The sequence below is a fragment of the Leguminivora glycinivorella genome, chromosome 20 (genome assembly GCF_023078275.1).
Source record: "Leguminivora glycinivorella isolate SPB_JAAS2020 chromosome 20, LegGlyc_1.1, whole genome shotgun sequence".
Classification (NCBI taxonomy): domain Eukaryota; kingdom Metazoa; phylum Arthropoda; class Insecta; order Lepidoptera; family Tortricidae; genus Leguminivora; species Leguminivora glycinivorella.
Genome location: NC_062990.1, coordinates 6,583,141 through 6,725,051, shown reverse-complemented (window position 1 = coordinate 6,725,051; position 141,911 = coordinate 6,583,141). Strand labels below are relative to the sequence as shown.

Sequence of the window (141,911 nt, the reverse complement as noted above, 5' to 3'; positions counted from 1 at the left end):
TGTTAAGCCCGCTCTATACTTCGTTTCTTTTAAGATTAGAATTATCTGTCAAACGGGTAAACAAAGAAGCAGTGGTCGTAGACCTTCCTTCTTCGATTTCGGCCGATACTACTGATTTCTTGGAACTTATGTACATAGTATTATAAGTTATAAGTTCCAAGAAATCAGTGGTATCGGCCGAAATCGAAGAAGGAAGGTCTACGACCACTGCTTCTTTGTTTACCCGTTTGACAGATAATTCTAATCTTAAAAGAAACGAAGTATAGACTGATGCGCGCGAATCACGGCGCGACGCCGCGAACGCTAATGTGGAACTTTCTGAGTAGCGAAATCCACACTTCCGTGGCTATATATTTCTGGTCAGTGTGCGTAGCCGAATGCAGAAACGCTCACGAAACGCTCACGATAATATGAATTGAATTGAATTGAATAATTTATCTCTTTTGTAGCTATCTATCTCTATCGCTTGCGTATTGGTGCGACAGAGCCAGACTACATTTCTGCGGCATTTCGGTCGCAGAAACGCCATTCGGCTACGGAGCCAGGCTTTAGATGCTTCTAGAAACTCCCCCTATTCATGAACAAATAACCCGAATACCGGATATTGACCCAACATCCGAATATCAAAGAAAATACCCAAAAGTTGGCACGGTCCGTCGGTAATCCAATTCTCCTCAACTTTTTGCTTGTTAAAATACTTGCGGTGAATGGACGTGACCGAATGAGTGAATGGAACGAATGAAATGAACGAGAGGACATCGGCGCAATTACTTTTTTGCTGAGTGAACGATGGACTGAGTAGATTGTGTTAGGTTTAATTAATGTTTTTGTGTGAGCAATTACGTGTTTAGGTGTTTAGTGGGATGCTTTGAGTAGTGTTTAGGTACGTAGTACATACTATTATGCTACAAAATACCTACACATTTTATATAATTTTAGTACCTATTAGTTTTAAAAGACTGTTATTAGTACCAACTAATTATTAGAACAGAATTTCTAGTTCAAATTTCCAGTATAATCCTAACAGTGTATTTCATTTCGTGACATTAATAGTACACAAAAACAGACTACCTACTCGCACTAGGGGAAGGGGTGGCTCACTCCGCGATTCTTTTGCCGAATTACGTACGAACGGCGGCCGCGAATGCACGGCCCATTCAGTGGTGACGACCTTAGAGCGACGCATTAGAACTCAATGTCGGCTGCTCGAGTGCGGTCCGTTTGTTAATGTAGATAAGAATTTAGAATGACGGCTTTCTGTGAACATCAAAAGAGTGAGCCTTCTGTACTTGTACTATTATGTATTCTGTGCTAGGGGTCAATTGCATGTTAACAGACTCACGACACTCAACAAGTCTATGGAAATTCACTTACAAAAAAAATTGCGACCGCTAAAATCTGTAACGGACGGTTAGGTGCAACCGACCCTGAGTTTGACTACTTTGACTTACTATTTAAATAAGTTACACAGCATAACAGTAAAACCAAGGCACTGTCAAACTAAAAAAATAAAAACAATACGTATAAAATATAAATAGTAAAAAACATACAAAAAAAAACAATACTATACCTACACAATACAATATATATATATATATATATATATATATATATATATATATATATATATATATATATATATATATATATATATATATATATATATATATATATTATACTATATCGCAGTGTGATCTTATTTAGAAGAAATTATTCGAATATGGCCGTAGGAGGCCATTCAGTTACTAAATGGACAGTTTAAATTATTATTCATCACTTTATAAAATAAATCAATTATCTGCGCTAAAGGTAGGACTTCAAAAAATGCAGGAGGGCATGTAACTCGTTCCGAAACGTACTTAATATTTTTCTGCGCTACAAAATCTGGTGCGCCTTTCGTTCGTATTTGCAACGACTTCATTGGTGCGAGCGAGACACACGGTCGACTGCTATCACAAGATATAGTGTAAGTTTGAATTGACTTAACCGGTATCTGATCCCAAAATAAACCTGATTGAACCTGTTCCACCCTGCAGGTGTTCCTTTTTATCGCATATTGATTATACAGCGTACATTTTTGATACGATCGTCGTGAGTTTAAGGGACTAATCAAGACACTTTCATAGGTTTTGTGCTGCGTTTTTAAGCCTCGACGCAAAAACGATGGGGTGTTATAAGTTTGACGTGTCTGTCTGTCTGTGGCATCGTAGCTCCCGAACGGATGAACTGATTTAGATTTTTTTTGTCTGAAAGCTGAGTTAGCCGGGAGTGTTGTTAGCCATGTTTCATGAAAATCGGTCTACTATTTGGGTCTGCGGTTTTTTCGAAATTTTAATTTTTTGGGTTTTATCATACGAGATGTTATCAAATGACGATGAATGATAAATGTCAGTTTAAACAGATATTATATAGGCTAAGTTTCTGAACTTTTTTCTGTCATTTTTTTTTATTTTCATTTATTGATTAGATTGACGAATTGAAGACATTTACACCAAATGAATAATTTATTTCATTGTTTCTTTCTTTATATCAATTCTATTGATCTCTCACTGTCAAAAACGGTTCTGACATAATCCGATCCATATCTAATATTTGGCGAAATTTAATGTTCGAATAGGATCCATCGAGCAATCGAGTCAGACTGGCAAAAATAAAAAACTTAATGAAAAAAAAAAATAATTGCATTAAAAAGTATTGTCAGACCATTATTGGCCATGATGTTGTCGGTACCATACTTGTTTAAAGGCGTGTCGTATATTGTACTAGCCCTATAAAATACCTTATTTAACCCTTGTATCGCTACGGTAAGGTCTACAAAGTAACAAAATGTTGAAGATGGTGAATAAGTGGACTGCGTAACAGAATACTATCGTATTCGCACTCCAGTGGCCTTGAATTCCTTTTTTTAGTTGACTCGTCGTTTTCATTAAGAGGATACGGTAGCGAAAATGCTAAAATGGAATGGAAAGGAGCTCCCCTTTCAACATGGGAATTTTAGTTAAATATACAAGTGTTATTAACTAGATTTATCGAAAAAAAATTGTCCATTAAGAACAACTCAGTCAAAAATATTTCAAAAAAATCTTTAAAATCGAGGTTCCGCTCTCGACTCTTTCCTCCTTCAAAACTTAATCAATCGGAACGAAATTTGAGAATCTGAATAACAATGAAATAATCTATGTCGGACCGTTTAGCTTTTATTTTTTTGGTTAATTGTTACCAATCTTGAGTATCACACCTTTTTTTGCGCTACAATGAAAAAGGCCGTTATTGGAAATTTTTGATTGGCTCTAGAGTCTTTAAAAATTAAAATTTTGAAAAAACCCCCGACCGCGACCTAGTGGACCGATTTTCATGAAACATGGCTAAGAACACTCCCGACTAACACAGCTTTCAAATAAAAAAAAACTAAATCGAAATCGGTTCATCCGTTCAGGAGCTACGATGCCACAGACAGACACACACACAGACAGACAAACAGACAGACAGACAGACAGATAGACAGACAGACAGACAGACAGACAGACGGACAGACAGACAGACACGTCAAATTTATAACACCCCGTCGTTTTTGCGTCGGGGGTTAAAAAGCAGAATATCAAAAAAATCAAAACGGTCCGACACAGATAAAAATAATAACAATCTGTATTGAAAAAATCATTGCTCTATCTTCAAATAGTCGGAGGAAATAGTCGAGAGCGTTTGTATGGAGAATTGACCCCTACCGTATCGTCTTAAGTATAAAGCAAAGAGGATCGAGTACCTATTATAGAGAGTTACTGTTGAAGTAAAATGTGTAATCAATCACAGTGCATAGACTGCCATCTCTCGACATAAGCTTAAAACTTTTGAACCTCAGTTTTGACAATTTGGCCCACATTCTTAGCTTGATATGTGTTGAAATGTCAAATATTAATATTAGCGCCATCTAGCTGAGCGTACTCCAAAGGTGTAATGCCATCTAGGCCACCGTACCTTTTTCTGTATGGTACTGAGGTACGTTTTTTTCTTAGAATTTATCTGTCTATACGGAATTATATATGTCTTTGGTATAAAGTTTCGTCGCAAAGTGAGAAATATAAGAACTTTTTCTGCTCCTGTGTGGTGTTGTTCTAATAATTTCACCACCCGCTTTCCTCCCGTGGGTGTCGTAGTTGACTGTGGGATATGGGTTCAATTGTGATATGGGCGATGTGATAGCGACCTGTCACTGCAATACACGGTGTAACAAACTGAATAATTTTAACAGCGTATTCCTCATCATATTAGAATAGTAAAATGTCATACAAACTTTTCTGGATTTCGCCTACGTTGAAAGTTATATACGTATTTAAAAAAATAACCCGTGTGGTGACGGGTTAAGAATTTCACCACCCCCTTTCTTCCCGTGGGTGTCGTAGAAGTCGACTGTGGGATATGGGTTCAATTGTGGCGTAGACGAGAGGCTGGCAACCTGTCACGGCAACCCCTTTTGGCCAAAACTGAAACTTAGTAGTTCATGTGCTCTGCCTAACCCTTTATGGGATACAGGCGTGATTATGGGTGAATCAACTTTTCTTTGCCAGCAAAATTACGCATACTTCGACTACATGTAGTCAGAAAATTTAATTTGTATTTAGTGTAATTAGTTTATACTTATTATATTAAAAACAGATATACAAGCTATACAATACTACATCATGTTTTTATAGGATTTGCTATTTTATTACTTTATTTCGAGCAGTGACCCAGTGGACATAGCTGTCCCTCACTTTTGTATGAAAAAAGTGTCTCTTCCACTGGGTCACATATAGATTTAATTGTAAATGTTTTTTTTTAATTATTCCCTTAATGTAAAATAACAATTAGGATCTTTATTCACGATGGCCAGGTTAAAACTCACAAAAGTAGAGCTAATAATAAGTATGGGCAATTCTAGCAAAAAGCAAGAAAAGTTGATTCACCCTATGTATGTATGTTTGTTAAAAAATTAACAATTACTTATTATTTCGCAGGACAAAAGCCTGTTTTGATGGCGATGATGCCATTATCGGACATAATCTAACTATCCTCGTTGATAATTATCAAAAAGTAACTAGTGACTGATTGCAATAAAGTATTTTTTAGAAGAAAAAATTTTTTTAATTTTTATTTTAAGTGCCTGTTTGCCAAAAAAAACAAAATAACACAAATTAAAATTTTTTGGCCAAATTTGCTTGACGTCATGTTCGTAGTTAAAATCTTTCGGTTTCCTCATATTACACAGTGTATAATGGTGCTCCCACACTGACTTTTATAAATGGGTTGAGTTATATAACATTTATAACAGCCCGGTGTGTAAATTACTATTTAAAAGTCTGTATTTTCTCATGATTCATGACACCTTTGGTGAAAATATATAATTATTGACAACTAATGAACCGACATGATTTAAAAGCCGCCGTGTGGATAATTTATCAATCTTACCACTTATCGGTAGATAAGTTAGTGTCCGATAGTATTATTTACTGACAGATTGGCTGGATAAATGTTTGTATAATGTGCAAGGTGCGTGATAAAATATGATGGACCGATGGTATAAAATTGGTTGATTTACTTATTTATTGTAATGTGACTTATATGACCGGGATATGGACCGTGATTACCTTTTTGATTTTTGTCGAGCTCCCGATATTTCGACGCAGTTGCATGCATCATGATCACGGAAAACTGAAGGCGAGTGGATGTCAAAGCGCCAAGGAGGGTCGCGCGCTGTCTACGCAACTTCATCCGTTCGGGAGCTACGATGCCGCAGACAGACACACACACAGACAGACAAACAGACAGACAGACAGATAGACAGACAGACAGACACGTCAAACTTATAACACCCCGTCGTTTTTGCGTCGGGGGCACACCTCGGACACTGGCGATTAAATATATGAAAGGGGCGCGTTCCTAGCACACAGTCTAAGCTCGTGTAGGTGAACGCGTACCATGCTTGTATGAGTGAAATATGACAGGTCGACTGTTCGCGTTTTTGACAGGCGATAACTGTGAGGTAACCGAGAGGGGGTGGGCGGCACTTTCAGCGGGGAGCGGAAGCGGCCATACTGTTGAGATATGATGAAGTTGGAGGGTTGAATGGAGGTTAAGTAAAACTGGTCATTGTGGATGATGTGTGTTGTATTGTCAATAACCAATACAGAAGAGAGAGAGCAAGTAAAACTAAACATACTTTATATAGTAAATTATTGCTTACATGCTATTTTATTCACATACGTGTGTCACATGTATGTTGCAGACAGTAACGTGTTAATTAGGGATATACTACACTGTACGATAGTACTCTTTATTATATTGTATCGGGGGTTAAAAACACAATACACAGAGCCATTATCATCCAAACTCAACTACAGGGTGTTACAAAGCCCGTCTGCTCAGTCACTCGTGCCGAGTCGTTTATCATCATCCTGTACATTGGAGCGGGATATTGGCGAAGTGAAGCGTGCTGGCGTTTTTGGAACACCCCCTATACGCCATTAAGGACGTGTAAGTACGGTGAAGTGGAACGGAAGTGTGTATTTTTTGTGAGTAATGATTAATGTATGTAAATAATAATATATTATGATACAAGTGCTGAAAAGAAGTTCGAAATGAGTTAATCGACATTAGTTAAGAAATTCCTTTACGCACGTGTATCGTATGATGTTTTTCAGTACAGATGGTGTTTTTTTTACGCACTAGTGCGAGAAGTGATTCATTATATGTCAGGTCGAAACTTCGGATGGCCATCTGTACTGAAAAACGTCGTACGATACACGTGCGAAAAGGAAGTTCGAAACGAGTGGCGATAAATTAAAACACGACCAAAGGAAGTATTTTAAATCGACACGAGTTTTTTTACGCACTTGTATCGTAATGTACTATTTCGGTAAGACACTTTGAAATTTCAACCTGACAAAAAATGTATTACTTTGCGCACTAGTGTGAAAAAATTGCATTTACAGTTCTTTGTATGAGTGATAAATTAAACCAGACGTAAAATTAATTAGTGGTATCATTAAATAAGAGGTATTTTTAAGTTACCGTAAATTTTCACCCCTTAACATTTATTTTTTTAACCCTCGGCGCAAAAACGACGGCGTGTTATTAGTTTGACTTGTCTGTCTGTCTGTGTGTGTGTCTGTCTGTCTGTGGCATCGTAGCTCCCGAACGGATGAACCGATTTAGATTTAGTTTTTTTTTGTCTGAAAGCTGAGTTAGTCGGGAATGTTCTTAGCTATTTTTCATGAAAATCGGTCTACTATGCCGCGGTCGGGGGTTTTTTCAAAATTTTTATTTTGTGGTGAGGTTAGTTCATTTTCTTGCCAGCAATGTATTGTAAAGATGGTCACAATATTCATATTCATTCATTTATTTTCATAAAAACACATCGAAATACATGAAAATACAATATTTACACTACAGCTAAAAATATGACAAAACAAATTTTACAAGAATTAAAATCAGAATGAAATACATAAAATAAAATAAAAAATCTTAGTTGAATATCAGGCCCCGTAGCCGAATGGCATTTCTCCGACGCCAAACGAAAGCGATACGCCGCTGGCTCTGTCGCGCCAATACGCAAGCGCGATAGAGATAGATATCTACTAGCGCTTCGTTTCGTGAGCGTTTCGTGAGCGATTGTGCCATTCGGCTAGCCACCCAGGTACATTAGTGAAATACAATTTTAACCAGTAAACAAATAATTTAAAATAAGACAATAATAATTAATATAAAGATCAATAATAAAGTCATAATAAGAGTCCAGTAAAGTATATAAAATAAAACCGGCCAAGAGCGTGTCGGGCCACGCTCAGTGTAGGGTTCCGTAGTTTTCCGTATTTTTCTCAAAAACTACTGAACCTATCAAGTTCAAAACAATTTTCCTAGAAAGCTTTTATAAAGTTCTACTTTTGTGATTTTTTTCATATTTTTTAAACTTATGGTTCAAAAGTTAGAGGGGGGGGACGCAACTTTTTTTTCCTTTAGGAGCGATTATTTCCGAAAATATTAATATTATCAAAAAACAATCTTAGTAAACCCTTATTTATTTTTAAATACCTATCCAGCAATATATCACACGTTGGGGTTGGAATGAAAAAAAAAATCAGCCCCCACTTTACATGTAGGGGGGCTACCCTAATAAAACATTTATTTTTATTTTTTATTTTTGCACTTTGTTGGCGTTATTGATATACATATTTGTACCAAATTTCAGCTTTCTAGTGCTAACGGTTACTGAGATTATCCGCGGATGGACGGACGGACGGACGGACGGACGGACGGACGGACGGACGGACGGACGGGCAGACAGACATGGCGAAACTATAAGGGTTCCTAGTTGACTACGGAACCCTAAAAAGGAAGGAAAATAGGTAATTGTATTCTATTCTATTCTAAAATCAAAAGAGAGATGTCAGGTACATTGGTCAAAAAACTTAAAATAGTATTCGTTGATGGATGTTAAGCAAACATATTTTGTTTCAATCAATCCGAATTCAAATACTTTACACTTTCAAATAACATTTTTCAGTAAATCAAGCCAGCGTTTCTCAATTTCAGCGATTTCAATAGTTCTGCTGTTACTGTTAGCCTATTTTTCTCGGTCTCATTCCGTTTCGTTTGGTTTTCCGTTTCGACGCTTTCAATTTATGTAGCTACTTAGATGTCACTGAATGAATTTAATTCCAGTTCAAAAATGTAAAGAATAGGTAGTTAGACTGTCACTAAGAGTTTTGAATGATTCACGGTTATTTTCATTAGACTTACACACCGTGTTTTTTTGTTTTCCGCTAAATTCGAGACGTCGTTAGGTCAGCCATACTCAAAGTGTGCTCCGCGGAACCCTAGGGCTCCGTAAAGCCTCTCTGGGGGCTCCGTGTGAATATTGGTAACAATGAAAAAAATCGAAAATACACCTTCCTCTCTAGTCGGATAGTTCAACACTTATTAAAATAAATTGCAACTACATTTTTTTTTTCATTTATTTAATTTAAGGGTTCCGTCAGATATTTTGGTTTCCAAAATAAGTTTGAGAACCGCTGCGTTAGGTTCATTATCAGGAACCATCCTGTATATCACTTTTAGTTAAATTCGCAAAAAAAAACATCGTTTTCATACATAATAAATGAATTTATTAGTGTAAGAGACCCTTAAGAATTACATCCAAGTTAGTGTCAAGTGATTGACGGCACATGTCAAAACAAATAATATTAGGAATTGGTAAAGGCTGTCATACACGTGTTCAGTAATTATCTTATTTTTTTTAATAACTCGATAACCGTAAAAGTAAAGACGCTTGTTTCTTAGAGAAGTTAATTGTACTTGATCTAAAGAACCTTCCCTTAAAGTAAACGGAATTCAACAAAAACAGGTTGTATATTGACCGTGATTACCTTTTAATCCGTCACTGCCATGACGTCATTGTGTTACGCTTAATGTTAGTGTATAAATGAAATAAACTCTATGGAAACAGATTATATTGCGTATAATCAATTTACAGCACATCTTGACGTTTTGAGGCGTAAGGATATTGCAAACTCGACTCCGGCGAGCAGTCGAGATTTCCTATATCCTTACCTAATCAGTTTTGCATTAACGGAACAAGCCCGCCAGCATTTGACATAGTCAAATGGGTATTCTAGTGTGAACAAAGGGTGTTACGTGTGAGCTGACAGCTGTCAAAAACTATATTGTAGCTTATGTGGTACGTCGGGCTTTTAGCTCCTAAGCCTGCCTACATATTTTACGATTTTACGCTATGGGCTTTAATGTGAAACGCAGGTATGGGACGTCACAGCCACATTGGTACTGTGTGTAAAAAAGGTTTGCACGTCTATCTGTCTGTAACAAGTTGACATAATCGAATTGCCAAAATGATGTAAGTATATATACCTACTATATAAAGTGTTAACAAATTAGTCACGGATATTTTAAGGGACGTTAATTAACATTAAAACAAATAACTTCCACTAGAAATAAAAAAAAAAACGTTTCAAATGGTTTTTTTTTTCATTTACCGAACAAAAAAAATATTGTAATTTTCATCTAAAATAATTACCATATAGCACTAACACTGTTTCAATCATGTTTTAATTATTTAATTTTGTCTCAAGATATAACAAAACCCTATGCATATGTCAACCTTATATTTTGCTTACACTTAATATCAATAAAACTAGCTTATATAAGTAGATGTTTCCATACACAATGACACGTTATCATTACTCTTAATTTCACTGGCGCAGCCGGTAGGATAAACGTACAGGTTGAAATATAAAAAGGGGTAGTTCTGTAAGTGTTGAGTTGACATTCCCCTTGCAAAAAAAATCCTTACGAAATATTTTTTAACCCCCGACGCAAAAACGACGGGGTGTTATAAGTTTGACGTGTCTGTCTGTCTGTCTGTCTGTCCGTCTGTCTGTCTGTCTGTCTGTCTGTCTGTCTGTCTTCTGTTTGTCTGTCTGTGTGTGTGTCTGTCTGTGGCATCGTAGCTCCCGAACGGATGAACCAATTTCGATTTAGTTTTTTTTATTTGAAAGCTGTGTTAGTCGGGAGTGTTCTTAGCCATGTTTCATGAAAATCGGTCCACTTGGTCGCGGTCGGGGGTTTTTTCAAAATTTTAATTTTGTGGTTAGGTTATAAGCTAAGGCATTTGGAATCTCTTAGGTCCACTTGCACCAAACACTTAACTCGGGGTTGGTGGGATGTCATCTGTCAAATTCCATATAAAATGGTGGGTTAAACCACGGGTTAACCCTCCATTTTCGTTGGTGCAAGTGGCCCCTAGAGAAGTTTTTAAGGAAAATTGATTATTAACTCTGACTTGTATTTATATTTGAATCGTGTTCACGTCTCTTAAATCACCCAAATCTTGAACTAACCCGCACTGAACTACGCTCCAGCTAGCGTACCCTTTACGCGTCATTGACAAACTATATTTCTAACTTTATCGCACTCCTAACGTATTTTATTAAAGTCGCTAGTAAACATAAACAACATGTACAAAGTGTGCAAACTGTCAATTCATTCCCGAGACACAACTTTCTAATACAGCTTCACTTCTTTACAAAGTTTATTCGTAGATACTTTAAGTTTTAAATGTTCAAGCAAGGAACATACTACGCGGACGTCCGTCGTAAATCGACCGCGGACGGGGATCTGGACAATGAATATACACGTAACCGTGCAAACTATCGGTCGACGGACGTGGACGTGGCCTTGAGCGCATGGACGTCCGATCGAAATCTGGCTCGCTGGATGTTTTGTTCCGTGCACACTGATCGGTCGCGGTCGCGGTCGATTTACGACGGACGTCCGCGTAGTATGTTCCTAGCTTTATGACGGAATGAGACGTCCGGAAAACAGTTCTTAATACAAAATAGAGCATTTCTTTTTTTTTTTGCCACTTTTATGAAGTGTGATATTTTTGAAAAAAAAAAGCTATTTCTACTCAGAATTACTAGCTTTTTCAATCCTAGTAGTTAAAAAAATTGTCCCATACGATTTTTTCTTATTTTGTTACCATTTTCCATACATGTTGTATAGGGTAACAAAAGAGGAAAGTAACAAAAATGTATGGAAATTCTGGGACACTTTTTGTCTCCCAGTGAGATTGAAAGTACTCGTGATTCTGAGTACAATTGACCTAAAATTCCCTAAAACAAACAAACAATTTTTATTGGCAAAAAAAAAAGAAATGCTCAATAAATGTAATTCGATTATTGATGTATTGTTTTTGAAATATTTTACATAGTTCGGTGTAAGGAACAGGGGGCAATTTTGACCGGCAGGTAATTTTAACAAATAGAAATATTTTCCATGTTTCGCGCTATTAAATAGAATACCATACAGTTGAAATTATTAAAATAATGTACAGGGCATTATTTTAATCACAACTGTCTCTACAGTTGACTTAATAACAAAAGACTGATCTGATACACATTTTGAAATGCCATTAAAATTATATACGTCAAATTCTAAAAAAATATCTTTTCACCACACCAACTGGTAAAGGCTTACTTTGCTATTCAAAAACAGATAGCAAAATTGCATTTTATCCACAAGAGTGCAAAGTAATTTCATACGAATTTTAACTTGATGTCTTAGGCCTGATTTAGACGGCGTGCGAGCTCGCATGCGATTTTAGATATTTGCACCTTGCTTGTCTTCTCGTCAGTGTTATAAATTGCAAGTCACCTGAATATTTGTACTCTAAAATAAATCAATCTTTTTTTCACCATCGACACGGCACTAGATCTACTCGACGCTGCATCTTAGAATCACATCCTCATAGGACGATTGCCTTTACAGGTTGTTTTCGATATCTTGCGACCAAGTGCTGGAATGATATCCCCCCGCCTTTAAGAGACCTAAAATCCAAAAAATCATTTAAGATTCGATTTAAAAATATTCTCCTCAAGAAGCAAACAAATGGGATTCCATTCGGGTACTTGGTTGCAGATTTCAGAATATAATCTGGTGGGAACAGTAGTCAAACTAGGCTTACATACTTGCGATTTTAACATTAACACTATCCAGAAAACATCACACGATATGCACATAAGATAACATTCACACTATACACTTTACACTTGTTTCCATTTTAATGTTATAGAAATCGTTATTATATAAGTAATTATTTATCTATTGTGATTGTGACCTGGGTTCCGGCAGAAAATCAGTGCTTCGGTCGAAAGAGCGAAGCGTATCACTGAGCCGCGACCCTTTTGTCCTGCTGCAACGCACACAGTTTGTATTTTCTTTTTCTTTTCTCTTTTTTGTTATTGTTTTTTTTTTTTTTACTGTCTCAATTGTATTTTACTGTTCTGTCTCTTTTTTATGTTGCGCCTAATTTGTGTGTTTTAAATTGTGTATTGTATTGTGTGTGTTTGCAGTCTGCCAAATAAATGACTTATCTATCTATCTATCTATCTATTTTAGTTACATTGCGGGCTGTTAAGGTTACATACAATTTTGCACAGCCATCAAATACCGCAATGTAATAACTCGTATGCGAGTTCTCGTATCGTCTAAATGGACCCTTAAGCTGGCTGGTAGAATTTACCTATAAATTATGATTTTGAATCATAAATATTGAATAGATTGATCGATTTGATTTAGTTTGATATTTTATAGTCAGTATTTTGTTCGTGTTGGTGTGGTGAAAAATGTTGTGTTTCAATCGGTGGCAAAGTTTGATTAACCTTCATGCCTTGACACCCTCGCAACGCTCAAGATTCCACTTTTTGAACCACTCGCTACGCTCGCGGTTCAATATTGGAATCTTTCGCTTGCTCGGGTATCAATATTGGCACGTGCGGTTAAACAACTTTGCCCCTTTGTAAAACAAATAACTATTAATCTTAATAAATAATGGCAGAACGAAGGACTACGTTTGTATGAAGAAATGATGATCCCATATCCGCTTTAAAAATCTTGACTACTATAAGCGACTTTGCTTCACAAACTTTGATGAAAAAATCCAATCAACAAATTCGAAAGACGTAACCTTGAAGAGGCGTCGATATTTTCATCCGCAAAATATTCTGTCGCGAAATCCGATTAATAAATCCGCACGACGTGACCTTGTAGGGGCGTCATATTTTGATCCATTTTTCGCCGAATCCCGAACACTGATCCGGCTTGAATATTGATCAGCGCTTGTCGTAATTACGTTGAGTCATTGACATGTCATTCTTTCATGTTGGATCAAATGTTTGCGAATTCTCTTTAAGGCAAAGTTGTTTCAAAGATTATACTCTTTTGATATGGTTGGACAGCATTTATATTAAACACTGGTTTGAACGTTGACTTTCAGTAATCAGGTTTAAGAGACGATAGGTGATCATTAAGATTGTCGTCTAGTTTACAGGACAACTTTACATACAAAAACTCACGCTAGTATGCACATGAAACTGCTGAAGAGTACAGTCAACCAACCCTAGGCCACTCTACAACTATGTCAAAATGACAAGGAGTAAGAGATTTCTTACAATTTGATTTATAACGTTACTACGACAGTTCTATAGTGGCCTAGGGTTTCAATTGGTTGACTGTACCGTTCTTCACAATTAAAGGGTTGAATGTAAACGAAATTTTTATATCTGCAGGTATATGTTGCCAGCTCACTACTCACAACACAATTTGTGCTTTATGTATGGTTTTTTTTGCGAATTTTACTAAAAGTTATAATATACAGGATGGCATTTTCCGCAAGTCGACAACTATTGTGCCTATTTTGCGTGAATTTGATGAGGTAGCACTACTCTAGCCACCCCAGCTCCTCTACAAATCCTAGCAGTGTTTTTAGGTTGCTAAATACCTCTTTTAGTGTGTTCGGCATACCTAGGTACTTGTTCCTATATACTAAAATAAATAAATATTTATTTATTTATTGAACTTCTACCTGTTTACACTCTAGAAGAAAGTGTTTGGTGGTTTCTTCTGCTTCCATGCACGCTCTGCACATGGGGCTATCGGTTATACCTATGTTATTGAGGTGTTTGTTCAGTGTGTTGTGTCCTGTCATTAATCCTACTATTTTGCGCAGTTGCTGTCTGGGTGTTCTGAGTAGGATTTTTGTGATAACGAACCTAACGACATGTCGAATTTAACGGAAAACAAAAAAAAGACGGTGTATTGTCAGTTTGCAATGTTTTTCTACTCCCGAACTGTTATTCGTCATTTACAGGGTCGTGCACAGATCTTTAAAACCCTACATAAAGGTCTATTCCCCAAAGCCAGCGTCCGCCGGCTTTCCGCGCATGCGCGCAGTATCGAAAAAACTGAAAACGCATTGTTTGGCTCTGTAACCATGGCAACGCCTTATAACGACACTGCGGGCGTGCGCGGGAAGGTTTTGCGCAGCCGAGCTGACAGCGCAAACCTTTGAATCAAAATACAGGAAACAGTGTGAATTTCACGAAATTTATTCAAGAAAACTATTAAAAACTAAGTGCATGGTCGTAGAAAAAGTATTGTATGCAACGGTGTTTAACTGAGTCAAAAAATACTCGTGGCGTCTCAATAACAATTTTCGGCTTCGCCTCAAATTGTTACCCACGCCACTCGTCTTTTTTGACCTCCTTTAAACGCCTGTTGCATAAAATACTATTAAAACACACCTATTTCGTACGAAAATCAACAACTCTTACGGCTCAGCCACGACATTGGTCTAGGCTAAGGCCTTAAAAGCTAAGCTCTTTAGTCATCCCGAAATGGACGATCAACAGCGCGTTCAAGTCATTCATATCTATCTATTCAGCGAGGTTTTAGACGAAATGAAAGATAAAATAGACAGGGAAACGAGAGCACCCACGAGACTGTGGGTGAGAAACTGCATAAGCAGAAGGAATGATTATGGCGCTAGTGCAACTTTGTTTAGTATATTCTTCAATAAACTTCACTGTAGTGTCTTCCGACCACTTCGACATTTTTCAAAAAAGATAGTTAACTCACGAACATACGATAGCAACCGCTCCGCCAAACTTATACAATTAACTAATATTTAACTAAATCATGCCTGTCCAAACGTGTCAAGTGGTAGTTCACGCCCACCCACTTAACCGAAAAATAGACAAAATTCTAATTTACTTGCTTAAGTGCACACTAAATATTAAGTTGTAATTTATTACTAAATTGATTGTTTACACGCTTTAAGTCGCTTAAAATTAAGTTAAAATTTAGTTAATTACTTGACAACTTAATACGTGTGAACCGGCCTTAAGCGCGGCAGCGGTGAGCGGCGGCCATACATTGGAGCGAGACACAGCGATGGGACTTTTCATTCGCACGTATGGCTGCCGCTCACCGCTGTCGCGCTTAGACCAATGTCGTGGCTGGGCCGTTATAGCCCACTAACATTCACAAACATTTGCCCAAACAACAGATCTCATTATTCGACTGAAGATGTATGGCATTAATACGTGTCAAAGCATAGATAAATGTATTGATAGCGAAGGGTATTATACTGTGCCGTTTGTGACGGGTTTTCCTTATTTATGTTCCCGGCCGACAGTAAAATCAGGCGGATTATAAAAACAGATAGATCGTTTTTCTAATGGTTTAGACCGTGTAGCGACGGGTTATGAATTTCACCAACCTCTTTTCTTCGGTTTTTTTATACCACATCTGGCTCCGTCGAACAAAAAAAAAAGTATTTAAATTGCCAGTACCTTGGGCAGTAAAATAAAGCTCAGATCATAAGTAATTTCATTCCTTACTTTACTGACGTATGTTGATCTACTAATGCAAACGATTGGTAAATGACTTTTAGGAAAATTAATTATTTGTAAATCATAATATTAAAGCATGGAATACAATTCTAAATTGCCTACTATGTAATAATTAATTAGTTTGCATTCCACATACACACACACACACACAAAAGTAACTAGATTTTGATTCCTGGAAGAACATATTGCTGAATCACTACATAGTATAAAACAAAGTCGCTTTCTCTGTCCCTATGTCCCTATGTATGCTTAAATATTTAAAACTACGCAACGGATTTTGATGCGGTTTTTTTTAATAGATAGAGTGATTCTAGAGGAAGGTTTACATGTAGGTATAGTACCCGTGCGAAGCCGGGGCGGGTCGCTAGTAATCAATATAACAAATGTGAATAAATTGACTAGTTATTGTACATTTGCCCCCCAGTCGAGATTTGTCCCGCTATACCTTATAAATGATATTGATTTTATTGAACCGACTATACATTGTAACGTTTTCTAATGAAACGTAGATTATATTGTGAGCTAGATGCTATAAGAAAAGAACAGTACAGTCAATTGCAATAACTTGTGCAAAAACTGTAATTATTTACTTCCATATCATAATTTCTCAGTAATGTGTAGAAATCTTTATCTGCCAGTACTTATATCGATATTTTATTTACAAGTTTTTATTCAACTTGCCTTGTAGTTTGGGTCAAAACGTAAAAGCTAAATTTGACCCACTTCCCGGTTTCCGATTGAGCTGAAATTCTGCACACATATGTAAATCACATGACAATGCAATATTATGGTGTCATGGAGCTGATCTGATGATGGAGCGGAAAGGTGGTCATAGGAACTCTCTTATGAAACGTCGTATCCCCATCGAGTAAGGGCTTTTTAATTTTTTTTTGGCAAAACTTCTTCATCTGTATTTAAAAAAAACTTTTTATCCTTAGAAATGCGCGGTTGAAATCTCTCGCAATTCTCACGAGCACCGTATATTTAGGCATTATGAACCAGTCACTTAAATAGCTATTTTAACACTCAACTTTTCATTGCTAAACCTTCAACAGGACTCCAAATGTTTTCAGTATGACTTACAATATCAGCATTGATTGAAGGGGAATGAAATGTGATGTCAGTGGCTTAATGTAATATTTTCTGACTCCATGTCACAGGGGTTAATGTATGGATGGATATTCATTTATGTAGATCACATTTAGATGAGTGGAATTGAATATTGAGTGCTTAATTCAATAAAAGTAAAATATTGAATTCTCGAGAATATTTTACTAAAATTTTCGGGCTTAAACTATGCTGTATCCCCCTGTATTCATAAGCGTTCACTAAAGTTATCAAGCCGATAAAGTTCGTTTGTCCCTTTCTATCAAACCAATACGCCGAAAAAGGACAAACGAACTTTATCGGCTTGATAACTGCAGAGAACGTTTATGAATAAAGGGGTATATCTTTTTCTAACGTGTTATATCAAATATACTACAATGGTATCAATGTAATTAACAAAGAGCTGGCGACTTCCTCGCACACCGTACCAGGGCGTTTTCCAAAATAAATGTCAAATATCGAATTTCATCTAATCTGTATCTACAGTAGTACAATTTGCCTTGTCGCGCGCGAGACCATACTTGAAGTCGCACTTGTAGGCCTAGCACATGATGGCCGCGAGAGTATGTCGCCGCGAGATAGATGACACGTCTTCTTCTAACTGTATTAATGACATAAGGACGGGTAGTCTATCTCGCGGCGACATACTCTCGAGGCAATCATGTGCTAACCCTGCAGGCCCTTTAGCACAACTGGCCTTGTCACGCGCTAGTCTATACTCTCTATACACCAACAGGGTTAGCACATGATTGCCTCGAGAGTATGTCGCCGCGAGATAGACTACCCGTCCTTATGTCATTAATACAGTTAGAAGAAGACGTGTCATCTATCTCGCGGCGACATACTCTCGCGGCCATCATGTGCTAGGCCTACTGGACGCGTAAAGGAAAAAAAAATGGGGATACATTTTTTATCGTCGGGATTCTGAGAATGAGCTCAAACACGTCCAGATCAGGGGGCCGATTTTTGAATCTCGGCCATTCGATTTCGTGAAATTCGTTCAATAATAACTCCACTACTAGCGATTTAAATTCTACTAACAGAATCGAAAACGAGTGGTCATTACCACTAGTTTTAAAATTACTAGCCGGCCTTTTTCAAAAATAGCATTATGTCGTTTTCCACAGACTTTCGAACGGCGAATTCCTGCGTTCGAAATTAAAAAAATCGATGCCCTGGTGAAATTCGTTATTCGAGATTTATTTTGGAAAACGTTCACCAGCCTTGCAATTCTTTACGAGGAAATGTCGCTAGTATCGTTGGTACAATGTATCAAGGACCTATTTTAAATTTAAGGTAATTATTAAATTTTATGGGATATGGGTTAAATTGTGGTGTAGGCAAGAGGCTGGCAACCTTTCACTGCAATGCCACAGTTTCGTTTTCTTTTAACCCCTTACGCCGTGGCGTGCGTGGACGACGGTCGCGCGATGGTCGCGCGACGGCGATGCGATGCATACGACATCAAACCTTATCGATATGGAAGTATGAGACGCGACGGCGACGGTCGCCCACGCAAGACGGCGTTATTTGCCAAGAGTGGCTCCGAAGCTTTAGTAGTTTCATGTGCTCTGCCTACCCCTTTATGGGATACAGGCGTGATTGTATGTATGTATGTATTAAATTTTATGCTTAGTCTTAGATGTGACACCAATGTCCAACGAGTGGAATTAAAAAAGTACAGTTTTCATTTGCTAATATTTCAAAATTTATTATCATAATAAAGAAACTACCAAAGTCATAGAATCATTTCTGTGTTTCCTACAGGTACCTGTTAATTTTAAGGTGGTTTTCATTTATGAGTTTTCCGTCATTATTAACTCCATAAACACGTCTAACAATCAATGCATGTAGGCTATACAAATAAACAGGAAAGTTATATCAAACCTGTCCTGCAAAGAAGCATAAAACTGAGCAATGTCACAAACAATGTAAATTACGACCACAATTCACGTACGACGTAATGTCGACATCTGGTTTACATAGACAAGCGTGAATTTGTCTTCCTTGTGCTCTGAGTCAGACACTTTAAGAGCGTTATAACATTTCGGCGTCGGGCGAAATTAGGTATTTGGACCCTTTGACTCGACCCAGAGACGCGCTGTACGAATTGTCGTCGATCCCAAACTCACAAGCGGTATTGAACCCTTAAGTCTAAGGAGAGACTTCGCCTCCTTATGTGTGTTCTATCGCCTGTACAATGGGTTGTGTTCTGAAGAACTGTTTGGCATGATGCCAACGGCTACTTTTCATAATCGCACTGCTCGCCATCGACAGGACGCTCATCCACACACCTTGCAACCGTGCGGTTACAGAGGAATTTTCTCCCACGAACGCTCCGGCTGAGGAATGAGCTCCCTGCCGAGGTATTCCCGATGAACCAGTATAGGGTTCTTTAGAAAAGGAGTGTACAAGTTTCTAATGGATCGGCAACGTGCATGTGACACCCCTTGAGTGGCAGGCGTCCATCGGTTACGGTGACCGCTTTCCGTCAGACGGGCCGTGTACCTGTTTGCCACCTACGTGGTATATAAAAATAAGTATCAAGTGGCAAAAGAATGAACTCGGTAAAACACCTGTTATGTAACAATGAGTAAAAAGGCCAGACTCACGCTTACCTGTATAGGCCTTATTAAGTTATACAAGTTAAAGCGGGGCAAATCTCGACTGGGGGCAAATGTAACTGGTCCATTTTTAACCACCGACGCAAAAACGACGAGGTGTTATAAGTTTGACGTGTATGTCTGTCTGTTTGTCTGTCTGTGTGTGTGTCCGATTTAGATTTTTTTTTGCCTGAAAGCTGAGTTAGTCAGGAGTGTTCTTAGCCATGTTTCATGAAAATCGGTCTACTATGTCGCGGTCGGGGTTTTTTTCAAAATTTTAATTTTGTGGTTAGGTTAGTTTCCATTTTTTAGAATGTTTGCATTATTAAATAGAGTGTCCACCGGTTATATGTTGTATAACTCAATATCATAGTGTAATAATGGAAAAAATGGATTAGTTACAATTGGCCCCCAATCGAGATCCCCCGCTGTACCTTACTCAGTCTTAGTTTCTTAAAGACTTCTATAGAGTTATATGTCAAAGTATCTCTGTCTTGACAAAGTCGCGTCCAAAATCTAGTTTTAAAAAAACCTAACCTAACCACAAAATTAAAATTTTGAAAAACCCCCGACCGCGACCTAGTGGACCGATTTTCATGAAACATGGCTAAGACCACTCCCGACTAACACAGCTTTCAAATAAAAAAAAACGAAATCGGTTTATCCGTTCGGGAGCTACGATGCCACAGACAGACACACACACAGACAGACAAACAGACAGACAGACAGACACGTCAAACTTATAACACCCCGTCGTTTTTGCGTCGGGGGTTAATAAACAGGCTTTCAAAGAAACATGCCCGTGTCAGAAGCTGTCGTCGCATGCGACAACCCTAATCCATCCGGCCTGAGAATATACTAAAAGGGAGTTTTCAGGAAATCTTAACGACGTCAAAGGCATGTCAGCCCTGATTTAGGGTTGCCACTGCACCGATATTTAATGTAACGATTTTTTTAAATAATAACGTTAATTTTCTTTTTAAATAAACATAAGAGTAACATTTTACATTTGCAGTTTGTTTTTGTCAATTATGTGTAGATTATTATTATATTTTTTTTTTATTTAGTAACTGTATTTTATTTTATTTGTGAATATACTCTGTCAAACAAGTCTCTCAGTAAAGAAGAACAACCCAAACTATATGCATCCTTTTCTTAAGGGTGCTAGAGAAAAGGATACCTATAGTTTTCTTTGTTCTTATTTACTGACAGACTTGTTTGACAGACTATATCGTATAACTAGCTTTATTAACAGTGTGCGAACCTGCCTTAAAAATCTATATTATTTATGGTCATGATTCATTAATATTTCTTGTATGTGGGTAGTTTTTGTACATCGGGATGAATTGTAAATTTATTATACGCGATATAATCCGTTTCCATAGTTTTATTTCTTGAGTAACTAAGTTCACACACAACAGATCTCGAAAACCCCTCCAGCTTTATCAACGAAAATTTTCACGCCACGCCACTGGTCGGTACATGTCTTCATCTTCCATTCTTTTCTATCTTTCGTCATCTCACATCTTTCTTTCTCTTATCCTCTTTCACAAAATCCGTCCATCGTTTCATCAACATTCATCTCAAAAATAGGTACACATCAGTACTACTTATTATTCACTTTACTAATAATATTAACATACATTTAAAATCTACTTAATAGTATTCATATTCATATTCATATATTTATTGATAAAGTCAATTACAAGTCAAGAATAAGGTACATATAATGGTTTACACTTGTATGTAAATATAAGTCACAAAATACATCACTAAAACAGTTTACAATTATATCTATTCGCTTATATCACGCAATCCGGGCCAGGGGTCTGCAACCTTTCATCGGCACACCTAAAAGTAACCTAACAACTAAGACAAATATTTATCGACACCCCTGGTGTCCGGAAACCGCCAGGGTTGCCACATCCGGACGCGCGTCCACACGTGACTAAAAGCCGGAATCACGTATACGGCTTATGATGGATTCGGGCCAGTTTTTGTTGTGCTGTCATTGAAACCAGAGCTTGTGGTTTGGCAAAAAGAGTGCTTACTTTGCTATTAGCTGGGTAAATATGCGTTAATAGTAGATAGAAAATAGTGACTGACTACTTTAGATCGGCATAATATGACGCACCCGTCTGGCACAGTCGGTAGTGACCCTGCCTGCTACGCCGCGATCCCGGGTTCGAATCCCGGTAAGGGCATTTATTTGTGTGATGAGCATAGATATTTGTTTCTGAGCCATGGATGTTTTCAATGTATATATAAGTATTTATATATGATATATATCGTTGTCTGAGTACCCACAACACAAGCCTTCTTGAGCTTACCCTGGGCCTCAGTCAATCTGTGCAAGAATGTCCTATATATTTATTTATTACTATTATTAATTTATTTATATATTATTTCATATTATTTCTTCCATATTATAAAGCGGAATGTTACAGAGTTAACTTTAGTGATACAAAACTGAAGTTGCCGCGATTGGCAGAAACGATTTTATAATAGTACATTACGTTACGTATACGTACCTACATTACCTAACGAGAGTAAGTTAAATCGCGACGGCTTGTTAAAGACTTGAGTTTGCAGTATTCTTGCGCCTCGAGTTACTCACACAATATTTTTTATCACACTTGCAGCATCAAAAATAAGTAAAAAAAAAGTTAAATTACTACAAAATTCATAACTACATAGGGAGAATGACATTTAGCGTGCGAATGTGATGAAAATACTATAACCGTCCTAGGTTTATTAAATTTGATACACATACTAATCATAATGGTAATCTTTTATTCCATAATGGTCAATACAAGTTATTACAAAACATTAGTATCTCATGGCATTCTAGGAACGGTAAACATTTCCCTAAACTAAATCAAATACGGGAAATTTATATTTGATAATGCTATGATTAAATCCAAAATTCACTACACATATTTCACTAAACAACTCATAATGAAAGGCACGTCAGCTGAACTGAATTATCGTATATTGTTCAAATAGTGTGGAGGTTACGTGTTCTTGACATGGAATTATAACCCTTTGTTTGAAATGAAGCCCTTACTGAAAACTCAACCGGAGATCAGATAGGGCAACATAGTATAGGTATAATATATTATATTTACCATCTGAACAGTATTGTAATAACAAAATATGATGTTACTGATGAGGATGGGCAGCTACACAGTATGAGGTGTAGTCAATGATAGACACGAGTAGTAGGTAAAGTAATGAATTCCAATCAGTCTCTTTATTGTATAAAGGTGTGTCTATATATACATGTTTGGGTTGTCGCTGACCAAGCAATATGCGTTATGTCGCAGTAAACCATTGTGTTACTGCCAAACACGGAAAGTGGCTAATATGCCATTACAGTATGTTAAGTAAGCAAGTTTTATAAGGGCCCAACTCTAAAATGGTGAAAAAGAAAGATGGAGGCAAACAAGAAAACGAATCTCCTGTTAGTAAGAAAGTGGCCTAAGAACACCTGCAATACCAGGTAGCCAAAGGCAAGAAAGATAGCGTTATTTTGACTAACATAACGATTCAAACATATATCTTAGTGTAATCAAATCCCACAGACTTCGCTGCTTCGGCCACCTACTAAGAATGGGAGAGGACCGGGCTGCCAAGAGGGCGTATCTGGGAAGACCAACTGGTGGCCGCCCGGCGGGTCGGCCCAGATACCGCTGGGGAGACAGTGTGATGGCGGATCTGTGTCAGCTACAAGCCGATAATTGGCAGGAAGCTGCGCAGGATCGGGATAAGTGGCGTGCTCGCGTTTTGGAGGCCAAGATCCTCTTTGGATCACAGAGCCGTACTAGTTAGTTAGTTTTCTCTTAGTGTAAATGTAAAGCCTGAGTGCACGCTTATATTAGGCGGGGCGTGCGACGTGCATCTCAAACAAATGAAGCTCATATTACAAGTGTCCTGAGTCGACGATACATAGGGTGGACGCACGCTCCGCTTCGAGCGTCCAACTTAGTGATCTTATAATATACATACATACATATAATCACGCATGTGTCCCATAAAGGGATAGGGAGAGCACATGAACTTCTAAGTTTCAGTGCCACTCTTGGCAAAAAGGGGTTGAAAGAAATCCAAATTGTGACATTGCAGTGACAGGTTGCCTTCTCGCCTACGCCACAATTTAACCCATATCCCACAGTCAACTTCAACGGGAAGAAAGGGGGTGGTGAAATTCTTAACCCGTCACCACACGAAGCAAAAAACAAATTCATTCGTTAACCGCATTCTTGAACATAAAATTCAAAATGGCGCTTACGGCCATGGCATTTGGTTATTATGCGTTCTCGGTGAAATCAATTCATGTTTCTGCAAGAGGGATATGTAAATATAACGAAAGCAGTTCAAAGGCCAAAGCCCTTCTAAATATTCAAATGAAATCCTTCCTTATCATACTAAACCACGGAACAACCTAATAACTTATTTGTATCATGCCTAAATCTGTCAAACATCAATCCAATCGGAATCGTAAAAACCAACGGTTTTTGACCCCTGACTTACCAAATATTACTTAGGAAATTTTACTGTTTTATTGAAAACTAGTTTTTGCCCGCGGCTTCGCATTCGTTAGATTCGAAAATTGCGGAATGCTTCATAGAAATCCCCTCCCCCCATTTTAAGGAAGTGGTCGGAAAACAGACAAAAAAGTATCCTATGTCACTCTACGTCCCTTCAAATTAGAGATGGGCCGAATATTCGGTAAATATTCGGTATTCGGCATATTCGGCAAGTTTTTCAATGTTCGTATTCGGCCGAATAATTCGGTTGCATTACCGAATATTTACCGAATAAAAAAAGTAAATAACTAATGAAGATCTTACGTATTCCATTGGATAATAAGCTCCTATTTTAGTAGCTTTCTAAGGAAAGGAACTACTAAAAAGAGATAATTATGCGTCAAAATATAAATACAATTGTTTTGTAAAAAAGTTAAAAAACCGTAGTTTAAGAGTTGAGAAGAGTTCAGAGTTGTTTTAACTAAGTTTTAGTTATCCACAAAATCATAAGAACATAATGTAACCATTATCAATCATTTAATAGTTATAATCTCAACCTCCGCTTTAAAAATATAGCGTAACCGAATATTCGGCCGAATGTTCGGTTCGGTAAGAACTGAACCGAATGTTCGGCCGAATATTCGTATTCGGCAAAGTCCATATTCGGCCCATCTCTACTTCAAATCTTCACTTAAAAATCACGTCAATTCGTCGTTCCGTTTTGCCGTGAAAGACAAACAAACAGACACACACTTTCTCATTTTATTTGTATGGATAAAGCTCATATTACATTAGACAGTGTTATCAGCTGATTTAATTTATGATCGTTGTAAAATACGAGAATAAACTTGGATATTGTCTTCCCGAGTTCTTGTACGCATATCGATTGTTTTGAATTTATGATGTCACAGACTGAGAAAATTCGTATGAGAATGTTGTGAGACGGTTTAATTAGGATTATAAGTAGTCTGTGGTCTTAAGGTTTAGCTTATGATGACACAGACTAAGAAAGTTTATCAGTGAAGTTTTCGAGACTGGCTGAATTGAGATGGTTTAGTTGGGAATGAAAGTAGTCTGTGGCCTAGACGTTTAGTTTATGATGACACAGACTAAGAAAGTTGTTTAAATCAGGAACGAAGACAGATCCTACGAACTTTAGGCCGATTTCAATACTACCTGCATTAAGCAAAGTGTTTGAGAAACTTATTTTAAATCAACTGCTGTCGCATTTCAACAGAAATAAACTGCTTGATAGCAATCAATTTGGTTTTACCAAAGGTCGATCAACCACTGACGCTGGTGCGGTACTCCTAAAGCACATATTTGACGCTTGGGAAAAAGCTCAAGATGCTGTTGGAATTTTCTGTGATCTGTCCAAGGCATTTGATTGCGTAGATCACGAAAATTTAAAACGAAAATTAAGCCACTACGGGATAAAAGCCGGTGCCCTCGACTTAGTCTCATCATATCTGTCGGATAGGACTCAGAGAGTAGTTATTAATGGAACTCATTCGGCGGGGTCCCCGGTAGCCCTCGGAGTGCCTCAAGGTTCAATTCTTGGTCCCTTCCTCTTTTTAGTATATATTAATGACCTACCCACTCTTGTTAAAGGCAGACATGATATAGTGTTATTTGCGGATGACACTTCTCTTATATTCAAAGTGAACAGGAAGGAAAATAGCTTCGACAGTATTAATGATGCCCTATCAACTATAGTTAACTGGTTTACGGCAAACAATCTACTTTTGAACGCCAAGAAAACCAAATGCATCAAGTTTGCGTTACCTAACGTCAAGCAGATAAATAACAGCAAAATCCAAATAAAAGGTGATACGCTGGAGTTTGAAGACCAAACTGTTTTCCTGGGAGTCACTTTAGACTCAAAACTGCAATGGCACGCACATATTGCTACTTTAGCTAACAAACTTAGTTCAGCTGCCTACGCAGTAAGGAGAATCAGACAGCTAACAAACGTAGAGACGGCCAGGCTGGTATACTTTGGTTACTTCCATAGTGTTATGTCGTATGGAATTCTGTTATGGGGTAAAGCCGCAGATATTCAGACGATATTTGTGCTGCAAAAGCGAGCTGTACGTTCCATATATGGACTGGGCGCTCGAGCTTCCCTAAGAGAGAAATTCAAAGAGGTGAACATTCTTACCGTTGCCTCTCAGTACATACTTGAGAATATTATGTATGCTAGGAAAAACATCCATGAATACAAGCTTAACAGTGATATCCATAACTATAACACTAGAAACAAACATAAACTTGCCGTGCCCTTCCACCGTCTCCGTAAGGTTAGTACGTCTTTCGTTGGGAACTGTACACGTTTTTATAACAAAATCCCCATTGATGTAGTGAACTTGCCACTCGGCAAATTTAAGTCACATGTTAAGCGCTGTTTGCTAGGTAAAGCTTACTATACGGTAAATGATTTTATAGATGATAAAAATGCCTTTAAGCCAGTAGCTTGATTATGGTAGCAGAAGTTTGTAATACAACCGTACTAGTATCCAGTAAAAATGACACAGCGTAATTTTTCTCATGTGATTGTATTGTATCATTAGTTATGTTAGTAGGACGCTTAGAGACCTTATACACCTCTAAGATTTTTGTTTTCATTATATAGCGTAGTTATATAAAATTTATTTAAAGTATGATAGTACACTGACCCTTAGAGACCTTTACATCTCTAAGTCACGTTGAGCATGTAATTAGTTATGTATAGCCTATACTAGGCATTGTTGCCCTCTTTAATGTCACCTACAAGCTTAATGTCGTGTTTCACTGTGTCGATTTTTCTTTTGTCAATTTGCTGTTAGCTTGAACATGTCATGCTCGCTTAAAAGTCTTTGCTTACGGTGGCGTGTTGATCGGGTCGCCACCTTCCCGAATGGAGGTTGAGGGAGGCGATGGCTGAGATACGCGTCATACTCGTGAACGGGTGCTGTTTGTGGAGACTGGTCTGTTCAAGCTTACCTGGGCCACATGTTTTGTTAGATTATTTAACTTTACTTTTGAGCGGATTGCGAGACACTACATTCGGTTCTTGTAAGAATTAAACTTAAGTAAGTAATGTCTTAAGGATGACACTAGAGACCATCACGTTGTCGTTTAATTTAGTTAATTTTAGCTTTTGGACACTTAGAGACTTTATACATCTCTGAGATTTTGATTATATTTTATTTTAAAATAGATTCCTTACTTTAATGACCTTGTTGTCGTTTGATTAAGTTAATGTTAGTTTTTTGGACACTTAGAGACCTTATATATCTCTGAGATTTTGATTATATTTTTAAACTTAATTTGTAACCTTGATTGGCCCTTATTTGTAAACTTGATTTGTTCTTTAATGATTGACAACTAGAGACTTGTACATCTCTTGAAATGTGTAATTTAGCTGTTCATTTTCTGTATTTTTTTTTGTATTATTTGACAAAGGTTTTTACTTTTAAATATTTTAATTTTATAAAATTTGACTCTTGGAGACGCTATACATCTCCATGGATTATTTGATTAAGTATAATATTTTTACTTGTAATATTTAGTCTTTTACAACTATTGAAGTATTATAGATTTCTTTTATCTTTGTATCTGTTTGCACTTTCTTTATGTATTGATTATAGTTAGTAATAATATGACATTTAGAGACTTTATACATCTCTAATTCTATATCAGTGTATAGCTACTTTGCTTATGATTAATATTTTTAGTTAATATTTCTATTAATTTCATTTGTTTAACTTTAATGAATACTCTGTAATGTTGACATGTAAAAGTGCCCCCGTGGCCTATTTGCTGAATAAATGATTTTGTATTTTGTATTTTGTATTTTGTTGAGATTGAGTTGGATGATTGAGTTGGGTATGGAAGTAGTCTGTGACCTTGAGGTTTAGGTATTAGTTGTCATTGGAGTTCAAGATAGAATAATTTGGCAATAAGATCGTGATAACGTTGTAAGGCTGTGGGCTGATGCGGGGGCGGTAATTTACAAGCAGAAGCCAACTCATACATTGTGACTTCAAAACAATACATTTATCTTGGTGATGTCGGTCCGAGATATTAAAATTGCCGATATTTTACAAATTTATTAAAAATCTTTACATATTCCATTACACAAATAATGACTCTGTTTAAACGAAAATAAATTTCAACACAAAACGTTTTGGTATATTTTATTGAAATTAAAAAGCCGTTTTTGTCGGATAGTTTGTTTATTGCACTGGTATCACTGTGGAAATGTACCTGGGCAACCAAGCAGCGGGCCGCTAAACATTATTTTTCAGCAACCTTCGAGACTATGTGGTAGGTAGTGAATTTTAATGGCTAGTAAAAACTGTTTTCATATACGACGGTGCATAATAGGGTGGTTATAAATTTAATTATTAGTTCTGTAAGTATCTGATATGACAGAACTTCGTCAATTTTGGACCGATACTTATATAACAGTCATCGTGAATCGATCGATTCACGATTTTAAGTGTGTAATAGAGTGATCGTTAATAACTGGTCAAAAGTTATTTGTTTTTCTGTCGGCCCTTACTTTAAGAACCCCTGACTTGAGCTGCACGTGATACTTTGACAGTGACAGCAGTTTTTGTTTACGTTTTTTCCGTTCAATTCCTAATGGGAATATAGGAATATGGATGTGTATAAGCATTAATTAATATTAATAAAAGGCTTAGTGGTAAAGTCTAATATTTCAAATAGTGGTATTTTAGGACTTATTAAAAAAATCTTCTTCGCTGAAAAACTAAGAGTTTTTTGCGGTGAAAATATTTAGTCGTTTTAAAATATTAATTAATAATTATTTTCACCACAGAGCGGGAGTTATAGAAAAAGTAGCATGATTAACTTTTTTAATCGTTTATATTACGTATATATTTTTGTTGCAAGTGTGAAGAAAAGCATTGTGTGTAACTTGGTATAAGAATATTGCAAACTCGAGTATAATCGATGGAATCAGCTGCCACCCGTTCTAGTTTATGATTAACTCGAGTATGTGTAATATTTAACTTTCGCCCCTCGTTTTACAATGCACTATTGTATAAAATACAAGCTTCACACTAATATACATTTGCTAACATTCTAAAAATTGTAAGATTGTAAAGCTTTTTGTTTTTAGACTGATATACTAATTATTTCTAGCATAAAATGAATCGCTCGATCGATGTCACGACAACCAAGCTTACCCGAACATCCCCTTTCCCATAGAAAACTGGCTCCGAGAAGAGACACCGGGGTAAGATGGTTACGAACAATTTCCATACGAAATCGAAAGCTTTTTATAGTCAAGAGGTTTCTAGGAAATTGAAGGTAAATAACAGTTCGGTATGATAATATGTATATGAGAAATACCAAAGAGGATCGAGTATTACAAAGTTACTGTCAAAGTAAAATGTGTAATCACAGTGCACAGACTGCCATCTCTCGACACATGCTTAAAACTTTTGAACCTCAGTTCTGACAATTTGGCTCATAAATAAATAAATAAATAATAAATAAATAAATAAATAAATATTATAGGACATTCTTACACAGATTGACTGAGGCCCACGGTAAGCTCAAGAAGGCTTGTGTTGTGGGTACTCAGACAACGATATATATAATATATAAATACTTATATACTTAGAAAACATCCATGACTCAGGAACAAATATCTGTGCTCATCACACAAATAAATGCCCTTACCGGGATTCGAACCCGGGACCGCGGCGTAGCAGGCAGGGTCACTACCGACTGCGCCAGCTTTATATGTACCTCTATTCTCCCTGTTTATATGTGTTAAAATGTCAAACATTTATATTAGCGCCATCTAGCCGAGCGCTCCCCAAAGGTGTAACGCCATCTTGGCCACCGTACCTTTTTCATAATGGTTTTGAGGTACGTTTTTTTCTTAGACTTTATCTGTCTACACGGAGTTACATATGTCTTTGGAAATACTTAAGCCCCTTTTCTTCCCATTGTTGTCGTAGAAGTCGACTGTGGGCGAAATATAAAGGACGGTTCCAACTTTGCATAGTGACTTTTGAGGTCGTAATGAACAACTTTTATGCTGAAATCTCGAAAAAATTTTTTGGTGTTCCTTACAAATGAGTGGCATAATGATAAATGACAGTCGAAACGTATTGACAGCCAAATTTTTTTTTGCTATTTTAGTATCGGTCTCATAATATAAGTTGTTCATTATGTACCTCAAAAGTCATTATGCAAAGTTTGAACGGCATTTCTATTTTAGCGTGTATAGGCGAGAGGCTGGCAGTATGTCACTGCAATACCACAATAAAAAAAAAAAATCTTTCAATCCCTTAACGCCAAGAGTGGCACTGAAACTTGAGTAGTTTCATGTCCTACGCCTAGCCTAGCCCTTTATGGGACACAGGCATGATTGTATGTATGTATGTATGAGAAATAAGTTGTGAAGTTTGTAAATGGGTAAGTACCTAGGTATTTGGTGAAGATAAAGGCCGATAGGTTAAATGGAACTGTTAACCCTTAATTTGGCAGACATAGAAACATTAAAAATACCGTTTTTTTTTGTTGAATATCTTTCAGTTTTTCAGGAAAATTATGTTCGGCGTGGCGAACACTGCCAGCTAATCAAGAATTAAAAGTGTGAAATAATTTGTTGTATAAATGTTAAGAAACATACAAATTTTTCGTAGAAAATGAACATAAAAGTATTGTCTACACTTTGTGTGCCCTTTTTGTACTTTGTGACCCCGAAACTAGACCTCCTTCGTAATGTTGACACCGAATATCCGATACTCTTGGACACGGTAAGGGGAATGTCCTGGAATTTAGGCGCTATGTTATGTCAAATGGGGTTTTATATGCGGAAAATGTGCAAAACTTCTTACTGGGGTTCAACTAGACGAGATTATGTTTACTCAACTCGGATACCTGCTCAAGAGAGGCATCGATTTGAGACACAAGTTGCATTCTGCTTTCCAAAACCTGCTCACGATAGGCATTTGCACGACCTGTGTACTGGCTATCATCTGTGCTGTCATCCGCATAGCAGCAATAGATATTGCTAGTTTCTAGCTTATCATTGATATGAAGGATGAACAGGGTCGGTGATAGGATAGATCCTTGGGGTACACCTCCGTTAATGGGCCGGTTTTCTGAGTATTGATCGTCGATGAAAATTGAAATGCTTCACCCAGGTAGAAAGCTGGCGACCCACGTGCAAAGCCTTTCTGGGAGCCCGTACGAGGGTAGCTTGGGGAGATGCGTCTTATAATAAACTCTATCAAAAACCTTAGGTAACTGCCAGTACCTCTCCCTTGTTCTCAATGGCGGTGGCCCAACTATAAGTATACCAAAAGATCACCATCGCCACGACCATGGCGGAAGCCGTATTGCCGGTCACTATAATCTGGTGTTCTTCAGGTACGCCAAGAGCTGGTTATTAACCACTTACTTCATTGCCTTGGAGAGAAGAGAGGTTCTCTCATCTGGGCCTCAATGGGCCGTCGGTGTGTAGAGTTTGTGCGATCACCCTTCTTTGCGGTTGGATGGACTGAAGCAGTCTTTCAGGATGACGAGCATTTACCTGAGCAGTATGAATGCCAAAAAACGCGAATTAAAACTGGGGATAAGCTCCGCAGCGCACGTTTTCAGCACAATAGCTGGAATACCCTCAGGCCCATTGGACTTATTGACACCGAGGGCAAAAAGTGCATGCCTAACTACACTTTGAGTGAAGCGAACCTCGGATGAGAGTATTGAGAATTTTTTACTTGGATGAATGATAATGGATGAATCTACTCTTAGAAAGTATTTTTGGGGAAGAGGGAAAAAGAAAAGGGGTCTGAATCCTCGCTGTAGGACCTTCCTGATGCACATCCATCGCGGTTCAACACGGTAACGCGGCGAGAACAGGGATAGGTACTTTTGCATCGGGATGTGCGTAATTTGGTTAGAGTTAGCTAATCATTTTTTTTTTATTTAGACGTCATATTAATGTAATTTAATTTACTTTAGTGCTCTTTTGTGAAATAAAAATTTGGTATAAGGTCCATCGATAAGTTGGCAATGTTCGTCACACCGAACATGCAACCCTGGAATTCAAACACTGCGTAGCTGCAGGCCTAGCACATGATGGCCGCGAGAGTATGTCGCCGCGAGATAGATGACACGTCTTCTTCTAACTGTATTAACACGTTCGCTGCGGCAAGCCAAAACCTTAACCCAAAATCTAGTGCGTTACGAGGCCCAATCCGCCCCGTAATAGTTTACATCGTAGTGCGTTACGGGTATAAAAGTGCCCCGTATGCCTAAGTCTGTTAAAAGTGCTGTAAGTTCCTGAAATATTGAATTTTCCAATATTTTTTTCGACTAACTGTAAGAGTATGAAATTTCCTACGTCTCATTATCCCCGCACGTGGATACGATAAAAACTCACAAAATTATATACAAAAGAAAATACGGGGTTATTTTATCCCCGTATCGCACTAAAATTGGAAAAATACGGGGCTTAGTACACCCCGTAACGCATGTAATGTATTAAGGTCGATAAATTAGTAGTGATGGGAAATAAAAAATCGATGCATGTGCTGTATTAATAAAAACATTACACATCAAATATATGATACTCCCCACTCTTGTTATTTGTGAAAGTAGTTAATATAATTAAGTAACAAAGATAAATAAAATAATAACAAAGCACCACCGGTTTTACGTATTAAAAACATATATATACATACCTGCCTGCAATTAAATGTCAATTTGTGATGATTTTGACGTTTACTGTGTAGGATAACCTTTGTTTTTAGAATATAGTAGTTCTAACTTGTGGTTAGAGCGCTTCATTTTTAATTTGCCGATAACAAGTATTTCAGTAAGCACTGCACTAGCGTTACTGTGCCCACAACCCCGTACGGGCCAGCAAATTCTTTTACGGGGTTCACGGAGACCCGTATCGCACTAGAAGGTAATTTTTGCCCCCTGGTCGGTACGGGGTTCCTGCGACCCCGTATATAATTAATATATCAATAAATAATACTTTTGAACAGAAATCCAAATGTATATTTGTGATTTTCGTAGTTGTAAAAATGACCAAAATACAGCTTCCGCACCAGCGGAGTGAACACGATTTTTCTCACCCGCACTGAGTGATGACAGTGTACGGGGTTCAAAAACCCCCGTAACGCAGTGAACGTGTTAATGACATAAGGACGGGTAGTCTATCTCGCGGCGACATACTCTCGCGGCCATCATGTGCTAGGCCTACTGGCGGTGTTCACCACACCGAACATGCAACAAACCTACTATTTCACTGTGAAGATGGCAGTGTTCGGTACCACGAACATGACTTTTTAAGTGTCACTGTCACTAAATTAAGACTTACACTAAACTAGAAACTCTTTAGTACGATTAATTACCTCATTGGTAACCGATAAATGTCGTTTTTATTAATGTGGCACCTGGCACCATAAAAATCTAATAAAATGTCATAAATAACTTGATGATACTTCGCGGTTGCCGTCTTGCCGCGATTTTGCGTGCACTGCTGACATACGAATATTGTGACAGTAATGAATTAATTTTCTACCAATTAAAACAATACAATGCTACAATTTGAGTTGAAAGAAATATAAATAAAAAAAGACGAAAATGTGTCCAGTAGATTTTTTTGAAATGTATGCCTGTGTGGTGACGGGTTAAGAATTTCACCACCCCCTTTCTTCCCGTGGGTGTCGTAGAAGGCGACTATGGGATATGGGTTAAATTGTGGTGTAGGCGAGAGGCTGGCAACCTGTCACTGCAATGTCACAGTTTCGTTTTCTTTTAACCCCTTATTTGCCAAGAGTGGCCCTGAAGCTTTAGTAGTTTCATGTGCTCTGCCTACCCCTTTATGGGATACAGGCGTGATTGTATGTATGTATGTATGTATGTTCGCCACAGCGAACACTGTCCAATTAAGGGGTTAAGTTTGTAAATGGGTACACGGAGAAAAAAGTCTCGTCCATGATACCTGAATAGTGTAATCTGAACGAGAAAATCTAGTAAATTCTGGGACAATTGTTCACATAGTATAAATAACTAAACTAGTCTGTTTAAATGCGTTGAGCTTAGTGAACTAGTTATCTTGTAATTGCTACACATTAAAATAGCGTGTATTACTAGAATATTTAGTAATCATAACACGTGGACCGTACAAATAAATAATATTTTCTTGCAGAGCTTAATAAATGAAATGTGACCTTGACAATATATTCTTGTAAAGGTAATATATACATTACGTATCATAAAATAAAAATATTGTAAGGGTCACACAGTCAAATTGTGTGTATTACTAGATTATTCAGTATTTATAACAAATGGAGTGTCTAAATAAACAAAATAATGTAAACTCCACAAGAAATTCTTGTAAAGGTTATAAAACTTTAGTTAGGCCAATAATAGGTATCGTTAAGAATACAAGTCATGTGATATATATTACATTCTCTTCATTTATGTAAACTTCATTAAATGGTTGATAGAACAAGAAAGTTAGTTACAGCAACTGCATTTATGGTACTCTCTAATAAATATACAATTGCGTTAACGTGTTATATTTTTATCGGTACCTATGAATTTGTCTGTGCACTGTATAGACAACTAACATTTCTTGTAAATGTAAAAAAAGGTTTGTTGTCTATACAAGGTGGTTCAGTAGGATTAAAGGCCGAGCCACGCCAGATACGTGTACGTAGACGTGTGCGTGGCGTGCGCGCTGTAAAGTACGAATCTTCAAAAGAGATGATACACCGTTAGACACACACGGGAAACACGTCACACAAGCGGTGTAATCTCTAATGAGGATTCGTCATTTACACCGCGTACGCTACGCGCACGTCTACGTACACGTATCTGGCGTGGCTCAGCCTTTAATCCTACTGTACCACCTTGTATAGACAACAAACCTTTTCTTACATTTACAAGAAATGTTAGTTGTCTATACAGTGCACAGACAAATTCATAGGTACCTACCGATAAAAATGCAGGTTGCTAGGACCAGTTCCAAGAGACAGAAGCCTAGAGTTGAAACTGGGATCCGGAAACCTGGGTCACCCAGCATATGGAATGGATGCTATGAGCGGTGAAAATTGGTGAATCTGAAAGTAAATAAAATAATTATATAATTTGTTAAAAAATATATTTCAACGATCCTTAGTGCAAGACTTTATTCATATATTCGTCAGTGTTAATAGAACCGTCCTTCATTTCGTCCAAAATTTATATTTTGCAGAATTTTTCCACTTTTGTTCCACAGTATGGCATGGGTCACAGGAAACTTGCAACCATTGTAAATCATCTGAAAAAGACATTAAAATTTCTATGAATAAATTTTACAATAAGTAATATTCTACGTCCACTTCAGATATATATAAAGACTGTCCACGATAAAAAGTGGTCATATATAACATGGTAAATCTTTTTATACAATGAGAATTTATAAGCAGCATGTTTGTCAAATAATTTGTAGATATCAAACTACATTATAAAAATACAAACAAACTTTAGGTGGCCTATGAATTTTAGCAGTATGTATCTCATGATAACAATATTTTTTTGTACAGTGTCTTCTTGCAGTCTTTAAGTACAACAGTTTTAATGACAAAAATATTTTTTTAATGTTTAATTATAATAGCCAAAATATACCCTATTACATACTGATTTTACGATAGTAATCATTTTTCTGATTGTAATCAGATTAAGAAAGTACTGAGATTTTCTAACTTTGCTAAATTCGACTTTTTGACACTTTTTGGCTCTCCATACAAAAACAACTGTCAGTGCTTGGAGTAGAAAGTCTTCCTGACTCCCAAAAGTCGAAATGAGTTTCAAAAAGTATTTTTTTGTCTGCTAAGATGTCATTCTAATGTGTGTAAAACAGCTTATAAAAATATAAGTATTTATAAAATTGTGCCAGGATGCGTGTGAAGTTTGTTAAAAAACACTGTACAAGAAATGAAATGCTTGATGGTATACATTCGGCGAAACCTCAGACACACTAAAGCATCATCATTCCCTTGCCCTTTTCCCATTATTTGGGGTCGGCGCAGCAGATCATCTTCCTCCATTTCTCTCTATCAGCCGTCATTTCCATACTAATACCTTTCACTCTCATATCGTTGTTCACACATTCCATCCATCTTTTCTTAGGCCTTCCACCACCATTGTATCCATCCACTTTCATATTTACCACTCGTTTTATAACATTGCTTTCATCCCTCCGCATTACATGCCCATACCATGCTAATCTACTTCCTCTCAATTTCTCTGTCACTGGCGCTACTTTCAGGCTTCCTCTTATATACTCATTCCGAATCCTATCCAGTCTTGTCACACCACACATCCATCGCAACATTCTCATTTCATTCACATGCAGTCTTCTCTCATCATTCGTCTTGGTGGCCCAGCACTCACTTCCATACAGGACGACAGGTCGGATAACTGATTTATAAATTTTCCCCTTCAGCCTGAGAGGCATTCAGACACACTAAAGCATTATAAGGAATAGCTTTAATTATTATATAGTTTTATGTATACAAATTTACCAAAATATAATATTGCTTCAAAATGTGCATTCAGGAAGAAAGATTTATCATGTTATGTATGACCACTTTTTATCGTGGATAGTCCTTATTAGTTCAGTATTTAGATTTTGCCCACGTAATGTCGTATGAATTTGTATGCAATGTAAAATGAATACAACATTAAATGCCTTTTTACTAAGTTCTACATACATGTACGGTACATGACTCACCTGCTTTTGCCAACTCTGCCATCTCCCATCCTTGCAAGAGTTTTTGCACCTCTTCATCCATTTCCTAAAATGGAAACTACCAAACGAATGGATAATACGTAGTGAGTACGTTTAACGATAAATAATATAACCTATTGCGATCCGCGTCCACGCGTGATCTCTCATGACACGTAAATGGCCGCCGACCACGCCGCGAGTGCTTTGACATTGCGTTTCGTTACACAAGCAAAACATTTATTTATGCGGACAATATTTTTGTTATAACAATTATTTTTCGGTGTATATTACGAGAATATCATTGTTATTTTTTTACAAGAGGCGCAAAGTAAAATCAACTATACTGCTATAGCATTCACTAAGATATACAATGGTACTTAAACATGGCGTTTCGTTACAAAAACGAAACACAATATTAATACTAACTAAATAATTTTTCAAAAGAACTATTTGTTCACCAGTATACATTACGAGAATATTATTGTCATTATTTACAAGAGCTGCAAAGTAATACCAACTTATAAAACAGTCATATCAACTATACTGCGATGGCATTCGCTACGATACAAATAATAGAGTTGACAGCGATGCGTATATATTTATACAAACTTAATATTTTTAAATATAACTCTTCGTTGAGTTTACATTACAAGAATATTCTTTTTATTTCTTTACGAGAACTACAAAGTAATGGCAACGTATAAAAAAGTTACAGGAAGTATACTGTGATAGTAACCGCTAAGATTAAGATTGTAAAGATAATTTTTATTTTTTTGGCATTACAAGAAGCTTCTTGTTAATAGAATTATCGTAACCTTTATTCTATTAGTTGTAAATAAAACTAGAGTTCTCGTATATGTAATTCAAACAGAACTGTTTAGTGCATATTAATGTTTGCTTAGTTCTATTGAATTCAAGATATAGTAAACGTAACAATACAGTTGTTTTTATTACGAGATTGTAGTATCAGTTACGATAAATCTATTTTACTAAACGTTCTGGTAGTATTGTTAAAATATTTTTTTTCCGTGTAAGTACCTAGGTATTTGGTGAAGATAAAGGCTGATAGATTAAATGGAACTGTTAAAATACATAACACGCAAATCAAATAGTAACTAAATCACATTAAAGATGAACGAAAAAGTATAAAAAAGGCCTGAGTGCACGCTTATATCGGGCGTGCAGCGGCGCGGGGCGTGCGGCGTGCAAGTCAAACAATTGAAGCTCATACAAGTGTCCTGAGTCGACGCTGGGTAGCGTGCGTCCACGCTCGCCCGCCCCGTAGAACGCTCCGCTCCGGGCGTCCACTCAGGCCTTACACTAACATATGTATAGTTAATCAAACCGTCCCACGCCCCTTTCTAACGCAAAGGTGCCCATCAAGCACGTCGTATTTGATAGTTGTATCTTGATAGCCTCTGCATTTGAACCATCTGGACCTCATGACTTCTTTTAAAAGGCTCCTAAATTGATTTTATTGTCTATATTTACAATATAAACCGTTAACCTAAAACCTCTAACCTTCATGAAAAGAGCGTACACCCATCTCAAAAGCCGGCAACACACCTCTAACACTTTGGTGTTTCGGGTGTCCATTGGCGACAGTGATCGCTTACCATCAGGTGACCTGTCTGCTCGTTTGCCTCCTATCTCATAAAAATATGCAACCTACTTATGAATCATTTAGCAAACTTATTATATTAGAATGTCACACTTTAATGCGGCAAGGTTCCATGGCTACACCTAATGAATTATGAAACGACGTTCAGAGCTTTTACTCAGCATTGGCTAAGAGCCAGTGTCGAGATTGAGTGAGGAAATTAGTTACCTATAAATCAAGGAGTGGAAAAATTACTGACTTCGGTTAGGCTGAAGTACATGTCATAGGCACTGATTCCACCAAAAGCGAGTAAGCTATGAAATATCGGCGATAGAACCTAAAAAAGTTAGTAGTAGTTAGTAGTAGTGTAAATAAAAGTGAGGTGATGATACCGCGATAGTGTTGTAAGTTTTTATTGGCAGCTGGATTACTCGATTATTGCTTGTTTGCTTCTTATATCATAAAAATATGAAGTGTTTGTGTCCACTGAGAATTAAAAAGTAAAATATGAAGAAAAAAAAACAGAGTTTCCGAGTAGCGTCATCATTTGTATACAAGGAACTATTTCCGCCTCAAGGAACTATTTCCGTATCTAATAAATGTTATCCTGGGGCTGGAAATACGTATGTTCTATTCCATTAATAGTTATTTGTTTTACAAGAGGGCAGAGTGGAATCTTGAGCGTTGCGAACGTTTCAAGGCACGAAGGTTAAACAAACTTTGCCACCGAGTGAAACAAACTTTTTCACCACACCAACACGAACAAAATACTGACCATAAAACATGAAACTAAATCAAATCCATCATTTAATTCAATATGTGTGATTGAAAATCATCATTTATAAGTAAAATTTACAAGCCCGCTTAAGACATGAAGTTAAAATTTGTATGAAATTACTTTGAACTTTTGTGTGTAAAATGCAATTTTGCTATCTATTTTCGAATAGCAAAGAAAGCCTTTACCAGTTGGGGTGGTAAAAACAATTTCTTAATTTAAGAGTAGATTTCATTAGACCTATAAATTATCGTCAAAACTCGACACTGGCTCTCGGCCAATAACAATGTACTGAACCGAATGAGCGTTTTTGCATGAATATATTCCTGAATAAAATCAAGCCATGAATAATTCAGTACCTAACGAAAATAGCAAAAACGCAAGATGTCTTTGACAGTTAATTTTATGATTTCGTCTCCCCCCGTTTCGTGACATTATTTCCTTACTAATTATAACTTGTACCAAAGGTTGTCAATACAAGGGAATTAACTTAGTACATTATGATACAAGTGCGTAAAAAAGGAAGTAGAAGGGTAAACTAGACCTTATTGGAATTAGTCCGGTTTCCTCACGATGTTTTCCTTTACCGAAAATCGACTGGCAAATATCAAATGACACTGCGCTGGTATCGTAATTCAATTCAATTCAATTCAAAACCTTTAATGTCATAAACAACACATGTCAAAAATACAAAAACAATAATACAATAAATAAGGAATTTAAATAATCTTAAACAACTTAGTCAAAAAATAATGATAAATTTAAATACTAACCATAATTATATATAAAAAAAAACCGGTCAAGTGCGAGTTGGACTCGCCCACCGAGGGTTCCGTACAAACTTTCAAACTCCCCAGTTAAAATAATCTCATGTTTTCACATAACTCTAACGACTTGACTAGAAGACAAAAGTATAGGTACTAAAGAGCATTATTGTGTATAGCGCCATCTCTCGGTGAATTCGCTAACTAATTTGCGCGACCATAGTATGTTGGTTTTTCAGGGATTATTCTTTATAATGTTAACCGATTTAAACAATTTTTACTTTATTGGAAAGAAGATGATTTACGTAACATCTCGTATTAATTTGAAGTACTATATACATCCGCAAAGGTGGGTAAATTAAAAGTAAAAATGTGAAAAGTTTTTTGTGAATTAAAAAAAGTTTTCAAGATACAAACACGATTATATTTTTCCTGTAATATTTAGCATAAAACCAATGTTTCCTAAAATTTTCATAATTTTTCGTTGGTAAACTTCGGAGATAAGGGGGGGGGGGAACGGTATTTTTTTTATATTTTCCTTCAAAATTCTTTTTTTTTCCACAACAAAAAAACTATAAAAAATAGTTTATTTACGTTCAATTTAAGCTCATTCTAACGATACCCCACTTGACCTAGTAATTTGAAATTTACAGTTTGCCCCCCTTTCATTTTGGCCATTTTCTACAATTAAAATTAATAAATTTAAAAAAATTATACCTTCTATTTGTAGAGGTTCACAATGTTCACAACTATTCCAAATTTCAAGTTGATAGCATTAGTAGTTCTCGAGATATTTAGGAATGTGACAGACGGACAGATAAGGGTTCCTGTTGTACCTTTTTGGTACGGAACCCTAAAAAACACAAGAAATTAAAACAAAATGTCAAAGGAAGAAAACACACATTCATCATTTTAAATTAAACTTGCTATAGAATTCACGGACCGTAAAAAATGCCTTGTCAATTAAGAAGTCCTTCAGCTTTTTAACAAACAACTGAAACAACTCATAAGAAGCCGCCTCTTTAATGTCACGGCTCAAACTATTATATATTTTGATACCCACCACTTCCAATGAGTTTGATGATTTCGCGAGCCTGACTAATACAGATTTACTATTATCTAATCGTTTCTTAATAAGTAATAAGTAATTTGTATTTTCCTTCTATTTTATAAGCTAAGAGCCAACGCCATATTCTATAGCACTTAAGATTCTTCCGTTACTTTATTATCCCGTTTAAATCATCCATAACCGAGTAAAAGGCTTATAAAGGATGCATTATTTTGCTTTACGCAAAAAACCGGCCTTTTACCAATTTTATGGGCGCTTTACATGTTTTATGTAGCACCCTGTATTTTACGATATTTCCTTTAGTATAGATGTCGCAGTAAGATAGATAAAACCGTTATATAGTTATTACCCTAGGAATATAATTATACGTCGTAACATAGTTAAACGAAAGCGATTAATTGCTATCTTACTAGGAATATAACTATAATACGTTACTAGTTTAGTCAAATAGTTATATGACTGGATTCAGTCTAGTGAAATGATTGTAGGCAGGAGTGTGCCGTAGCGGCAGAGGTATAGTTATAACCCTAGGGATATAATTATATGCCGTAACATAGCTAAACAAAAGCGATTCATAACCATCTTACTAGGAATATAATTATAATACGGTACTAGTTTAGTTATATAATTATATCACTGGATTAAACTTAGTCTAGGGATATAATTATAATACGTCTCTAAGTGGGACTGGAATCGGGTGTCCCGGTTCTTTATAGTTCTATACCAAAAAAAAAAAAATCAAAAGGAACCCTTATGTCGCGACTTTGTCCATCCGTCTGTGTGTTTAGAGAGAATAAGTACATTGAATTGGAAATAATTAACGAATTCTTGCCCTAAACAATTCTTCACTGTGGTTTGTTTGTTTAACGCATATAATTATATCCCTAGGGTTATAACTATACCTCCGCCGCACCGCCGCACTCCTGTCTACAATCATTTCACTAAACTGAATCCAGTCATATAACTATTTGACTAAACTAGTAACGTATTATAGTTATATTCCTAGTAAGATAGCAATAAATCGCTTTCGTTTAACTATGTTACGACATATAATTATATACCTAGGGTTATAACTATATAACGGCTTTATCTATCTTACTGCGACATAGATATATTGTGGAGATAAAAATATGTTGTCCATATTATGGACAAATCGTGTATAATGTACAGGGTGTCCCAAGAATGAGACATGGAGGAAAAGTGTCCCTGAATCAGCAGTTCTCAAAAAGTTTGTACAAGAATAAAGGAAAAAGTAAAAAAAAAACCTATTTTGTTACCAAGATTTTTTTGATGAATTGCGATTTTAGTAAGTTTTATTTGTCATTAAGGTTCTCTAATATCTATATTTTCTTAATTATAACAGGCCCCGTAGCCGAATGGCGTTTCTTCGACGACAAACGGAAACGAAACGTAGTCCGGCTCTGTCGCGCCAATACGCAAGAGCGATAGGGATAGATATCTACTAGCGTTTCGTTTCGTGAGCGTTTCGTGAGCGTTTGTGCCATTCGGCTACGCACCCTGTTATCTTGTATATTATATATCACGAAAGTCGACTTATATTACTAAATGTTGGTAACAAACTAGGATCAATTAAAGTTTGCTGACGTGGCTATGTACAAACTAATTGAACACTGCTGAAATATCGTACACAGGGCATTTTGCTGACTGAAGACTAAAGCGGCAAAGTTTCTTGAACCCTCTGCTTCGAAACCTTGAAAGTTTCAATTTAGGAGTATTTCGCTTAGTTCAGTATCAATAACAGCAAAAGATCTTATACAATCACTTTACCCCCTTGAAAAACTTTACCACATTATAATAAAGAGTACTATCGCACTATGGCCACTTCCGCTCCCCGCTGAAAGTGCCGCCCACCCGCTTTCGGCTACCTCACACCGCCTGTCAAAAACGTGAACAGTCGACCTGTCATATCTCATACAAGCATGGTACGCGTTCACGTACACGAGCTTAGAATGTGTGCTAGGAACTTTCATATATTTGATCGCCAGTGTCCGAGGTGTGACTTTACTGTAGCCTACTTTCCTCCTATTCAAATCAGCTTCTCAGTCTTCTTCTATTCAGTGACGACCGGTCTGCTCAGTCGGTAGTGACCCTGCCTGTTGAGCCGCGGTCCCAGGTTCGAATCCCGGTAAGGGCATTTATTTGATGAGCACAGATATTTGTTCCTGAGTCATGGATGTTTTCTGTGTATATAAGTATGTATTTATCTATTTAAGTATGTATATCTTCGCTTAGCACCCATAGTAGGTACAAGCTTTGCTTAGTTTGGGGCTAAGTTGATCTGTGTAAGGTGTCCCCCAATATTTATTTATTTTATTTATTTATTTATTTATTTTAATATGAAATATAGTCGAGTGACATGACGGCCAACTCATTTACTTTACTCTCATTTATTTATTCTTTAGTTATCTTTCTATTCGACTTGTTAAATAGAAATTGTTTTTTTAATGATTATTTTATGCTTTATTTTGTGCCTGGTACGAGTATAATAGTACATTATGATACAATAGTACATTACGATACAAGTGCGAAATAAAGGAAGTTCGCAACGAGGGGCGATAAATTAAAACACGATCGATGGGAGTTTTCAAATATTTATCAGTACAGATGGTGTTTTTTTCACGCACACTATGCGAGAAGTGGTTCATTATATGCCCGGTCGAAACTTTGGAGGGCCATCTGTACTGAAAAACGTCGTACGATACACGTGCGAAATGGAAATTCGGAACTCGTGTCGATTTAAAGCACTCCTTTCGATCGTGTTTTAATTTATCGCCACTCGTTTCGAACTTCCTTTTTTTCGCACTTGTATCGTAATGTACTACTATGTGAAGTATATACAGACCATCAAGTTGCCTTTTTAGGGTTCCGTAGTCAACTAGGAACCCTTATAGTTTCGCCATGTCTGTCTGTCCGTCCGTCCGTCCGTCCGTCCGTCCGTCCGTCCGTCCGTCCGTCCGTCCGCGGATAATCTCAGTAACCGTTAGCACTAGAAAGCTGAAATTTGGTACCAATATGTATATCAATCACGCCAACAAAGTGCAAAAATAAAAAGTGGAAAAAAATGTTTCGTTAGGACACCCCCCCTACATGTAAAGTGGGGGCTGATATTTTTTTTCATTCCAACCCCAACGTGTGATATATCGTTGGATAGGTATTAAAAAATGAATAAGGGTTTACTAATATCGTTTTTTGATAATATTAATAGTTTCGGAAATAATCGCTCCTAAAGGAAAAAAAAGTGCGTCCCCCCCCTCTAACTTTTGAACCATATGTTTAAAAAATATGAAAAAAATCACTAAAGTAGAACTTTATGAATACTTTCTAGGAAAATTGTTTTGAACTTGATAGGTTCAGTAGTTTTTGAGATAAATACGGAAAACTACGGAACCCTACACTGAGCGTGGCCCGACACGCTCTTGGCCGGTTTTTATCTAACAATTCGTTTTGAAAGATATAATGTTTGACACTGGCTTTAAGCTACCCTTTTCCCTCAATATTTCAAAACAACTATCCATATCTAGTTGTCTTAATCATTCAACCACTTGACTACAAAATGACTTAAGTACATTAAAATGACACGCTTTTAAGTCTATTTGATTCGAACCGGATATTCAATGAGACTTATTAAATTCTCCTTAAATGTATTTAATTACCCAGGTGTAGCCTAAATTACACAATAAAGTATCAAAATTCATGGTCCTTGTATACTCCATATTGAACTATAATGCCATGAGCTATAGTTCATTTTCCGTGATAAAATTGAACTAGATACGATGTTGTGAACAATTGAACATAGTTTGTAGGTAAGTTAAGGAGACAATTATAATAATCGTATAAGGATTATAATAGATTTCTATTGTGAGTAAGACTGCGTAGAACAAATGGTTTGGCGTAATGTGTAAATCAGGGTTTCGTAATGGTTAGTACCAAATTAGATGTTTATAATGATATTTCCGTGAGGTTTGACAACCGAGATAGGTGTTTCAAAGAGTAGTAATAAGTTGAATAGGTATATTACTTGCGAAAAATGGTGAAACCTGTGCGAATCGAGCTATTTTTAACCCCCGACGCAAAAACGACGGGGTGTTATAAGTTTGACGTGTCTGTCTGTCTGTCTCTGTGTGTGTCTGTCTGTGGCATCGTAGCTCCCGAACGGATGAACCGATTTAGATTTTTTTTTGTCTGAAAGCTGAGTTAGTCGGGAGTGTTCTTAGCCATGTTTCATAAAAATAGGTCTACTATGTCGCGGTCGAGGGTTTTTTCAAACTTTTAATTTTGTGGTTAGGTTATGTCAGAAAAACGCTTGAAATACAATTTTAAAAGCTCCCAATTCTTATAGTTAATGGAGGACAAACAGGAAAAATAAACCATTACCTATACATATCTTTCAGTACAACTAGTGCTTTTTTACGCACTAGTGCGAGAAGTGGTTAATTTCTTGCAGATCGAAATTTTAGAGGAACGTACTGAAAAACGTCGTAAGATACACGTGCGAAACGAAAAGTCGTTTTCTTTCTAACGCAAAAACGACGGGTGTCATAAGTTTGACGTGTCTGTCTGTGTGTGTGTGTTTGTCTGTGGCATCGTAGCTCCCGAACGGATAAACCGATTTTGATTTAGTTTTTTTTTGTTTGAAAGCTGAATTTGTTGGTAGTGTTCTTAGTCATGTTTTTCCGCACATATATTGTAATGTACCTACTATTTCCTACATTTCATATCACAATTTCGTATTCATTCAGCTTCTTAATTGTTGAGAGCGAGAGTTTCATGTGCTCTGCCTGCCTCTCATGGGAATACATAGGGTGTGTATAATATGTATCAATCAATCAATCAATGTATATATAAGGTCCTAATTTATTAGATGCAGATATTTTTACAGCTGATAGTACTCGGTCTCTGGAGTATATTAAACCGTGAAACATTATAGCTTTTACGATGTTTTTTTGGAGAAAACGGAAAAACAAATTTGCTACGTAAAAACACCCTGTTTATGTGATTATTAAATGAAAACTCATTGAACAGATTCTAGTACCTCTTTTACGTACCACTTAACTGTAACTGGCCACTTCAATGACATGTGCAGTTTTCCCGCCGAACCTTTACGACATTTACAACAAACAATTGTTGACATGACAGACAGTGTTATTGTGACATGTGCATTAGCACATGATGATTTTTTTTAGACGCAATTATAATTAATTTTTTTGTTAGGAAAATGAAATCAAAAAAGTTACATGAAAAGATTTCTTAATTTATATTTAAAGTTAATTATTTTAATGTAAAGTATCATGTGTTAAAATATCTGCAACTAATAAATTAGGACCTTATATGTATTTATGTGCTATATCCAACGAGGAAAATGACAACTATGTACAGCGTGGAGGATCGTTCTTAGCCTAACCTCGGAAAGGAACTATTAAGAGTATTAAGTGGTGCCCTCTTTAATGTCACCTACAAGCTTAATGTCGTGTTTCACTGTGTCGATTTTTCTTTTGTCAATTTGCTGTTAGCTTGAACATGTCATGCTCGCTTAAAAGTCTTTGCTTACGGTGGCGTGTTGATCGGGTCGCCACCTTCCCGAATGGAGGTTGAGGGAGGCGATGGCTGAGATACGCGTCATACTCGTGAACGGGTGCTGTTTGTGGAGACTGGTCTGTTCAAGCTTACCTGGGCCACATGTTTTGTTAGATTATTTAACTTTACTTTTGAGCGGATTGCGAGACACTACATTCGGTTCTTGTAAGAATTAAACTTAAGTAAGTAATGTCTTAAGGATGACACTAGAGACCATCACGTTGTCGTTTAATTTAGTTAATTTTAGCTTTTGGACACTTAGAGACTTTATACATCTCTGAGATTTTGATTATATTTTATTTTAAAATAGATTCCTTACTTTAATGACCTTGTTGTCGTTTGATTAAGTTAATGTTAGTTTTTTGGACACTTAGAGACCTTATACATCTCTGAGATTTTGATTATATTTTTAAACTTAATTTGTAACCTTGATTGGCCCTTATTTGTAAACTTTATTTTTTCTTTATGAATTTGTTCTTTAATGATTGACAACTAGAGACTTGTACATCTCTTGAAATGTGTAATTTAGCTGTTCATTTTCTGTATTTTTTTTTGTATTATTTGACAAAGGTTTTTACTTTTAAATATTTTAATTTTATAAAATTTGACTCTTGGAGACGCTATACATCTCCATGGATTATTTGATTAAGTATAATATTTTTACTTGTAATATTCAGTCTTTTACAACTATTGAAGTATTATAGATTTCTTTTATCTTTGTATCTGTTTGCACTTTCTTTATGTATTGATTATAGTAATAATATGACATTTAGAGACTTTATACATCTCTAATTCTATATCAGTGTATAGCTACTTTGCTTATGATTAATATTTTTAGTTAATATTTCTATTAATTTTATTTGTTTAACTTTAATGAATACTCTGTAATGTTGACATGTAAAAGTGCCCCCGTGGCCTATTTGCTGAATAAATGATTTTGTATTTTGTATTTTGTATTTTGTTGTCTATTAGTTCCTTTAGTTCTGTTTAGTACTAATACCTTCTACTGTTTAACTGATCCAATAAATAAATAAATATTGGGGGACCTTACACAGATCAACCTAGCCCCTAACTGAGCAAAGGTTGTACTATGGGTGCTAGGCGACGATATACATACTCTGTGCTCATCACACAAATGCCTTTACCGGGATTCGAACCCGGGACCGCGGCTTAGCAGGCAGGGTCACTACCAACTACGCCAGACCGGTCGTAGTTGGTAGTGAGCTGCCTGTTAAATAATAAACAGAAGAGTACTTTTTATATCTATATAAAAAGTACTCTTCTGTTTATTTTCTCAGTTTGGAAGGAAAATACTGAACCAACGCTCAGTACAGGAAATTGAAACTAGCTCGGACAATGGTGTGTAACTGTTCCGACTCCTAACCAATTAGTTTTGTGTGCACGTTTCCATTTCCAAAGTGCTCTGTGCTCTTCCAAAATGTTGGCATACCTCGGACAACTAGCAACTAACGCGTATAAAATATGCTCTCTAAAGCCTACTATAGCACACAAGACTACATTAATGATGAAACACCGTGGGATACAAGTATTGCTGAAAACAATTAATTATATAGGTTATTAATGATGATAATGATAATTCAATGTACTTTTTACATTTTTTTTTAATTTAGAATTTATTCTAGAAGTTTTTAGACTAGTATTCTTTTATACAATTTAGATTGATATAATTTTATTAATTCAATGTTGTTTTAAAACAATATTGTTTCTTGCACCAATGAATTGCTCTGATATTTAGAATAATATGAATATTGTACGAGTACATTGTTGACAATTTAAAAGTGCTTATTGTATGCCTATTTGAATAAATAATATTTTGATTGATTGATTGGACAATGGCGGTCAAATAAATGAAAGAGGAAATTTCGTGTAGGTATAGATTAATATAAGAAGATCATACAATCCCATACATTCAAATGCGACCGCCTAAGAACGCGCATACACTACACCACACATAGATGGCGCCACAAAAAAATGCCTTGTCGCCATCGATTATTTGTAGGTTGGCGTTAAGTGTCACTTTCGAGCCATAAATCTATGTCAAAAGTAACGCCATCTACAAGTACCTATAATCGAAAGCTACTTAATATTTTTTTTTTGTGTGTAGTGTATACAGTGTAGCGTTCTTACGCGGTCGCGTTTTAATGTATGGGATGGTGATACACGTTAAACTTTCGTGAGACATATTCAAATAATTAATTAAAATACGGTTGTACTCACGTTATTATCGCTATAGCTGCGCCATGTTAATTATTTATGGGATGGTGCTTGTATGAGTGAAATATCACAGGTCGACTGATCGCGTTATTGACAGGCGGTAACTGAGGTAACCGAGAGCGGGAGTGGCCATACTGTACGAGAGAACTCTTTATTATATTGTGCTCTTGGTTTACTAAAGTGGAGCATGTTTACCAAATGTCACGTTAGATGTCGTTGTACCTGAAGTGCCGATTTTTATAGTTTCCCTTATAGTTTCGCCATGTCTGTCTGTCCGTCTGTCCGTCCGTCCGTCCGCGGATAATCTCAGTAACCGTAAGCACTAGAAAGCTGAAATTTGGTACCAATATGTATATCAATCACGCCAACAAAGTGCAATAATAAAAAATCGAAAAAAATGTTTTATTAGGGTACCCCCCCCTACATGTAGGGTGAGGTTGCCAACAATGAGCCACCAAAAATTTAAATCTTAATAAGTCAGTCATAATAGGTCCAAATTCAATTTTTTTTATTCAGTGCATTTGTTATTTATCTAGCTTTAAATTTTCATCATTATTTTTTAATAAAACTGAATAGAAGTCGAGATATTTTAGTTTTTTTAAAAGATGAACAATGGCTCATTGTGTACAATCTCTGGTACAGACTGAACCGGTACTATGTATTCAATGAACCGGCCTAGTACACAATGAACCTACCATTATATAATTGCATAATATTTGATAAATAATTGCATAATATACAAACTGATTTAGGTAAATATGGGGCAATTTAATAAATACAACATTTACAATGTCAAAAATGCTTATTTATTTAAACTAAGAGTAGTTTACTAATGTAATCGTCACAATATTCTTCGTTATATGAAAAATAAAGTCTTGCACTTCAAAAAACTTAAATAATATATGTATTATCATATATTTTTGTACTATATAGTATCGTTATATTAGATATATTTATATTAACTCTTAAACATGGCAAAAGTTGTACAAAATAGACCTTCCAAAGGCTAACTAGAGAATTACCTAGAGAACCTCCTGGTTCATTGAGTACTCTAGCGTTGTGGTTCAATGTGTGCTAGATATACATTTTCACTTTTTAAATTCGGTAAAAAATAAACGGCACAAGAAAGCCGCATCAGTGAATGTCAAAAAGATAGAGAAATAGTCACTCCGCACAACTGATTAATTAGATAAATCAAACATAACTACATTCTGAGAAAATAAAAAAACTAAATACTTAATTTTTTTCTGTTTTCTTGTCCAAAATCACAAAATACTTCACTACACGTGCAATTTCAACGCGGACCGGCTGCCGACTGGGGAGCGAGCGGGGGAACCTTAGCGGCGCGTGCCTATGTTCGCAGTTCGCAGTGCAGTTTGGCAACGTCGCATTTTCGAATAAAACCGTTGGTTCCTTGTGTACCACTGGTTCTCTGTTGCCCACCTTACCCTAAAGTGGGGGCTGATTTTTTTTTTTCATTCCAATCCCAACGTGTGATATATTGTTGGATAGGTATTTAAAAATGAATAAGGGTTTACTCAGATAATTTATTGATAATATTAATATTTTCGGAAATAATCTCTCCTAAAGGAAAAAAAGTGCGTCCCCCCCCCCTCTAACTTTTGAACCATATGTTTAAAAAATATGAAAAAAATCACAAAACTAGAAATTTATAAAGACTTTCTAAGAAAATTGTTTTGAACTTGATAGGTTTAGTAGTTTTTGAGAAAAATACGGAAAACTACGGAACCCTACACTGAGCGTGGCCCGACACGCTCTTGGCCGGTATTTTTTAAATCACGCTAACGGTATTCTTATTGGGATTGTTTTAAGCATTCGAGTACGTTACGATAATAAAACATGTGAGTGTGCACGGGAAAACGTCCCACTTTGTCGATTGCTATAAAGATACTAGCAAATCTCGCCTTAATGGTAACCGACAAAGTGGGACGTTTTACTAAACACACTCACATAATATGTTGGTGATATATTGGCGTACCTATTCCGATTCCTATAATATAAGTAAATCCGATTAGGATTTGTCACGAATAAGAAATAAATTCAAACAGACAAGTTATTAAAAAATGAATTTTAACAGACAACTTGTAAATATAAAAAAAAAACAAGAATAAACATCGATTAGCTGTAATAGTAAAAATAATTGTGTAACAACAAATTCTACTTAATCGATTATACTATACTACCCGCTTTTTTTCGGCAATCTTATTCCTGAAAACTATAAATATTTTAAAATAAATTTGACTTAAAAAAGTGTCTATTCTGACGTATTACAATGGAAACCAACCCACCCTCCGTATGTTCAGCAATTAATGCAAAGCTGTTTCCACCTCTCCTTATAGGTCCCACACTGGCCTTTTAGGGCCTCAGACCATTTACTGACTGTAGTTTAGATAAAATCTTTACACAAATCTAAGAGATCGTAATCGTTAGCTTAGGGTAGCGTACGTTTTATTGATCAAGTTTATAAATGCTATATTATGTCCGTGTGTTCTCCAATCCCTTTCAAACGAGCAACGTCTGTAGATGTCGCCACGTAAACAACTCTCGTGAATCATTATGGGAAGTTGAATTTTCATCTCATTTTCCGGTCTACACTGAGAAAAGGACTAACACATAACACAAATAAGTTTAATAGGGTTCATTATTGTTAACAGATGTAATGTCTGTAGGTAGTGTATTAAGTAGCAGTATAGGAAGGGTATGTCAAAATTCGAGTTGACAATACTGAGCGTTAAACTTTTAACGCTGTCCGTATTTGTTAGACGTTTAACTCTCTCAGTTGGAAGTCGCATTAGACATTTCACTTAAAAAAATACATACAACATACATACATACAATCACGCCTGTATCCCATAAAGGGGTAGGCAGAGCACATGCACTACTCAAGTTTCAGTGCCCCTCTTGGCAAAAAGGGGTTGAAATAAAACGAAATTGTGACATTGCAGTGACAGGTTGCCAGCCTCTCGCCTACGCCACAATTTAACCCATATCCCACAGTCGACTTCTACGACACCCACGGGAAGAAAGGGGGTGGTGAAATTCTTAACCCGTCACCACACGGGCAAAAAAATTACGTGCATTTTTTGATGGTCAGGAGGTCAGCCAACAAACAGATGTCTTTTTTGTATCAAATTGTTTTTCTAATCATAACACGATACTTAATGAAAATCTTAAATAAATCCTTACTATATGTATTTGTATACCTTGTAGTGCGTCTAAAGTAGAAATTTCGATTTGAGTCTCAATAGCGAACCATGTAAGCTGGTAGATGCTTGTTTCCACATGCCAGAACATTAGAGTTGGTTGTAATAGCATTGTTTATCAACAGGAAGACAGGGTAAAATAACCTTGGCTGTTAATTACGATCCAAACGAGTGGGCTGGTTGAGTTAAATGCGTTCAGAAAATCGGCCGTCTTTAATACGGCAATTAGGTGGAAGAGAATTAACAAAAATAGTGGGATGTACTCAGTACACTCAACAACACAGCTATGAATACAAAGAACTTTATTGCCTGTACAATAAGGTGTGTATATGTTATGGACCAAGTGATTAATAAGGGCATTATGTATAATGCCCGGGCATTATGAATAATGCCTAGCTGTATTGGGCAAAGTGATTAATCATTGTCTAGACGCCATTTTTTATCACATTGCATATACATATTTGGCACTTTGTCTGTATTCACAGTTGCCTGTGTTGTTGGCTGTACCTGTCATAATTATGTTGATTACAAAAAATATTTGGAAAAATGAAATAAAGAGTTCTAACACAGAAACAGTGTACAAGTAGGTAGGGTGCATTAGGGTGATTTCGAAAGTCCTCTAATTTCGAAAGTCACATAAAAATCACCATTATTTCCATCATAACAAGATTCCCCTTTCTAAATTATGCGAGGATTTCTGTGATTCAACATTACCCCAATGCACCTTACTGCGAAGATGAATCTAGCTACAAACACACAACACTATGGTTAACATTATGGTACTGAAAATAATGTTTTCAGTACTTACGTACTCATATTTCTTCTCAGTTCGAAACTTAAAGGGCCATGTACTGAAAAACGTCGTACTATAGGTACACGTGCGAAGAAGAAATTCGAAACGAGTGGCGATAAATTAAAACACGACCGTAGGGAGTTAAGATTCTTTTCCGCACTTGAATCGTAATGTACTATTTCGCTTCCGGTAGGTATACTTATACATTACTTACTTATATTATACATATTTAAGTAGGTACAAACACTCCGTAAAGATTAGTAACCTATACAAATTACACGTGGATCACGAGAAAAATAAGCCCAAAACACTCGAAATATTTCCAAACATATTTTAAAACATAAGGAAGAAACGCACTTGGAGTTTTCGAGTTTTCGAGACTAAATTGGGTACCCAAGAACCCTTAGACCCCAATCTTTGAGCATGTGAAGTTCTTATAAGAGCTTCAGGTACACACTACCATTGGTACTGGGTGTAAAATAAATATTTGTGTGAGTTACATAGTACAAAAACATAGGAAATAGACAAAAAACATTTTTTTCATGGCACCAACTGGTAAAAAGCGAAAGATTCTAATATTGAACCGCGAGAGTAGCCAGTGGTTAAAAAAGTGGAATATTGAGCCTTGCGAGGGTTTCAAGGCATGAAGGTTATAAAACAAATTTTGTCACCGAGTAAACTTGTGTTTTATTTTCATTTCACCATACCAAAAATAATAAAATTTTAACTGTAAAACATCAAATTGAATGAAATTCATCAATTTCTTCAATACTTATGATTCAAAACCAGCCAGCTTAAAACATCATCAAGTTAAAATTTGTATGAAATTACTTTGCACTCTTGTGGATGAAATGCAATTTCGCTATCTGTTTTTGAAGAATCAAGGGAGCCTTTACCAGTTAGTGTCGTGGGGCATGGCCCCGCCCCTCCTTGAGTACAAGATGTACTAAGTGTACTAACACTGTCACACAAATAAGAACGTTTCCAGAAAAATACGTAACAAAATAAGGGGCTTCCCATTGTAAAAGTGAACCACAACTAACATTATACATTAAACCACTTTACCTTATATTTCCCCACACCATCAAAAATAATCCAAATATTATTCACACCCAAACCCTTAGTAAGGCCGGTAGTGACCGAACTTATGTTAAGGGCCCTCTTGGCCCCTTAAGGGTGCGTATGACGTATGCCTACGTGTTGGTCGACGGGGTGTGTCTTGTTTCTGGGGCATATGTGACTTCAACACATCTCGGTCACTGGCGATCAAATATATGAAAGAGGCGCGTTCCTAGCACACATTCTAAGCTGGTGTAGGTGAACGCGTACCATGCTTGTGTAAGTGAGATATGACAGGTCGACTGTTCGCGTTTTTGACATGCGGTAACTGTGAGGTAACCGAGAGGGGGTGGGCGGCACTTTCAGCGGGGAGTGGTAGTGGCCATACTGTACGATAGTACTCTTTATTATACTGTGACTTGAAGGAGATTTGATCGTGACTTGTCTATGCTTATATGATATACTATAATACTACATATACAGACTCGGATATCGCTAAAATAATTTCTTATATACACCCTGTTTTTATTGAATTCCTTTAACTTTAAGGGAAGGTTCTTTAGATCAAATACAATTAATTTCTCTAAGAAACTAGCGTCTAACTCTTATGGTTATCGAGTTATTAAAAAAATAAAGATAATTGACTGAACACGTGCACGTGAGCCTTTACCAAGTCCTAATGTTATTTGTTTTGACATGTGCCGTCAATCACTTGACACGAACTAGAATGTTATTTTTAAGGGTCTTACACTAATAAATTCATTTATTATGTATGAAAACGATGAAATTTTTTTTTTGCTAATTTAACTAAAAGTGAGATATACAGGATGGTTCCAGATAATGAACCTAACGACGTGTAACCGAAAACAAAAAAACACGGTGTATAATACATATAGGGTGACATCGTGTCCCCGTGACGGGTTAAGAATTTTGTCACCCCCTTTCTTCCTATGGTTGTCGTAGAAGTCAGTAGACTTCTACTCTCGGAGTATCTTTATATGAATAAACTGACAAAGCGGCTTTATAGCAATCGACAACGTGGGACGTTTTTCCGTGCACACTCACAAATATGTGCCTAATTATGAAGTAAGCGGTTAACAATAACCTTACTGAGAAAATAAAATTTTATCTTTTACACATTTTTATCATTCGCTACAAAAATAGATAACTTGTTAGATTTTTTGATATGGATTGTATGTATAGATATACAATATTCCTTTTGGTTTACCCAAGGCGAAAACATACACAGTAACATTGATTTACATATTACTTTGTAAGGACGTGGCACACGAGTACGAAAACTGGCGCCAGAAATACCGCTGCGCACGATTGCAAGCCACTTACTCGCCAACCCAGCCCATCGCGTTATAGCCATCCTCCAAAGATAATGGACTATTGGAAATATATGTATTTTTATAATATTATTGCGAAAGTAAAATCTGTAGTCACCGTGCAGCTGCTGCCATCTCTCGGCACAGGGTAAAAGTTTTAGAACATCATTTTACAGACCAAATGAGTGGCGCCATCTAAACGAGCATACATTTTTTAGAACTTAGATTTTTTCTTAAATTGTGACGTAAGCGAGAGGCTGGCAACCTATTTATCACTGCAATTTCACAATTTCGTTTTTTTCAACTCCTTGTTTTCCAAGAGTGGTATTGAAAACTGAATGATTTCATGTGCTCTGCCTACACCTTTAAGGGATACAGACGTGATTATATGTAGGTACATATGTTTTTTGTTAAACTTTATTTATTGTATACAGAGTTCTCTGGTATTATGAAAATGTTCAATCAAAATACTACGAATCGCCTCATCCTTACTTTTAGAACCATTGCACAGTAACACCAGGACAAAACGCCAGCAAGCCGCGCGAGTGGCCATACATCTTGCCTAATTGACGTTATCAGGGCGGTTCTTTGAGTGTGACAAGGGTGTAGGTGCATGCAGTAGGGATTTCGGAGTTTATAGGATTAATTCTTGTGTGGGATTGGCTGATATTTTTTTAAGGAACGATTATTCTTTATACGAGTAGGATACTATTATGAATTCATTTGGAAAGTATTTTTGTCTACTATATTTTAGTATTAGCGTTTGTGTGTAGAATTTGACCACCCTTTTCCTCCCGTGAGTGTCGTAGAAGTCGACTGTGGGGTATGGGTTCAACTGAGGGTGTGGACGGTAGGCGGGCAATAGGTATGTCAGTGTCACTGCAATATAAGGTTTATTTCAACCCCTTAATGGATAAGAAAATCACTGTAATTTCTTCTCTGTATCGCCGTCATAATAATATGTAAGTAAATATAAGCTTTAAACTGGTAGCCTAACGGTAAGTACGGGCGACTTTCGTTCCGGAGGTCGCGGGTTCGAACCCCGGCTCGCACCAATGAGTTTTTCAGAATTTATGTGCGAAATGTTATTTGAAATTTGCCAGTCGCTTTTCGGTGAAGGAAAACATCGTGAGAAAACCGGACTAATTCCAATGAGGTCTAGTTTACCCTTCGGGTTGGAAGGTCAGATGGCAGTCGCTTTCGTAAAAACTGGTGCCTACGCCAAATTTTGGGATTAGTTGTAAAAGCGGACCCCAGGCTCCCATGAGCCGTGGCAAATGCCGGGATAACGCAAGGAGGATGATGATAAACTTTAAACTGATATAGATATACACTAAAGTTAAAGTGTACAAGTCCAACGACAATAGTAGTAAAGAGGTTAGCTGCGAAAGATCTGGGTTTGATTCCCGGCTCGGTCGCCGATCCACTTTTTTCTTTTGTGTATGATAACTATAAGTATTATATTTATAACCTCCATAAAGAAGTTTGAAATCAACTAAAGCCACCTTTACATCATGTATTTGTCGGGTGGGCTAGTGGTAAAGACGTTAGCCACGTTAGACCTGGGTTCGATTCCCGACGGGCGCCGATAGAGTACTTGTTCTTCAGTGTATGATATCTATTATAGTTTATAACCTTCATAAAGGATAATATTTGAAATTAACTAAACCGCTGTGGCATACAGTGGTCTCGGTTTAGTGGTATAAAGGCGCTAGCCGTGATCCCGGGTTCGATTCTCAGCTCGGTCGCCGGGCGACTTTGTCACTTTTTCTTTATGATACACTATCAATTTCAGTTTAGGTATAACCTTCATAGAAGATAAAAGTTTGTAATCAACGAAGATCCGCTTCCGCTGTTGTCTGTAGTGTGTGTATCGTCTATGTGTTCGTGTACTTGCTTTTCTTAGAGGTCGAGTGGTTTAGTGGTAAAGACGTTAACCACGAGAAACCCAGGTTCAATTCCCAGCAGGGTTAGCACATGATTGCCGCGAGAGTATGTCGCCGCGAGATAGACTACCCGTCCTTATGTCATTAATACAGTTAGAAGAAGACGTGTCATCTATCTCGCGGCGACATACTCTCGCGGCAATCATGTGCTAGGCCTACAGCTAATAAAATTATTATTTCAGTTGAAACATTGTTCTAAGAATATTCGTATCTAAAAATGAGGGCATGTAGACTTGTCATACCCTTCTCAGGGTAAATTGTCATATCAAATAATCAAATCTGCTAATGCCCTTTAATTAGGTTTCTGCCAAAAGAAAAGGTTGAGATATGTGATAAAGTTAATGTTAAAGCAAAATCTTTTATCTCATATCAGTAAAAAAAAAATAGAATAAGTATTCAAAAAATGACATTTCTTAGATAACTTTTATTAATTACAAAAATATTATTTCCAAGGTGAATTTTATTCATACATAATTATTGTGTATTTTTACTAATAAGAATAAATTTTAATATTTTTATTATGACGGGTAAATTCGATTTTATAAAAGCAACATTACACATATTGTTTTAAACATATGTTTGGCTGATTCAATCCAAATATCTTTTAACAAGTTTGACCATGTTGTTCCAACAAATTGAACTTGTATCATCAATTCATCAATATTGTGATTTATTCCGTTTACTAAAATACTTCTGTTTCAAATGGATAAATCCGCAACAAGTTGAACTTGTAAATTGAAATAAATATCATACACGAAAGAAAAAACCGCAAGGCCCACTGGTGGCCTAGCCTTATCAGAGATAACATACACTAGAGAAATTTCGTCGGGTACCACGGCGGGCGTGTGGTCTAGTGGTAAAGACGTTAGCCGCGTAAGCTGAAGACCCGGGTTCGATTCCCGGCTCGGCCACCAGTGGGCCTTGCCGTTTTTTCTTTCGTGTATGATATCTATTTCAATTTATAATTTATATATAGTAGTGTGACTACTTGAAAAAAAAAGTAAAATAAAATATTCAACAAATAATTTGATTTTTTCCCTAGTTGTAAGTTGAACTTGATAAATTCACAATGAAAAAGAAAAAACGACAAGGCCCACTGGTGGCCTAGCCTTATCAGAGATAACATACACTAGAGAAATTTCGTCGGGTACCACGGCGGGCGTGTGGTCTAGTGGTAAAGATGTTAGCCGCGTAAGCTGAAGACCCGGGTTCGATTCCCGGCTCGGCCACCAGTGGGCCTTGCCGTTTTTTCTTTCGTGTATGATATCTATTTCAAATAGTAGTGTGACTACTCGAAAAAAAAAGTAAAATAAAATATTCTACAAATAATTTGATTTTTTCCCTAGTTGTAAGTTGAACTTGATAAATTCACAATGAAAATTTCTTTCGGTGCACTCTAGCTTTTCTCAATCCTGCGAAGAATTACACTAACGGCGGACCGTATGCTTGTTTGCCACCGACGTAGTATAAAAAAACAATTTAACCCATTTACGACAGTCGACTTCTACGACACCCACGGGAAGAAAGGGGGAGCTAAAATTCTTAACCCGTCACCACACGGGGTTTGTAATGAAAATGATGATTTTTACAAGTTTCTTACAATACTGTGTCGGCTCTTACAACCAGCTATTTTGTAAGTCATATCAGCCGCAGTTCCTTTGGTTTTCGCAAAAAACTGTCAGAGACATGCACACAGTACTGCAGCACGTAATAAATTTCACCACATATCACTGATTTATATCTCACTTTATAAGGACGTGGCAAACGGTGCCAAAAATGGTGCGTCACTACAGTTGTGTACGAATGCGAGCTAAGCGGACAGTCTAAGCGACGAATCTCGCTCGAGATGTGAGTTAATCAACCAATCGCGTTGTAGCAATTCCACCAAGAAATATCAAACGACGCATCTTTCTCTGTGCCTTCTCTATAAAATTAGGGATTGAATTTCCGAAAATTTTTCTGCCATTCAGCTCTGTCGCACGAGTCAGTTGGCATTTTCTCTGACAGTCTTTGCACTACGTTGCTTTTGGTTGTCCTTTAACTTTGTTGTTTGTCGTTATGGCAGCGCATGATATGTACGTACCAACACAATTACTGGGTTTGGTGTCACGTATGAAACAGTAATCTAGAGTTATATAAGCATTGCTTTATCCTTATTTTTGAAATCTTTGCCACACATCGGGTAATAAATTGCCTTGTAGATTCGGTTAGTGCCTATGTTAAAAGTGAAAATATATGGGTTGGAATACGATGCTTTTTAGTTCGGTAACGTTTTTTAGTTTCATGGTTTACGGGTTTAAGCAAACAGGCGTTGAATTAATAGTTATTTACGATACATGGTCGGAAAAGTGTAAATTCGGGATGAGTGTTGACAAATTAAAAAGAGGTGTTTTAAATTGAAAAAAGTTGAGAATCTGTGGGCAATTTAAATAATCACGCCTGTATCCTATAAGGGGGGGGGGGGGGTCGGCAGAGAATATGAACTACTAAATTTCAGTGCCACTCTTGGCAAGGGGGGGGGGGGTAAATTTATTTACATGAACAAAATATAATGGAAACTAAAACTAAGCATGAAACTTAATATCTAAAATAGGTCCTGAGGCATTGTAAGTACCACGGATGCTGGCGAGATTTTCTCGCTGTATCTCAATGTTGTGAATGTCGATCGCATAACGTTTTTCAGTAATTGCTGCGTAAGTGTTTAAAAATAACATCATATATGTATGACAAAATGTATGTTACAATATTAATTTAATAATTATTGAAACACAAACAGATGTTTGTGAAACAAGTGTCTTGGAACACAAGAGTGTCACTTTACCCCCTCATATCAGGCAGGAAAAGTGCCACTTTGCACCCTCCTAGCATGGAAGAAAAATTAGTAACAGATTTCTGAAATCCGTATACAGAAAGCGTTTCCATATCATTAAACCCGCGACATTGGTTCTAGCAAGATCTCCACCACACAACCTAACAGCCGTAACCACCATGAAAAACCATTTCAATTTATACTTAATTCCGTTTAAATAAAGTTAAGTGTTGAATAAAATTGTACGGTGGTTGTTACGACTTTTGTATGGGGCTAGATTTCAGGTGTACTGTAACGAAAACATTTGCATAACATTTGTTGGGTTCTAAGGGCTGTACGATAATAATCATTGCTTAGCCGAGCACACGGTTCCTAAGAAACTTACTTTACAAATTATTTGCCGCTTTTTAGTGCAATCAAAAATCTTCGAAAGATTTATACATAATAAATCAGGTTGGGGCTAGGCCGCCTTTGGAACTTGGTTTGCATCACTGCACCGGTCACCTGCCATAGGAAAAGAAGGTTTGGCCCCCGGTATAACGACATCATAATCGTCCTTGCGTTATCCCGGTATTTGCCACGACTCATGGGAGCCTGGGGTGCGCTGTGACAACTAATCACAAGATTTGGCGTAGGCACTAGTTTTACGAAAGCGACTGCCATCTGACCCAAAGGGTAACTAGGGTAGACCGAGGCGAATCGGATCAATTTTGGGTTAATGTCAAATAAAAACGACATTTCAAAGCGATATGTCGTTTATTAATGTTTTTAGATACAACGGTTTTTTGAATAAAGTAGTAAAAACAAATATCAGACCTTTAATTAAATTTTAACAATTAAAATACAAAAGCATTAAAAATATCCGATTCGCCCCATTTTTCGAGGCGAAACGGATCAAAATAAAATGCTTCATAGAATAATTGTTTTCATTCAATAACACATGCTAGAATAAAATTTTGAATAAACAACATCATATTATTAAGATTAATTACTATTACCATGGCTAAAGTTGTATTTTTATAAGATTTAGACTTCTCTTCAATAGCAACGTTTCAACAAAAGCAATTCGTTATAAATGTAAAATAATATGTACAAAGATAAGTAACTACGGGTAAGTGAAACTATTCTTTGCAAGGAAGTAAATGGCACATTATAGATTTCGGCCGCCCGACGTATCATCAGCTCTTTACTCAGCACCTTGTCAGCTGCTTCTGACATATTTTCTACACTTCATTCTTCCTGATGTGTATTTCTTTTGTACGTACGAACCATCTGAAACGTGCAAATAATAATAATAATTAGAAGAAACATAATAAAACGGATCCAAAGTAGTGATCCAATTCGCCCCCAAAGACGTGATCCGAATAGCCTCAAATCATGTTTACAATATGTTTACCTAACGTAAATATTCTTTAAAGTACTTACAGTATCAATCACACCAATAACGAATACAAATGACACTGTTAACAACATTTAATAATAAACATTAGACTTTAGCCAACTTACTTGGATTTTATCACAAATATTGTAACCACGTTTTTTATATATTATCACCGGTAAAATCACAGCACACCGAAACGAGTGGTTTGACGCGAAGCATCCTGAGACTCTAATGGCGGCCGCTAGTAGCGGCCTCTGCCGCGGCCTGCGGAAAGGTCAAATCCAACGCGGGACGTTCATTAGCTGCCCGTGGCAAGCCACTATCATTTGAATTTTCAAGAAATGCTTAACTTGAACCGATTTACCAGTGATCCGTTTCGCCTCGGTCTACCCTAGGCCTTATTGGAATTAGTCCGGTTTCCCCACGATGTTTTCCTTCACCGAAAAGCGACTGACAATTATATCAAATGACATTTCGCACATAAGTTCCGAAAAACACATTGACCCGTTCTAACGACGATTATCCTAAATCCCGCCAGACAATTACATGTGACCTGTGTGCGAAGCCGAATGCACAAACGCTCACGATAAATAAATAAATAAATAATAAGTAAATAAATATTATAGGACATTCTTACACAGATTGACTGAGGACCACAGTAAGCTCAAGAAGGCTTGTGTTGTGGGTACTCAGACAACGATATATAATATATAAATACTTATATACATATAAAACATCCACGACTCAGGAACAAATATCTGTGCTCATCACACTAATAAATACCCTTACCGGGATTCGAACCCGGGACCGCGGCGTAGCAGGCAGGGTCACTACCGACTGCGCCAGACCGGTCGTCAAATATCGTCAAAATAGCGATAATATCTCTTTCGTAGCTATTTATCTCTATCGCTCTTGCGAATTGGCGCGACAGAGCCAGACTACAATTTCTGCCGCGTTTCGGTGGCGTTTCGCGCCATTATTTTAGTATGTCAAAAGACACACACAAAGACCTTTAAAAACCAAACTTCGGTTCTGTGGGGATTATTATGACCCCTCCCATACAAATGCTCATACAACTCCTCTACTATTATACCATGTAAACATTCCTTTACAGACACTACACATCTCACTCGCAATGTTATCAGAATACGTTTTCCTTAACATTAACCCCATTGGTTTGTGCATTTCAGCCTGCCTAGCCAAAGTGACATTCGTTGACGCTAAGCGGCGTTCGAAACGCAGTCTGGCTCTGTCACCTATGTGTCTACTGCGTATTCTGTATTCCCGGCAGAATACAATCTGGGACCTGTGGCCCGTTTCTCGAAAGGTACAATAAGCCTTGTATTACAAGTGTGTTTCCATGACAACCCATACGATTTGACAGTTCGCGCACTTGTAATACAAGGCTTGTACCTTTCGAGAAACGGGCCCCTGGTGCCGTAGACGAATGCTATTTCTGCGACGCGAAACGAAAACGAAACGACGCGAAAGGTAGTCTGGCTCTGTCGCGCCAATACGCAAGAGCGATAGAGATAGAGATATCAACGAACGTTTCGTGAGCGTTTGTGCCATTCGGCTACGTACTCTGGGTGTATTCAAGAGTGAATAGGCTATTACTGAACCAGTGAGCTACAACTTCGGTGTTGTCGTCACTTTCCATCAGGTGTGACCAAAGACACATGTAACTCCGTATAGACTAGAGATGGGCCGAATATGGACTTTGCCGAATACGAATATTCGGCCGAAGATTCGGTTCAGCTCTTACCAAACCGAACATTCGGCCGAATATTCGGTTACGTTACGCCATATTTCTAAAGCGAATGTTAAGATTAAAACTATGAAATGATTGATAATTGTCATACATACTACACTACAAGTATGTTCTTATGATTTAGTGGATAACTAAAATTTTGTTAAAACAACTCTGAACTCTTCTCAACTCTTAAACTACGGTTTTTTTAACTTTTAAACAAAACAATGGTGTTTATATTTTGACGCATTTTTAGTAGTTCCTTTGAAAGCTACTAAAATAGGAGCTTATTATGCAATGGAATACTTAAGATCTTCATTAGTTATTTACTTTGTTTATTCGGTAAATATTCGGCAAGGTAACCGAACTATTCGGCCGAATACGAACATTGAAAATCTTGCCGAATATGCCGAATACCGAATATTTACCGAATATTCGGCCCATATCTAGTATAGACGGTTAAAGTCTAAGAAAAAAACATACCTCAAAGCCCTAGAGAAAAAGGTACGGTGGCCTAGATGGCATTACACCTTTGGGGATCACTCGGCTAGATGGCGCTAATATTAATATTTGACATTTTAACACATATGAAGCTAAAGGGCCAAATTGTCAAAAATGAGGTTCAAAGTTTTAAGCCTGTGTCTAGAGATGGCAGTCTATGCTAGTGATGTGCCGACGGAAAGTTTCCAAAATTCTGAAATTTTCACATAGGAAAACTTCGGAAACTTTCAATACTTTGTATGGACAATTGTATGGATGGCAACTTTCCATTTCATAAATTAAAGTTTCTTTATTTTTCGTGAAAGTTTCGTGAATATTTCAAGGAATTTAAAATTTTTTTGGAAAGTTTCCGCAACTTGCACATACTAGTATATGCACTGTGATAACACATTTTACTTTGACAGTAACTCTCTATATAATAATACTCGATCCTCTTTGGGTATGATTAAGGGCAATCACTGGCCACTTTATAATATAAAAAAAGAACAGAATAGCGATAGAGAGAGCAATGATACGCTTACGAAACTTAAGCGATTGAAACGTTGGGTAAGTACCCAGGTGTTCACTATATTTGAATTCCTTTTGTTGGGTTCCGTGTGAATGTTTATGGCGGATTTATTCTCTGTTTGTGCTTTCATTTCAAAAGTAAGTACCTATGTACTTTTCGACATTGGGTTTTTAACCCCCAACGCAAAAACGACGGGGTGTTATAAGTTTGACGTGTCTGCGTATGTGTGTTTGTCTGTGGCATCGTAGCTCCCGAACGGATGAGCCAAAAAAAACACTAAATCGAAACCGGTTCATCCGTTCGGGAGCTACGATGCCACAGACAGACACACACACAGACAGACACTTCAAACTTATAACACCCCGTCGTTTTTGCGGCGGGGGTTAAAAATAGAAATGTATGTATGTTACCATGCATGTTTAGGAAGTTAATTCATAACAATCGTACCAAAATTAGTATGGTTGTGTTCTAGCAAAACGATTAAGATATTAAACCCCTTATTCATAAACGTACACTAAAGTTATCAAGCCGATAAATTTCGTTTGTCCCTTTCTGACGTATAGGGCTGATAGAAAGGGACAAACGAACTTTATCGGCTTGATAACTTTAGTGTACGTTTATGAATAAGGGAGTAAATATATAAAACGTCTGTTTTTATTAGTGTTTAAAAGCAGAATATATTATATTCAACGTAAAATAAATAAAATAAAATTTACCTAGCCTGTCCTCGCCCACAGTAATGAACGATATTTATTAATTCATTCATTCGTCTGATGCACTCATTCAATCCACAGAACCCTCCTAGATAAATCAGTGGCAGTAAACCTTTTTTGCACAAAAAATATATTACTATCCCCCTCCATATATCCCGCGGACAGTATCTCAGTAATAAATAAAACTGGGTGTTTACACGTTTTTCACCTTCACGTCTTTGTGGCCAATGATTTTGTCGGAAATGAAATTTCATTTCGATCGACGAGTTTCGTTTTTGTCGGTGGTGCGTGATATTTGTTTGTGATGATATTAAGGGAGCCAGCGGTATGCGTTTTTTAACATGTTATTTTATGCGTAACTTCGTTTTTTCCATACTTACTAGATGAAATACTTACTTAAACATAAAGTGTCTAGTACTCACTTATTCTATCTCTATCGCTCGTGCGTATTGGCGCGACAGAGCCAGACTACCTTTTGCGGCGTTTCGTTTTCGTTTCGCGTCGCAAAAATTCCATTCGGCTACGGCACCAGGTGTAATGTAATGTACAGTAATTAAGCTCATGACTAAGGCCCTTCCCAGACGATCTCCATATCATTATTGGCTGAAACAAAAGCCTTTGCCTGGCCGTCGGCCAAAGTACCGTGTACGGATTAATATTTTTAAAACTCTTTTTACGTGCCACGTAAATTTTCAGGTTTTTAATCAACATAAAAAACGTTGGTTTAAATATTAAAGGTTGGGAACAACCATGAATCTATTTATAGAGGCTGTTTATTTTGTCTCCTAAGAAACTTTTAGTGATGTGATTAAAGGGAGCCTATTGCTGCCAACAAACTGTTCTACAGTTTGGCGGAAAGTGTAATGTAAAAAAAAAACTGTCTCACTTTTATTGAACAATTTTTTTTTTAGTGTGGGTATAATTTGTAAATAGCGCAAAAAATACTTTCCCATAGGTACTCAATGTTAAGGCACATCTCGGACACTAGCGATCAAATGTATGAAAGGGGCGCGTTCCTAGCACACAGTCTAAGCTCGTGTAGGTGAACGCGTACCACGCTTGTATGAGTGAGATATGACAGATTGACCGTTCGCATTTTTGACAGGTGGTAACTGAGAGGTAACCGAGAGGGGGTGGGCGGGGCTTTCAGCGGGGAGCGGGAGTGGCCATACTGTACGATAGTACTCTTTATTATACTGTGGTTAAGGTCAGAGTGATATTGATGTATGAAACAGCCAATTTATGAACATGCCTATTGAGTGGTGGCGGCTGTTCTGCATCAATGATCCTGGGTTCGAATCCTGGTAAGGGCATTTTTATGTGTGTTGAACGCGGTTTTTTGTGTCATGGGTCCTTTTAAGGAAATTAAATAATAGGCACTGGTATCGTTGAGAAAACAAAATGTAATAATGTCAATCAATAAAAATAGACAAAAGGAATATATAAAAAACATAGACAATAAACTATAAAAAGGTAAAATAATATAAAAAGTTTGTGCAGTCTTGCACAGGTCCTATGTATTTACTTTTTATAAATAATATTTTTATCGTTATTTGAGACCTGCTTTCTGAGCTTTGTCAATTTGTGTTATAATATCCAATATTTTGATTTAGTCAATTTCTGATATATTTTATATACACCCTGTTTTTATTGAATTCCGTTAACTTTAAGGGATGGTTCTTTAGACCAAATACAATTAATTTCTCTAAGAAACTAGCGTCTTAACTCTTACGGCTATCAAGTTATTAAAAAAAATAAAAATAATTACTGAACACGTGTGTGACAGCCTTTACCACCTCCCAATGTTATTTGTTTTGACATGTGCCGACACTAACTTGAATATTATTGTTAAGGGTCTCTCACACTAATTAAATCATTTATTATGTATGAAAACGATAAAACATTTTTTTTTGCGAATTTAACTAAAAGTGATATACAGGGAAGTTCCTGATAACGAACCTAACGACATGTCGAATTTAACGGAAAACAAAAAAAACACGGTGTATACTATTCTTGTGTAAGTGTTCTGGGCTAAGATACATCTCCTATATATTTACTATTACTTTAATTAACCTACTAAATTAACCAATATTTCAATTAACCCCTACTCTCCTTAAAATATGTCTCAATCGAAATTAAAACACATAAAAAGTTCATAAAATAAATTAATCTCATTTCCACCTTTGCACATTTACACATTTGAGCACTTAATATAATTAAAATAAGATGGAAAACTGCATATATTTTTAAAACCAATGAAAATAATATCAAAAAGACTTACGCCTACCTACCTTAGCCCATAATAGGCGCGTCAAACAGTTACAGGTATTATATATAAATGCGGACAATGTCCCAAAAATATATATCCACGACCTTAAGGTATAAGTAATAAAGTCGTGTATACATACTTTTAGCACTTTGTTCGCATCTATACTTGACTGATGCACGATTCCCTTTTAAAACTCAATATTAAAAGTGCTTAATAAATTACGAGCAAAATTATTACCAAATAATAATTATTTAATAACTATTTAACGACTTCGCTGATGGCAGAGCAGTTAAAACTATATCAATTAACTTTTTACGGCTTTTGACAGCCATTACAGAGGGTGTCATTCATGAAGACGTATGGTATAATGTTAGATTAGTTTAATTCGCGCGACATCATAAATGGCACGTATAAAGACCGCTATTTTGAAATCGGTTCCCCGTCGTGTTATGGGCAATGAATGTGGATAAATTAAATAAATTATTGGACATACAGGTGGCCCGTTTAAAGGAAGAACATTTGTAATGGTGACATATTGGACAATGATACAAAATATGTCTAAATAAATAATGAAAGCCGAGAAGGACAAGTCCAGTAAGTACCTAGACTTGGCTTACGAGATAACCGCCATGTGGGATGTTGATTCGACGATCATTGTCCCGATAGTCGCTTCAGCGAACGGTCTCATAGCGAAGAGTCTCGACCAACATCTCGAGAGACTCTCGCTAGGTGGTTGGATCAAGGGTCAAATGCAGAAGGCGGTGATCTTGGACACGGCGCGGATAGTCCGACGGTTCCTCTGTCTGGCAGCCCTAACCACCGGCAGCTTGGGCCCTGCCCCGCTGCTGGCTGCACCCTAGGTTAGGTTTTTTATAATGTGTTTATATATTTTGTATTGCTTTGTATGTGGTTTTGTATTTTACTTTTATAATCATATTATAAAAAAACCTAGCCTAAGAATTAAAATGAATAAAGAGAATAATAGTAGGTATACTAGGTATATACATAAGTAGGTACCTCACAAGAATCATAAGTAGGTACTTACTAACATTATGCGCCCTACCCGGGTGTCATGTACTGACTACCTCAAACTACCTTCTGTAATGAACAATTGCACATGACTTTAATGTTAAATGAAATTAAATAATATGTTTAACTGTAATGGTCAAGTATACTATGACATTGCTAGGCTTTAAGTCGAGAATACGGGTTATCCTCATCTGGCAGTATAATTTTGGTCAGAAACGCGCTTTTTGGTCGAATGTTATTTTGCAGAAACAATAGATGGCATTATTACTACCACGCAAACTATACACTTGGCAGGATATTGATTCGCGGAACTTAAGTCGAATTTCATTTAGCATAATTCTATATACCATAATAATTGTATAGCATAGGTACTATTGCAAAAGCAAAATCGCACGCTATCAAAAAGGAAATACTGTCCAAGAGCCACCGTACGACGACGAGCGAAGCGAGGAGGAGTGTTTTAGGTATCTTGCATCCATAACACGTCGGACTGACTATCAAAAACCAAATTGAAAGGAGAAGGACAGACTATGCCGCCTAAATATTATTCACAAATATTATCTGCGAAAGTACTATTCGACTAAAAGACTATGCAAATATACCATTCGATATTATGAAAATCTGCGAAATGATTTATGCCAAAGCATATTTTGCGTAAGGTGTTTCAGCCAAACGTGACTTCTGCCAAGAAATACGAATCAAATAAACGAGAAATTAGTGAACCCGAGAATACAATGGCGTTCAGATACGTCTTTTCATGTTTGGGTTAGCTAAGTCAATTAAAAATGTATTAACGCAGTGGCGGGGAGAATGTAAAACAGCGTTTTATTGCTTTATTACACTTTTATTTAGGTTTTGTATTCAACAGGCTTCTTGGCTATTAAACATTTACGTAGGTACTAGATTTGAACTGCGCAAAATATAATAAAATATTCATGGTAAAATTTAAAGTCAATATTAAATTGAGTTAAATACGTCAAGCATGTACGTAACTGCGTAAATCCCTTTATATTTGTACTAGCTTTTGCCCGCCGTTTCTCTCGCGTTTAGAGATGGGTAGTGAGTAAATATCGAGTAAATACTCAGTATTTACTCAAAATACCCGTATTTACTCGTTTTTACTCAAATTGGTGGGTATAAACTATTTAGCGTCCTGAAATGGAAATACAAATTAGAAATATTGGTGTATTTTGTTATCGACTTCGAAGTTAAGTAATCAAATTTATATGAATTTTATTTTAAAGACGTGCTCTCCATACATTTAACTATTTTTCTCAAAAATAAAATTCAAAAATTACCAGTATGTTATCAAATTACCAGTATCATCTGATAGGTATTTAAAAATTAATTGAATGTTTCTAAAAAAGTTTTTTAATAATATGAATAGTTTTGGAATAAAACGATAATTAAGGCCGAAATAATGTTTATACCTTTATAACTTTCGAATTCGTTATTGGAAAAATATCCAGAAAACGTCAAATTATTGCCCATAGAATACAAAACACAAAACTAATACTTTGAACGTCATCAGCTGAGCCATTTTTGAGTTTTCCTTAGAAAACCCTTAATAAAAGGTCGTAAGTGCCACATTAACAATCACTTCCGAACGTCATGTCGTTATCTAGAACATCGATTTAATTTAAGTCTCATACTTTTACTGTAAATACCTGCTTTTTTAAAACCGAACTGCTAACTAAACATTATCACTATTTTTTTCTTACAATGATTACCTCTTTTTCAACAAACTAAGAGTCCCGTAAGCTTCTGATAATATAAATAGTATTTTCCCTTCACTAGCTCGGAAACACGTGTTTTGTCCTTTAATACCAGCGGGTAAAAACGCATTTTATCCACTAGTGGGTAAAGTAATTTGACCTTGAATAAAGTCAAATTAACTGCTTTAAAATTGCTAAAAGTAGGTGAATCTAGTAATAAAGATGATTTACCACCTGTGGAACTACTGGAAGCAGTGATAAACGCATTTTTTGCGTTGTAGTTTCCTCGCTATAGTGAGGGGAAAAGTTTTGTGTTACACTCGGGTGCAAATGTATTTTACTTCTCGTGTGTTAAAAAACTCGCAAGTTCAGGATTCTATTCAACTATAGAATCCTTCCACTTGCTCGTTTTTCAATTCCACACTCGGCGTTAAAATACAACTTTGCCCCCTTGTATAACAAATAACTATTAAACATGTCCACACACTTAAAATAAATACGACTAAGTACATAAATCTCATTTTTTAAATTATTTTTAGGTAACAGTTGCTACTCACCCAAATGAGTAAATACGAGTATTTACTCGGTGCTTTGAGTAAATTACGGGTAAATACTCAGTTTTTACTCACCCCTACCCATCTCTACGCGTTAGAAAGAGACAAAAAGTAGCCTATGTTACTCTCCATCCCTTCCACTATCTCCACTTAAAAAATCACGTCAATTTGTCGCTCCGTTTTGCCGTGAAAGATGGACAAATAAACAGAAACACACACACTTTCTCATTTATAGTATTAGTATGGATTTACACACTGCTGCGTGTACAAAATAAGCATCTGTTTTTGAAATAATATTTTGAAAAAATCCCCGACATTGATTTCCATCAAACATGGCTGAGAACACTCACGACTAATTCAGCCCTCAAAAAAAAAACTAAATCTAAATCGGTTCATCCGTTCGAGATTTACGATGCCACAGACAGACACATACACAGACAGACAGACAGATACGTCAAACTTATAAAACCCCGTCATTTTTGCGTCGGGGGTGTTAAAAAATATGAAAATAGATATCATCCTACATGCGTTATCCCGGCCTTTTGCTCGTGGGAGCCTGGGGTCCGATTTGACATCTAACGTAAAAAAAAACGAAAAAAACTATATTATAATTTCCTCAAGTGTTAGCTGGAAGAAAGTCCGCTTAGGGATAAGCTCGTCTTTAACATGTACTGTTATGTGTATAAGTAAACAAATGTAATATTTTGATGATATTAGCTATATTATGGCAATAGATCGGACTAGATAAGTACTAAAATATTAAAACCGAAATAAATTACACATATGAAAGAAAAAGTGACCAAGGCCTCCTGTGCCTGAGCCTGGAATCGAACCAGCGTACTCTGCAATCGCGGCAGATGCCTATTTCCGCTCGGCCACCCAGGTCACAGCTGCTGAGGTCGAAATGATCTCTCATATGAGTAATATAAACAAGGCTAACACAAGTTGAAATATTTTCAATAAAATATAATTAGACTTGTGTTAATTAGTATTAAAATATTGTTTAATAAAACCGGCCAAGAGCGTGTCGGGCCACGCTTAGTGTAGGGTTCCGTAGTTTCCCGTATTTTTCTCAAAAACTACTGAATTGATACATTCAAAACAACAAACAAAACAGGTCTAAACAGTCTTTATAAAGTTCTCGAGCGATTATTTCCGAAAATATTCATATTATCAAAAAACGATTTTAGTAAACCCCTATTAATTTTTAAATACCTATCTAACAATATATAATACGTTTGGATTGGAATGAAATTAAAAATCAGTCCCCACCTTACATGTAGGGAGGGTACCCTAGCAAAACATTTTTTCCCCTCACTAGCTCGGAAACACGTGTTTTGTTCTTTAATACCAGCGTGTAAAAACGCATTTTATCCACTAGTGGGTAAAGTACTTTGACCTTATAACTCGCAAGTTCAGGATTCTATTCTCGAACCACTCGCTTCGCTCGTGGTTCAACTATAGAATCCTTTCACTTGCTCGTTTTTCAATTCCACACTCGGCGTTAAAATACAACTTTGCCCCCTTGTATAACAAATAACTATTATTCACTTTGTATTTTACCACTTTGTCGGCGTGATTGATATACATATTGGTACCAACGGACAGACAGACATGTGCGAAACTATAAGGGTTCCTAATTGACTACGGAACCCTAAAAATCGTCACATGTAACAGCCACCCTGTAGACGACAAAAACATTACAAAAACAACAAGACAGTAACAACAGCCAGTAGGTTACAACAAGCCAAACTCCAAAATACGATGATAATGAAGCTTAACAAACTTTTCTCCTAAAATGCCATTCTCATTCAACATTGTCGCTAAATCCTTAACAAAATAGCGGATCCTGTCCAATTACGGGCCTAACCTTATTAAATCGTCACCCTCGATATAGGAGACAGGCTAGTAAATCTAACAGACTGACAACCTTCTTTTTCTCATGTCGACGGTGTCGTATTAAGCGGGACTAGAAGGCAGCACTTAAGACGATACCAGGAGGGGTCAATTCTCCATACAAACGCTCTCGACTATTTCCTCCCTGGTTTTTGAAGATGGAGCAATGATGTTTTCAACACAGATTAATAATTTCCAACCCAGATTAAGTTTTCATACAAATCTAATCTCACACTAATTTTGCTTAACAGCAAAAATTTTTTGGAATAATACATACAAGTTTTACAAACTTGATTTTTGTATTTGGTTGGTTAACCGACATATGTTGTAGCTACCCGAAAGTGTACTGTTTACGTTCTTTTAAATACCTAAAAATACAAAATATGGGAATAACGCACTAGTGATGTTATCCCCAAATTCGTATTCGTGTGGTGTTAATATGAGACTTAATTGTATGATTGTTTGGCCGTCCAGAGTGAAGTCGTTAGAGCTATAGTTATGCTCAATGAAATAATTTACAATAGGTTAGTACCTAAGACGTGAGTTTACATGGTATCTGTAAGCAGCTATTGGGTAGGAAGCGGCGCACATCTCACGACACCCTTGAGTTCTCGCAAGTGTTTATCCTAGAGTACATACATAATATAACCTCATTTCATTTCATGGACAGCACGTCGCACTAACGTATCTATTCTACAAGAGCTTAATGTCAAGACTCGCCTCTCTGCTATCTGCCGGGAGAGAATTATAGGCTTCTTTGGCCATTTGGCCAGACGAGATCCTGACAGCCTTGAGAAGGCGTTGATCGTCGGACCAGTGGAGGGCCATCGTAAAAGAGCTGGATTACCCACGAGCTGGTTCAGCACAATAATGAAGGTCACACGCGTTGGGCTCCTGTCCAGGGATCCTTTAGGAAGGCAAAAGATCGGCCTGCGTAGAATGCACTGCAACGTACAGCGACTTATGGTGGTCACGACCCTCAGTCATGAGGTTTCGACGAAAAAGAAGAAGACAATACAATCTCTGCCACTTTTCTACTCCATATAAATAATCATTTTGTTTTCCGGCTGAAATAATGTGTCTTGGATCACCACTAGCCAAATAAATAAATCGCTTTATACAACAAAGGTCGGCAACGCATAAGTGGTTCCCCTGATGTTGCTTATGTCCATGGGTAGCGACGACTGCTTCCTATCAGGCGGCTCGTCTGCTCGTTTGCTGCCTATCATCATCATCATCATCCTCCTTGCGCTATCCCGGCATTTGCCACGGCTCATGGGATCCTGGGGTCCGCTTTGAAAACGAATCCCAAGATTTGGCGTAGGCACTAGTTTTTACGAAAGCGAAGGGTAAACTAGACCTTATTGGAATTAGTCCCGTTTCCTTACGATGTTTTCCTTCTTTATCATTATAAAAAGGATATTCGCTGTATCGCTCGGGCTAAAGTCTTGTGTTTTAACTAGTCTTTGGTAGGAAGTTAGAAAATGAGATGCTGCGCGTATCAGGAAAACGATCTTTATATTAAAATTGGGAGACGCTATGCGAATACGGAGTATATGCTAAACAGTTCAAAGTTATGTTTAATAAGATGTCTAAGGTTAGTAAATTGATGTTTTTAGATGTTCAATGTTTATCCACACTTAATATTATAAATGGGAAAGTATGTGTCTGTTTGTTTACATACATACATACATACAATCACGCCTGTATCCCATAAAGGGGTAGGCAGAGCACATGAAACTACTAAAGCTTCAGGGCCACTCTTGGTAAATAAGTTTGTTTGTCCGTCTTTAACGGCAAAAAGGAGCAACGGAGCGACTATCATTTTGGTGTGTATTGTAGCAAACAAATAAATCTTATCTTATGTACTCGTACTTTGTCATTTTCGACTGTTAGGATTGGAATATTTTCACTCAGTGCTGATTAAATTGAAGTTAAAACCAAACACTAAAAGCGTAAGAACGGGTGCATTGCTCACACCAAAATGCAGTCTTCCTATTTCGTACGAGCTCTTTGCTCTACATTCTCTACAATGAAGCAAATTCGTTTTGAAACTCTACAATACCGTGTGAGCCGACTCTTACTGCAAACTTGCATTAGAATTAGCATATGGAGGGCATTTGTTAGAAGAGGGTAACAACGTACTGTTTATTTTGTATGGTTGGGCTGGAGATCGGTTTAAATTTCTTGTGTTAATATGCATGGTGTCGAGACTAAATTTATAAATTGTGCTATATGCTTTTTGAAAAAGCTGTAAAGTAGTTAAATTGTATGGGTATTGAAATAGGTAACCTACCTATAGGAGACACAGTATAATATTAAAGATTTTTCGATGAATCCACTAAAGGCTAAAGCACCTAAATTAAGTAGTATACTTGTCACTTGACTGTTTGAAAACTTAGTTTCACATTCAACAGCGAAATAACATAATTGAGAGATGCTACACCCAGTAAAGTCTACGAGTCGCGCTTGCATTACTCCACCGGGGCTGATGGGGTGGTGGAGTACGTAAGACTGGCTACACGCTGAGGGTGCACCACCTGCAGTCGCGCGCACGTGCACTTCACTTCATTTGTTGTGCGCGTGCCGCGCACGCTGCAAGACACCATCGCGTGCGCAGACTTCTGGCCGAAGGGTGTGGTATTTCGGCGGTTCCGGGGCAACTTGTCGAATCCTACACCGAGTCAGACGACGCAACGGAGCCACGCTGTTACGTCGTCACCCAAATCTAATGTTTAATTTTTATTATTTTTTGTATTATTTATCGCTTGTCTTGTTTTGTATTTTGTAGTTTCACAGTGCCTTACTGTAAGCTGAAATGCTGTGTTACTTTTTGACTAAATAAATAAATATATATTAATGTGAAGAGTAAAGAATTTCCCTCCTATTCTCTCATAGGAGTTGTAGAAATCGACTGAGGTATATTGGTTCAATAGACATGTAGGTGCGTCCCCACACTGCTATGTCTGCAATGTCACGATTTCTTTTTTTCAACCCATTAATTGCTAAATGGCACTGAAACATGATCAGTTTAATATGCTCTGCCTACGTATCTCTTTTGGAAAAAGAGGAAGTAGGTTTCATAAGCGTGGCGAGCCCATCAACGTAGTTTTGGAGTTTCCATTTTGAATACCGTATTACCAAAGACATATGTAACTCCGTATAGACAGTCTAAGATATAAACGTACCTCAAAACCATACCTACAGAAAAAGGTTACGATAACTTACACCTTTGGGAGACGGTCGGCTAGATGGCGCTTATATTTTATTATTTATTTATTGAAAACAAAGATTACAGTTATACAGTTTCTAGTTTTTTCGCCAAACTTACGTTTAACGGCGAAATGAAGCACTCATTTTCAAAGTTAGTACCTTAAATTATATTAAAAGACTTATTCTAGTGTTAATAGATAATAATATCTTATCAATTACTAATGGCGCTTTTCATTAACGCTTTAAAAACCTGAAATAAGCCAAAACATCGCTGTCCCTATCTGTCATGTTGACATTATGTATATGCGAGAAAGGGACCAAGCACCCCTTAACTAATCAGTTCAGTATCTATTTAAAAAAAAAAAAATATTAGACATTTTAACACATATCAAACTAAGAATATGGGCCAATTTGTCAAAACTGAGGTTCCAAAGTTTTAAGCCTGTGTCGACAGATAGCAGTCTATGCACTGTGAATCTGTGATTACACATTTTACTTTGACAGCAACTCTCTATAATATTCGATCCTCTTTGGTATTACCTTAGGTAATATCTATTATTAGATTTATTTCACGAATTACAAAAGACAAATTATTCCTACAGATTATACATTTCATAATTGAGAATCTTAAGCTCCAAATTAATCGCAAAGGTATCGGAATCCTGCAGAAATCTTACTAATTGAACATTCCGTATTTAGTTATTCAGAGGATCGCAAACACGGCCTAATTTTGCGTTTAAAGGGAAAGGGGACGACCAAATCTAAACCGGCTTTTCATACAAATGTAGTGCTCTTTTTCATATCTGGATATTCACATTTTTGGAAATATTTTAAAAACATATATTTTAATCATGGCTGTGTTCATACCAAAGATAATCAAGTATTGAGAATGACTGTCAAAACCTGAGTTCGATTTTCGGTTTCCGGCTCTGGTGTATGCCAAATGCCTACATTGGCAACTATTTCAGTTTATTATTTAAATATATGTAGTACTGTGACTTAAATACACAAATAAAATAATGGTATTTTATAAAATTATTTGACTCTGGTTAAGGAGCGCAGGCCCCGTAGCCGAATGGCATTTCTCCGACGCCAAACGAAAGCGATACGCCGCTGGCTCTGTCGCGCCAATACGCAAGCGCGATAGAGATAGATATCTACTAGCGCTTCGTTTCGTGAGCGTTTCGTGAGCGTTTGTGCCATTCGGCTAGCCACCCTGATATGGTTAATACACATCAATACAATTATGAATACTTTACATAATGTCACTATACAGAGAGGAAAATGGGCAAAACGTTTGTATGGAGAGTCGAATGTCAACTTCCCTCTGAAGGCGGCCGGCAAATTAACGCCAATTTAAAATGCAAATACAGACGGGTTATTGTGTGATAGTTGCTTTTATAGGTTCCGTAGATGCTACCTGAATTTAAAACGGAATATTTTGGAAACTGCAGAAAACAAGTCATAACCAAGCATTAAATGTTTCAGTAAGTTTCGTTTCCTAGGAAATTTTGATAAGCGCGCCAAGCGGGAAATTTCGGAAACAAAGCTTAGTCAAAAAAAATTCACATCACCATTTCGGAAAGGGTCCTTTTTTTCTCAGCCAGGAGCCGCAAAGTGATACTTTTCTGATCAAGGATACACTTGTTTTATACGTTTTTACATACACCTTTTTTATTTTTGAAAACATAAAAAAACTTTAAAAATAGGTATATTACCTACGTGTAACATGGTAGTAAAATAAATTTCACCTTGGGTGTTAATATTTGAATCCTTCAATACGCTCAGTATTTATTTTTTTTGGAAATTATAGAATTCTTTGCTCGTTCAGGATTCAATAAACGCTCTCGCCGTAAATATCTCATTTTGGTCCTTGTTACCATAATCTACTATTGCTGCATGGTTATGGCCTAAAGTTTTACAAAGTTATAAAGACGTACAGTTATATATATTTTCCACAAATTCAAATTTGATTTGAAGTCAAAGTGAGTTTTAGACTGGGAGCTCTGAATTTGAAATGGCATATTTTGATGTTTTTGAGAGCTACACTGTGTTTTTTGTGAAAACAATAGCTAGAGACTTTGTGCAAATCACAATGGGAAATTGGGAGACGGGATGGCGGAAAAGTATCGATATGTGAATTTTCGTATGTAAAACGATACCTTCGAGAAATACGGTGAATCACTTTGCGGTAAAGAGATGGTTGACAATAAAGAGTACTCTCTGAGGCCGAATCCCGTAGAGATTGACAGAAGCACTTATAGAACTAGCTTTCGGAACTCCGTTAGGGCGTTGTAGGGTCGATACAATTTCCCGTAGTTGCCTACTAACATACGTATAGCGCCATCTGTTAGAACAGTGTGGCGCCACTTTAACAGTGACAGAGTAGACGCCACAAATTTTATCACATAAAATGTGAACACGAGAATGCGAATTCTGTCCCTGTCAATCAATAAAAAAATGATAAATAAAGAATAAACCGTTATTAGATTAGGAAATCTACTGATACAACTATGCACTTAATTTTCATTTTATTCATTCATTATATTCATTAACTCACATGTATTTTATTCAATTAAAAACGTAACTTCAAATTACACATAACATAATTACAAGCAAAAAAAACTTCGTGACTGAACTCCTTATCCTTTTTTTCTATATTTTTTTAATAAATATATATCGAACAACATTTATTATAGAACCAAAGTACACAGAAAAAGTTGGTATATAATATATCTATAAAATTTTATTCTAATAGGGAGGACGACTTCATAAAAAAATGGCATTCTGTTCAGTCCGTCAGTTAGATCGTCCAAAAATACTGAACACATATTTTTTTCCTTTTTCTAATTAATAAAAAAATACAAAGATATTAGAGCATCAAACTTCCGGAATAGGGGCTTGTGACGTCACTTCTAAGTGAAAATTGTACCTAGGCGTGACGTCACGCGAAACTTTAACGCACTGTACCATCGTCATTTTTCGTTTATGAGAAAATAGAAAAAATATGTCCAAAATTCTTTGATAATCTAACTGACGGACTAATTAGTTTTTTAGTCGTCTCGCCTATTAAAACCGAGCCATCGGGTGATGGTATTGACTCCTTATCTTGTATACTATCGACATTCATAACACGTTAGTCGATATTTATAGAAGACATTCACAATAAACATGAATTATTTATAGGATTTACATACTTCATACTAAGAATCGTGCCTCGATTTTTAGCGCCACCTATTAAATACTATCATAACTACACTGATGATGACTATAATTTTTTTTTCAAAATGTGTATTGTCGTTATATCTTGATTTTAAAATAAAGAAATATGTCATTTGTTCTTTTAAAACATAAAAATAAAAATATTTGGGAAAAATATGATTTTGGCCACCTCCAGGCTACGAACAGCGCCATCTAGTTTTAAGCATAAAAGGCCCATACGCTTTTTTGTTTGGACTTTGTCAGTTCAGTATTAAATCGTTCTTGATATTATTTAAGTCAGTATTAATTCGACATAATTAATTAAAAAAATATTCCCCTTTCTTGCGGACTCCTAAACCCCACAAAAGGAAGACATATGCAAATCGCGTATACGCTCTTGTAAAATATAGGCAGTACATCTTTAAGATAAAACATTTATTCGACAGGTTATCATTTTCTTATTAAGATAAGGACGAGTTTGTACGAGAGATAACCAAGTGCCAATTAAGTCAATTTTGTAACGCGTTTTATAATTGTTACAGTTGAAGGACTGTTTAAGAATGCAATGTACGTTGCTATAGAGTATAGAGATATAACTAGTCTAGCCTGGAACTCATTATTAGGTATATTATGTAGATTAAGTAGGTATACCTACTGTTATCATTCGTAATCCGTAACTCCGATTTCCGGCCTTTCTAGCCGGATTTTTTTAAATCTCATACATGGATAAGAATTACGCCAATATGGGTAAAAAATTTAACCCTTTTCTCGAAGCCAGGATTGGTCTCCCTAAATCAGAAAACGCCAGTCTTCATTCATTTGAAATTAAGATCTATTCGAGATCTTCTCACTATTCTAAAGCTGTGTTTTAGGCTGATTATTATTGTTTTTTTTAATACTACGTCGGTGGCAAACAAGCGTACGGCCCGCCTGATGGAAAGCGGTCACCGTAACCTATGGACGCCTGTAACTCAAAGAGTGCCACATGCGCGTTGCCACCCCAGTAGAAACTTGTACATTCCCTTTTGCTGCGTTAAATACACAGTAAAAAGGAGTGTACAAGTTCCAAGGAGGGTTCGGGTTGCCGACGACTCAAAGGACAATAGACGGAATAAGTCAGTTCCGTAAGTCCTCCCGTCATCAGCACACCGCACCCTCGTTGAGCTCTGGCAGTCTTACGCCGTGCCTTGCGTGGGCGACGGTCGCGCTACCGTCGCCGTCGCGTCTCATACTTCCATATCGATAAGGTTTGATTTCGTATGCATCGCATCGCCGTCGCGCGACCATCGCGCGACCATCGCGCGACCGTCGCCCACGCAAGCCACGGCGTTACTCACCGGCAGGAACACAATACTATGAGTAGGGTCTTGTGCTATTTGGCTGCGTGGCCTGCGTGTTAGCAAAGTTGAAAATGACGCATATCCTTAATATACTTGATTCTCATTTCACATTTATGTTTTTGATATGATATATCACACTGCTGACATCACCATCATTCATAATATCAACGATATTACGAGCGATCATTAAAATGTCATGAATAGGATCCTTGGTAGTAATGTGTTTACTTTATCTATTTTATGGTGTGATCATCCCTTTGCGTGTTTTGATTTAAGCTCTATAAATTTTAATTGCCTGATAGATGGCACTACTTTCATATAGAAATCTTATTTAATTTTGGATGTGATTTGGTTTAAAAACTTACATTAAAGCGGGATAAATATTCTAGTGGCAATTGAAAATTTATTTAAGATATAGGAAGGAAAAAAATATCACATTTTTTTTGTTCAAATTACCTTTATAATAAAATTTATAAGCTATAATAATTATTATTTATTTGTTAAGTCAAGCACTTCATTATAGGATCATAATTATAGGATTTAAAGAATTCTATCACTATTAAACAATAAAAAAAAAACCGGCCAAGAGCGTGTCGGGCCACGCTCAGTGTAGGGTTCCGTATTTTTCCGTATTTTTCTCAAAAACTACTGAACCTATCAAGTTAAAAATAATTTTCCTAGAAAGTCTTTATAAAGTTCTACTTTTGTGATTTTTTTCATATTTTTTAAACATATGGTTCAAAAGTTAAAGTGGGGGGGACGCACTTTTTTTTCCTTTAGGAGCGATTATTTCCGAAAATATTAATATTATTAAAAAACGATCTTGGTAAACCCTTATTCATTTTTTAAATACCTATCCAACAATATATCACACGTTGGGGTTGAAATGAAAAAAATATCAGCCCCAACTTTACATGTAGCCCCCCTACATGTACCCTAATAAAACATTTTTTTTCAATTTTTTATTTTTGCACTCTGTTGGCGTGATTGATATACATATTGGTACCAAATTTCAGCTTTCTAGTGCTAACGATTACTAAGATTATCCGCGGACGGACGGACGGACGGACGGACGCACGGACGGACAGACAGACATGGCGAAACTATAAGGGTTCCTAGTTGACTACGGAACCCTAAAAAACATAATTTCACACAATTGATGAAACTTTTAAATAGTCCTGTACATATTGCATGAACCCATCCCCGCCGTGAGAAGGTATTATGCAAAATAAACCAAAACCGTAACTACCGAAAGACCCAATAAATCCTCTCTTATTACCAAAATACGTGTAATTTTCAGAACATTTTTTGTGGACCCTAATTTTTATAACTCAATTTTGCGCTTCTTTTGCATACTGTTTTGGTGACCATCATGTATGAGGTAGTTTATAATTTTACATTATTTAAAGTGACATTATCACCTTTGTGGTACAAACTTGGATTATAAAGATTTTTTTTTTTTTTTTTTTTAGATTTGGAAATTCTTTGAGTCGGGCGGGTTAAGCGCCCTTTACTATTTACGGGACGGGGCGCCTATACACCTGGGTGTATAGGGCAAACGGATTATAAAGAATGTGATTTTAATGGGTTAAATTGTGGTGTAGGCGAGAGGCTGGCAACCTGTCACTGCAATGCCACATTTTCGTTTCCTTTTAACCCCTTATTTGCCAAGAGTGGCCCTGAAGCTTTAGTAGTTTCATGTGCTCTGCCTACCCCTTTATGGGATACAGGCGTGATAGTATGTATGTATGTATGTTTTTAATGCAATACCTACATACATGTCGGTTACTTTGAACAACATAGCGTGTAAAGCTAATACTGTTGAATATCTTAATGGTGGTTAGTATAGGACATAACAAATGTAATTAGATTAACTTACTTAAAACCGAAATGTTGCTGGAACTTGGCCTGCGCACTGCCGTGCGCAAAAATAAACAAATGTCCATAGAAATTCATTCGGCCCGCAAAATATTGCAAACTCGCGGTAAACGCTAGTTGACAGCTAGTCTAAAAAAATAACGTACAACTTCGGAACCATAAAAAAACTATGGTCGCCTAGATGGCGCTACCACAAAATATATAATAGTACAGTCGAGTTCATAAATATGTGTACATTTCTTCACCTTAACTCTTTGCAATAAGGTGAAAAATTGTACACATATTTATGAACTCGACTGTAGAAGCGCTACACTTTTGATTAATTCTCGGATAGTTAGTGCTAATATGAATACCTGACAATGTTAACGTATAAGTATCAAGTAAGAATATGGGCCAAATTTGTCAAAACTGAGGTTCAAAACTTCTTATTCTATGTCGAAAAATGGCAGTTTAGGCACTGTGTCTACACATTTTACTTTGACAGTAATCCATACTAACATTATAAATGGGAAAGTTTGTGTGTCTGTCCGTCTTTCACGGGAGCGACGAATTGACGTGATTTTTTAATTGCAGATAGTCGAAGGGATGGAGAGTGACATAGGCTACTTTTTGTCTCTTTCTAACCCCCCAATTTCCTAAAATGGGAGGTGGAAGTTTGTATGGAGGATTCCGCAATTTTCGAATTTTACGCGAGCGAAGCCGCGGGCAAGTAACGTAACATAACATACATACATACAATCACGCCTGTATCCCGTAAAGGGGTAGGCAGAGCACATGAAACTACTAAAGCTTCAGTGCCACTCTTGGCAAAATAAGGGGTTGAAAGAAAACGAAACTGTGGCATTGCAGTGACAGGTTGCCAGCCTCTCGCCTACGCCACAATTTAACCCACATTTGATTTAACGTAACATAAATCCTCAAAAACCCATGATACAGGCTCTAATCTTATTTGACCGTCTATACTCTAGAGTAATTCGATGCGCCGACTATAGTTTGAAGGGCTTTTGTTGTGAGATATCCAAAGGGACCCAGAAACACTTGTTATCGACACAAGGGCCCCTCACAACATACGACATAGTCTTATAATAGTCGAAAATACAGGATGATTCTGGAGACGTGAGCCAGATACAACTTCCATACTCACTCACTCGCTCAGTCTTAATAGATAATTGTAGATGTTATTGAAATGAAACAATCACACTTCTACCACAGAATATATAAAAGTACAAGTAGGTACAGAAGGCTCACTCTCAACAACCTGTCAACGGACTGCATGCGACATTGAATTCTTTTGCGCAGCGTGAAGGTTGTCAAACTTTATGGGCCGCGAACTCGCGGCCGTCGAAATGTACGGAAGAAACGCGGAGTGAGCCGCCCCTGCTTCTACATTGCATTTTTTTGTTTTTTGTTAAGGATTTATTTATCTACAATCAAGTACACCATACAATACTTAAGTAACTATTAAGATTTAGTTTTAGATTTTATAGTAAGAAAAATTGTCACACTCAACAGATATTATATTTTTCAAAAGTAACCCGACTTGAAGAATAAATTTTATCGACCACTAATAATTAACTAACGTCAATCTCAGAAATTCTACGACAACAAGCTTGCTTATTACTTACTGAAGGCACAGATGTATCCATGCCATACAAAAAAAATGCGACAGCCTAAAAACGCACCAAATGTAGATGACGTCACTACAAATGCTTTGTTGCCTTGAGACGACTGTTAGATGGCGTTAAGTGTCACTTGCGAGACATAAACCTTTAAAAGAATGTAATGAATTTTCGGACTCGTAACGCCATGCATGTACCACATTGAAAGTTAGTCTAGATATATTATTATCGACAATTACAAACCGTCAACAGATGTTGCTTTTAAATAATATAAAAAAGGAGATTGTCGATCCATAATCTTTGCGTAAGGCTTCATTTTGCTCTCGTCTCCTGAACCACCTTGTATATGCGAAATAAGCCCTTTTTCAACGTACAAAATCAGTAGCCGGGGTCAAAATTTGGAGGACCCTTGAGGTGCCCTCAGATCTTCGTATGTGGAATAAGTGTCACTTAATCTTTACAAAATATATGTTTGAAGGTTCTTCAAGATATGCGAAGAAATGATATGTTGTGACAGGGAAATGAAAATGTTGTTTAATATTATTATTCCACGACCGGTCTGGCCTAGCGGGTAGTGACCCTGCCTGCTAAGCCGCGGTCCCGGGTCCGAATCCCGGTAAGGACATTTATTTGTGTGATGAGCACAGATATTTGTTCCTGAGTCATGGATGTTTTCTATGTATGTAAGTATTTGTATATTAAATATATCGTTGTCTGAGTACCCACAACACAAACCTTCTTGAGCTTACCGTGGGACTCAGTCGATCTATGTAAGAATGTCCTATAATATAATATATACCACAGCCCACTACACTATATAATCTTTACTATAGCGTCCATAGTAAAGATTTGCTTAGTTTGGGGCTAAGTTGATGTGTGTAAGGTGTCCCCCAATATTTATATTTTATTTTTAAATCAAATAGCCAAACGTAATATTAAAAAAAATTGCAACAAAAATCCAAGGTGTATGAAACTTGGTTTGCTATAGAAACTTGGTTTGTATGTATGTAGGTAGAAGTATTTTGCGTTGTTGTCACTTCTTTTATATTTTATACCTTTCCTTTTATTTAAAGCTACGTTGATCTGATCTGTAAGATTCTTCTAAAACATTTGTAAATTTTAATTTTAAATCTTCCTAAAATTCCCTTGCTTAAGGGATTTCAGAGGTCAATGACCTCGTGGGTTTTAGATAAAACATTGTGCTTTTGTTTGTTGAATTTAGACGCTTTTACATAAAATCATAGATTACTTAAAAAGTTTTCAGATACACCAGTAAGATCTCTTGTAAAAACGCTGTGTGTGCAATTCCCGTCAAGTTTGTACATTTGGATCACGTCTCCGATTTGGATTTGGAATTGCACGTTTCAGTTAACTTATATTACTTATACTAATATTATATGAATTCTAAAGTTTGTATATCTGTGTAAAGTTTGTCTATGTGTTATGAGTACCTATAGCGCTAAAACAATTTATTTCAAGTTAGGTAGTTTCAAAGAAGAGACAGAATAGGACAGGACGTGGGATAGTTTTTAACCAAGAAATCATCCCTTAAAAATAATAATCTTCCTTTTACTGGGATTTTTTTTATTATTTTCCAGGCGTCCCAAATTCATAAAAAGTTACTTTTTCTTTCGATATTGAACGCATTTTAAATAAAACAACTTTTAGCCGCGATGCGTTAGCGATACAATGATAAAAATAATGACGATGTCCCGATCCAATCGAGTGGCTCCGCCGACCGATGTTTATCCGTTGAACTTATTGTATTACTAGCTTTTTCCCGCGGCTTCGCTCGCGTTAAATTCGTGAAAATTGGGAAATGCTCCATACAAACGTCCACCCACTATTTTAGGTAAGTGGGGGGTTAGAAAGAGACAAAAAGTAACCTATGTCACTCTCCATCCTTTCAACTATCTCCACTTAAAAAATCTGGACAATTTACCGCTCCGTTTTGCCGTGAAAGACGGACAAACAAACAGACACACACACTTTCCCATTTATAATATTAGTATGGATTATAGTGGCGTATCCATAATGTGTACTAATTAATCTATCTATGCTTGTATTCAGACTTGCCCGAGGTTATACTAGTAAGTAATTAAATAGATTAGGTATTGCGTGTGTACTTGCTTCTGTGAAATTTCTGTAACAAAATATTTGGAATTTGTGGAACTAAATAGTGTTTTCTGTTACTGCGACAGTTATTAAGCAGTGATAAATGCGTTTCCTGAGATGTACTATCGGCTGCAAAATTGTATGGAGAAGTTATGAATCAATTCATTGATAAATTCGCCAGGCAATTTTGCAGCTGATAGTACTTTCCTCGCTATAGTGAGGGGAAAAGTTTTATGTTACACACGGGTGCAAATGTATTTTACTTCTCGTGTGTTGAAACACTCGTAAGTTCAGGATTCTGTTCTCGAACCACTCGCTTCGCTCGTGGTTCAACTATAGAATCCTTTCGCTTGCTCGTTTTTCAATTCCACACTCAGCGTTAAAATACAACTTTTTACCCTTGTATAATAACTATTGTTTATTATACCGGGTGGGCCCTGTAACAAAAGTAAGCACACTGCAGGATAATACTCCTTAAAAGTGACTGAACGAATGTTGGGTCAGTATAAGAAGTAACTGTTTAATTTTTTGCTTTTGTTACCGGTATTATGAGTATAATACCGGTATAATAAGGTGTTACCAAATTAGTCACGGATATTTTTACGGCTGATAGTGCTCCACTCCTGGACGGTTATTAAAGGAAATAAAAACAAAAAAATATCATATGAAAATTTTACTTTAATTTCTAGTGAAGTCAAAGTCAGATTCAGAGAGTCAGATTTGGTTGCGTTCACGACTAAAATTTTTGTCAACGTTCCGTTTTTCCAATTATAGATTTTAATGTTTTAAAAATGTTTATTTATTTATGATGTTGTATTTTGTTAACTTATTCTAAATTGTATACTTTTTCTATATGATGTAATTTCCTTTGTAATGTGTATACTTTCCGTGGTATCATTAGGTATGGCCCTGACGGAAGATCAGCGTTGGCCACCCAGGCTAACACCATGCTAAGTCAGGACCATCTTCATGGCAACTATGTGTACCTACTTACCTTTTTGTGATGTTATGTGTGTAAATAATTCTCTGTTGTTGATCTGTATTTGTGTGTTTTTTTTTGTATTATTTTGCCATGAATAAAAATATTTCTATTTCTATTTCTGTTTAGATGTTAATTATTGCCCCTTAAAATATCCGTGACTAATGTGGTAACACCCTATAAGAGTCTGTTCGGAAAGTCAAGAGTCGTGAAATGTATTGGATAGATCTCTCAGTAGGTAATCACAACACAAGCCTTATTGAGCTTACCATGGGATAGTCAATTCTGTTCCGTACATAGAGGAATAAGTAAGGGAGGAGTTGTAACTCTATACATCAGTAAACGCGAGTTATTTGTATAGGCATAGTTATAGTGACATCTAGCGACAGTCACGAGTCAATCACGCGTGAAATATCAGTACCACTACTCGATACTAGGTGTCAATAGTGTCTCGTCTGCCAAAAAAATAATATTAGCACAGTTTACAACTTATATTACAAGCAGAAGGAATTGAAAACAGAATACTGAATTATACTATTGTAATATTAGTTAAAAATTGGTGATCATTTAGACTCGTCGTTCGTCGCGACATCTTTTGACAAATAGCAGTAGTGATAATTTACGCTAGTTGACGCGTGATTGACGCGTGATTGTCGCTAGATGTCACTATAACTATGCCTATACAAATAACTCGCTTTTGCTGATGTATGGAGTTACAACTCTTCCCTTACTTAGTCCCCTATGGTTCCGTATAAATATCTAAAACGTCTCAAACAAATTGAAAATCTTTTTAGACTAAGTTTAAAATTTCCATCAAAACATCTGGTGGTATAGTTTTCATAAAATGGAAGATCTGCGTAATTTGGACTCGAAATTCAAACTTTTACCAACTAATTGAAATTCAGTTTGCGTTACAACGGATTACTCTGTGTAGATACCGCTTTGTTAAATTGTAAATTTCAAATAAATAAATAAATATTATGAGACATTCTTTCACAGATTGACTGAGTCCCACACGGTAAGCTCAAGAAGGCTTGTGTTGTGGGTACTCAGACAACGATATACATAATACACAAATATTTATATACATAGAAAACATCCATTACTCAGGAACAAATATCTGTGCTCATCACACAAATAATTGCCCTTACCGGGATTCGAACCCGAGACCGCGGCGTAGCAGGCAGGGTCACTACCGACTAGGCTCCCCTCATCTGTATTCCCGGGCGAATACAATCTGGGTGTATTCAAGTCAAGAGTGAATAGCACGTGAATAGGCTATTACTGAACCAGTGAGCTACAACCTCGGCCTTGGCGTCACTTTCCATCAGGTGCGACTAAGGTCAATTACTGGTCAGTTTTTAATTTAAAAAAAAGGCCAAACCGGTCGTCGGCTAAATGTATGATATGATAATTTGATATGTTCCCTAGTTTTATAGATGGCAGCACCATCTCCCTAAGAGCACAGATATTTGACGATAGATGGCGTAATATTGCTTACCTGCTCGGTTCTCTCCTTCGGGGAGATGGTGAGATCGACAGAGCAGTTCAGCACAGAATTAACGCAGGATGGATGAAATGACGACAGGGCACAGGCACAACGTGCGATCCCCGCATGCCCCTTAGGCTAAAGGGGAAAATTTATAAATCAGATCTGTTATCCTACCTGTCGTCTTGTATGGAAGTGAGTGCTGGGCCGTCAAGAAGAAGGATGAGAGTATAAGGTATGAGTATATAAGGGGAATCCTGAGAGTAGCGCCAGTGACTGAGAAGGTGAGAGGAAGCAGATTAGCATGGTATGGACATGTAATGCGGAGGGATGAAAGCAATGTGGATGTGTGGCGTGGATGGCGACAACGTTAGTGGAAGGCCTAAGAAAAGATGGATGGAATGCGTGAACAATGATATGAGAGTGAAAGGTGTTAGTATGGAAATGACGGCTGACAGAGAGGAATGGAGGAGGAAAATCTGCTGCGGCGACCACAAATAATGGGAAGAGGACAAGAAAATGATGATGATGAGCAAAGATATTTGTTCCTGAGTCATGGGTGTGTGTTTTCTATGTATATAAGTATTTCGTCACTACTTTTAAAAAATCTCGTATCTCACGCTGTTCCTCAAAGTTAAAACGCAGTAAGTCTACATGCATTCCATACATACTTACTACAATTTTCTTTTCATTGACAGATGAAGATACAAGTTTTTTTTAAAGTAGTGACGATTTGTATATTATATAATTATCGTTGTCTGAGTACCTACAACACAAGCCTTCTTGAGCTTACCGTGGGGCTAGAGTCAATCTGTGTAAGAATGTCCCATAATATTTGTTTATTTATTATTTTTTTTTTAATACTATTTTATTTTATATTAAAAAGCAGTAAAATAAACACCCCATCATGTCGGTGTGTCACTAAGTCCCTATTGCATTTAAAAATAGTGAGAAAAGGATGGACTGACGTAATACTCTTTTTCAAGCAACCGTACTTATTACTTATAAAATTGGGCCCATTATATGCACCATCTAGTGTGCAGCAAAGTGATCTCGTTTGACATTCGTGAAGCCCAAGTAAGTAAAGCAAGCACCGTTCGTAAGTGTGTGTGAGTTTTGAAACTTTCGAGACAAATGATCTGCAAAATTGTTCGCAGAAATGAAATTAGCATACGTGTGGATTCTTAGAACAAATTAAATTATCCTCATAGAAAATAATTTAATTTGCATAGTAGACACACTACTATTTTAACTATAAACTGAAATAAATGTCATATACAAAGAAAAAAAAAACTAGGAGGCCTTGGTAATTTTTTCTTTGTATATGACATTTATTTAAGTTTACGTGTGGATTGTTATTAAAAGATACACATTTTGACAAGAGAGATTATTTGTCTTTGGCTCAAGCGTCTTTAGGTAAGTAGATGCAAGATAAGGGGAATATCGGATGAAGGATAAGATTGTATTGCAATTGCTGTCAAAAAGCAGTTTTATAAATGATTGTCAGCGAGCACTGTGGTTTGAATAAATCACGAATCAAAGAGCGCGAATGAACGCCATTATAAATATTATGTCATATTTTAATTGAAAATTAATATTTTCTGACTTTGTCACTGTCATAATTAAATGGTCATACTTATGGTCATGTAATTAATTTGTAACAACTCTTAGTCTTTATTTATAAAAGGAATTTAACACTTACAACTGCAGTTTCTAAAAAAAATTAAACAGATGAATTGATAACCTCCTCTCTTGAACTTAGTAAAAATTATAGACGCAATAAATAGATATAAGAAAGCACTCAGCTTCTACTAAAAATCAGCAAACCTTCTTTTTTAATGCGCAAAAACTTTTAAAAATAGTTTATTTTACACTTACATAATCCTATCCTTTATTTTTTTTTGCTTCACCTACCTAAAATAGGTACACGTTCTTATTTGCACATCCTCGCTTGACATTCGGGGCTGCCGCAGTTTTGTTTCGGCGGCCATCTTTGTTTTTTACTTTTTAAATTTCGAACAGGCACCGGCACCGTAATTGACAGAGGCGTCCAGCCAGCGCAGTTTTTGTTCATTTTTCTTGTTATTTATACTGAATTTAATATCATACGGCAACCGTGAAGGTTTAAAAGGTTTATTTATGAGTGGATTAAATGATAACGCGTTGTTTATCGAGATTGCCCGCGGTGCGTAAGTCCGCTTGTTTCAATCAAGAAATAATTGATGTACTTAATTGGGATACGATTCGTTTAATGGATGACTGTCGAGAAGGGAGTCGAATGGGGATTTGTAACAATAAATGTGAGTGTAAAATTAATGTTATTGGTGTTGGCAGTACAAGGTATTTTTGGGCCATTTTTTTCAAAGTTGTCCACCCCACTTTTTTTTGCATTTGCAAATTTTTATGTGGTCTCCATTCAGAATCGCAAGCTCTTTCAATTCTAATAGGAGAAAAAAAGTATCCCAAGGTTTTTTTCCCATTCCATTACCATTTTGTATGGCGGTAACGGAATGGAAGGTTCGAAAAAATGTATGGAAATCTTGGGACATTTTTTTTTTCCTATCAGGATCGAAAGAGCTCACGATTCTGAGGATTAATCGCGAAAAAAATACCCATGTTACAAAAAAAGTGGGGTGGAAAACTTTGAAAAAACTTTAAAAAAGCATATTATAAGGTATCATTTATGACTACATGGCATTTGCGCTAACTGTCCGACCACACACTACTTAAATAATAATTTAATTCTAATACAATTAAATTTTCTCAATAAGCAGCTATTTAAAGAAAAAACGATGAAAAAAATGCTACCACAAGTTTTGAACAATAAAAAGCTTGTGACAGCTGAAAATACGTTTTTCAATAAAAAAAATAAACATAGAGGAAAATTCAATCGGTTTACTTCGATTCATTCATATCGTATTTACGTAGTATATGTCCATTTTGAAGGTTTATTACCTGCAACTAATTAAATTTGATAAATTGCATGGTCTCACAGGTTTTATAAGTAGGTACACGTCTCAAATTATAATAATTCCATACTAGCTTTTTCCCGCGGCTACGCCCGCGTACGTACTCGTAATCTTCTTTTTCCATACAAACTTTGGACCCCCATTTCACCCCCTTAGGAGGTGAATTTTGAAATATCCTTTCTTAGCGCTCCTCTACACCTTATAACGAACCTACGTACCAAATTTGCGATCTCTAGGACCAGCAGTTTCGGGAGTCAGACAGTTTCTTCTTTTATACAAGGTGCTCGCGAGGAACCCGCATAATTTGAACCACGCGTTTCTGAGGCCAAAATAAAGAAAAAATGTTATATGAATTTTAAAAATTTTCGCGGAATTTTTATTTTTTTTTTACTTTTTTGGACGTATTTTCACATATAAAGTAATTTTTATCCATGAAGTTGGCAATTAAAATGAGTCCCTTAATTTATTTTTCTAAAAACCAAATTTTTTGGAAGTTTTTCTTGTCACATTTTGACATCTATCAATGACTACTGTGAGACTATGCTCCACAACTGCGCATCAGCGCCGTTAAGAAGACCTTTTCTACTGAGTAACAATACGGAAATGTTTTTTTTTAATTGGCAATAACTCTGAAACTAGATGAAATCTAGAAAAGTTTATATGACATTTTAGTCTTAAAATGTGACCAAGAATATGCCGTTAAAGTTATATGGGTTCCTCGCGAGCACCTTGTATATTTAGATAAGTTTAGTATTAACACGCAAATAGCTCTTAGAAAACCCCAAAACAGAATATTTTCACACATCTAAAAAGCAAAAATAACCCTACGTGAGAGTATTTTTGTCAATACTGGTGCGAATAATAAGTTTACCATGCGGTGATCCATCATTGTCAGACACACTTACTGTGACACGTGAGTAAGAGATTTTTACGCAAGACGCAAAATAATGCTGGTGTCTCCGAAGGTCTACTATTTTTAACCCCCGACGCAAAAACGAAGGGGTGTTATAAGTTTGACGTGTCTGTCTGTCTGTCTGTCTGTCTGTCTGTTTGTCTGTCTGTGTGTGTGTCTGTCTGTGGCATCGTAGCTCCCGAACGGATAAACCGATTTAGATTTAGTTTTCTTTGTCTGAAATCTGAGTTAGTCGGGAGTGTTCTTAGCCATGTTTCATGAAAATCGGTCTACTATGTCGCGGTCGGGGGTTTTTTCAAAATTTTAATTTCGTGGTTATAGTATATGCTAAGGCATCTTTTTATCTATTATTTATGGAAGCTTACAAAAATAGTCAGGACCTATTTTCGGACATATTCAAACAATGGAATATGTCCGAAAATAGGTCCTGACTATTTTTGTAAGCTTCCATAAATAATAGATAAAAAGATGCCTTAGCATATACTATAACCACGAAATTAAAATTTTGAAAAGACCCCCGACCGCGACATAGTACACCGATTTTCATGAAACACGGCTAAGAACACTCCCGACTTACTCAGCTTTCAGACAAAAAAAAAACTAAATCCAAAACGGTTCATCCGTTCGGGAGCTACGATGCCACAGACAGACACACACAGACTACTATGTCACGGTCGGTGGTTATTAGAATAACCTAACCACAAAATTAAAATTTTGAACAAACCCCCGATCACGACATACTTAGTTGACCGATTTTCATGAAACATGGCTAAGAACACTCCCGACTAACTCAGCTTTCAGACAAAAAAAACTAAATCCAAAACGGTTCATCCGTTCGGTAGCTACGATGCCACAGACAAACACACACATGTCAAGGTAGGGGGTTTTTTCAAAATTTTAATTTTGTGGTTATTAGAAAAACTTTAAAATTAGCAGTTAGAACCCATCCCGCCAGCAAAGTTTCTCCACGGTACGCTAAAAATGTCATTCGGAAAACCGCGAGTGCTAACAAAAGAATAAAGTTTACAGCTTGTATCGGGGTTTCTTTCCAGTTTGTACCAAGTGTGCGAAGTTTTTCTTATACACACTGTTCTCTTGTTTAGCAAACACTAATAACCTAACCACAAAATTAAAATTTTGAAAAAACCCCCGACTGCGACATAGTGGACCGATTTTCATGAAACATGGCTAAGAACGCTCCCGACTAACTCAGCTTTCAGACAAAAAAAACGAAATCTAAATCGGTTCATCCGTTCGGGAGCTACGATGCCACAGACAGACAGACAGACAGACAAACATACAGACTGACAGACAGACAGACAGACGGACAGACAGACAGACAGACAGACAGACACGTCAAACTTATAACACCCCTTCGTTTTTGCGTCGGGGGTTAAAAACTGGTGATTTTAAGTGTGAAGCCGTCGCGCGACCGTCGCACGACCGTCGCCTTCGCGTCGCATCGCATCGCCTATCATCGATAGTTCATCGACGTCGCCTACCTAAGACACTTACGCCGTGCCTCGCGTGGGCGACGGTCGTGTGATGGTCGCGCGACGGCGATGCGACGCATACGAAATCAAACCTTATCGATATGGAAGTATGAGACGCGACGGCGACGCTCGCGCGCCCACGCAAAACACGGCATTACATAGAGATCGAAGGTTTGATTTCGTCGCGCCGCGTCGCGTCGCATCGCCGTCGCGCGACCGTCGTCCACACAAGCCACGGCGTAAGGCTTAGGCAAAGTATAATAAAGAGTACTATAGTAGGCTATGGCTCAGGCCATACAATTTGAACTCAGGTGCACGATTATATTGAGCGTTCAGCGGGGTGTGCGGCGTGCATGTCAAACAATTGAAGCTCATACAAGTGTCCTGAGTCGACGCTGCATAGTGGACGCACGCTCGCCCCCCCCGCTGCGCGCCCCGTTGAACGCTAGGCTCAGGGGGGCTACCATGAAGTGCTAAAGCCGTTCAGTTTAGGTTGAGAGAGAGGGACGGAGCTATGGAACTGCTGTAGCTTCGTCCCTTTCTCTCAACCTAAAGTGAATGGCTTTAGCACTTCATGGTAACCCCCCAGAGCGTCCACTCGGAACGAATTTGAACGATACGCTTATTATTATTATTACGGAATTGTGTCGCTTAACTTCATTGTGTTAATTATCTTTCAGATCATATTATATTTTTTATATATTCAATTATTCAACCTTAAAGCAGAATGGATTTATCCAAGTTTGAAGTTAAGCGACTCAATTAATATGAAATCGAGTGACGTCACGGTCAACTCAGTTAGTTTATTTTTCAGTACAGATGGTCGTTTTTTTACGCACTAGTGCGAGAAGTGGTTCATTATATGCCAGGTCAAAATTTCGGAGGCTCATTTGTACTGAAAAACGTCGTACGATACACGTGCAAAAACTTCCCTTTTTCCGCACTTGTATCATAATGTATGTAATAGTAATTGGGTTTATAAAGAAGTACCGTCTATGTTTTTCCTGTGATTATCTAATTTATTTCATGCATGGCATAATAAGTAGTGGCGATAAATTAAAACTCGACCGAAGGGAGTGTTTTAAATCGACACGAGTTACGAATTTCCTTTTCGCACGTGTATCGTACGACGTTTTTCAGTACAGATGAGCCTCCAAAGTTTTGACCTGGCATATAATGAACCACTTCTCGCACTAGTGCGTAAAAAAAACACCATCACACGTCGTACGATACACGTGCGAAAAGGAAATTCGTAACTCGTGTCGATTTAAAACACTCCCTTCGGTTGTGTTTTAATTTATCGCCACTCGTTTCGAACTTCCTTTTTTACGCACTTGTATCGTAATGTACTATTATAATTTTATTTTCAAGTTCGCCATTTCTTCTAACAGTATATTCACAACAAAAGAAAACTAAACGGGAACCGGCATAATAAGCCAGCTCTACATTCTAAACTCTACCACCCCCCAATAAGGGCTATTATAGCCTGTCAAAAGATATTAATACCGCTAGTATGGGGCCTGCGGTGTTCCTGTCAAAACTTTGGGAAACTTTGACATGTAGTGATATGGAAATAAAGTTTATCAGCATTTGTTTTTGCTTTTTGTTATCAATGGTTTCCTGGATTTTGTATAAAAACTTTAATCTTTGGTTTATGATTTAAGACCAGTAGGCCTAGCATATGATGGCCGCGAGAGTATGTCGCCGCGAGATAGATGACACGTCTTCTTCTAACTGTATTAATGACATAAGGACGGGTAGTCTATCTCGCGGCGACATAATCTCGCGGCAATCATATGCTAACCATGCAGTGGCCCGTTTCTCGAAAGGTACAAGCCTTGTATTACAAGTGAGCGAAGTGTCAAATCGTATGGGTTGTCATGGAAACACACTTGTAATACAAGGCTTGGGCGTGGGCAAGGAGCGTGAGCATGAAGAGGCTGGGGTGGAGCCCGGTACGGACGGGGGGGAGGGGGACTCGGCGGCCGACAAGGCTGCGGGCGCCGCGGGGGCGGCGACGGGGGAGGCCCCGGAGCGGGACGCGCCGCCTGGCGCTCCTGCGGAGGTGGCTGGGGACCGGTCGGAGGCGGGGGAAGTGGTGCTAGTCGGGGAGAGTCTCGCTGGGCTGCGCTGGGCCCGAGAGTCGTCACCGATCTCGTCGATGGCGGGCTCGGAGGACCTGCGCGGTCTGGAAGAACTCTACCTGGAGGGCACCACTTCGCCCATGTCCTGCGACAACACGGTCCAGGAGGTGGCCGCTGATCTCAGCACCACCAAACACTAACCGCCGTAATGGAGGGGCTAAGGTGTGTACAAATAAATTTACAACACAATAAGGCCGCCACTGCCCTTCTGGCCAGGCAGCTAAAAAGCGACAAGTTCGACATTGCCCTTATTCAGGAACCATATATTTACAAGGGAGAGATAAGAGGCTTGAATGGTACTGGCGGGACGATACTGTATATCTGCTCCGAAAGTAATATGAGGACATGTATTTATGTTAAAACCGGCATTGATGCTATGCTTCTAAATGCTTTCTGTTCCAGGGATCTGACCACGGTCAAGATCCAGAATAAAGGGGGGGGTAAGGCACTAGTCATCTCATCAGCCTACCTTCCTTACGAGGCGGCGGATCCCATCACCACACAACTGCGGGATCTCGTCGACTACGGCAGCCGGGCGAACACTGACCTGATCATCGGCTGCGATGCGAATGCACACCACGTCATCTGGGGAAGCTCGGATGTCAACAAAAGAGGAGAGAAGGTACTGGAATTCCTGGTAAGCTCTTCACTACAACTCTTGAATAAAGGCAATGAGCCGACATTCGTCAATGCTAGGCGAGGTGAGGTCATTGATATAACGCTAGCGTCCAACAACGCAAGTAATAAAGTTAGTTCATGGCATGTCTCTGGGGAGATTTCTTTATCGGACCATAGATATATATGCTTTAGGTATACCACTAAGATCAAAGTAGAAGTTATACTAAAACGGAATCCCAGGAATACCAACTGGTTATCGTTCAAGGATGACCTTAAGGCGGACCTGGGAAACCCCAATGGTAAGCTAAACTCTATTATTGACATAGAACTTGAAGCTGACAAAATAGGGCAAGCCGTCCATACGGCTTGGACAAATAACTGCCCGGAAAAGAAAATCCTGGCGAAGAAGGTACCCTGGTGGAATCCGGAGATAGCAAAACTCAGGAAAGAAACTAGGGCTGTCTTTAACGATGCCAAAAGAAGTAATGATTTTGAGCTCTACGCGCGAAAACTCACAGAGTATAGCAAGGCAGTGAGAAAAGCGAAAAGGAAAGCGTGGAAAAACCACTGCGATCAAATCGGTTCCATTCCGGAAGGCATGAGACTCACGAAGGCACTAGCCACAACGAAGTCAGTCCCACTCACCTCTATTAGAAGGAGTGATGGTGGAATGACTGAAACGGGGCTAGAGACCCTCAAGGTGATGTGTGCCACACACTTTCCAGGCTCGATAATAAATCAGAGTGTACCAGACGATGAACCAATTAGTGTTACGGAACAGTGCACTCGCACGACCAGGCATAATTGGGACACGTCGAAAAAGGTAGTAGACCACAACAAAATACAATGGGCATTATCGACATTTCAGCCATATAAAGCCCCGGGGCCAGATGGAATCTACCCCATACTACTACGAGAAGGCGCTAACGTACTTATACCCCACTTGAGTAGACTGTACAAAGCGTGTATTGCCTTCGGACATGTACCACGTGCATGGAGGTTAGTAAAGGTAACATACTTGCCCAAACCAGGCAAAGAGTATTACACAGAAGCCAAATCATATAGGCCCATAAGTCTATCATCATTTCTGCTTAAAACTTTGGAGAAACTGGTGGACAGACACATCAGGGATGGTCCGCTCAAGAGACATCCACTACACCGCTTGCAATGTGCATACCAGCCGGGCAAGTCCACGGAGACAGCACTACACCTGGTGACAACTAGAGCGGAGCAGGCCATAGAAAACAAAGAACTATGTCTTGCTGCATTTCTGGATGTCGAAGGTGCCTTTGATCGCACCACATATGGTGCAATCAATAATGCTGCACTCAAACATGGCATAGAACCTACCATCTGCCGCTGGATAGGTAATATGTTGAACAGCCGGCTAATTAAGTCCTCCCTCATGGGGGAAGAATTACTAGCCACAGCAACAAAAGGTTGTCCACAAGGTGGGGTTCTCTCTCCGACTCTATGGAGCCTGGTAGTGAACTCACTTTTGGAAGAACTAAATAAGGGCCCAGTATATACAGTGGGTTATGCAGATGATTTAGTGATACTCATAAACGGGAAATTCCCGGGAACGGTGTCAGAAATCATGAATACAGCACTGAGGCAAGTGGAGAGGTGGTGTAACCACCAACAACTCTCCATCAATCCAGGCAAAACAGTGGTAGTACCGTTTACCAGGAAAAGGGCCCTTACTGGCATGGAGCAACTAAGGCTCTATGGAAGGGTACTTGAACTTTCCAATGAAGTGAAATATCTAGGGGTAACACTAGACAAAGAACTGAACTGGAAAAGACACGTCGAACTGACCACAGCCAAGGCACTTAGAGTGTTTGGAATGTGTAGGTCAGCTTACGGCAAAACATGGGGTTTAAACCCAAAGGTACTAAGGTGGATCTACACCATGATGGTGAGACCTATAATCCTGTACGGAAGCCTGGCCTGGTGGCCAAGGACATTACTGAGCACATGCAAGGATGTCCTCATGAAGGTACAAAGGACAGCATGCATGGCTATAACGGGTGCGTTCAGAACGACGCCAACAGCAGCATTGGAGGTACTATTGGATCTCCCGCCGCTACATCTAGTGATACAGTCTGAGGCACTGAAATCGCTACACCGGCTGGCTTTAACAGGCCTCTGGAGCGATAGCATGCCGAAGACTAAACACACAAGCATGGAATACAACAATTCTATGGGAAGGCTGATGAGTATGGGCTGCGACAAAATGCAACCGAAATTCATCTTCCACAAAAACTTCAAAACCAAAGTCCATACTAGAGCCGAATGGAAGGAGGGGCTGGAGACACCCACCCCTGATGACAACACCATCATCTGGTATACAGACGGGTCCAAGATGGCATCTGGTACGGGCGCAGGCATTTATGCAAATGACTACAGTGGTAGTATCAGCATGGGCAATTATGCCACGGTCTTCCAAGCCGAGACATATGCAATAATTGCCTGTGTACATGAGAATATAGTTAGACAAATCCAAGGTAAGACTATCTATATACTCAGCGACAGTCAAGCGGCACTCAAAGCCTTCACATCGCCCAGAGTTACCTCTAGACTGGTATTAAACGGCATCCAAGCTCTTAACAAGCTTGGAAGGCAAAACAAGGTGCAACTGGTATGGATACCGGGGCACGAAGGCTTCATTGGCAATGAAAACGCTGATGAACTTGCCAAGGCCGGATCTGAAGACAACTTCATAGGTCCGGAACCTTATGTGGGCCTTTCACAAGGAACCATCAGAATGGCTATGAAAGACCAAACAAAGGCTAGTCACCAAAAAGAGTGGGATGCCCTGGTTGGTCTGAAGCATTCAAAGCTCTTTATGCAGAGGGTAGACTCTGGATGGAGCAAAAAGCTAGGGAAGCTAGGCAAAAGACAACTCCAAATTATAACGGGGGTGTTCACAGGCCATTACGGGGTCAAAGGAATTTTGGCCAAGATGGGACACGCCGACAACACTGATTGTCGCATGTGTGGCGAAGAGGAAGAGACCGTCAGACATTTAATGTGTGAATGTCACGCCCTCGCCAGACAAAGAATGAAGAACTTTGGAGCAGGCTACCTGGCACCGAAGGACTTCAGAGAGCTACCCATGAGCCTCATCATCCGATACGTGGAGATGGTCGAGAAGCTCCTGAATAGCTGAAGGATCTTAGGATCGTAGGGGGTAATTGCACAAAAGATCCCGATGGGTCGAAGTGTATCCGTAAGGGCCCCCGCAGATTTAAGATAAGATAAGATAAATACAAGGCTTGTAACTTTCGAGAAACGGGCCACAGGCCCCGTAGCTGAATGGCATTTCTGCGAAACGAAACGCCATCGAAACTACGCAGAAATGTAGTCTGGCTCTGTCGCGCCAATACGCAAGAGCGATAGAGATAGATATCTTCGAGCGTTTCGTTTCGTGAGCGTTTGTGCCATTCGGCTACGTACCCTGGAACGCCGATTATAAAACTTAATAGCTACTGAATTAATAGCCTTTGATTTGTTAATTAAATTCCCAATTGTCTGTGACGGATACGGGACAAGGCACTTGAGGGGTTAATCTCAGTGTCAGTTTCGAAATCGTTTTAGGGCGATTTTGGGACAAATCATAATATTATCATTATTTTTCCAAATTTAATAAGGTACAGCGGGGCACATCTCGACTGGGGGGCAAATGTAACTGGTCAATTTTTTCCATGTTTTACAATGTTTGCATTGTTAAATAGAGTGTACACCGGTTATATATGGTAGGCGTGTTCAGTAGATACATGTAGAACTCAACATCATAGTGTAATAATGGAAAAAATGGATTAGGCGAGACTTCAGCTTTCTAGTCCTAACAGTTACTGATATTATCCGCGGACGGACGGACAGACATGGCGAAACTATAAGGGTTCCTAGTTGACTACGGAACCCTAAAAAACGCTTATTATTATAATTGAAACAAGTTAATAAAGATTGCTCCCCGGCCGACAAATGCATTATTATTATAAGCCTATTATCGAAGAAATATTACGACGGCTCAATAAATAATGTATAACACGGCCGTAAATGAAATAACGAGGATTTACAGATATTAGAATAAATTAATAGTTTAAAAAACACTATAAAACACGCTTTTATAAATGCACGTAAAAGCCAAAAATAAATTATGGATCGTTCAAGTTGTCTCTATTTGTGAGCTGAAGTTTAAAAACTATGTGCTTTTAATTATAATATTTGATTGTAAAAGCGTGGGACGCTGGAACAGGAAAGACTTTTTGTATAACTTGCTGATAAATCAAATTATGCTATGTTACGGGAAGGAGGTTACACAGATTGACGCGCTAACTGGAGTTGCTATGACTAGTAGGTTCTACATTAAACAGTCAAATCAATTAAAAGTCAGTGTTCAAAGTAGGTACCAGTTTGTCGAACTCAGACAAAATATGCGCTAGTAGCGAGGAGAGTCGACAGTCACCGACACTTAGAACGCCGCTTTTTTCCGGTAATCAAAGTACAAAAGGGGAAAGTGTCTACAGTGACAGGATGCAGAGTTCTTGTTCGTGGACGAGATATCTTTGGTTCTCTTTGGTAACCCTTAGGTAGGGCTCCCGGTCGTGACCGTGTATCGTGAACACGTAGCCGTACGCACGTTGCCGTGATACACGGCAACGGATTTCTGGTTCGTTCGTCACGTGAAAATAAATCACGTGAAATTAGCGTACGTACGCACGTAGATGCGTACGTACGTACGTACGAATTCACGTGACACGCCCGGTCCGCCAGCGGCGTTTCATGAGAGAAGATAAGATCGGATGCAGTCTCTATAAGTTATGAATAAAAATGTAGGTATCGTGAGGTTATATCTTAATTACTTTTGAATTAAAATTTATATTCAATACTGCGGTTTTTCAAATATTAATATGTAAGTAATAAATAAATATAACCGAATAAACGATCCGGGGTTTCCGATAGGCTTAATTTAGAAGTGGTTATTAAAATACCAACGATATGGGTAGGTAACCTTTTGTAAGGGTAACTGCTAGATTTGGTAACCGTTTCAGATAAAGTTTCCTTCCAGTCATTTGAGTTTTTTACTCTATCCAAAAGTATTCAACAGTTGTAATTTTATTCTAAATTCAACTTATTATTGAATAACCACTGTTAGCATTGTCTCTACGCTACAACCGACGCTTCGAGTTCAAATTCAGAAAATGCTTATACTTTCACTAAAATATTACTTTTATGTTAAGGCACTATACCATGACTAATTATACCTTATCCTTTGTTAAGCTTATCTGTTGAGTGGTTGTAGTTGAAAAATACCATGCGTTAACATGGTAATATGGGCTTAACCATGCACCGTGATACCTTTGAATCTGCTTATTATGTGTCTGCAGTGTTCGTTGACAAAAACTCTCTAGTTACCCTCTGATTAATAAGATTTAATAGGTAGATAAGTATACACGGTACCATTCAATTATTGATGAACGGAATATGAAATTTGTCAATTTAGTATAAAAATTAAGAATGTGACGATAGGATGACATCCACGGAAACGTAATTTTAACACATACCTAGTTAATAATTATGTTATACATTTTACGCCAACTTAACTGTTATAGCCACCATTTAATTAGGTAATTACGTTATATAGTAATAAGATTGATGGTCGTAAAAAAAGTCTACTTTAAGAGTGTTCAAGGCGCAGTATTATCATTTTATTGTTTCAAACTGTTTCAAATTGTTTCAAAAATAATAATTAATATAAAAACTAAGCCATTTATTACTGATTGCTTAATAAAGCATTGCTTAATAAAGTGAGCTTCGTTATACTATTTACATGCAATAACTTTAAAATTATTTTTTCATGGTATTTAAACTTAGACCTCTGCTGCTTTCATTTACTTATTATGGATTTTACCTATTTAAAAAATTAACTTACTCGTTTGATGTCGTAACAGTAACAGTAGATTTCAAATGAACTGACGTCAAATGCCTCGCGATAGATCCTGTAGTACCATGACGACACGGAAACTCATTGTTTGTCCGATCTTTGCAGAGAGTACATAAAGCTGAATCTCCGACTCTGGTGGCATATCTCCACACCAAACTTCTCTTCGTTGTTACTTAAGAGTTTCAAACATTAACAGTAACAATACAAAAACTGAACAAAACAACAACGACAATAACTTTTAAATTCACCGCTAAAGTAAAGTGTCAAGGCCTTCAAGTGTTGATCAACTGGGATCTTACAAGTGACTAATTGAAATAAACTAAAATTCTAATCTGCCCCATCCAGATTAAATAAAAAAAATCCCAAAATGTAAAAATAACACATCGCTCACTTCACTCAGCTTCACGTACAAAAGGCTGCTCGTAAATCTTACTGTCTTTATTACCACGTGGTGGAACTGCACTTATTATTTACAAAATACCACCACAGTAAGATAGCTGAGCTCGTTCGTCAAACAATAGAGTGCTTTAAAGGAATATACTATCTAAAAGTATTATTTAATGTACCGTAACTGATAAGAACTGCAGCTGTTATTTTTTTTTGTCTTAACCGTGGCCCCGCGCACATGTGTGCATATTTTTTTTACCTGGAGTATAATAGTCATCATAGTACGTCTCAAAGATTCACAGAACTTGATCTTTTGTTCATCTACACTGCTGTTTGCCTTGTTTACATTTAAGATTACGTTATATTCTTACACAGTAGCAAGCTTAAATATTAAATATCTGGGCGACCGAGCTTCGCTCGGTTCTATTTTAATATATCACGTCTTTAGATAAAAAAAAAACTGTTGTAAATACAAAAAAAAAAGACAAAAAACAAAAACTTAATTTCTGGCCGGGATTCGAAACCCTGACACCTACGATCTATCTGCGTACATTAGACCGACCTCGTACGACTGAGCTAAGCGGAATCGATGCGCGCGCGGCGAAATTAAGGACCATGTTTTACGTTTACAAACGCGAAAGAAAAACTCATGAAAACTCGAAAATTCGCGTTTTCCGGGATCGATTTTTCACCCCCAAAAACCCCCACATAACAAATTTCAGCGAAATCGTTAGAGCGGTTTCCGAGATCGTCTGTATATATAAATAAATAAATAAATAAATATACAAGAATTGCTCGTTTAATAGTATAAGATTAATTAAAGCCACTTAGTAGGTAAATCACTTTTTATAAAAATCTTTTTCATTTTCATACATAATAAATGAAAGAATAAATGTGAAAACCTTAAGAATAACATAATAATGCTTCACCAGAAATATATGGCTAAGCGTCGTGCTCCTGAATTTCATTAGAACTATTGTCCCGGATCCGTAAGTTCACATTTTTGACACATTTGTTTTGATGTATGTTACGATGTGGCTAAGACGTATCGTTTGCCAAATGTAATGATTAATTTCGAATTGGTTGAATCGATTAGGCCCTATGGACAAGGAGGCGCTTAAACAAATAAACGATTTCTATCAACTTACTGAAATGTCATTTAAATCGTAATTACACTCTGCCACAGCACTAGTTTAAAAATAATAACCTAACCACAAAATTAAAATTTTGAAAAAACCCCCGACCGCGACCTAGTGGACCGATTTTCATGAAACATGGCTAAGAACACTCCCGACTAACACAGCTTTCAAATGAAAAAAACTAAATTGAAATCGGTTCATCCGTTCGGGAGCTACGATGCCACAGACAGACACACACACAGACAGACAAACAGACAGACAGACAGACAGACAGACAGACAGACACGTCAAACTTATAACACCCCGTCGTTTTTGCGTCGGGGGTTAAAAATGAATGATAAATGACATAATAAGTAAATCTTGCGTTATAAATTAATATCGTAAAATACTTACTAACGAAGATCCGCAAAAATGTAACATGTTTTAGATTATGTTTAAAGTAAGCGAAATATTGTTTTTAAAGTACTTGATTTTTTTAACCATTATTACACGATTTTACGTTTTGTGGACGCTGTCATGTGTGAAAAAGAGGTTCTTACACTTCTTACAGCTCTGGGTCAATATTTACTCCATACTATACTAAACTGTCACCACATACAGTTTTAAGTTAGTGTCGAGTATTTGAGGATTCTGACAGCACATGTCAAAAAAATAAACAATATTAGGCCGTAACGTAACACAGCGAATAACGCCATAAATCACTTAATCTTCTCTTATAAAACAAAGTCCCCTGCTGCGTCTGTCTGTGTGTTTGTGATAAAGTCAAGAACTACTGAACGGGTTTTCATTTATGAATAGAGTAATCCTTGAGGAAAGTTTAGGTTTATAATTTGTTAAAGTTTTGTTTGAATTGGTTAAAATATGACGATATTTTCTAATCGAGTTGGACAAAATCCCGCTGGCTGAGAGCTTTAATCGAAAACGCTGCCAAAACCGTTTGAGCTATATCAAAATAATGTATTGGAAAATTGTGTCTCTCTAATAGGTCTACAAAAAAGTCCGCGATGGCATATATCTATCTTTTACGGATTACTTATTATAACAATTTTTATGATAATCCCCGTGCGTAGCCGGGGAGGGCCGCTAGTTATATGTATTGTATAAAAATCGAAGCAAAACATAAATATAAGTTTAATTTATACGTAAAAAAACTTTCGTCCCGTATTAAGTATAGGTACTAAGTGATAATTCAATAGTATCTAGTCATGATTTGGTTTTCTTCCGGGCGTGTTGAATCTACAAAACGTACGATAAGTACCCAACGGAACCGCCACCCGAAGCTCTGCACACGAACGTAGGTTCGGGCGGCGGCGTGTCACGGCCCGCGGCGTGTCACGTGAATCCGGGCGCTAAGGCAAGTACGTACGTACGAGGTACGTACCTTGCCGTGTTCGTGAAATTCGTGATCTTAGTACCGCCGGTGTTAAGGTCACGTAGCTACGGTTCGGCGTGAATCACGTGTATCCAGAGCCCTACCCTTAGGCGGCATATTCATTCGCCAGGAAGTTCGGATTAGTATTTGTTTACAAAAAAGTCTTTCCTGTTCCAGCGCCCCACGCTTTTACAATCAAATATTATAATTAAAAGCACATAGTTTTTAAACTTCAGCTCACAAATAGAGACAACTTGAACGATCCATAATTTATTTTTGGCTTTTACGTGCATTTATAAAAGCGTGTTTTATAGTGTTTTTGAAACTATTAATTTATTTTATACTTTTTAGTCATTAATAATGAAATACTTTTAACACTTATACATAAATTTATTTCAAGTAGGCGGATTTTACATGCCATTTGTGGCTTAACGTGTACTTATTGCTAATTGCTACTTAATAATAACTAGCGGCTACCTTCTTATTACGGTATTATCATAAAATAGTACATTACTACAGAGGCCGGGACAAAGGGGGTTGCCGGTCGAAGACATATAGACATTAAAAAAAATACGAAACATTTTTTTTTGTATGAAAACGCACCCAAAATCAAATATTGTCTAGGGCCCGTACCAGTTGCAGTCGGCACGTCTATAAAGCCCCTTATAGTTTTTTTTTTAATTGGCTAAATACCTGGATGTTATGTCACAATTATCTGTGTTTGGAAATTAAAAAAGAGGACTTTGGCGGCCTTGGCCTGCAAGGTTTGTATGAAATTCCATTATCTATCAATCGTCCTAGCCGCACCTGCAACGTCATACTTCGCTGCCAATTATAAGGCACATAACATCAATATTTCATACCATGTTTGAGAAAATGTTTATACCTAGTAAGTTATCCGTAAAAGATAGACAATATAGATATGTGCCATCGCGGACTTTTTGAAGACATTAGAGAGACATACTTTCGCCATACATTGTTTTGAAGCTCTCAGCTAGTGGGATTTTGTTTGACTCGATTAGAAAATATTGTCACATTTCAACTAATTCAAACAAAATTTAAGTATTTCTTTTTTGCCGAGCCCCCATTTATTTGGTCTTAAGGGTCACAGAAAAACCATTACCCAACTTATTTTAAATACAACGTTGATCTTTCTTTTATGCGGGGGGCTTCGCCCCCCGAGCCCCCCTTTGTTTGCTCTTAAAGGTCACAAGAAAACGCTAACCCAACTTATTTTAAATACTACGTTGGTCTTTCTTTTATGCGGGGGCTTCGCCCCCCGAGCCCCCCTTTTCGTTACTCTTAAGGGTAACAAGAAAACCCTAACCCAACTTATTCTAAATACTACGTTGAACTTTCTTTCATGCGGGGGGCTTCGCCCCCCGAGCCCCCCTTTTCTTTACTCTTAAGGATCACAAGAAAACCTTAACCCAACTTATTAAAATAATGTAATATACTTTTTAGTCATTAATAATGAAATACTTTTAACACTTATACATAAATTTATTTCAAGTAGGCGGATTTTACATGCCATTTGTGGCTTAACGTGTACTTATTGCTAATTGCTACTTAATAATAACTAGCGGCTACCTTCTTATTACGGTATTATCATAAAATAGTACATTACTACAGAGGCCGGGACAAAGGGGGTTGCCGGTCGAAGACATATAGACATTAAAAAAAATACGAAACATTTTTTTTTGTATGAAAACGCACCCAAAATCAAATATTGTCTAGGGCCCGTACCAGTTGCAGTCGGCACGTCTATAAAGCCCCTTATAGTTTTTTTTTTAATTGGCTAAATACCTGGATGTCATGTCACAATTATCTGTGTTTGGAAATTAAAAAAGAGGACTTTGGCGGCCTTGGCCTGCAAGGTTTGTATGAAATTCCATTATCTATCAATCGTCCTAGCCGCACCTGCAACGTCATACTTCGCTGCCAATTATAAGGCACATAACATCAATATTTCATACCATGTTTGAGAAAATGTTTATACCTAGTAAGTTATCCGTAAAAGATAGACAATATAGATATGTGCCATCGCGGACTTTTTGAAGACATTAGAGAGACATACTTTCGCCATACATTGTTTTGAAGCTCTCAGCTAGTGGGATTTTGTTTGACTCGATTAGAAAATATTGTCACATTTCAACTAATTCAAACAAAATTTAAGTATTTCTTTTTTGCCGAGCCCCCATTTATTTGGTCTTAAGAGTCACAGAAAAACCATTACCCAACTTATTTTAAATACAACGTTGATCTTTCTTTTATGCGGGGGGCTTCGCCCCCCGAGCCCCCCTTTGTTTGCTCTTAAAGGTCACAAGAAAACGCTAACCCAACTTATTTTAAATACTACGTTGGTCTTTCTTTTATGCGGGGGGCTTTGCCCCCCGAGCCCCCCTTTTCGTTACTCTTAAGGGTAACAAGAAAACCCTAACCCAACTTATTCTAAATACAACGTTGATCTTTCTTTTATACGGGGGGCTTCGCTCTCGAGCCCCCCTTTTCGTTACTCTTAAGGGTCACAAGAAAACCCTAAACCTAATTATTTTAAATACAACGTTGATCTTTCTTTCATGCGGGGGCTTCGCCCCCCGAGCCCCCCTTTGTTTGCTCTTAAAGGTCACAAGAAAACGCTAACCCAACTTATTTTAAATACAACGTTGATCTTTCTTTTATGGGGGCTTCGCCCCCGAGCCCCCTTTGTTTGTTCTTAAAGGTCACAAGAAAACGCTAACCAAACTTATTTTAAATACTACGTTAATCTTTCTTTTATGCGGGGGGCTTCGCCCCCCGAGCCCCCCTTTTCGTTACTCTTAAGGGTCAGAAGAAAACCCTAAACCAACTTATTTTAAATACAACGTTGATCTTTCTTTCATGCGGGGGGCTTCGCCCCCCGAGCCCCCCTTTTGTTTGCTCTTAAAGGTCACAAGAAAACGCTAACCCATCTAATTTTAAATACAACGTTGATCTTTCTTTTATGCGGGGGGCTTCGCCCCCCGAGCCCCCCTTTGTTTGCTCTTAAAGGTCACAAGAAAACGCTAACCCAACTTATTTTAAATACAACGTTGATCTTTCTTTTATACAGGGGGGCTTCGCTCTCGAGCCCCCCTTTTCGTTACTCTTAAGGGTCACAAGAAAACCCTAAACCAAATTATTTTAAATACAACGTTGGTCTTTCTTACATGCGGGGGGTTTCGCCCCGCGAGCCCCCCTTTGTTTGCTCTTAAAGGTCACAAGAAAACGCTAACCCAACTTATTTTAAATACAACGTTGATCTTTCTTTTATGCGGCGGGCTTCGCCCCCCGAGCCCCCCTTTGTTTGCTCTTAAAGGTCACAAGATAACGCTAACCCAACTTATTTTAAATACAACGTTGATCTTTCTTTTATGCGGCGGGCTTCGCCCCCCGAGCCCCCCTTTGTTTGCTCTTAAAGGTCACAAGAAAACGCTAACCCAACTTATTTTAAATACAACGTTGATCTTTCTTTTATGCGGCGGGCTTCGCCCCCCGAGCCCCCCTTTGTTTGCTCTTAAAGGTCACAAGATAACGCTAACCCAACTTATTTTAAATACAACGTTGATCTTTCTTTTATGCGGCGGGCTTCGCCCCCCGAGCCCCCCTTTGTTTGCTCTTAAAGGTCACAAGAAAACGCTAACCCAACTTATTTTAAATACTACGTTGATCTTTCTTTCATGCGGGGGGCTTCACCCCCCGAGCCCCCCTTTGTTTGCTCTTAAAGGTCACAAGAAAACGCTAACCCAACTTATTCTAAATACTACGTTAATCTTTCTTTCATGCGGGGGGCTTCGCCCCCCGAGCCCCCCTTTTCTTTACTCTTAAGGATAACAAGAAAACCTTAACCCAACTTATTTTAAATACAACGTTGATCTTTCTTTTATGCGGGGGCTTCGCCCCGAGCCCCCTTTGTTTGCTCTTAAAGGTCACAAGAAAACGCTAACCCAACTTATTCTAAATACTACGTTGATCTTTTTATGCGGGGGCTTCGCCCCCGAGCCCCCCTTTTCTTTACTCTTAAAGATCACAAGAAAACCTTAACCCAACTTATTTTAAATACAACGTTGATCTTTGTTTTATGCGGGGGGCTTCGCCCCCCGAGCCTCCCTTTGTTTGCTCTGAAAGGTCACAAGAAAACGCTAACCCAACTTATTTTAAATACTACGTTAATCTTTCTTTTATGCGGGGAGCTTCGCCCCCCGAGCCCCCCTTTTCGTTACTCTTAAGGGTCACGAGAAAACCCTAAACCAACTTATTTTAAATACAACGTTGATCTTTCTTTCATGCGCTTCGCCCCCCGAGCCCCCCTTTTGTTTGCTCTTAAAGGTCACAAGAAAACGCTAACCCAACTTATTTTAAATACAACGTTGATCTTTCTTTTATGCGGGGGCTTCGCCCCCCGAGCCCCCCTTTGTTTGCTCTTAAAGGTCACAAGAAAACGCTAACCCAACTTATTTTAAATACTACGTTGATCTTTCTTTCATGCGAGGGGCTTCGCCCCCCGAGCCCCCTTTTCTTTGCTCTTAAGGATCACAAGAAAACCTTAACCCAACTTATTTTAAATACAACGTTTATCTTTCTTTTATGCGGGGGGCTTCGCCCCCCGAGCCTCCCTTTGTTTGCTCTTAAAGGTCACAAGAAAACGCTAACCCAACTTATCTTAAATACTACGTTGATCTTTCTTTCATGCGGGGGGCTTCGCCCCCCGAGCCCCCATTTGTTTGCTCTGAAAGGTCACAAGAAAACGCTAACCCAACTTATTTTAAATACTACGTTGATCTTTCTTTCATGCTTCCCCCTCGAGCCCCCCCCCTTTTTTCTGTTCTTATCTTCCGGCACCATCATCAGGCCTTGAAACCTAATCGTAGTCATAGTTCATTACAAGACTTTTCTAAGAAGCCCAAAAACAGCTATGATACGATGTTCCATCATGTAGTTCCAGTTCATATCTTCCGGCTCCATCATCAGACCTTGAAACCTAATCGTAGTCAAAGTTCATTACAAGACTTTTCTAAGAAGCCCAAAAACAGCTATGATACGATGTTCCATCATGTAGTTCCAGTTCATATCTTCCGGCTCCATCATCAGACCTTGAAACCTAATCGTAGTCAAAGTTCATTACAAGACTTTTCTAAGAAGCCCAAAAACAGCTATGATACGATGTTCCATCATGTAGTTCCAGTTCATATCTTCCGGCTCCATCATCAGACCTTGAAACCTAATCGTAGTCAAAGTTCATTACAAGACTTTTCTAAGAAACCCAAAAACAGCTATGATACGATGTTCCATCATGTAGTTCCAGTTCATATCTTTCGGCTTCATCATCAGACCTTGAAACCTAATTGTAGTCAAAGTTCATTACAAGACTTTTCTAAGAAACCCAAAAACGGCTATGATACGATGTTTCATCATGTAATTCCAGTTCATATCTTCCGACTCCATCATCAGATCAGCTCAACAGTACCATATTATTGTATTGTCATCGGAACTACATATAGCTGCCAATTTTCATTACGCTACGACTCCTGGAAGATGGTTAAATTAGCTTCCTTAGATTCCATTACATACATAGTTACATACACGACGACCTAATAAAAGCGTGTTAAAAATAAACATTGGAACAGCAGAACAGGTAGTACCACTACCGACGTAGCTTGGTCAACGAGCGATTCTAGATGGTATGGCCGAAAGTAGAAAGTTTCACTACGGGATATCTTTGGGGATAGTCAGGAGACATACATACTAAAAGTCTTTGGACTTTGGACCTAAGCTCGAAGAGGGGGGGATGAAAAAAGGTCCCTTTTTTTGCTCAAACTTCAAAAACTATGCGTCATACGAAATTTTGGTTTACTACACTTTGAAAACTTTGGTCTAACTTTTTTCCTATTCTTAACCTAATATCTAGGTGAAAAATCGTCACCCCTCCACTTTTTGCTTCATACATTGCTCAATATAGGCCAGAACGATCGACAAATAAAAATAAAAAGTTTGACAAGCCTCTGGTTTTGCTAAGGAGAAGCGATATATACCCAGAATGTTGCGAGAGGCCATTGAGATATCCAAACTTTAATAGAGAAGATGGCTTTACTTTACCACCGGCTTGGGATCCAGTAGTACATCTGATAATGGAACAAGCACGACGAAGGCTGTGAGGCATTTGTGTTGTATGGTGTTGGACATTTGCAGTTTGTTCTTTGTAAATTTTGTGTAGATTAATTGATTAATTATTTTTTAACATAGTAATGGTAATTTTTTTTGAATATTGTATTTATAACTAGCTTTATTAATAGTGTGTGAACCTGCCTTAGAAATCTATATTATTTGTGGTCATGGTTCGTTAATATTTCTCGTATGTGGGTAGATTTTGGCACATTGTAATTTTTACTTAGTCACCCGTTGACCACGAACGCTGTAAAGAGTTCGAAACGTCGGGATGAATTTTAAATTCATTATACGCGATTTAATCCGTTTTCATAGTTTTATTTAAAAAAAAATGTTTAAAATTCCAACTTATGATTTTGTACACTCTGAAGCGATTTATTTTAATTGAAAAGGGGGCAAGTAGTATATGCTGATTCTACGTCACCATTTTGTTTAGGTTTTGATAATACATTTTGTAACTCTTCTGGTAAACAATCTGAGACTTCGCATGATATCATTTATATATCAATAGATAGCTCATTGGATCCGTCGATCCAAAATTGGATCTAACGAATAAAATAAATTAATAGTTTAAAAAACACTATAAAACACGCTTTTATAAATGCACGTAAAAGCCAAAAATAAATTATGGATCGTTCAAGTTGTCTCTATTTGTGAGCTGAAGTTTAAAAACTATGTGCTTTTAATTATAATATTTGATTGTAAAAGCGTGGGGCGCTGGAACAGGAAAGACTTTTTGTATAACTTGCTGATAAATCAAATTATGCTATGTTACGGGAAGGAGGTTACACAGAATGACGCGCTAACTGGAGTTGCAGCATGACTAGTAGGTTCTACATTAAACAGTCAAATCAATTAAAAGTCAGTGTTCAAAGTAGGTACCAGTTTGTCGAACTCAGACAAAATATGCGCTAGTAGCGAGTAGAGTCGACAGTAAATATGAGCTATCGGCTATAAAAACGAACAAAAGATAAGCACTCCCGTGCAAATAAAAGAGACACGGCGATATTGATAGCTCACCGCTGGGCGAGTAACTATAAACATCGCCGTGTCTCTTTTATTTACACGAGAGTGATTATCTTTTGTTCGTTTTTATAGCCGATAGCTCATATTTACTAGCTCGCGGTGGGACCAGTGCCTTAGAACGCCGCTTTATTCCGGTAACCAAAGTACAAAAGGGGAAAGTGTCTACAGTGACAGGATGCAGAGTTCTTGTTCGTGGACGAGATATCTTTGGTTCTCTTTGGTAACCCTTAGGCGGCATATGTAAACGTTATGTTCTTATGCAACTTCATTCGCCAGGAAGTTCGGATTAGTATTTGTTTAACAAGAAAGTCTTTCCTGTTCCAGCACCCCACGCTTTAACAATCAAATATTATAATTAAAAGCACATAGTTTTTAAACTTCAGCTTACAAATAGAGACAACTTGAACGATCCATAATTTATTTTTGGCTTTTACGTGCATTTATAAAAGCGTGTTTTATAGTGTTTTTTAAACTATTAATTTATTTTATACTTTTTAGTCATTAATAATGAAATATTTTTAACATTTATACATAAATTTATTTCAAGTAGGCGGATTTTACATGCCATTTGTGGCTTAACGTGTACTTATTGCTAATGGCTACTTAATAATAACTAGCGGCTACCTTCTTATTACGGTATTATCATAAAAATGTTTATACCTAGTAAGTTATCCGTAAAAGATAGACTATATAGACATGTGCCATCGCGGACTTTTTGAAGACATTAGACAGACATACTTTCGCCATACATTGTTTTGAAGCTCTCAGCTAGTGGGATTTTGTTTGACTCGATTAGAAAATATTGTCACATTTCAACTAATTCAAACAAAATTTAAGTATTTCTTTTTTTTTTGCCGAGCCCCCTTTATTTGCTCTTAAGGGTAACAGGAAAACCATTACCCAACTTATTTTAAATACAACGTTGATCTTTCTTTTATGCGGGGGCTTCGCCCCGAGCCCCCCCTTTGTTTGCTCTTAAAGGTCACAAGAAAACGCTAACCCAACTTATTTTAAATACTACGTTAATCTTTCTTTTATGCGGGGGCTTCGCCCCCCGAGCCCCCCTTTTCGTTACTCTTAAGGGTAACAAGAAAACCCTAACCCAACTTATTTCAAAAACAACGTTTATCTTTCTTTTATGCGGGGGGCTTCGCCCCCCGCGCCCACCGTTATTTGCTCTTAAAGTTCACAAGAAAACGCTAACCCAACTTATCTTAAATACTACGTTGATCTTTCTTTCATGCGGGGGCTTCGCCCCCCGAGCCCCCCTTTGTTTGCTCTTAAAGGTCACAATAAAACGCTAACCCAACTTATTTTAAATACTACGTTGATCTTTCTTTTATGCGGGGGGCTTCGCCCCCGAGCCCCCCTTTATTTGCTCTTAAAGGTCATAAGAAAACGCTAACCCAACTTATTTTAAATACTACGTTAATCTTTCTTTTATGCGGGGGGCTTCACCCCCCGAGCCCCCCTTTTCGTTACTCTTAAGGGTAACAAGAAAACCCTAACCCAACTTATATTAATTACAACGTTTATCTTTCTTTTATGCGGGAGGCTTGGCCCCCCGAGCCCCCCTTTGTTTGCTCTTAAAGGTCACAAGAAAACGCTAACCCAACTTATCTTAAATACATCGTTGATCTTTCTTTCATGCGGGGGCTTCGCCCCCCGAGCCCCCCTTTGTTTGCTCTTAAAAGTCACAAGAAAACGCTAACCCAACTTATTCTAAATACTAAGTTGATCTTTCTTTCATGCGGGGGGCTTCGCCCCCCGAGCCCCCCTTTTCGTTACTCTTAAGGATAACAAGAAAACCCTAACCCAACTTATTTTAAATACAACGTTTATCTTTTTTTTATGCGGGAGGCTTCGCCCCCCGAGCCCCCCTTTGTTTGCTCTTAAAGGTCACAAGAAAAAGCTAACCCAACTTATTTTAAATACAACGTTGATCTTTCTTTTATGCAGGGGGCTTCGCCCTCGAGCCCCCCTTTGTTTGCTCTTAAAGGTCATAAGAAATTGCTAACCCAACTTATTTTAAATACTACGTTAATCTTTCTTTTATGCGGGGAGGCTTCGCCCCCCGAGCCCCCCTTTTCGTTACTCTTAAGGGTAACAAGAAAACCCTAACCCAACTTATTTTAAATACAACGTTTATCTTTCTTTTATGCGGGGGGCTTCGCCCCCCGAGCCCCCCTTTGTTTGCTTTTAAAGGTCACAATAAAACGCTAACCCAACTTATTTTAAATACTACGTTGATCTTTCTTTTATGCGGCGGCCTTCGCCCCCCGAGCCCCCCTTTTCGTTACTCTTAAGGGTCACAAGAAAACCCTAACCCAACTTATTTTAAATACTTCGTTGATCTTTCTTTTATGCGGGGGGCTTCGCCCCCCGAGGCCCCATTTTCGTTACTCTTAAGGGTCCCAAGAAAACCCTAAACCAACTTATTTTACATACAACGTTGATCTTTCTTTCATGCGGGGGGCTTCGCACCCCGAGCCCCCCTTTGTTTGCTCTTAAAGGTCACAAAAAACGCTAACCCAACTTATTTTAAATACTACGTTGATCTTTCTTTTATGCGGGGGCTTCGCCCCCCGAGCCCCCCTTTTCGTTACTCTTAAGGGTCCCAAGAAAACCCTAAACTAACTTATTTTACATACAACGTTATTCCTTCTTTAATGCGGGGGGCTTCGCCCCCCGAGCCCCCCTTTTCGTTACTCTTAAGGGTAACAAGAAAACCCTAACCCAACTTAATTTAAATACAACGTTTATCTTTCTTTTATGCGGGAGGCTTCGCCCCCCGAGCCCCCCTTTGTTTGCTCTTAAAGGTCACAAGAAAAAGCTAACCCAACTTATTTTAAATACAACGTTGATCTTTCTTTTATGCGGGGGGCTTCACCCTCGAGTCCCCCTTTGTTTGCTCTTAAAGGTCATAAGAAAACGCTAACCAAACTTATTTTAAATACTACGTTAATCTTTCTTTTATGCGGGGATGCTTCGCCCCCCGAGCCCCCCTTTTCGTTACTCTTAAGGGTAACAAGAAAACCCTAACCCAACTTAATTTAAATACAACGTTTATCTTTCTTTTATGCGGGAGGCTTCGCCCCCCGAGCCCCCCTTTGTTTGCTCTTAAAGGTCACAAGAAAAAGCTAACCCAACTTATTTTAAATACAACGTTGATCTTTCTTTTATGCGGGGGGCTTCACCCTCGAGTCCCCCTTTGTTTGCTCTTAAAGGTCATAAGAAAACGCTAACCCAACTTATTTTAAATACTACGTTAATCTTTCTTTTATGCGGGGTGGCTTCGCCCCCCGAGCCCCCCTTTTCGTTACTCTTAAGGGTAACAAGAAAACCCTAACCCAACTTATTTTAAATACAACGTTTATCTTTCTTTTATGCGGGGGGCTTCGCCCCCCGAGCCCCCCTTTGTTTGCTCTTAAAGGTCACAATAAAACACTAACCCAACTTATTTTAAATACTACGTTGATCTTTCTTTTATGCGGCGGCCTTCGCCCCCCGAGCCCCCCTTTTGGTTACTCTTAAGGGTCACAAGAAAACCCTAACCCAACTTATTTTTAATACTACGTTTTCTTTCTTTTATGCGGGGGCTTCGCCCCCCGAGCCCCCCTTTTCGTTACTCTTAAGGGTCACAAGAAAACCCTAAACCAACTTATTTCACATACAACGTTGATCTTTCTTTCGTGCGGGGGGCTTCGCACCCCGAGCCCCCCTTTGTTTGCTCTTAAAGGTCACAAGAAAACGCTAACCCAACTTATTTTTAATACTACGTTAACTTTTCGTTACTCTTAAGGGTAACAAGAAAACCCTAATCCAACTTATTTTAAATACAACGTTTATCTTTCTTTTATGCGGGAGGCTTCACCCCCCGAGCCCCCCTTTGTTTGCTCTTAAAGGTCACAAGAAAACGCTAACCCAACTTATCTTAAATACTACGTTGATCTTTCTTTCATGCGGGGGCTTCGCCCCGAGCCCCTTTGTTTGCTCTGAAAGGTCACAAGAAAACGCTAACCCAACTTATTTTAAATACTACGTTAATATTTCTTTTATGCGGGGGCTTCGCCCCCCGAGCCCCCCTTTGTTTGTTTTTAAAGGTCACAAGAAAACGCTAACCCAACTTATCTTAAATACTACGTTGATCTTTCTTTCATGCGGGGGACTTTGCCCCCCGATCCCCCCTTTTCTTTACTTTTAAGGATCACACGAAAACCTTAACCCAACGTATTTTAAATACAACGTTGATCTTTCTTTTATGCGGGGGCTTCGCCCCCGAGCCCCCCTTTGTTTGCTCTGAAAGGTCACAAGAAAACGCTAACCCAATTTATTTTAAATACTACGTTAATCTTTCATTTATGCGGGGGGCTTCGCCCCCCGAGCCCCCCTTTGTTTGCTCTTAAAGGTCACAAGAAAACGCTAACCCAACTTATTCTAAATACTACGTTGATCTTTCTTTAATGCGGGGGGCTTTGCCCCCCGAGCCCCCCTTTTCTTTACTTTTAAGGATCACACGAAAACCTTAACCCAACGTATTTTAAATACAACGTTGATCTTTCTTTTATGCGGGGGGCTTCGCCCCCCGAGCCCCCCTTTGTTTGCTCTGAAAGGTCACAAGAAAACGCTAACCCAATTTATTTAAAATACTACGTTAATCTTTCATTTATGCGGGGGGCTTCGCCCCCGAGCCCCTTTGTTTGCTCTTAAAGGTCACAAGAAAACGCTAACCCAACTTATCTTAAATACTACGTTGATCTTTCTTACATGCGGGGGCTTCGCCCCGAGCCCCCTTTGTTTGCTCTTAAAGGTCACAAGAAAACGCTAACCCAACTTATTCTAAATACTAGGTTGATCTTTCTTTCATGCGGGGGCTTCGCCCCCGAGCCCCCCTTTTCTTTACTCTTAGGGATCACAAGAAAACCTTAACCCAACTTATTTTAAATACAACGTTGATCTTTCTTTTATGCGTGGGGCTTCGACCCCCGAGCCCCCCTTTGTTTGCTCTGAAAGGTCACAAGAAAACGCTAACCCAACTTATTTTAAATACTACGTTGATCTTTCTTCCATGCGTCCCCCCTCGAGCCCCCCCCCCTTTTTCTGTTCTTATCTTCCGGCACCATCATCAGGCCTTGAAACCTAATCGTAGTCATAGTTCATTACAAGACTTTTCTAAGAAGCCCAAAAACAGCTATGATACGATGTTCCATCATGTAGTTCCAGTTCATATCTTCCGGCTCCATCATCAGACCTTGAAACCTAATCGTAGTCAAAGTTCATTACAAGACTTTTCTAAGAAGCCCAAAAACAGCTATGATACGATGTTCCATCATGTAGTTCCAGTTCATATCTTTCGGCTTCATCATCAGACCTTGAAAACTAATCGTAGTCAAAGTTCATTACAAGACTTTTCTAAGAAGCCCAAAAACAGCTATGATACGATGTTCCATCATGTAGTTCCAGTTGATATCTTCCGGCTCCATCATCAGACCTTGGAACCTAATCGTAGTCAAAGTTCATTACAAGACTTTTCTAAGAAACCCAAAAACAGCTATGATACGATGTTCCATCATGTAGTTCCAGTTCATATCTTTCGGCTTCATCATCAGACCTTGAAACCTAATTGTAGTCAAAGTTCATTACAAGACTTTTCTAAGAAACCCAAAAACGGCTATGATACGATGTTCCATCATGTAGTTCCAGTTCATATCTTCCGACTCCATTATCAGATCAGCTCAACAGTACCATATTATTGTATTGTCATCGGAACTACATATAGCTGCCAATTTTCATTACGCTACGACTCCTGGAAGATGGTTAAATTAGCTTCCTTAGATTCCATTACATACATAGTTACATACACGACGACCTAATAAAAGCGTGTTAAAAATTCTCATTACATCCAAATCGGATCTACGGGTTGGATCTATAGAGAATGAAGGCATCTGTTCTACCTCAGAGACGGCAGGGGGCGCCACGAGCCTTCGGTAATTGTGTCATATAGGTACTTGAAAATGTCGACCCTTGCCACTGTAACCGAATGACCGAGTGGCTTTCCTATAGTCTGTTGACTAAGTGCTATATTTGTCTACCATTCTTCATCACATTTCACCTACTCAAAAGTTAGCTGGAAGCAATCCCTTAAAGGGGTAAGTTCGCCTGTATACTTCAATCCTGTCTCATATTTGTGTTTTGTACAATAAAGAGTTTATACATTAATTTTTTTGTCAGAATTGGCGTACAAGCCGTTTGTCACAACGTAAAACGTTATCAGTACTCTTATCAGGGCCCTTTACCCTCCAAGGGTCGAAAGACGTCATAATCTGCATTTGAATTGGCTATTGTACTATCTTTATGACTTAGCAGTATTTTGATGTTTGCAGTTATAGTTTTGACCCCGTGTGGTGAAGGTTTAAGAATTTCATCACCCCTTTACCTCCCGTGGATGTAGTACCTAAAAGTAGTATGTGGGATATGGATTAAATTGTAGTTTAGTTGATGAGACAGCAACATCTTACTGCAATAACACAGTTTTTTGACGTTCGCTTGCCAACATAGCTTGTTGTGGCCCTTTTTAACCCCCGACGCAAAAACGACGGGGTGTTATAAGTTTGACGTGTCTGTCTGTCTGTCTGTCTGTCTGTCTGTCTGTCTGTTTGTCTGTGTGTGTGTCTGTCTGTGGCACCGTAGCTCCCGAACGGGTGAACCGATTTCGATTTAGTTTTTTTTGTTTGAAAGCTGAGTTAGTCGGGAGTGTTCTTAGCCATGTTTCATGAAAATCGGTCCACTATGTCGCGGTCGGGGGTTTTTTTCAAAATTTTAATTTTGTGGTTAGGTTATTTGACGTTCGCTTGCCAACATAGCTTGTTGTGGCCCTTTTTAACCCCCGACGCAAAAACGACGGGGTGTTATAAGTTTGACGTGTCTGTCTGTCTGTCTGTCTGTTTGTCTGTGTGTGTGTCTGTCTGTGGCACCGTAGCTCCCGAACGGGTGAACCGATTTCGATTTAGTTTTTTTTGTTTGAAAGCTGAGTTAGTCGGGAGTGTTCTTAGCCATGTTTCATGAAAATCGGTCCACTATGTCGCGGTCGGGGGTTTTTTCAAAATTTTAATTTTGTGGTTAGGTTATTCTATAATAGTATTTGTATATTTTATATACACATAATTTCCTGAGGAGCTACTCATAAGACAAGCCTTCTTAAGCTGTAGGGTCTACTCAATTCTCGTAAGGATTTTCTATATTTCTTTATTACTTTGTAAACCTCCGTGCATCCTAAAATGTAAGCAGATTAGTGGACGCCCTTAAATAATGGACACGTGAACGCATCACCAATTTAATTCCGTGCAAAGTCAGCATGGTCCGACGCTAATTTTCTGCCTTGATAAGGGTTAAATATCAAAATACAGTCCCAAACTTATCTTCCACGTGTTTGCTTACGCATTGGACCTAAACTTAGGAGAATAATATGAGACAATCAATTCTCCATACAAACGTAGTTCTCTTCGCTCGCTCAATTCAATCTTCGCACGTGTATTATACGACGTTTTTAACACGCTTTTATTAGGTCGTCGTGTATGTAACTATGTATGTAATGGAATCTAAGGAAGCTAATTTAACCATCTTCCAGGAGTCGTAGCGTAATGAAAATTGGCAGCTATATGTAGTTCCGATGACAATACAATAATATGGTACTGTTGAGCTGATCTGATGATGGAGTCGGAAGATATGAACTGGAACTACATGATGGAACATCGTATCATAGCCGTTTTTGGGTTTCTTAGAAAAGTCTTGTAATGAACTTTGACTACAATTAGGTTTCAAGGTCTGATGATGAAGCCGAAAGATATGAACTGGAACTACATGATGGAACATCGTATCATAGCTGTTTTTGGGTTTCTTAGAAAAGTCTTGTAATGAACTTTGACTACGATTAGGTTTCAAGGTCTGATGATGGAGCCAGAAGATATGAACTGGAACTACATGATGGAACATCGTATCATAGCTGTTTTTGGGCTTCTTAGAAAAGTCTTGTAATGAACTTTGACTACGATTAGGTTTCAAGGTCTGATGATGGAGCCGGAAGATATGAACTGGAACTACATGATGGAACATCGTATCATAGCTGTTTTTGGGCTTCTTAGAAAAGTCTTGTAATGAACTATGACTACGATTAGGTTTCAAGGCCTGATGATGGTGCCGGAAGATAAGAACAGAAAAAAGGGGTGGGGGGCTCGAGGGGGGAAGCATGAAAGAAAGATCAACGTAGTATTTAAAATAAGTTGGGTTAGCGTTTTCTTGTGACCTTTCAGAGCAAACAAAGGGGAGCTCGGGGGGCGAAGCCCCCCGCATAAAAGAAAGATTAACGTAGTATTTAAAATAAGTTGGGTTAGCGTTTTCTTGTGACCTTTAAGAGCAAACAAAAAGGGGGCTCGGGGGCGAAGCCCCCGCATAAAAGAAAGATCAACGTAGTATTTAAGATAAGTTGGATTAGCGTTTTCTTGTGACCTTTAAGAGCAAACAAAAGGGGGCTCGGGGGGCGAAGCCCCCCGCATGAAAGAAAGATCAACGTAGTATTTAAGATAAGTTGGGTTAGCGTTTTCTTGTGACCTTTAAGAGCAAACAAAGGGGGTCTCGGGGGGCGAAGCCCCCCGCATAAAAGAAAGATTAACGTAGTATTTAAGATAAGTTGGGTTAGCGTTTTCTTGTGACCTATAAGAGCAAACAAAGGGGGGCTCGGGGGGCGAAGCCCCCCGCATAAAAGAAAGATTAACGTAGTATTTTAAATAAGTTGGGTTGGCGTTTTCTTGTGACCTTTCAGAGCAAACAAAGAGGGGCTCGGGGGGCGAAGCCCCCGAATAAAAGAAAGATCAACGTAGTATTTAGAATAAGTTGGGATAGCGTTTTCTTGTGACCTTTAAGAGCAAACAAAGGGGGGCTCGGGGGGCGAAGCCCCCCGCATAAAAGAAAGATAAATGTAGTATTTAAAATAAGTTGGGTTAGCGTTTTCTTGTAACCTTTAAGAGCAAACAAAGGGGGGCTCGGGGGGCGAAGCCCCCCGTATGAAAGAAAGATCAACGTTGTATTTAAAACAAGTTGGTTTAGGGTTTTCTTGTGACCCTTGAGAGCAACGAAAAGGGGGGCTCGGGGGGCGAAGCCCCCCGCATAAAAGAAAGATCAACGTAGTATTTAAAATAAGTTGGGTTAGGGTTTTCTTGTGACCCTTAAGAGTAACGAAAAGGGGGGCTCGGGGGGCGAAGCCCCCCGCATGAAAGAAAGATCAACGTAGTATTTAGAAAAAGTTGGGTTAGCGTTTTCTTGTGACCTTTAAGAGCAAACAAAGGGGGGCTCGGGGGGCGAAGGCCCCGCATAAAAGAAAGATCAACGTTGTATTTAAAATAAGTTGGGTTAGCGTTTTCTTGTGACCTTTAAGAGCAAACAAAGGGGGACTCGGGGGGCGAAGCCCCCGCATGAAAGAAAGATCAACGTTGTATTTAAAATAAGTTGGTTTAGGGTTTTCGTGTGACCGTTAAGAGTAACGAAAAGGGGGGCTCGGGGGGCGAAGCCCCCCGCATAAAAAAAAGATCAACGTAGTATTTAAAATAAGTTGGGTTAGGGTTTTCTTGTGATCCTTAAGAGTAACGAAAAGGGGGGCTTGGGGGGCGAAGCCCCCCTCGCATAAAAGAAAGATCATCGTAGTATTTAAGATAAGTTGGGTTAGCGTTTTCTTGTGACCTTTAAGAGCAAACAAAGGGGGGCTCGGGGGGCGAAGCCCCCCGCATAAAAGAAAGATAAACGTTGTATTTAAAATAAGTTGGGTTAGGGTTTTCTTGTTACCCTTAAGAGTAACGAAAAGGGGGGCTCGGGGGGCGAAGCCCCCCGCATAAAATAAAGATTAACGTAGTATTTAAAATAAGTTGGGTTAGCGTTTTCTTGTGACCTTTAAGAGCAAACAAAGGGGGGCTCGGAGGGCGAAGCCCCCCGCATAAAAGAAAGATCAACGTTGTATTTAAGCTAAAGTGGGTCAGCGTTTTCTTGTGACCTTTAAGAGCAAACAAAGGGGGGCTCGGGGGGCGAAGCCTCCCGCATGAAAGAAAGATCAACGTTGTATTTAAAATAAGTTGGGTTAGCGTTTTCTTGTGACCTTTAAGAGCAAACAAAGAGGGGCTCGGGGGGCGAAGCCCCCCGCATGAAAGAAAGATCAACGTTGTATTTAAAACAAGTTGGGTTAGGGTTTTCTTGTGACCCTTAAGAGTAACGAAAAGGGGGGCTCGGGGGGCGAAGCCCCCCGCATGAAAGAAAGATCAACGTAGTATTTAGAATAAGTTGGGTTAGCGTTTTCTTGTGACCTTTAAGAGCAAACAAAGGGGGGCTCGGGGGGCGAAGGCCCCGCATAAAAGAAAGATCAACGTAGTATTTAAAATAAGTTGGGTTAGGGTTTTCTTGTGACCCTTAAGAGTAACGAAAAGGGGGGCTCAGGGGGCGAAGCCCCCCTCATGAAAGAAAGATCAACGTAGTATTTAGAATAATTTGGGTTAGCGTTTTCTTGTGACCTTTAAGAGCAAACAAAGGAAGGCTCGGGGAACGAAGCCCCTCGCATGAAAGAAAGATCAACGTTGTATTTAAGATAAGTTGGGTTAGCGTTTTCTTGTGACCTTTAAGAGCAAACAAAGGGGGGCTCGAGGGCGAAGCCCCCCGCATAAAAGAAAGATCAACGTTGTATTTAAAATAAGTTGGGTTAGCGTTTTCTTGTGACCTTTAAGAGCAAACAAAGGAAGGCTCGGGGGGCGAAGCCCCCCGCATAAAAGAAAGATTAACGTAGTATTTTAAATAAGTTGGGTTGGCGTTTTCTTGTGACCTTTCAGAGCAAACAAAGGGGGCTCGGGGGGGCGAAGCCCCCCGCATAAAAGAAAGATTAACGTAGTATTTTAAATAAGGTGGGTTGGCGTTTTCTTGTGACCTTTAAGAGCAAACAAAGGGGGGCTCGGGGGGCGAAGCCCCCCACATAAAAGAAAGATAAACGTAGTATTTAAAATAAGTTGGGTTAGCGTTTTCTTGTAACCTTTAAGAGCAAAAAAAGGGGGGCTCGGGGGGCGAAGCCCCCCGCATGAAAGAAAGATCAACGTTGTATTTAAAACAAGTTGGTTTAGGGTTTTCTTGTGACCCTTGAGAGTAACGAAAAGGGGGGCTCGGGGGGCGAAGCCCCCCGCATAAAAGAAAGATCAACGTAGTATTTAAAATAAGTTGGGTTAGGGTTTTCTTGTGACCCTTAAGAGTAACGAAAAGGGGGGCTCGGGGGGCGAAGCCCCCCTCATGAAAGAAAGATCAACGTAGTATTTAAAATAAGTTGGGTTAGGGTTTTCTTGTGACCCTTAAGAGTAACGAAAAGGGGGGCTCGGGGGGCGAAGCCCCGCATGAAAGAAAGATCAACGTAGTATTTAGAATAAGTTGGGTTAGCGTTTTCTTGTGACCTTTAAGAGCAAACAAAGGGGGGCTCGGGGGGCGAAGGCCCCGCATAAAAGAAAGATCAACGTTGTATTTAAAATAAGTTGGGTTAGCGTTTTCTTGTGACCTTTAAGAGCAAACAAAGAGGGGCTCGGGGGGCGAAGCCCCCCGCATGAAAGAAAGATCAACGTTGTATTTAAAACAAGTTGGGTTAGGGTTTTCTTGTGACCCTTAAGAGTAACGAAAAGGGGGGCTCGGGGGGCGAAGCCCCCCGCATGAAAGAAAGATCAACGTAGTATTTAGAATAAGTTGGGTTAGCGTTTTCTTGTGACCTTTAAGAGCAAACAAAGGGGGGCTCGGGGGGCGAAGGCCCCGCATAAAAGAAAGATCAACGTAGTATTTAAAATAAGTTGGGTTAGGGTTTTCTTGTGACCCTTAAGAGTAACGAAAAGGGGGGCTCGGGGGGCGAAGCCCCCCTCATGAAAGAAAGATCAACGTAGTATTTAGAATAATTTGGGTAAGCGTTTTCTTGTGACCTTTAAGAGCAAACAAAGGAAGGCTCGGGGAACGAAGCCCCTCGCATGAAAGAAAGATCAACGTTGTATTTAAGATAAGTTGGGTTAGCGTTTTCTTGTGACCTTTAAGAGCAAACAAAGGGGGGCTCGGGGGGCGAAGCCCCCGAATAAAAGATAAATCAACGTAGTATTTAGAATAAGTTGGGATAGCGTTTTCTTGTGACCTTTAAGAGCAAACAAAGGGGGGCTCGGGGGGCGAAGCCCCCCGCATAAAAGAAAGATTAACGTAGTATTTTAAATAAGGTGGGTTGGCGTTTTCTTGTGACCTTTAAGAGCAAACAAAGGGGGGCTCGGGGGCGAAGCCCCCACATAAAAGAAAGATAAACGTAGTATTTAAAATAAGTTGGGTTAGCGTTTTCTTGAAACCTTTAAGAGCAAAAAAAGGGGGGCTCGGGGGCGAAGCCCCCCGCATGAAAGAAAGATCAACGTTGTATTTAAAACAAGTTGGTTTAGGGTTTTCTTGTGACCCTTGAGAGTAACGAAAAGGGGGCTCGGGGGCGAAGCCCCCGCATAAAAGAAAGATCAACGTAGTATTTAAAATAAGTTGGGTTAGGGTTTTCTTGTGACCCTTAAGAGTAACGAAAAGGGGGGCTCGGGGGGCGAAGCCCCCCGCATGAAAGAAAGATCAACGTAGTATTTAGAATAAGTTGGGTTAGCGTTTTCTTGTGACCTTTAAGAGCAAACAAAGGGGGGCTCGGGGGGCGAAGGCCCCGCATAAAAGAAAGATCAACGTTGTATTTAAAATAAGTTGGGTTAGCGTTTTCTTGTGACCTTTAAGAGCAAACAAAGGGGGGCTCGGGGGGCGAAGCCCCCCGCATAAAAGAAAGATCAACGTTGTATTTAAAATAAGTTGGGTTAGCGTTTTCTTGTGACCTTTAAGAGCAAACAAAGGAAGGCTCGGGGGGCGAAGCCCCCCGCATAAAAGAAAGATTAACGTTGTATTTTAAATAAGTTGGGTTGGCGTTTTCTTGTGACCTTTCAGAGCAAACAAAGGGGGGCTCGGGGGCGAAGCCCCCGAATAAAAGAAAGATCAACGTAGTATTTAGAATAAGTTGGGATAGCGTTTTCTTGTGACCTTTAAGAGCAAACAAAGGGGGGCTCGGGGGGCGAAGCCCCCCGCATGAAAGAAAGATCAACGTTGTATTTAAAATAAGTTGGTTTAGGGTTTTCGTGTGACCCTTAAGAGTAACGAAAAGGGGGGCTCGGGGGGCGAAGCCCCCCGCTTAAAATAAAGATTAACGTAGTATTTAAAATAAGTTGGGTTAGCGTTTTCTTGTGACCTTTAAGAGCAAACAAACGGGGGCTCGGAGGGCGAAGCCCCCCGCATAAAAGAAAGATCAACGTTGTATTTAAAATACGTTGGGTAATGGTTTTCCTGTGACCCTTAAGAGCAAATAAAGGGGGGCTCGGCAAAAAAGAAATACTAAAATTTTGTTTGAATTAGTTGAAATGTGACAATATTTTCTAATCGAGTCAAACAAAATCCCACTAGCTGAGAGCTTCAAAACAATGTATGACGAAAGTATGTCTCTCTAATGTCTTCAAAAAGTCCGCGATGGCACATGTCTATATTGTCTATCTTTTACGGATTACGGATAGGTATAAACATTTTTATGATAATACCGTAATAAGAAGGTAGCCGCTAGTTATTATTAAGTAGCAATTAGCAATAAGTACACGTTAAGCCACAAATGGCATGTAAAATCCGCCTACTTGAAATAAATTTATGTATAAATGTTAAAAGTATTTCATTATTAATGACTAAAAAGTATAAAATAAATTAATAGTTTAAAAAACACTATAAAACACGCTTTTATAAATGCACGTAAAAGCCAAAAATAAATTATGGATCGTTCAAGTTGTCTCTATTTGTGAGCTGAAGTTTAAAAACTATGTGCTTTTAATTATAATATTTGATTGTAAAAGCGTGGGGCGCTGGAACAGGAAAGACTTTCTTGTAAACAAATACTAATCCGAACTTCCTGGCGAATGAAGTTGCATAAGAACATAACGTTTACATATGCCGCCTAAGGGTTACCAAAGAGAACCAAAGATATCTCGTCCACGAACAAGAACTCTGCATCCTGTCACTGTAGACACTTTCCCCTTTTGTACTTTGATTAGCGGAAAAAAGCGGCGTTCTAAGTGTCGGTGACTGTCGACTCTCCTCGCTACTAGCGCATATTTTGTCTGAGTTCGACAAACTGGTACCTACTTTGAACACTGACTTTTAATTGATTTGACTGTTTAATGTAGAACCTACTAGTCATGCTGCAACTCCAGTTAGCGCGTCAATCTGTGTAACCTCCTTCCCGTAACATAGCATAATTTGATTTATCAGCAAGTTATACAAAAAGTCTTTCCTGTTCCAGCGCCCCACGCTTTTACAATCAAATATTATAATTAAAAGCACATAGTTTTTAAACTTCAGCTCACAAATAGAGACAACTTGAACGATCCATAATTTATTTTTGGCTTTTACGTGCATTTATAAAAGCGTGTTTTATAGTGTTTTTTAAACTATTAATTTATTTAACACCCAACGCAAAAACGTCGGGGTGTTATAAGTTTGATGAGTCTGTCTGTGTGTGTGTCTGTCTGTGGCATCGTAGCTCCCGAACAGATGAACCGATTTCGATTTAGTTTTTTTTGTTTGAAAGCTGAGTTAGTCGGGAGTGTTCTTAGCCATGTTTTATGAAAATCGGTCCACTATGTCGCGGTCGGGGGTTTTTTCAAAATTTTAATTTTGTGGTTAGCTTATCAATTAAAACACGACCAAAGGAAGTGCGTAAAGTGAGACTCTATGTGCCTTTATCTAAAAGTTAAAGGGCCATTATGTAGTAGTGGTAGTACAGTGTTTAAATTTACCGTCCAAAAAACGGCTGTTGGTGCGCAGAGGCCAAAGCCTTTATTAGGAAATTGGGAGCCTGAACGAGCCCACGACCCCCGCTCCGGGTTGTTTCTGTTGCAAAGGTTGTCACGGTTCAACGCGGCGAGCGTGATGCAACGGGCCCTCTCGTCGTCGGGCCGCCTAGGAGTGGATTTAGTGAGTAGCTTCGTCCTAATTTTATTTGTAATATTTAATTTATTCAGTTATTAGAATTTTTATTTTTAAATTGTAAGTAGTACCCTTGACTGTAATTGTTTTATTTTTATATTAATAAATATCAAACTAACATTTATCGCATCAAGGGAAATTAATACGTCAACATTTTGTTACTGTGGGTCGTGTAAAGTATAACTCAAAAATTGACTCGGTGAAAAAGGGCACAAGTCCCACCTCGGACTTGTGACCTTTTTCACCGAATCAATTTGAGTTATACCCTTTTTCACTAGACCCACAGTAGGCCAAACAAGTCTACATTTAAATCAAAATTAACTGCATTGAAATTATCCTTAAATTTGAATTTAATTTAATTCTAAACAAACTATAAAGGGACGAATTTAAGGATACATATCTATGTAGTTCATAATTTTGATTTAAATGTAGACTTGTTTGGCCTACGCAGTATACAAACACTTAAATTAAACGTTTTAAATTCCATTCGTCCCCTTCAAATTTTCAGGAATTCATTAATTATCCCCAAATTCGTTCCGGAAACATCCTGAAACCAATATCAGTAAATTAAACATCGTTTTCAATTTCTGAAGGAAATGTGATACATTCTTCATGATTTGTTTAAGGATATTTTCATTTTAACCCTTGAAATGGTTTCGTAATATAAATTGTACGCTTGAATGGCTTCATGCATAATATATGTGGAGAGGATAAAATCAAATGTCAGAGGTCTTTCCGTAATTGTACGAAATATTTAAAAATATGCGGAGTTTTCACAGATCTCACAGAGGTCAATAGAATTTGTGAACAATGTAAACAAACGCTGTAAAGAGTTCGAAACGTCGGGATAAATTTTAAGTTCATTATACACGAATTAATCCGTTTCCATAAGTTTTATTTCATGAGTATCTATCGCGGTAACCGAAGACAATGTAATGTAAACAAACGTTATTAAATAGTCAAAATGTCTCTAATTTCCATTCTAACTCATCAGATACTGGCTAAATCCATGTGTTAATCTTTCATATCACACATTATGATCCTCAACCTTCAAAAAATTAAAATTGTGCTAAAATATTCATATTTCATATGATGGTTTGTTATTAATTATCTTTATTTACATGCATGAACATATTTACATAATTATACAGTATGTAAACTAACGAAAACCATTTACTGTAACCCGTAAATGTCCAGGTGACTGAGAAACTTTTACTATGGGACCAACACCCAAAACGCGAAATAAAAATTTACTCTCCCATAGGAAATACTTACTATAAAATAAAACTACCTATGAAACTGTCAGAAGATATTTTCGTGATTTCGGGGTTGATCCCATAGTAAAAGTTTCTCAGTATCACCTGGACATTTACGGGTTACAGTAAATGGTTTTCGTTAGTTTACATACTGTATAAATGAAAATGAAAATGAAAATGAAATATTTATTTTTCAAGTAGGCATATTACAATGCGCATATGAACGTCAAATAAAGCTACGCCGGCTCTAACCCTACGCCTCAGCCTCGAGAAGATTTCAGTCCCCCCTCAGTTGGGAGGGGGGTATCCACTATGGGACCGGCAAGAAACTCGGCGGGCAACTTCTTTTCAAAACATTACATCTTATAATTAACATGCATTAAATAACAACATACAATTTAACATGCAAAAGTATTCATCAAAGAATATGAACAGACTAGGTACTCTATGGAAATCAATTTCAATAAATTATATTATTGCTTAATAATACGTCGTTCTTCTTCAGAGAAAACATATCAAATTGTCATAGAAGAAAAAGATAATATGAATCTCAATATCATTAAATATGTAATTTACCTACACAACATAAAATATTTGATGTGCTTTCTTATCTGAACTGTGTCCTCTATACATAATACAATTATTTTAATTGCTATTCGTTTTTTGTAGTTTCTGGTTCGGGCCATGCATGTTTGTCTGTCAAATAGTCCTCGACTCTGTAATAAGCCTTTAACATCAATGATTTTTTTAAGTAGTTCTTAAGAGCTGGGAGGGGTAATCTCAAAGCAGTGTCAGGTAACTTATTATAAAAATGAATGCATTGCCCAACAAATGACTTCTGTACTTTACGGACACGAAACTTCTTTATGGCAAGCTTATTTTTGTTTCTAGTGTTATAATTATGGATATCAGAATTCTTAGTGAAACAGTCTAAATTCTTAACAACATAAATTATACTATCATAAATGTATTGGGAAGCTACAGTTAAGATATTAATTTCTTTGAAGAGTTCTCTTACTGATTCACGTGTTCCTAAGTTGTAAATAGAACGAATGGCTCTCTTTTGTAATACAAAGATAGTCTGTATGTCAGCTGCTTTGCCCCAAACCAGAATACCGTATGACATTACACTGTGAAAATAACTATGATACACTAGGCGAGCTGTCTCAACATTAGTCAGTTGCCTGATTCTCCTAACGGCGTATGCGGCTGAACTTAATTTGCTTGCTAGTTTCTTTATATGAGGACTCCATTGTAGATTTTTGTCCAATGTTAAACCAAGAAACAGTGTTGTATCTACCATCTCTAAGCATTCATCATTCAAAAGTATTTTTGTATCGATTGGTTTAACATTCGGCAGAGAAAATCGAATACATTTGGTTTTCTTAGAATTAAGAAGTAAATTGTTGACAGTAAACCACTGCAGTACATCAGCTAACGTGCTATTAATTACATTGTAATCCGTAGATTTTCGGTCAACATTAAAAAGCAGTGATGTATCATCAGCAAAAAGTACTATTTCACAAAAGTTTTTCACTATACATGGCAAATCATTTATATAAACCAAAAACAGGAATGGACCTAAAATTGAGCCTTGTGGCACTCCTAATTGGACTACAGTCCCGCTAGAGCGAGTTTTGTTAACAACTACTGTTTGTGTTCTATTGCTAAGGTAAGAAGACATAAAGTTTAGGGCATTTATAGACAAACCATAATGTTCTAATTTCAAAATGAGCGTTCCATGATCCACACAATCAAAGGCTTTTGAAAGATCACAAAATATGCCAATTGCATCACAAGAATTTTCCCAAAAATTATATATATGTTTAATGAGTACCGAAGCAGCATCGGTCGTGGAACGGCCCCTTGTGAAACCGAACTGTTTGCTTGTAAGTAATCTATGTCTGTTGAAGTGTCCCAGTAGATCATTTAACATTAGCTTCTCAAAGACTTTACTTAGTACAGGAAGTATTGATATGGGACGGAAATTGGTTATATCACTCGAATCACCCGATTTAAAAAGCGGTATGACTTTGCTACATTTCATAAGATCTGGAAAGGTGCCTTGTGAAATTGAAATATTATATATTACGGCCAAGTAAGGTGCTATTATATCTATGACATGACTAATTACTTTAACTGATGTTCCCCATAAGTCTTCCGTTTTCTTTAAATTGAGTGACTTGAATGTTTTAACAATATTTACAGAGTCTACTTGACTAAATTCAAATGAATTATTACATTTCTTAACATTAGCACAAAGTAATGAATGGGCTTGAGCCGCAGAAGAATGTAAACATTTTGTGGTGTTAACGGCTATATTTGAGAAATAATCTTCGAATGCCGAGGCAACATCGCTGTTCGACACTATTTGTTGATTATCTGATACAATGTTGACTTGACAATCGCGTGATTTACATTTACCAGCTTCTTTATTTATAATACTCCAAGTTGTTTTCACTTTGTTGTCCGACACTTTCAATTTAGAACTAATAAAGTTTTTCTTGGCAGTTAAACACACTTTCTTGAAGATTCTTGAGTAGTTTCTTACATAGTCCAGGAATAGTATAAGAAACTAAGACTAAACTTAAAAGCTAGCTAATGTCTAAAATAGGCCCTTGAGGCATTGTACCAAGGATACTGGCGACATTTCCTCGCTGTATCGCAATGCTGATACGTTGTGCGAGGAAGTCGCCAGCTCTTCGGTCACCAGTTACCTCAACCAGACGCTTCGCGATTTCTGTGAACAACTTGTTAGCGCTTGGTTTGTTCACATTGTTGACAATTTCTATTGACATCGATTTTATTAGGAATCAGGCCTATTTGTATTGAATGTCGACTGTCACAAAACACTGGCTTAAACTTTCAAGAATTACTTTTAAATCGGGACGTAATCGCGTACATGACCTAACTAAACTACCACTATACTAACACGATTTGCACTCATAATTTTAGAACAAAACGGGACTTAATCGCGTAAACACTTAGGCCCACTTGCACCAACCACTTAACTCAGGGTTAGTGGGCTGTCAACTGTCAAATTCCATATAAAATAGTGGATTAACCCTCCATTTTCGTTGGCGCAAGTTGCCCTTACTGACCGACGGCCAAGTATAAATGTAAGTGTTTACGTGATTAAGTCCCGTTTTGTTCTAAAATTACCACTAAACTGACCTCCTACGCCTCTTCTCCGAGACCACGTGGACAACGTCGTCCCTGAAACGTTAGTGGTAGTTTTAATGCGATTAAGTCCCGATTTAAAAGTAATTACGCCTGTCGCAAGCCCTTGAACCCACACACTTGTAGATGGATGCTCCTATTGGGCTATTGCGCAATACACGCGCATCATTTCCATGTCTGTGTACATACGAACGACCAGCGGATCGTGTCATCACGCACGCACACAACGACTGTATGCTAAGACGATACAGGAGGGATCAATTCTCCATACAAACGCTCTCGACTATTTCCTCCCTGGTTTTTGAAGAAAGAGCAACGATTTTTTCGACACAGATTTTTTTTTATCTGTGTCGGACCGTTTTGATTTTTGTGATATTCTTATTTTTAAAGACGCTAGAGCCCATCAAAAAAGATGTGGTATTCAAAATTGGTAACAATTAGCCAAAAAAACTAAACGGTCCAACACAGATTATTTCATTGTTATTCAGTTTCTCAAATTTCGTTACGATTGATTAAGTTTTGAAGAAGGAAACAGTCGAGAGCGGAACCTCGACTTTAAAGACTTTTTCGCAATATCTTTTAACTGAGTTGTTCTGAATCTGAATGGACATTTTTCTTTCGATAAATCTAGGTAATACCTCTAGTATCTCTCTCTCTCTCTCATCTTAACGGTTTCCCGGTTGCATCCTCAGCTCGGGCGCTTCGGAGCCCGGGGTCCGCTTTCCGGCTTTTTCTCCTCCACTTCGCACGGTCTTCTGCATCCCTTTTAGTGAGACCATTAGCACGCATATCAGCCCCAACGACATCAAGCCAACATTTCTTGGGTGCTCCCCTTCGTCCGGGGCCAGGCGGAGGTGGCATGGCAAGACATTTGTTCCCTATGTAACTTGCCGGTTTACGTAATACCTCTAGTATATTTAACTAAAATTCCCAAATTGAAAGGGGCATTTCCATTTTAGCATTTTCGCTCCTGTAGCGTCTTAATTTTTTTTTTTTTTTTTTTTTATGGGATAGGAGGCAAACGAGCAGACAGGTCGCCTGATGGTAAGCGATCACCGCCGCCCATGGACACCCGAAACACCAGACACCAGAGGAGGTGTGTAATGACCTTACAACTGCGATACGTTCGCAAAAAAACTTCATACAAAACAAACACAGAGCAAATGCTCTGTGTTTGTTTTGTATGAAGTCATTTTTTCTCTTAGAAACACCACAAGGTTTTGGTAATTGTGTCATATACTCAGTTTCGACCCTTGTTACAGTGACCGAATGGCCGAGTGGTTCAGTCATCCGTGGCTACAACGGACTATGGTTCTAATACAGCTTTGGACACTTGGAGGCTTTTTATTTTTATATGACATGTATTTCAGGTTTTAGTTTTTTTTTTATTCTGTGAGCTTAAATAAAAGATGCAGAATTTGTAATAGTGTCAACATAAGTGTTTACCCTGTATAACCTAAACGTCGATAACAGACGTATCTCCTATGATTTGTTACCGTAGTTCCACCATAAATCTTCTACGCTCCAACTTGCGCCAACTTCCTCTAAGCTTTGTAGTATATTTGTCGCAAGTTGTAATCAGCAGATATAAAACTTTTTAGATAAGATACTTGAACACTAAGTTTTATATTGTAGAGAGTTTTTACTGAATTTGTTTACGTCTGCTCTGCGTCACTAACTGTCCCGTACATATATAGTTTTTATTCCGCACTAGTAAGCAAAGTAGTAGATTACGACACTTCAAAGGTCCTTATGTACTGAAAAACGTCGTATGATGTACGTGCGAAGAGGAAATCCCTTCGGTCGCGTTTGACATTGATTTATCGCCACTCGTTCCGAACTTTTCCGCACTTGTATCGTAATGTACTATTTCAGTACACATGGTGCTACTTTATCGCATTAGGGCCACTTGCACCAACGAAAATGAAGGGTTAACCCGAGGGTTAACCCTTCATTATATATGGAATTTGACAGTTGACAGACCACTAACCCTGAGTTAAGTGGTGGTGCAACTGGGCCTTAGTGCGGTAGCTTTATATCTAAAATAGGCCTATGAAGCATAACAAGGATGCTGGCGATATTTTGTCGCTGTATTAAGAATCGTAATTTTGATTTTATTTCTTTGTTATATTTTCCGTATCTAAATATAAATGAAAATTCCGTATCAAGTTCCTTTTACTCAAAAGGCCTACATTTAACAGCGACCCAAGTCTAACAACTTAATAAAATGTAAATAGCTACACCCCTTCCTGAGAAGTACCCATGACCCATATAATGCACGCACTCGAAAGTGCGACTTATACGAAGACTTTAAGGGTAATTTTACTTTGATTGTTATGTGAGACGTTCATTTGGATCATATGATGGGTTATTAGAACGATGTGTTGGAATTTAGCGATAAGTTTTAAAGTGTATATTAAACTTGATAGTAGTTGAAAATAAATAATAACTATGGTACATGTAGAGAACAATTTTTTTTTTTTTAAGTAGTAACACTACTATATCCATACTAATATTATAAATGGGAAAGTGTGTGTGTCTGTTTGTTTGTCCGTCCTTCACGGCAAAACGGAGCGACGAATTGTCGTGATTTTTTAAGTGGAAATAGTTGAAGGGATGGAGAGTGACATAGCCTACTTTTTGTCTCTTTCTAACGCTAGCGAAGCCGCGGGCAAAAGCTAGTATAAATTATAAACTGAAATAGATACCATACACTAAAGAAAAAGCGGGAGACCGGTTCGATTCCCGGCTTCGCCACCAGTGGGCTTGATCGCTTTCTTTAGTGTATGGTATCTATTTCAGTTTATAACTACGGTACAGACATAATTACTCTCTCTTCTTCTTATCTTACATAATTTGACTTTGTAAAGCCTGAGTGCACATATTGGGCGTGCAGCGTGCATGTCAAACAATTGAAGCTCTCACAATGGTCCTGAGTCGACGCTGCATAGGGTGGACGCAACGAACGTGCCGTTCCGAGCGACCGTCGCCGTCGCGTCTCATACTTCCATATCGATAAGGTTTGATTTCGTATGCGTCGCATCGCCGTCGCGCGACCATCGCGCGACCGTCGCCCACGCAAGCCACGGCGTAACACTTAGTATTACCAAAGAGGATCGATCATCAAGTATAATATATTATAGAGAATCACTGTCAAAGTAAAATGTGTAGTCACATTGCACACACTGACATCTCTCGACACAGGATTAAAACTCTTGAATCTCAGTTTTGACAAATTTCAATATTAGCGCCATCTAGCCGAAAATAAAGCGAATCTAAGGCCTATTGGCGTGGCACACAAATGGTCTCGCCGGAAGATCAGCGCTGACCCTGTGGTTAGTTAGCATTACGCTGAGGCGTGACCATTTCGTGTTAAACAATTATATCAATGTGTTTTTTTTTTTCTTTGTTTTTTAATTATTATTTTTTCTTATAACTTTTGAATGTGCTTGTATTGTTTTATATGTGTTGTATGTTGTTTATCACGAATAAATGATTGGATTTGGATATTGCCTTTGAGGCATTGAACCAAGGATGCTAGTGACATTTCGTCGTTGTATTGCAATGCTGATACGTTGTGCAAGGAAGTTGCCAGCTCTTCGGTCACCAGTTAGTGCGTTTTCACATTATCCGATCCGATATCGGATGTAGGAAGGATTTCAATAGCGAAAATCAAAGATGGCGGCTTAAATGTATGGGATATCGGTCTTACACCCGATATCGGATCGGATAATGTGAAAACGCTCTTACGTCATCCAGACGCTTCGCGATTTCTGCAAAAACTTGTGCGCGCTTGGACCACAATATGATTCATATTAATTTTATTCTCCCTTAATGATGAAATAGAAATCGTAATCATGGTTAAAACATTAACATCACTCATAAAACAGTACGCAGTAATTTCACCACAGTTCAATAAATTGCCGCATAGAATCCAAACTTATTTGTAGAAAGTCATAACTCCCGCATTTTTGGTATGGAAATAAGTCCTTTAAACACTTGGGTTGTAATAATTGCCCGAATTCGGACCGCAGTCTGAGTCTGAAACTTTAATTAACGAATTATTTTTACAACGGAATTTTGGTACAGGATATAAGCGGTAGCGGAAAATATTTCTATTTATATATACCACAGATGTCATAGGTATCATTAGACAGATCAAGCAAATGACAAATTAGCGTGTCAAATGAACTTAGCGAAATCCACTTAGTTGTCCGTCCTTAATCGCAGCTTGCAGCGTCAATTTTTGTAAGTTGAAGTCAACAAGTCAACACTCAAGGGTCTGAGACATATTAAAAATCAAAGGCAAGTAACAACTTCAGTACAAAATCTGACACACTTGGCCGCCATACAAATAGATGAACGAGTTAGATAATTTATTTATTTATTTATTCGATAATTATTATATAAACTTACGCCTGTGCAACCCAAAAGGGGTAGACAGAGCACATGAAACTGCTCCAGTTCCAGTGTCACTCTTAGTAAAGAAGGGCTTGAATGAGAACATCAACTATTTTCTGTTAACAATCGAGAGTATTATGTAGACCTACATAATAAACGCTTTCTCTTATGAACTGGAACCTTCCCCAAGTTATAACAGAAGGGCTGGCGGTTTTTTCATTTGGACTCTTTCCGTACGCTTGACAGTTTGTCACTTGAAATTAAAATGGCGGCCTATTGCTAATTTATTCAAACTCTTTGACATTGTTTTGCATTTAAGAGTAAAATAAAAGTAAGTGACTGTTAAAAAGTCATTAGCGTAGCGTAGCATGACTTCACGGAAAATTTATGTAATTATTTAGATTGTTTTTTCAGGTACATACAGGGTGAAAGACCATATGGAGCGGCCCGGTTGGTAAGAGAAAGAGAGGAAAGCAAAAATGGTGCGACGAAATAGTCAACAGAGCGGGCAAAGACTGGACAGAAAAGGCTACCGATAGAGACATGTGGAGAAAAATGGAGGAGGCCTTCACTCTGTAGAGAGGTCCTTAATAAAATTAGTTTTAAATGACATTAAAAAAAAAATCATAGATATATTTTAAATTATTTAAAAAATTGTAGAATTATAAATATATATATATATATGTAAAACTGTATGAAAATGTAAAGAGATGATGCCATGTATAATTATGATATTTTATTAAGGAATCAAATAAAGGCTTTATTCTTATTATATTATACAGGGTGAAAGAAAAAGGACCGTCCAAACTTTGCATAGTGACTTTTGAGGTCATTATGAACAACTTTTATTATGGGACCAATGCTGAAATCGCAAAAAAATTTGGCATACATACATTTCGACTGTCATGATCCCGCTCATTAAATTTGTTTGAGAGTTTTTTTTTTAATGTGATATTGTCATCATCATCCTCTTTGGGTTATCCCGGCATTTGCCACGGCTCATGGGAGCCTGGGGTCCGCTTTGACAACTAATCTCAAGATTTGGCATAGGCACTAGTTTTTACGGAAGTGACTGCCATCTGACCTTCCAACCCGACGGGTTACGACGGGTTACGGGTTGACTTAGGCCTTATTGGAATTAGTCCGGTTTCCTCACGATGTTTTCCTTCACCGAAAAGCGACTGGCAAATATCAAATGACATTTCGCACATAAAATGTGATATTATATTGTACCCTAATTATGATAATTTAACTTTAACTTTGACATGTAATTTTTTTAATTTTATGAATAAATGAATATGAATATATGGAGCAGCCAATTTTTTTCCCGCGTTTTCAGCATTGGTCCCATAATAAAAGTTGTTCATTATGAGCTCAAAACTCACTATGCAAAGTTTAAACGGTCCTTTTTATTTCAGCCAGTATATGGGTGAATCAAATTTTTCTTGCCTGTTATTGCCATGGTTACGGTCCCCTGAGTCACGCTGGTTTTATGCAAAATTATGCTACTTAAACTATGCAAACATGCATTTTTCTGGTGTCTGGTGTCAGCTTGCATAATTTCAGTAGCATAATTTTGCATAAAACCAGCGTGATTCAGGGGACAGCAACTATAGCAATAACGCCGTGTCTTGCGTGGGCGACGGTCGCGCGACCGCCGCGCGACTGTCGGCATCGCGTCTCATTGCATCGTCTACTTCCATATCGATAAGGTTTGATTTCGTATGCGTCGCATCGCCGTCGCGCGACCATCGCGCGACCTTCGCCCACGCAAGCCACGGCGTAACATGCAAGAGGAAATTGATTCACCCATATGTATTACGCTGACTTTCTATACTTAATAATGATTTTCAGTTTCACCCCTTTTCTAGGAACTAAGAAATTAAATGTGATGTTACTGGGTAAAGGGACCTTATTATCGATGGCACTTAAGGCGTTATGAGCGATGTTCGTGTACACATACGACGCCGCGGGACGTAAGCGCCATCGACGATAAGGTCCCTTTACCCAGATAACGTCACATATTATCAAAGTATATTGTAACATGTCTATATACAAAACTTCTGTAATAACATGATATATTTTAAGTACGTAATAAACAGATGGTTAAAATTTAATAACATAAATAAAACTTACGATGAATTTCTCCACATTATAATATAATTAACTTTTCTTGTGAATTAATAATGAATAGTGAGACTATTAATTATTGTATGTATGTAAACACTTTATTGTACATACGACAAGTTAGGTCATAGAAATACACTATAAGTAGTTATGGTGTACAAAGGCGAACTTATCCCTATTGTTATTGTTGTTATTATTGTTTAGTTAAAGTTAGAAAACTGTTTTAAATATTATAGAAACTAAAATATTATAAATAGTACATTGGACAGTTTTTTAAAGTGGAATACAGTGAAAACTGGATAAGTGGAATCGCAAGGGACCGGCTGTTTTGTTCCGCTTATCCAGGTTTTCCATTTATCCAGTTTTCCAATTAACCAGGTTCAAATAAAACGTCTTCTCACTTATAGAGGCTCTCGCTAATAGAGGTTGTCGATGCTAGTAATGTCGCTTATAGAGGTCACGTACAGTCAGCTGCAGAGAAAAGGAGACCCCTGCCATACAAATTTCTATGTAAGGGGGTCTACTTTTCTCCGCAGCTGACTTTACATGCTATTAGAGCAGGCGCTAAGTCGGGAAAACTAAATATATCTTTTATTTAATATACATGTAGATATAAATTAACAAAAAATAGGTTTAATCCTGACTTCTAAAAGCAATCAAAATAATCCACAGTACTGTTCTACAAAAACAATATCTTTCCTTTGTTATGAAGTAACTTATATTTAAACAATTCACTTCTAATATTTATTTATGCAAGAAACCAGTATGGTTAAATAAATCAATATACCGATTGTACTTTGATGAAAAAATTCGATTTTTTAAATTTATCCCGAAGAGATAAACACTTGATTGTGTGCTTAGGCATTGCTTATCTAACAGCACGGCACCGCAACGCAGCTAAAACCAAACTGAACGATGTGTAATCTCATCCAAAATATATAGCTAAAACATAAACCAATTTTCCACTCATAGAGGTTGCGGAGACGACTACTTCCAGTTGCAGAGGTAAAAATAAGAAATTTCCGAAAAAATGGATTCCACTTATAGAGGTCCCAAAATTCCACTTATAGAGGTAATTCGTTGTTAAGGGACCGGGACCGAGAACTTAGGTCCACTTAAAGAGGTTTTCCACTTACCCAGGTGCCACTTATCCAGTTTCCACTGTATTGCAGTTGGCAGCACGCTGGAGTATCGATCCAGTTACCGTGAGTTCAAGTCTCAACCAAGGCAGTAATTTTCCACTTTTATATTTATTCTAAGCCTAGTGGCATCGATTACAGACGTTTCTGTTTAGGTATAAAATAGTTGGAAAAGACATTCTAACACAGATATACTGAATCCCACGGTATTTTCATGAAGTATTGTATTGTGGATTATGGGCACTCAGACACCGATATCCATACTAATATTATAAATAGGAAAGTATGTGTCTGTTTGTTTGTCCGTCTTTCACGGCAAAACGGAGCGACGAATTGACGTGATTTTTTAATTGGAGATAGTGAAGTGATGGAGAGTGACATAGCATGTAGGTAATAACACCGTTTACGAGCGAGTGTGATAAAAAATAATTACGTGTTCAGCGCACATATAAATGTCTTTACGGGGATTCGAACCAATTGACTATCTTAGCATGCTGGGTCACTTCACTGCCCACTAAGCCACACCGGCCGTCAAAGATATAAACTTAATTAAAATACAACAGTTCATTGAATATTAATTATAAAGGAATAACCAAATGGATTTACAGCGAAACCACATCATAGTAATTGTATACGGTTTTCGTGAAATAATTGGACAACCAACTTAATAATTAACTAGCGGCCCGCAACCGGCTACGCACGGGGTTTATTATAAAACTGGTTGTAGTATACTACATACATACGTACAATCACGCCTGTATCCCATAAAGGGGCAGGCAGAACACATGAAACTACTAAAGCTTCAGTGCCACTCTTGGCAAATAAGGGGTTGAAAGAAAACGAAACTGTGACATTGCAGTGACAGGTTGCCAGCCTCTCGCCTATTACGCCACAATTTAACCCATATCCCATAGTCGCCTTCTACGACACCCACGGGAAGTATACTACGTCGGTGGCAAACAAGCGTCCCGCCTGATGGAAAGCGGTCACCGTAACCTATGGACGCCTGCAACTCAAAGAGTGTCACATGCGCGTTGCCACCCCATTAGAAACTTGTACAGTCCCTTTTGCTGCGTTAAATACACAGTAAAAACCGGCCAAGAGCGTGTCGGGCCACGCTCATTGTAGGGTTCCGTAGTTTTCCGTATTTTTCTCAAAAACTACTCAACCTATCAAGTTCAAAACAATTTTCCTAGAAAGTGTTTATAAAGTTCTACGTTTGTGATTTTTTTCATATTTTTTAAACATATGGTTCAAAAGTTAGAGGGGGGGACGCACTTTTTTTTCCTTTAAGAGCGATTATTTCCGAAAATATTAATATTATCAAAAAACGATCTTAGTAAACCCTTATTCATTTTTAAATACCTATCCAACAATATATCACACGTTGGGGTTGGAATGAAAAAAAAAATCAGCCCCCACTTTACATGTAGGGGGGGTACCCTAATAAAACATTTTTTTCCATTTTTTATTTTTACACTTTGTTGGCGTGATTGATATACATACTTGTACCAAATTTCAGCTTTCTAGTGCTTACGGTTACTGAGATTATCCGCGGACGGACGGACGGACGGACGGACGGACGGACGGACAGACAGACATGGCGAAACTATAAGGGTTCCTAGTTGACTACGGAACCCTAAAAAGGAGTGCACAAGTTCCAAGGAGGGTTCGGGTTGCCGACGACTCAAAGGACAATAGACGGAATAAGTCAGTTCCGTAAGTCCTCCAGTCATCAGCACACCGCACCCTCGTTGAGCTCTGGCAGTCTTACTCACTATGAGTAGGGTCTAGTGCTATTTGGCTGCGGTCTTCTGTAAGGCGGAGGTACTTCCCCAGTTGGGCTCTGCTCTAGATTCGAGCGAGATGACGTCCGTTGTGCTGTGCCCTACCACACAAAGCGGAATATCATTCACTATGCCCACCCCCTACAAAATAAGATTGAGAGA

The 141,911-nt window shown here is 38.0% G+C and overlaps 1 protein-coding gene across 1 annotated transcript; it reads left to right on the top strand.

The window, feature by feature from the left end:
- The first annotated feature begins 96,257 nt into the window (after window positions 1-96,257).
- LOC125236912 lies at window positions 96,258-133,613 on the top strand. The gene is made up of 2 exons (XM_048143829.1): window positions 96,258-96,849; window positions 133,558-133,613. Exons 1-2 carry the CDS (start codon window positions 96,258-96,260, stop codon window positions 133,611-133,613), a joined length of 648 nt encoding a protein of 215 aa, XP_047999786.1.
- The last annotated feature ends 8,298 nt before the right edge of the window (window positions 133,614-141,911 follow it).

What these genes read in the sequence shown, in the direction of transcription:
- LOC125236912 (XM_048143829.1), top strand. Translation starts at nt 96,258, where the DNA reads ATGGAGGGGCTAAGGTGTGTACAAATAAATTTACAACACAATAAGGCC. An exon ending in GCTAGCGTCCAACAACGCAA is followed by an intron (nt 96,850 to 133,557) that starts GTAATAAAGTTA and finishes CCCTTGTTACAG; the next exon opens with TGACCGAATGGCCGAGTGGT.